Below are 144,179 nucleotides of genomic sequence, written 5' to 3'. Positions count from 1 at the left end.
TTTTTCTGTTATATTTCCCATCTCTCTACTATTTATGTTGACACTACTTTTATCATCAACTTCTTCCTCACTTTGTGATCTTCATTAGTCTCAGTTCTTTTGAAATTTAATGAATATGTTTCATTTTAACCTGTACAATTTAAAATAGACATTTTTAAAACCTTTAACAAATCCTCTGTATGTAGCCAGTTCCATATTTTCCTAATCCAGGGTCAAACAATTACCCTGAAACTATCGCTTTTTTGCCAGTAGATGGCGTCTATGCCTAAGTAACACAATCTCTATTTTTTTTATTTTAAGTTAAACTATTTGGAAAAATCCTTGTCTTCCTTTGAGGTAAATCCCACTAGTGAATTTTCATGATAGGTACAATTTATCTCTTTAAGATTTAAGACTTGTTAATTCCAAACAATCTGGATTAAAACCTTTCTAAATGGAGCTATATGATTATCTTCCTTCTTAAACTAGAGCATATAAGCCTGTTCCCTGATGATTAATAATAATCACCATAAATATCAATTACGGCACTACATAAGCATATAGAGATTATTCTAGCCATTTAATAATGGTTCCAGCTAACTATGTTTTTTGAGCTTACTCTTTATGGTATTTTAGTACAGTCTAGTATTTGGGAGCTTGTGTTTTAATAAGCATTTTTTCTCTTTTTTCCAAGTATTAATTCTTTATTTTTTTAAAGATTTTATTTATTTATTCATGAGAGAGGGAAAGACAAAGGCAGAGGGAGAAGCAAGCTCCCTGCGGAGAGCCTGGTGCGGGACTTGATCCCAGGATTCAGGCATCACAACCTGAGCCAAAGGCAGACACTCAACCACTGAGCCACCCAGGTGGCCCCCCACCAAGTATTAATTCTTAAAAGTGACTGCTAACAGCAAATGTCTTCCTTCCCCAAACATCGTTTAGAAATATTACTACCTTGGGGCACCGAGGTCAAATACAAATCCTATTGTTGAATTACGTAGCCTTTAGTATGTTTTATGGCATCCATTTTGAGAACTGAGACACTTTGATAGTTCTATTTGCTTAATAAGTGATTTATTTTAATATATTGATTATAATTATAATTAACAATTTAGTTCTAGAGCATTCAAAAATTTGAATGCTATTTACTATACCTTTTGACTTCCTTCTTTTAATTTTAGTATTAATAATATTATTGACCCCATTAAGAGGATTCCAGATCTGAGAAATTATTTATTATTGGAAATTTCAGGGCTGCCTTTTTACACTTTGCAGAACTATTTTTATATGTCCAATGAAAAAAATATTTTTGTTTATAAAAGGAAATAGTTGAAGAAATTTGGGATGAGCATGTATATTAATCCATAAAGTCATCCTGAAACTTTAACATGCATCAGAATCAAGTAAAGATTTTGTTACAACTGCATACACATTCCAGGGCCTCACTTCCAGAGGTTGTATTTCAGTTGGTATGAGATAGAGACCAGGACTCTGTATTTTAAATAAACATCTCTATTGATTCTTTTACCTCTCTGTACTTCTGAGTTCTTAGCTGACACTAAAGAAGAAATTCTCATTTGAATGGATGCAAAGTTGAGTGTTTTATTTTTATTTTTATTTTTATTTTTTTTTGAGTGTTTTATTTTTAGATTCAAAATTAAGGTGTGTAAAATCTTAAAAAGAAAAAAAGAAAGAAAAAAAACAAAGGGGTGCCTGCCTGGCTCAGTTAGTAGAACATATGACTCTTGGTCTCGGGGTTGTAAGTTCAAGCCCCACAATGGGTGTAGAGAGTACTAAAAAATAAAATTTTAAAACAGAAACCAAAAAAATCCCCACAAATTAAGGTGTGTTATACAATTATAACTTACATGAAAGGATATTAATTTTCATATCAAATCCTCTTACAAAGTAGGGTGATACTGAACATTCCACTTCATACTTATTTTCTCGATAACGTTTGCAGACATCTCTTCATAATTCAAGTCACATTTATTTTATTTTTTTTCAAGTCACATTTAAAGATGGTAAACTAAAATCACTTCAGGTTATTATTTATTAGTAAGATTTTCTAATATGCAATTATAAGAAATTAATTAAAATTACTATCTCAGTACTTTAAATACTGATCCTGACTTGAAAAAAAAACAAAAAACAAAACAAAACAAAACAAAAAAAAAACGCTCTTTCTAAAAATCAACTTTCGCCCTCCTTACCTTGTAGTAACACTTTTCCACGCCTTTTAAGTGACCCTGTTTTGAGCAGTGTTAACACTTCAGAAAAATCTCCAGATATGTGTCATGTATCTTTTGGTCTACTTTAAAACAAAACACAGTCTCCTTGTTATCCTCCCTTGCTCAACCAATATATATTCCTGCCCCTGTGTTTATACAGTACATTCATTAGTGGTTTTTACTTGTCTAGTCTTTTGGGCCATAAAACTTGAGTTTATTATCCTCCAGGTGATGAATCTTATTTACAAATTAATTGCAGATCATGTGTGGGCAGCATGATTGCTGATCCTGCCTAACGAATACATTTAGTGTTTAATTTTTTTTTCTGTTGCTATTTTCTAATTTGAAGTGGGTAGACCAAAACCAATTAATTCTATTCCAGTTTTTCAGTACTTTGCTGCATGCTTCTTCTGTCACTACAGATGCTTATGACTCTTAATGTATGGCTTTAAATAACATCGATATTAGAGATGAGCTGGTATTAAGCTACATGCTCCTGATAACTGCAGTTTTCAGGTAAACCAGAGCTGCTAATTACCTTAAGACATTTTAGGTCACATACTCATAATTTGAATTAACTTATCTTGAACAAAAGTGCTTATATTCAGATTGCTTTAATAATAATCCTAATCATAGAACTAGACATCCCTAAGAACATTAAAAAAAAATAGCTTAAAAACCATAATACCTAGTTGAATGTGATTTTCCCAGAGGGAAGTTTTCTAAGGTTTTTCTTATTTTCTGAATATAAATTTAAGAAATAGACATGTGGGATATTTTAGATGTGGAAATTAGTAGGTTTTTTTACTCCTCAATACGTAGTCAATCAAGAGATGTGGATGAAGTAGAAGAGCAACTTTGCACACATGAAGACAAGCATTTACTGAGGCTATCGTAAGATGCCAAAATATCTGGAGATTTTTACAGTTTTTGACCAAGATTTTAGCAATGATGAACTAAATGATAGATAAATATTAATATAAGTATATGATAACACAGCCATAACCCTAAGACTATAAGAATCTAGTTTATAATAGAAGTATCTTTATTTTTTTCAAGTAAAAAAATTTTGAACTGGTTCCATTTCATAATATTAAACTCATGACACTCGAGCACCTCTAACCTTCACATAAATAACAGACCACCAGGTAGCAAAAAACTATGTAATGTTAAGTAGCACTAGACACTTGAAACATAAGGAGTAATGAGCGTGATATAAACAGATTTAAATATAACCATTGTTTAGCACGTATTATATTTCTAACACCGAGCTAGCCATGACTATATAGGTTATTTCATTGAATCCTCAATCTTATAGATATTCTGCAGATGAATGAATAGAAACTTATTGCTGTTTTATTAGTTTTCCTGTTCCCAATTATATATACCCCGGCAGAAGTAAGCATTGCTATCACTAGAATTATTAACTTTAAGGCTGTGTGAGTACTGAAGAGATCCAAGCGTCAGATGGGTGCTTGAACTGGATGAAGTTAAAATTCATCCAACCCCAAGATTCTCTAAATTTATGTAACACTGGTCTGTTTTAGATTGTGGAGAAGCCTTAAAAACCATACGGCTAGGGCACAAAACCAGCAGGATAATATGGATATGAGGCAGAGACCAGGTTCTGGTGCTCTTAGGCCACATTCATGGCAATCTGTCCAAAAGAGTTTGGAGTTGATTATGTATATAAGACTAATTGTTTGTCCTGAATTGTCCACATTATAGTAAAATAATCACCTAATACATAAAACATGAGAAAAAATTGGCTAGAAAGGACTCTTCCTCCCCAATTTTTTTAAGCAGTCAGCTTTATACTCTCACCTACAGAATGAGCAGAGGTTAGAACATTCTAATTCTATTTCTCTGTAGGACACCAAAAATAGAAGCAGCATTGAAATAGTGCTGTGACTAAGCCTAGCCTCACTGTTGCATGTTTCTAATTGCATGCACTTCAAGGTTTGAATTTTTTTAGAAAGCTATTAAAAAGTAGGAAAGTAGGCCCTACAGTATGACTTAGAGTTTACTTTTCAAAATTTCAACTACTTAAAATTCATTAGTATTTAAGGCAGTGTTATTTTTCACTTCTTTTTACTTTATTCCTTTTCATTTTTATAAATAGTCTCACAGACAAGTTACATGCTCGTGTGCATGGGCTTTAAAAAAATAATAACCCAGAAAAAAAGATGGCCAGTTGGGAAAAAATATAGAGGAGAGATTAAAAGATATGTAATAAACTTTGTTTTGCTTTAATATTATCTTTTAGCTACTTTATGTGATAATCTGTGTTTGAATAAATTCCAATGGCAAAGAATTCTTAAGTGTGTGCTCCAATGAACTGGGAAAAAAGTTCAGTTTTCCTGCTTAATCTCACATGTGTTTGCATCCTTTCTGAAGGAGAATCGCTTCTTTGTGGAGCAAGTGGGTTCTTGGAATCAGTCCTTAATTTCTCACTCAAGTTCATATTAACCACTATTTTTTGCGTGTGGTAAAATTTATATAAAATTTCCCACGTTAACCATTTTCAAGTATACAGTTTGATGGCACTAAGTACATTTACACTTTCAATCACCGCACCACCATCCATCTCTATTCTTTATTTAAATTTCTTAATAAAAAAAAATAAATAAAAAATAAAAAAATAAATTTCTTAATAGATGGTTGTTGTTACTAGAAATGTAGAACTGGGCCTTTGTTGCAGCTTTCTTGAGCCCTGCTTGCCCTTTCTTAGCTGGCTTCCATAAACTAAGTTTGCCAAAGGCCTTCGAATCTAAAAGGCGTCACTTGTTTATCTGTCTCTGCTAGCAACACTTACTAACAGCACGAGGGAGATAAGAAGTGATGGTGTGAGAAAGCGGATGGGCCAAAGCAAAGTATGAAGAGTAATAAGGATGTTGGCAGGCTCAAAGATGTTTTGAACTTTCTGTAAAATTACAATCACATATTTGAAATGAGGAGTTTAAAAAAAAAACCCTCTCAAGCTAAAAATTAAAGTTTAAAGCTATGAAATACAGCAGCATAGAATTTTTTTTCCTCCAGAATAAGAAATATAGCACAGAAGATATGAATTTATATATTGGGGATAAAACTTGTGAAATTAATTATTTGTATAACTGAACGAATTACCATAGATATTGAATCTCCAAAAGAGCTTCATTCGCTTGTTCTCACAATGTGTGTGTAAGATAAGGCCAAAGTGACTCTTCCAGTAAACATTCATTCCGTAACTCAGTTTTCAATTGAGCCTGAACATATATCAGGTGAAAATAAGATGATCCAGATCCGTCAGCATTGACGTACATGTAGGTGGTTCTTTTATTACAATTTGTGAAATGCTAGCAAGTGGCCTTGGTGAGGGAATCTCACACGGAGAGAGATAATCGAGGCACAAGATGGCAGAAACAAGTCAAGTTGTGCAGTTTCGTGAAGTGACCAAGTATGATGTATTTTAAATAAACAAGGCAAATTGTTGGCCTATTCAAAGGCGAGGTGCTACAGTACAGCATTTTGGTGCAAATTATTTGATATCTTAAAAGCTATTTCTTATTACTTCTTTTCAGTCTACAGTGACTGACAACACTTCTGAAGTCACTTGTTCCCATTTGAGTGGCATTTCATTAAAAAATCCCAAGCTAAGACCCCTCCTAGTCCATTATTAAGTACTGCAGTCTACATCAAAACTGTCTACAACCATGAGTCGTGTGTGTTTATGTCTTTACATTAACTGCTTTTCGATTGTATTGAGAAAATTTACTTTTGTTTCTCAATTACTTATTGGATTCTAAGAGAAACAGTTGTCAGAAATAAGTTTACAGTGGTGAATGGCTGCCTCAGTAGGTGTAAAATCAATTTGTGATTTTTATTTAAGAAGAGGGATATGCCAACTACCCACTGTTTCTTTAGTTACTGGATTTGGTAGTGACGGTATACCTAATTCCAAGGAGAAAGTTTTGTTTTTTTTAAAAAAAACAAAACAAAACAAGAGTATGTACTTTATCACGAAGGCAATGGTATCATGAGCTGTGGTGACTGGCATTCTTTGAGGAAAGACTTTTTCCCCCCAACCTTCTGGCTTCATATATCTCAGTTTACTTCTCGAAATGATTGATAGGATCCTCTTTTTATCCCACAAGTAAGTCTATTTCAGAATCAAAGTCCATAGTGGAGAACCAACGAAGGAGCATATTAAGTGTTAACGTGGAAAAATGACCAAGACTACAGAGGAAGCTGAAGGGCCAACTACCCACGCAGACGTCACGCTAAAATAGAGCTTACAGTTCTGGGTTTTTCACTTTTACATCTCTCTGGAGGTCAACTTCTGCACTTCCGAATCCGTGGCTAACGTGGCACAAGCAAGAGCAGCAGGTCGACAGACCGTCTAATAGGGTCGCGTTGATGCCAAACCTCATTGAGGCAAAGGCCCTACGGCTGACCCGGCTAACCCGCAAAGACTCCAGCAGGGCCGCCTGAGGCGTTTGGGCTCCCACCCCAACCGCACCAAGCGTCGCGATGAATTTGCCACGTGGACGATTTTGATTCAAGTAATAACCGGAGAAGTACCAGTGCTTGCAACTCCCCAGAAAACAATTTAATTTTTACCCAAGGCACAGTCCTCACGGCCTGCATCTGAAAACAAAACTGTTGGGTTGAAGTGGAGCCAACTAAGCAAAAACAAATGGTTGCGGGGGGCGCGGGCCGAGGGGTCAGGGACTCGGGGCCTACCTGAGGAGGGCCGAGCGGCGACGAGCCGCTGAGGAGCAGCTCTGCTTTCTGCCTCTTTTGTTCTTGCCAGGGTGCCCATTTTTAAAGTATTCAAACAAAGAACCACAGACCGCCAGTCACACCATAATACCAGCTTGTGTTTACGTTTTCAGCTCTCCGGATCGTGATCCTATTCAGTGCACACAGAGCGGGCGCCCGCGAACGCGCGCCCGTCCGCCGTCAGGAGGCCTGCGACTGTAAACACAAGCTGGTATTTTGCTGTGATCACGCTAATATGGCGGCTTGCGAGGTCGAGGGGCGGAAGGTGAGGGACGGATCCGCAGCTTCCGTGCTTTTGTCAGTTTGAGGCAGGCTGCTGACGCAGGGGCTGCTTGTCAGGCTCCAACAGCTCAGCTCCCGGGGACCCGGGGACCCGGGGACCCGAGGGCCCGGCCCAGGCAGGCGGCGGCGTCTTCCGGGCAGCGGCCGCGGCCTTCGCGACCCGCCGCGCCCCCGACCCGGAGGGCGCTTGGCGGCCTGCTCGGGACGCGCCGCGAGTCAGCCTGGTCGGCGGCGCTCGGCCGCTCGGCCCCTCCTGCCAGAGGAAGACCACGTCGGGGCTGTGTTCAGCACTCGGAGAGTCCGCCTCACCGAGAGAACCGTTGGGCAACGATTGTGTCATCGGTCGGGGCGCTCCAAAGAGAAATGGACCGAGTTTGAGAAGTGACTCAGAAGACTTTCCCCCCACCGCGTCTTGTGGTTCAGCGATTGAGGTTGCCCCCTAATGACAGATACCTGAGGTACCTTGAGCGGAAGCTGTGTTGGATGACATCTTCGAGATTATCTGGATTCTGAAGTTCCAGGAAGCACCCTCAGGACAAAAAATGGTGCCCCAACTCCCCCCAACAAGAATGAGAAAAAGCAGATTTACTAGAGCTCAATGCCTATTGCAACATAGGCCATAAAATACATAGATGAAACTCGTTTCATAGTCTCGTTTATACCTCCATGCAGATGCAGGTAAATACGATCTTTTTAGTCTGTTAATCTTTTAAGAGTATGATCTTACTAAAATCCTCAATGTGGGAAAAATAAATGGTGATTTCAGTACGTGGTATACATTTACCTTGCTCTTGGCTCTTTTTGAATGCAAGTTACATGAGGACTGGTTATGTTTCCAGTCAAGTAACTTAAATTTTCCATTTTGCTGACAACACAGACGTTTCTTTTGATGTATATTCTTTAAATGTGTGTGCAAAATAGTCCTGAATAAAAATTGGTTGTCAAGCTGTGTTTCTTTGTTGTGTGTGTTTGTTGTTCCGTGTACAGAGATGGAAAACAGAAAGAAAGGTTTCTTCATACGTCCAGTTATTTCTAGTTCATCAGAATTCAGTTTGAAACGAAGCTCAAAGGAAGTAAGTTTTTTATTTTGAAACAGGCCGATAATAATTGTACATAATAATATAAATGCATATATATATATATATATATATATATATATATTTAGTTGTCCCCATAGACAGCAAGTATTCCTGAGTACAAAATTCAGGTAGCCCTTTGGTCCATTATCATTCGTATCATTATCTTCAAGTTGACTCCAAGCATGGAATTAGTATCTGCAGGTCAAGATATGTGGAGTCTCCTTCTCTTAGAAGCCTTCTCTCACCAATTCAGAGCAACTGACCACCTGGTTTCCTATATGTCCCCACGTGCAAGAACCTATTCAATAGATGCACATAACTATCTATATAATAGGCAAACCTACAAATACATAACAAGAGTAGATAACCCATATTAGCTTATTTTCACTGAATTCATTTCAGGTTATCTTGTCTCTTCTACAAGACCATCAGCTATTTAAAAATTTGAACTACATTTAAACAAGAGTTTGAGCTCCCACTACATCATTTATTCTGCTCGTCTTATAATTAATGATGGCAGTACTGATTAAAATGGAGGTGAGAAAATAGAATGTAAGGAGAGGTCAAAAGCCTGAACAATGGCTAAGACCTCGGTAGGATTTTCCACATTTTGACCGAGATCAACACATCTTACCTGGTCTGCGACAATGTCGGTGACTTGAGAAACACAACTCTTGTAGAAGGAAAGTATATTTAAAGAATAAAGAAAATAATGTGAATGATTAAAAACAACACCACATTATTTCTTGCTGTGTTTTCCTGCTTTACGGTTTTACCTGCCTCTTTTTTTTCCTTGGAATGCTATAATAGAAAAATATATGAAAGTAGCTTTATTTTCTACTTTTTTTTTTTTAAGATTTTACTTATTTATTCACTAGAGACACAGAGAGAGCCAGAGTCCTAGGCAGAGGGAGAAGCAGGCTCCCCTCAGGGAGCCCAATATGGGACTTCATCCCAGGACCCCGGGGTTGGTCACCACCTGAGGACCAGAGCCGAAGGCAGCTGCTCAACCACTGTGCCACCCAGGCATCCCTATTTTCTACTTCTTTAGTTAAAAATTTTCCTTTCTTGGCAAGATGGATGACAACTGAATTTGAAAAGAGCAGAAGGGCTTGATTATCATTAGATTTCTTTTCATCTTATTAGCCTAGTGCTCTTTCATTTGGAAAGTAGCAATACATTTTATGAGATGATTATTTGATTAGTAGTTCTACTGACCAGATCAGATTCTGTGGAGGATAATGGGACATGTGATGCCTCCATTTTCTTAACAGTCTTATAAATTAGCTCAAAATGGCGTTAAATGAGACAACCTTGGGCCTCATTCTTAAACAAATTTTCCTCTTTTCAAGAACAAAATTTGTTCAGATTAAGTTAGGCTTCAGAGAAAATGAAAGACAATGGTTTAAAAATTCAGTTTCAGAAAATGGAGATCAAATCTGTAGCTGACATCTACATGAAAGTTTACACAGCAAGTTATGTGTAAGCATTTGTAGCATTTTAAAAATTTATCTTTTTTGGAAACACTTCTCATTATATGTAAGCATTTTTCTTCCCTATTCATTATTTAAAATATTTCTTATGTGCTAACATAGAAAAGAAATGAATTTATAACTATGTGTTAGATTGTATACAAATATATGTAAAAGTAGAAAGAAGGGACTAGAGCTAAATAGTGCTTTTGTACTTCTTTAAAAAAAGGGTTTTTGGGGGCAGCCCAGGTGGCTCACCGGTTTAACACCTGCCTTTGGCCCAGGGTGTGATCCTGGAGACCTGGGATCCAGTCCTGTATCAGGCTCCCTGCATGGAGCCTGCTTCTCCCTCTGCCTGTGTCTCTGCCTCTTTCTCTCTCATGAAAGAATAAATAAAATCTTTTTTTTTTTTTTTTTTTTTTTTTTTATTTAAGATAGTCACAGACAGAGAGAGAGAGAGAGGCAGAGACACAGGCAGAGGGAGAAGCAGGCTCCATGCACCGGGAGCCCGATGCGATCCCGGGTCTCCAGGATCGCGCCCTGGGCCAAAGGCAGGCGCCAAACCGCTGCGCCACCCAGGGATCCCAAAGAATAAATAAAATCTTTTTAAAAAAAAGTTTTTTTTAAGTAAACTCTACCCCTAACATGGGATTCAAACGCAGGACCCCAAGATCGGAAGTCACATGCTCTACTGAATGAGCTGGCCAGGCATCCCTCTTTGGTGCTCCTAATATTTGGTTTACAAAGGCATGGACAAGTTTAGTCTCAGAAATAAATAATGTCATGTGTGAGGTAGACAAAGAAATAGGAAACAACATATCACAACAGAACATACATTAATAAATATTAATCTCTAGTGAGATTAAAGCCATGTAACATGTCATGAAAGAAAAACATTAACCTCAGTTTGATATTATTCAAAATAAGATAATCAGATAAAATGCTAACATAGGATATATCTATTCATTTAAAAGCGTTTAAGAAGTGTTCTGTCTCTGACTTTTGATAGAAATGACCAGCTGCGGGCAGCCCTGGTGGCTCAGCAGTTTAGCGTTGCCTTCAGCCCAGGACGGAGTCCTGGGGTCCTGGCATCCAGTCCTGCCTTGGGCTCCTTGTATGGAGCCTGCTTCTCCCTCTGCCTGTGTCTCTGCCTCTCTCCCTCTCTCTCTATCTGTGTCTCTCATGAATAAATAAATAAAATCTTGAAAAAAAAGATGATCAGCTGCATCTCCCTGGAAGTTTACCAAGAGAGACCAACAAGTCAGGTTTTCTGGTGCTTTCAATACCATGTGTATGAACAGTATCCACTGGGTTAAATAGAAACTTGGGGGATTTTTGGTTTGTTTGTTTGGTTTTCTTGCCACTGAACAAAGAAAGGGACATAATCTAAATGAGGCATTTTCTAGGCATATCTTTATTTCCCTTTTCCTGTTTTTAAAGAGGTTTTAGCTTTTTGTAGCTTGGTAATGGGTGGGATGTATGAACAGCGGAATGGCAGAAATGATGGAAAAGTGGAGAATAATTATAAATGTTTTACCTTATACTTTAACAATTGTTTACCAGGGAAAAAGTTTCTCTGTGTTTAAAAAGTATTCTTTAGAAAGCTCACAGGTTTATTTAATTATCCAATTCATAAATGCATGCTTGTTCTCCAAAATTAAAACACAACACCAATACCTTAGAGTAAAAACTGAAAACCCATATCAGAACCTTGAAACATATGATTTTATCAACATACCTCTGTATCCCAGAGGTAAATAATATTAAAAGTGTTGTGCCTATCATTTCAGAACATATGCTTATTCATTTACATCACATAAATTATTTGGAGAATTTTGTAGTTTTTTTTTTTCAACTCTCAACAGTACATCTCGGCGATCTCTCCATGCACTAATGCATGGACCTACCTCCTTCTTTTGAAACTGTTGTGTAGTATAGATGTACCTTAATTTATTTAACTATCTGCCAATGATGGGCATTTAGTTCCTTTCAAATATTTCTGTTGAAAACAATGATATGGTGAGTAGACTTGTATACCATTCTTTGTGAGTATGTTTGGATATTTTACAGGATAGATTCAAAGAACTGGAATTACTGGGTCATGTGTATTAAATTTTGATGAACACTGCCAAATTGCCAACTATAATGAACGAAAATGCCAACTAAACACTTGACTGTAACTTTAAAAACAGCAAAGCTATGTCTGTAGCTTTAAAAAAGGCAAGGCTATGTCCAAGTTCAATGACTCTGCAAAGGTCCAGTTTTGATACCATCATATAACATTGTCAAGTTCACCCACCTGGTAAATAGTATCGAGTGCTGAGATGATGCTGCGATGCCTCATGTGTTGCTCAGTGGTGGACAGTCAGTTCCAAGGGCAGGATAAACACTATCCTCACCCTTAAAATCATAGTCAGTTCTGACAGCAGAGTCCTCAGGATGCAATTTTCCTTTTGTTTTACAAAAAAAGGAACAAATGTTTGAATAAAACACAAAGTGATATAAAAGCAAATTGAGTTTTGAAATTGAAGTAGACTTCCTACCTACCTTATTTCCAACTTGTGCGTATATGTGCCTGCATTGGTGATTCTCTGACCAGGAAGCAAGGCTGTCACTTTTGATCACATTCTTCTCCAAATGGGTTGATCTGTCTAGATCCAATGCAAAGAAAACCTTAAGGGATTTTCAAAACTAACACAGACATCAGTACACTCTGACAGCCTATTAATAATGCAAATAAGAAAGTATCAATAGTTGGAATAATGCAATTTTTAAAAAGTGGAACCAACTGGAAAGCTTTCAAGCAGTGAAGGCTATTTAATCATGTAAAGATGAGTAAGCCATCGAAAAGTGAAAATAGGCCTTCGCTTGGGCCAAAATGCAGTCAGGCCTAAGAATAGCAGTAGTTTGAAAAGAATATTTATAAAAAATTAGGCAGGATTAACTAACCCATTTATAATACTCAAATGCACTGCTTCCTTACACATAGGTTACTTCACTAAGCTGAGACTTGGGAATAAACTGATGTGTTTTACACACACACACACACACACACACACACACGTATTTCTTAGAACCATTGGCAGGGGATTAAATAAAAACAAAAGCACTGTACCTCATTCTTGCTTTCACCAAAACACATTTCTTATCACTGGATCTAAATTAATTGACAGGTTTGCGCTATATTTTTGAAAACTGACATTTACTCTTTCTTAAAAATTCTCATCACACACACACACACACACACACACACACACACACACACACACCAGCCAGTGCTTCATCAGACTGAAAGCAAAGGATATCTCAGCTCCTCCCAATTGCCCTTTTATAGAGAATTTCTTGGTTTTTATGTTACAGACCCCTTTTAAAATGCATTGAAGATGCCTTCTTTGAAAAATCAGTTTTACAACACTAACAGATAACATTTAAAAGGGCATTTCAGTTCTAAAACCTGGGTCTTTGGAGGACAACTTAAAATATATGACTCTAAAATTAAGCCTTAAAGCAACGCTTAAAAATACAATTAAAACTCTGAATTTCTATGTTATAATCAAGGATAAATGGGTATAGTTTTGGCAACATTTTGTTGGATGCTTGTGAATAATAGCCTAAAATGATCCACAGAGCATAACTAACCGAATGTATTTCTAATATATCTATTGCTATTTATTAAGTAGAAATAAAAGTAAATTAGGCAACTATGCTATATTGTTTCATGTTCAAAATGTGCATAAATATGTCAGTATATTGCTATGATTAAACTACATAATAAGTATTTGAGTTAATTTATTAACGAATAATACAGATTAATGTGTTAGGCAACTTGAGAAAAATTCATAGGCTTACACTGGTTGGGAGGGTTAATCTGGTCTATCACTTACCTTCAAATGACAGTTTTAGCCAAAATGATAATTGTCTTTTACTTAAAAAATAAAATATTTCTGTTTCTAGGAAACGAAATAAAAAAAACTTTCTTGGTATTTATCTTTAGTGTTTCCTTGATCTAACAATCACTGCTACCTTATAAAAGTCACATGAGGAGCACCTAGCTGGCTCAGTAGGTAGAGCACACAACTTTTGATACTGGGATTGTGAGCTGCAGCCCCTTGTTGGGTTATTTAAAAATAAAAAGAGGTTATTTAAAAATATAATCTTTTTTAAAAAAAGTCACATCAAACTGTTGTAATAAAAAAAAATTCTGTTCTTATTTAGACATAGAGGACTCCTGTTCAACATCCTTTCTCTGAAAATAAATTTTGCCGTTGAATACTAACCAAGTCACATGTTAGCCTTTTACAACTGAATAATGCCAACCCCTTTAGCTTTCCTCAAGGACTTAAATTAAATCTCTTTAGCTTTTTTCTGTCCTTTGAGTTCTCATCAGTTTTGTCACTTCCTTTACAGATGTGATCCCAGAGGTGCCAGGGTGGCTCATTTGGTTGAGCTTCTAACTCTTGATTTTGGTGCTCAGGTCATGATCTCAGGGTCATGAGCACTGCCTCTGGTGCTCAGCAGGGAGTCTGCTTGAGATGCTCTCTCCCTCTGTCCTGCCCCCTTCGTTCTCCCCCCACGTGCACATGTGCTGTCTCTCTCAAATAAATACATACATCTTTTTGAAAAATGTGATCCTAGGATGCCTGGGTGGCTCATTGGTTGAGCATCTGCCTTTAGCCCAGAGCATGATCCTGGAGTCCTGGGATCGAGTCCTGCATCGGGTTTCCTGTATGGAGCCTGCTTCTCTCTCTGCCTGTGTCTCTGCCTTTCTCTCTCTGTGTCTCTCATGAATAAAAAAAAAGTAAAATCTTTAAACAAAATAAAAATAAATTAAAAAATGTGATCCGAAACAGAAAATGATTTTCAAACAAAAATGTAATTAACATATGATACAGAGGAGAAATTTTCCCTTCCATGTTTAAAAATATTTAGGAAATCATAAAAATCATGTTTGTTTTCTCCCACATTGACTATTTATACTTTTAGATAAATCTTCAAGTCTGTTTCTTCTATCCTTTCGCCCTGACACTCTTTACAATCCTATATTGTACTGAATGATTATGAATGTAACTTGCACTTCCTTTGAGTATCATTTTCAAAAACATGATCATTATCCTAAGTTGAATTATAATTTATTTTTTTCAGGATACCAAGCACCATAATTAATTTAATATCATTTGAAAATTTGTGCGGTATTGCTTTGACTTTTTTTTAATAAACAGATAATATGTTGATTATTATGAGTCTTAAGAGTAATTCTTCAGTCCCTTCTTGGTAAGGCCTTGAAACAAATGCTCATCATTCTAAAAGTAGTATGATTGAGATTTTTTTTTCAGTTATTAATGATATGAACACATGTGATAGAATAAAAAGATTGTTTATTTCCCTGGAAAAAATGGTATAGTTAGAAAAATGCTGTTAAAAAAGAGTGACAGAGGGCAGCCCCTGTGGCACGGTGGTTTAGCGCCACCGGCAGCCTGGGGTGTGATACTGAAGGCCCGGGATCAAGTCCCAGGTCGGGCTCCCTGCATGGAGCCTGCTTCTCCCTCTGCCTGTGTCTCTGCCTCTCTCTCTCTCTCTGTGTCTCTATGAATAAATAAATAAAAATCTTAAAAAAAAAAAAAGAAAGAAAGAATGATAGAGGCACTTGGATGGCTCAGTGATTGAGCATCTGCCTCTGCCTAAGGTTGTGATCCCAGGGTCCTCAGATGGAATCCTGATTCAGGCTCCCTGAGAGGAGTCTACTACTCCCTCTGCTTGTGTCTCTGCCTCTCTGTGTCTCTCATGAGAATAAATAAATAAAATCTTTAAAAAAAAAAAAAAGAGTGACGGTGTAGGAGGTAATCTGCCCTTTTACATATTAAGGTATATTGTAAAGCTATAGTGTATGGTGAGGAAGCAGATACACATCTATTGAATTACTAGATGCCAATAACTTATGATTTATATTATTGAATCTTCACAATTAACACATTTAACAGTGAAAAACCTGGAGTTTTAAAATTATAACTAGCTCAGCGAGGTATTTAGTATTTTTTGTTTATAAGTTTTCATTTTCTCCAAGTCCTTAACATGCCTTTCCTGGGAAGGCAATATATTTTCCTTTGCCATTCACCTAGGGCTTGGACTGAGCAATGGAGTGTGGATGGAAAAGAGAATATGCTGAGTTGAGATTTAAGGAGTATGGCCAAAATTTTGCCAGCCTTCTTGAGCTCTTGCCATTTATCATGAGAAGAATATGCTCTAACAAAAGAGGCATGTGAAATAGTCATAAGGCTGACCAGAAGCCTGTAGCAAAGTCCACATCTAGCAGAATTCTGGAATGTCACAGTTAACCCAAAGACCCATGAAAAAGAAATAAATGTTTGTTGTTGTGGACCATTGAGATTTGGGGGAGTGTTTGTTACACAGCACTATTGTTGCAAAACCTGAACAATATTCTCAGAATCTCATGAATACAGATCATGCTAATACAGATAAATGAAACTGAAGTTAAAAATAAAATCTGGAACAACTAGATTACAATATATCTAGGAAGTTAGAGGGGTGCCTGGATGGCTCAGTAAGCTAAGTGTCTGCCCTCATCTCAGACCATGAATCCAGGGTCTGGGATTAAGCCCCACATTGGGCTCCCTGCTTAGTGGGGAGCCTGCTTCTTCCTCTCGCTCTGCAGCTCCCCTTGCTTGTGCTCTCTCTCTCTCTGTCAAGGTAATAAATAAAATATTTTTTAAAAAAACAGTGGGAAAATTATTGGTTGCTCAAAACTGTGGTAACATTAATCATTTGGAAAAAAATATGGTTAGAGCTCTATCTTAAAAAAGAAAATCTATATGAGTTAAAGATATAACTGCAAAATATGAAAACATAAATACAGTTGGAATAAAACATATGAGAATCTTTTCTTACTAATCTTGTCATACAGAATGTCTAAGAATGATACCAAAGATATTAAATGAAATAATAATTTGCAAATTTGATCACATAAAGAGTTTATATGCCAAAAATGACGCAAAGAAGATAAAAAGACTAATGATATACTGAAATATGTGGATATAACAAAGGATTAATCTTCTTAATCTTAAAGGAGCCATTTACAAGTCAATAACAATACGATATGCTCCAGAAGAAAACCTGGAAAGGATAGAATAGCTAACTCACAAACAAATATGGAAATAACAATAGATCATAAACATGTGAAACACAATAAATCTCCTTTGTAATCAAAATCTGGAAATTAAAAGAACAATGAAAAACCATTTGTCACCTATCAGATTATAAAAGACTTAAAAAATATGTCACAAAATTCAATAACAGAAAGGCTTGAAAGCAAGATCACTATGACATTTTGGGGGCCAGTTTGGCTGTATGCATCAAAAGTCTTAAAATTGTGCAGACTTGTTGATCTAGCATTTCCACTTCTTAAGGAAATTATGTGTCAAATGTGAAAAGATGTTTTTAGAATATTCGTTGTAAAATATTGGAAAGTGCCTAAGTGTTAATCGATGGAAGACTGATCAAATTGTGAAACACCATGAGATAAAATATACATTTTAATGGCAGCCATTAAGAATTATGAAGATCTGCATTTATGGACATTAAATGGCAGCAGTAATTATACATTACAAGAAAAAAAGGAGCTATTAAACAATATGCACAGTATGGTCTCATTTTATAAATATATGAAATATATATGAATAAAATTAATTCTTGAAGAATAGACAAAATACTATTTTTTAAAAGGATTTTATTTATTTATTCATGAGAGACACACGGAAAGAGGCAGAGACACAGGCAGAGGGAGAAGCAGGCTCCTCGAGGGGAGCCCGGGGATGTGGGACTCGATCCCGGAACTCTGGGATCATGTCCCGAGCTGAAGGCAGACGCTCAACTGCTGAGCCACCCAGGCATCCCAGGCAAAATACTAATAATAGTATTTTTTTCTGGATGATAGGTTTGTAGCTGAATTCACATAAGGAAGTCTCTTTTTTTCTATAATATTTGAATGCTTCTTACAATGAGAATATTATATATTTATAGTCAGGAATAAGAGCAATAAAACACCTTCCTTTTTAAAGAGAAAAAAATATTTAAAATGGCAGTATCTTCTAATACAAATATGGAAAAAAGTCTACAGGATTCAAAATAGGTCATATCTCTTATTTCTTCCTTGTCTAGGTCCTCATAAATTATTCATGGAAATCCTATCTATACTAATAATTATTTTTGTTCATTACTCCTTTGCATTTCATTTCAAATAATGACAGGTATTGTATTCTGCAGTCACTTATACTTTAGAATATTCCTCATAATTGCAATTTTCTTAAGCCATGTTTACATGATTAAAAAAAAAGCATATAGATAAAAACAATTACATTGAGTAAAATCAGAGTATTTGTACATAAACCAATCACTTTAGCCCAAACTTAAATGGACCAAATTGAGCTGACCAATTATTTTAGGATTATTTTTAAAGTTCAAGTTAAGAAAACTAAAGAAATCAATTATTTAAAGAAAAAAAAAACAATTAGGAAATAGTCTTCAATGAGACAAATTAGCTTTACAAACACTCACAGTTATGCAATATATATTTATTTTATTGTATATTTATATTTCTGTATATCAATCTATAGATATAGATATATAATTAGGTATGTATAAGTATATAAAATCAAGGTAGGGACTCTCGGTAGCTCAGGGATTGAGCATCTGCCTTTGGCTCAGGGCATGATCCCAGGGTTCCAGGATCGAGTCCCACATCAGGCTCCCTTCATGGAGCCTGCTTCTCCCTCTGCCTGTGTCTCTGCCTCTCTCTCTGTCTCTCATGAATAAACAAATAAAATCTTAAAAAAAAAAATCAAGGTATAATAAACCACAGAGCTTGTGTAGGATCCATCTGAGAACAATTAAAAAACTTACCTGAGGGACACAGAAATTTTCACAAACAGTTCCTATGTGGGATAATGACAATATTATATAAAAGTGTCCCGATTCATTTATAAGTTGAATACAATTCTGGGGCACCGGGGTGGCTCAGTTGGTTGAATTTCTGCCTTCAGCTCCGGTCATGGTCCTGGGGCCCTGGGATGCAGCCCCTGGTCGTTGGGCTCCCTGCTCAGTGGGGAGTCTGCTTCTCCCTCTCCCTCTGCCTCTCCCCCCAGCTTGTGCTCTCTCTCTCAAGTAGATAAATATAATCTTAAAAAATAATAATAATGCAATTCTGTTTAGAACTTCAGGTGAGTTTTTAATTCCAAACTGCCTAAAAGGACTACTTTGTGGTAAAAAGGAAAAGTTCCTCTTCCCCACAATGTTCATTCCCACACCCCAAGGGTAACTATTGTCAAGAATTCTTTTTGTTTATTCTTTCAGAAATTTTTTATGTGTCTATAAGGCACATATCTACATATGCATGGGCACTGCTATACACGTCTATGCTTTTGCTGACTTTAAATACAGGAGGGATAATATCATCTATACTGTTCTACAACTTGCTTTTTCCACTTAATGTATCTTGGGCATTTTTCCATAAGAAAACATATGCTCGCAAGTGATTTTTGTAACTTGATAAAGTAATTCTGAAATGTATAAAGAATAAGTAAGCAAGAATAACAAAGACTACTTTTGGGGGGAAAATACCAAAGAGAGACTTGCAATATCAGATGTAAGAATATATAATCAAAATATTGTGATAAAGGTAGAAGAATAGAGAAATCAGAGGAGCAGAAATTAATCTCAGGAGTTGACTCTGGAACATAAATTCTTTCAGTTTGATCTGAAATCTTTTTAAGTCCATAGGAAAGAAGTATATCATTCAACAAATATTCAGGGACAATTGCTGAACAACCGGAAAGAAATGATCAAATCATCACCTCATATGATAAGACAAAATAAAGTGCAGTTTGCTTAAAGCATTAAGTGCATGAAATCAAAACAAAAAACAAACCAAACCAGAGTTATCAAATATGTAGCAGCAAATATAAATGGGATATATAATCTTCATAAGGAGTATTTTCTAAATCCACAAGCATGGGCAGAGAGTTTAATGAAAACTTTTGAGAAATTGATCATTTAAAAATGAAAAAAATCAGGACACCTGGCTGGCTCAGTCTGTGGAGCATGTGACTCTTGACCTCTACACTGGGTGTAGAGTTTACTTAAAATTTTTTTTTTTAAAAAATGGAAAAGTTAATGACACAATATTACCTTGGATAAATAAAATGTATGGCACAGTGTTATTATGCTTATTATATAAAAAAAACTCTCAGAAATTAATTAAAAATAAAAACATTTTTTCTCTCCAGAGAAAAAAATGAATGATGTAGAGAAAAAAAGCAAGCCACTATGAAACAATATAAATAGCAAATAAACCTAAAATATATTAAAAATTTTTGAGCCAAAGTAAAAACTAGAAGAACAAAGATGTTTTTAAAGCATCACAGTAGATTAAAAACCTGGTAACATACAGATAAATGGACACCTTCATACCCTTCCATTCTGGAAGATATTTAGGCCTTATGTATTCTGAAAAAATTTCTTGACCCTGAAATTCCCCTTTTGGGAATTAGTATGGAGGATATAATTGTAGATGTATGCAAGTATTGTCTACAGAGATGTTCATCGTAGAATTGTTTATAATGTAGGAAAATTAGAAACCACTAAATATAGAGTTAGAGAACTTCTTAGGTAAACTATGGTGTACTATATAGTTATAGAAAATAATTTTGGTAACAAACATTTAATGACATGGGAAAATATTTGTGATTTATTTTAAGTAAAAAAGTATAGATTACAAATAAGATGCTATGTATTCTAATTATTTTTAATTACTGCACAGAAAAATACACTGTAATGATATACTTAAAAATATTGACAATGACTATCTCTAACTAGTTGGGCTATGGGCGATTTTTCTTACATTATTGCCATAATTTTCACAATAAACACATTAGTTTTATACTCAGCAATAATGATATAAAAATACAAACCTGAAGCACCTGGTTTGGCTCAGGCGGTAAAGGCAGTGACTCTTGATCTAAGGAATGTAGGTTTGAGATTACTTAAAAAAATAAAATCTTAAATAAAATACTTTAAACAAGTGTTTATGATGCAGACATTGAAATTTATGTCTTTTCTCAAGTGACTGGTTGCTTTGGGTCACTGTGTTTACGCGTAAGCCCAGGTCAGTTTGTCAGCATTTCAATGAAAAAATGTACCAAGTAAATCCTGAGAATAAAATTATATGGTGATTTTGTAAAAATATCACGATTTTTTGTTAGACAAAAATCATAGAGTTAAAATAGGCAATATTTTCATTTTTAAAAATGAAATAAATAGGGCAGCCCGGGTGGTCCAGCAGTTTAGCGCTGCCTTCAGCCCAGGGCCTGATCCTGGAGACCCAGGATCCAGTCCCGCATCAGGCTCCCTGCATGGAGCCTGCTTCTCCCTCTGCCTGTGTCTCTGCCTCTTTCTTTCTCTCTCTCTTAATCTCTGTCTCTCATGAATAAATAAATATAATCTTTAAAAAAATAAAATAAATAACTATAATAATTAAAAGAATTCAATTAGCATTATGCACCTTTAAGTAAAGATTAAATGGCTCCTCCCTAAATTTTATTATGTAATCCAGCCTCATTTTTTAATTAATGGGAACACAAATAAGTACAGTTATAAAATTTAATACTCAGCAACAGATCAGTTTTTTAATAAAAAATTTCTAAATATTTTCCCATAGACTTTCCCTAGGGAACAAATCATGCCACAGAATATAGTAAATAAACTCTAGGGAAAATTCGTCATTTATTTCTAGAAAATGCCAACTTGTTGATTTGGTGACAAACGTATGTATACATATTGTATTAAAAATAAAATTAATACCTCTCTCTCTGTGTCTCTCATGAATAAACAAACAAAATCTTAAAAAATAAAATAAAATAAAATTAATATAAACCTAGTGAAATGTTAAAACTGTGAAGCATTAAGCAGCTAGTTAAAACTACCCATTCTTGCTCATGTATCCTTTCATTTGCCATTTAAGTTAGTAGCACAAACTTTGCATAGTCTTCGCACGGTTAATTAATATAAAATTGTTATTAAAGACCCCCCAAGTAGCAAATATTGAACAGGATACTATTTTAGGATCTGGTTGTAGATCTGACTACTCTGGCCGGCAGCGTGCGAAGCGGCAACCTGAATAACATGTAAGCAGGAGGGTCAGTTCCCAGCACAGCCTGAATGAGAAGAGCAACTCCTCTTCCATGAGCCAGACGCCTTTTGAATTTATCAGTGCGTACTCCATCGGAAACCAGGTGCTGTTCCCAAAGGAGAAAACACTGCCCTCCAGTGGTCTTCCCTGGTGAAATGGAAGTAGCTTCAGGTACCATGATTGCAGCACTTCACAAAACATTGTGTATGTATCTAGCCTCATTTCTGGCTATGTTTCTTAAGCTGAAATCTCCATCTACAACTGAGCATAAGGACAAAACCTCCAGAGTCAGTTCTAGCATAAGAACAGTTACTCTGGTTCAATAGTCCTATTGGCTAGGAGGAATGGCTGTGGCCTTCTGGCCCCCAAGCTGACCATTTATCTGACAGTCACAATTGGATCACGTTACCCACCTATAGCTTCTCACTTCCCAGATAAGAAAAAAAGAGATTTCATCTCTATGTTTCCCTTGTTGGCCAATTTTTTCGCTAAAAGACATTTAAAATTGTACAGCAGGCAAAACCCCAGGGGACTGAACAGTGTTCCAACATCCTTAAAGGCTTCCCATCACTTGAAAAACCAAATTCTTCCTCCTGTTTCTTAAACTAACCAAAGTAGGCAAAAGCAATTTTAAAAAGTCTTTGTGTCTAGCATTGGAAGTTTCTCATATTTCACACCATTATATAAATGTCACTCTAACCTATATGTATCACAAATGCTACGCTAAATTAGGGCCAAATTTGCAACCTAGTTTAACTGGGTTTCCTCTTTTTGCAAATGCAGTTTTTGTGTCTGCATTTAGCAATGCATACAAAACTGTCCGTGTAGCTAACTGCTTCGAATTGCTAAATTTGAGGATGGATGTGTAGATCGCCTGAGTCTTTATGCCTGTGCCAAAGCAATCCTGTTTCTAGGCATATAAAGACTTCCTAATCAAATGGACCTCGATTACACTGCTAAATTCTTGGACTACTTCATTGAGTCTTTTGGATCGAGTAAAGGAAAAATGGAATTTTACGGGGGCAGAGATGGTTTCCTAACTTCCCATCCCTCTATCCTTCAGATGCCAGAATGGAAGTGCCTCAGAGAAGAGCAAGGGCTAGTTCCACGGCGTTAGGGACTCATCCGTTACCAGTTATGTGACTTAAACTTAGCCTCATTTTCCTCGTCAGTGAATAAAGATAATAATGACCCTCACAATCACCAGCACTGCCTCGACTATTAAAGCAATGCCCACGTAAATGTCCTAGAGGCACGATTTTCTAAAAATATTACTCTTTTACCATCTTAAGTAAAGGCTCCTCATTCAATCTACTATCTAGAAGTAGTCCTGGGTCCTCCAGATACATTCTCCAAAGCAAATGCCCTGTGCTACTAAAATATTAAACAAAGTATTTTAACATCATATTGTTCAAATATGGCATCTTTAAGTAGGAATCAAGATTTTTCTTCTTTGCAGTCCCACAGAAGGTGGTATCTATTATTTTCACCTGGATTCACGAAGCACTTCAGAATAAAAAAATGACAGACATAAAATCATAATTATTGTGAAAATGGCTTAGGTATTAGACACATTTGGGGACATTGGACCGAACTACAAAGTCTTTGGTCTGGAGAATATATAGTTCCACAGCTATGCCTGTTCTGGTTGTTTACTCAACTTAGAAAATGTACTCTTCAGAAAGAAATATTGCTTCTTTTAGTACATTAATGTACCCTCCTTTCGGATGAAGAAAAACTTACAAACACATTTCAATACGGCACATCGTTTCCCCCCGTCACTAGCTGTGGTAATGAGTTTTTACTGAGCCGAGGTCCCACATCTTCATCTGTTCCCATTGTGTACACCTGCAGCATTATAAAACATAGTTTCTATCCAGATAAATTAATCCAGTGTCTTCACTGTCTTCACCGTCCATGACATCTCACCAATCACTGCATTATGATACTTTGTGTCATATGACAGAGAATCTTTGATTAATCAGAAGTTTTTATAATAGTACAAACTTTATGATTTAAAACAGAACATATTGAATTGAGACTATAACAATGATTTGATAAATATGCTATATTAGAAATTTTTGAGATGAAGTTCCATTTACAGATGGAACAAAGTACAGCTAGGTATTCCAATAGTGTATATATGTTACATTGAACCCCTGAATAAACATTATCTATGTATTAATAAATGCAAAGAAAATAAACTATGGTTATAACAGCTAAAACTAATCTAAATTAATCTCAAAATCTGACAGTGTAACATATGAACTTGTGGAATTCTGAATTTTGAAAAATGCATCATATTTGTGACAGCATCAAAATAATCTAAAGTCAGAACACCTTTCCTGGATATAATTATATTATTATAATTCTCTACCTTGACAGATGACATTTTTAGAAAACTCTAAATACAACTTCTAGTATATGCACTAAAATAAAATGTTAACAGATAGACAACTCACCATAGTATAAGTAACACATTCAAATTTAGTAATTTATTTTCCAGGTGGAAACCAGGCTTCTTGGAAGACTTCAAACTATGCCAAATGGTCTGATTTTACCATAGAGGTAGGCACTAAAGGACTAAATTTACTTCTGTGTAATTTTTGTTAACTACATTTTACATGCAAATGTCTATACAACCATGTTAATGAAGTTATAGAGAAGGAAAGAAAGTTGGCATTCCCATTTTTCTGTTTTATTCAAAAGCAACTTTTCAGTTGACTTGCTATATCATTTTAAACCACTTTTCATTTTGTCAAAAGAAAATAGAAAAGCCTAACAATGCTTTCAAATTGGATCACAAGTCAAGGAAAAGAATACCTGACTTATGAAAAGAATACAGGCCTGACGATTTTTTCTCCATACCGTAAATCTTCAGGACATAGACTACCTCTTTTGGAATCAGACCAAAAAAGTTCTGTTAATCATACATACTTAGCAAGTGCAATCTACTGACCCAGAGTTGGTCACTCAGTGGGAAAAAAAAAATGTCCTTTTTATTAGGAGCTCAAATTTTTTTGCACCCAACATGGGATTGGATGTTTACTTGACAGTTATCAAAAATCTTCTTATCCAAGAAATATAAACAAACATATTTACATTCTACGTGGGTGAATTTTCTATAGACATTTTGGTATTCACGTATCAAAGCTCATACTCGCATTGAAAGTATTGCTTTCAAGGGGGATGTTAAGCCCAAATTTGTGTCCCTAGGGTCTAACACAAAGAATGTGTTTAAAATAAAGGCACACTTGACTTGTAATAGACCTGAAAGTGATAACATCAGAAGCGTAGGTGATAAAAGGAGAAAAAGGCAGCGGTAATGGTCACAGCTCTGCGCTTATGGTCCATGTTACAGCTCGGACCTATGCAGTCTCACCCCAGAACATCTCGAGAATAATAAAGCAAAATAAAACCTCCTTCACTTTCACCCATGGAAGGGAATCAGGATCCTCACCCAAATTTCAAACTTCTGGAACTTGGAAATATCTGTAAAACCCCCCAAAAGCAAGGTTTCCAAAACCTGCCACATCCCAGGAATAGACAGATCTTTCCCCCTGGAACTAGGACTATTAAGAATTCACAGATTATCTGAAACATTTACTAGTCACCCCACCCCCATGCTAGAGGGAGAGGAAGACTCCTAGCCCTGGAGAAAGCCTGCTGTGAAAATGCCAGGTCCTTCTTAGGCCTTGGGTTGTCAACTTAATTCCGGCCACAGCTATTCCATGACTGTATCAGGGAAAACAGTGTACTTGTGTACTTGTGTGTATGTGTGAGAACTGGGGTGGGGTGGGGGTGGGGGACCAGGATGTCAAGACATGTAACAAATCCATATGATTTTTTTTTCTTTAAACGTTTGAGAATGTTGTGTTTATACATGCTGGGCAACATAAATCATAAATCTTGCTGGATTTCTGCTACTGCTGCGTGAAGCCCAGAAACGGCATTTCTGTCAATGGGCGGAAGAGATAGAAATCAAGACCCAGACAGGCAGCCCCCCCCCCCCCCCCCCAGGACGTGAAGCTTGTTCCTACTGCAAGCTGGAGTGGAAGGAGATGATGACATCCAGAACAAAATGTCTTTGCCACGAGGATGCTAAAGCTCTGGCTTTGTGATCTCTGTGTATGAGAAAGCATGATCAATGGAAGGGACTTAATTTTCCCCCTTTTCTGGAATCAGAATATAAGGGTTCTTTAGTTATTTTTAAACTTCTTCCTGTAGAGTCCATTGCTGTGTTCCATGGAACAGACAAAACTCAGCAAGACAACAAAGACTTGATCTGCAGGAGAGAAGGTAATAAAGAGCAAGTCCTCTCCAGAGGGTAATTAATCCTTAGTCATTCATCCTGGAAGTCCCAGTTACCGGGAGGTTAATGTTCAGGTAGCTTCTTTCTATTTTCTTTAAAATTTTTTTAAACATTTTTTTTTTTTTTTTTTTTTGCAGAATGTTATACTATTAATTGCCAATTTGCATATGTGTGCAGCTGCTGTTTTGGCTCTGAACTCAATCCGATAAGCTTGCTGGAGGTATCGCAGAGCACTTGGCAGCTTTCCTATTTGAAAAGAAAGCCTCTCCCCACTACAGAACAGCTGATCGTCTATCAGCGATAGACCCTGATGGCGTGAATTACAATTACACTACTTTTCACACTAAATCTGGGTGATAGCTACTTGGAAAGAAGTTTCATCATTTTTTACCACAAACTGGAAAAAGAATTACATGGTCATGCTGTGCTTTTAAAGGCAGTTTGGTTCACTTTTGTCTATTTAACACCTAATTCCAAGAAGTCCATAGGCATCCAGAGATCTGAATGGCGCGTAATGAATTCACTGTTTAGATTGAAGATTTTTAAAATCTACCTCAAATTACATTTATTAACAAGGCGACCAGGAAGTGTTAAAGTTGTTAGACGCTTCATTTATTAAATAATTTGTGGGTATTTTCAGTTGTCATATCTAGAGTCATGGGGTTTGCTTATTTTTTTTTAATTAGCAATCCAAAACAATGCTACTGCAATTTAACAATTCATCACATAATCCTGGGCTCTTCAGTTCAGCTGTTAATGTTAGATAATTCAGATTGTTATTTTGATCTGTTTATAAATGATTTAGGTTGCATTGATTTAGGTGCGGTGAGGAGAGCTGCAGCAGCCGAGGCACCGGATCTCTCTGCGTTCACCGCGAGGCTCGGGATCGCATCGCGGAGGGCACTTCCGAAGCCGCACCTGGGGAGCAGGCCGTGGGGCCAGGGCCACTAATCATGACTTGATTTGCTACCAGCCCTTGGTTCACTTCGTCATTAATTTACATTTCCTGTCTGCGTGGAACACCGAGGAAGGCCCTCCTCGCCCAAGTGCCTTCATGGGAGCCTCCATCTCTTGCATGGGCTCTTCTTCTTCTTCTTCTTTTCTTCTTCTTCTTCTTCTTCTTCTTCTTCTTCTTCTTCTTCTTCTTCTTCTTCTTCTTCTTCTTCTTCTTCTTCTTCTTCTTCTTCTTCTTCTTCTTCTTCTTCTTCTTCTTCTTCTTCTTCTTCTTCTTCTTCTTCTTCTTTTTCTTTTTCTTTCCTGGGACATCAGAAAGTACCTTCTTTCCTCTTCTTGCAAGAACCGACCACCCCTCGGAAGCCGTTAGGAGGCCCCAGTCCTCCCTCCCTCCCACTGGCCATCCTAATCCACTTGCTCAAAACACGAGAACAAAGCAAGCCCGCGAAGAACCAGAGTGAGACCCACCTGGAGCAGCGCAAGTGGGACACACTCCCCCTGACGTAGCTAACCTAAGAGCAAAGTAGATTGTTTTCCTTTTTAGGCGCTAGCTTTATTAGATTTCTCACTCTCACAGATTATCCGAAGACTACCCATTGATTGATCGCCCGTAGAGCTGCATTTGGTGTAAAGAAAAAACTCGCAGCTTTATTGGCTCCCAGGAGACAAAACAAACAGAACAAGATATTCATATTAATGCAAACAATGCAACAAATGAGGGGAAGCCGCGCGGGGCTGGGGCGCGGCGGGGCGGCGCGGCCGGCGGGGAAGGGCCTGGCCGCCTCCCGCCCCAGCCCGAGCCCCAGCCCCAGCCCCAGCCCCAGCCCCAGCCCCAGCCCGAGCGGGAGCCGAGCCCCCCCCCCCCCCCCCGCCCCCCGCCCCCCGCCGGCCTCCGGGCCTTGCCGGGCCTCGCAGCGCGCAGGCCTCCCCCGCAGGCCTCGCCCCCCCCCCCCCCCCGCCCCCTCGCCCCCTCGCCCCCTCGCTCCGGGGGTCCCGCCCGGCCTCCCCGACAGGCCCCGGAGCGCCCACCCTGCAAGGCAGGCGCAGAGGGGGGACCCCTCCACCTGGTCGCCCTCACCCCCGCCCCCCCCAGACCCACAGGGAGCAGAGCAAAACCCAACGAAACAGAGACCCTGGAGGAAAATCTGTTCAGTAAGACCTGATTTCACATGATTAGGGGCAAGGAAACACTAAAAACCGGATTCCCAGATAGCGCACGGGGCATCCGCAGAGTGCAAATGACTTGTTGTTTAGCTGAAATTCAGATTTAACTGGACATCTTGCATTTTTACTTGCCAAATCTGGCAATACTTACTACAAAAAAAAAATCGCTTTCTTTTAAATTTTTTTTTTCTTTTAAAATTTTTTGAAGAAACCCTATGAGAAGCAAGGCTTGCTGTCTGACGCAACTTAACATAGGATAGTCAGGACTTTGCAATGGGACTTTGCCTTTGAAAGGAAACGAGTTGCCCTCACAGGGTGCACCCTGTAGGTGGGAGGAGGAAGAAATGATGGAGACCCCTGGAAGAGCCCTTGTATGTCCCAGGAAGTGGCAGTGTCCTTGCTGACTTGACTGGAAAATGGGCCGGGCTTCCTGCCTTGAGCGTGGCTCCCCTCAGGCCCGGGCAGGGTAACCGGATTGTGCCTGGAAGGAGGGGGGCTTCCAGCGATCCTGCCCACGTCACATCCCATGTCTCCTACCACTTACTATGGAGCCACATTACTCCTTGGTATTTATTTTATTTCAAAAGAAACAAAGTCGGAACTTGGAAACTTAAAGGCCGAAGGGAAGAGCAAAAATCTGCCTTAAAATATATCCAGTGCTCTCCCCTACAAGCCCATCTCATGCAGGCCTTACAGATGCTGAAAGAAAAGACTTTCAAAATGCCTGTGGCAAAACCTCAGAAAAAACTAAACCGCGGGTCTTTGCATGTTGGAGTGTGTGTGTGTGTGTGTGTGTGTGTGTGTGTACGCGCGCGCATGAGTGTGAGGGAATCGAAAAGCTGAACAGTGAGTGGAGCCTGCTGCTTGCATTTCTCCCTCAGTCCTGGTTAGTGAGAGCTTTTTCCAGGAAGCTTTATCACCCTCCCTGATACTTTGGATTCCCAGTGAGCTTGCCTTCCCTTTAAGCCAATTGCTTGAAGTTGCAGGAGCACACCCACCCAGGCCGCCCCTCCAACAACTGCAAGGGGGGCAACTACTGTCTAATGAGACCTGTTTTCAGAGTCCACCCACCAACACCAAGGGCAGATAATGTAATGCTGAGACCTCCTCAGAGGCCTCAGGGCCATCTTGAGGCAAGTGAAGGCCAACTCTTGAACCGATGAAACATGCCTTTGGTTTAGAAAATGTTTTAGTTCTAGTTTGATGGTTCTAGAAAATATACAGGCTCACTTCCAGTTCATACTGGCTTCCCTTTTTTTTTTTTTTCTTTATCAAACAAACGGTAAAGTGCTTGCTTCGGCAGCAAGTGTAGCAAACAAACTGTAACCCTCGGTTTAGAATTTAGACAAAGTTAGCGTTGTGGTTTGGGTGTCATGGTGAGGTTTAACTCTAAGCTTTAAGTTTTGGAGACACAAATCTTTTTTACTTTCTCTTCTTAGTTTGTGTCTCAAGCTTCAGAAATACATCCCAACACTTGCTGCATGGAGCAGGAAAAGAGGAAAATGCTTGACATTCAGTGCACTGAAGTGTTTCTCCTTCACGGCAGAAATGTCCGGAGGCCTGTGTTGGGGTGGTGGTACATGGGTAATCCCTAAGTAGTACACCCCACCCATGGTCAGGTAATGGCAGGCTCCCCACTGTCCCTGTGCTTTAGTATAATGGTTAGTCTCTTTGTGTACAAAAGACTCCTGATAGAATGATTTAAGCTTCCTATGAAGCCAAGTACTAAGCCAGTGGAAAAAGTGTACTTATTTTAAGGTGAAGGATTATTTCAGGAAAAAATACTGGATTGAAGGGAGAGCATGAATTGGGTTCTAATGATTTGAGTGGGTTTGAAGGACTCATTCATTCCCTTTAGATGCAGTTTATTTGGGGTTTATTGTTTGCTTGCTTTTTTTCCCCCTATCCAAACAAAAAGAAAATTGGATTAGGCAATCTCTAAGATTGTGTTATTTCAAAAACAATTATTCCTTGAATTAATTAGTAAGTGATGACTTATCTTTTGTACACAGCTTCCAAAAGATGTAAATAAGATATTTAGAGAATTTATTCATGATCTAACTCTAAACAACAAAGGAATCATGGGCACACTTCAGGTAATCCACGCATTCCAGATTCCAAGGGGTTATTCAAATGGGGGAGACCAGTTAAACATCAAGAGATACCTAAGGAGGTGCAACTATTCTGGAGAAGGGTAAGGGACTTAACCCTGAAAAAAAAGGACAAGGGGATAACGTGTTCAAGAACTTACAGTTGAGTCCTCTTTGGGGATTGAGACCTCAGAAAGGAGAAGACTGCAATAAGGAGAAAGCTAAAGTTATTTAGTAAATATACGTGGCATCGTCATCCTCAATAGTCTAGTGTTTGCTGCATTTTAAGTGTATTAATTTATCCGTGAGGTGCTCTGAGGCCGAAGGAAGTTAGCAATCCAGTTGTAACTGGTTCTAGAAAAGGCCCAAGAAACTAACTTTTTACATCCTATGGGGGGGGGGGTTATAAAGTGGTATGTCTTTTAATTTGAGGCCCTCCTTGTACTGTGAGCTCCAACAAGCTTTCGCTAAACAGACTTCATTCACATTCTGAATCTGGTTTTTGTCTCACACATATTAAATTTTACAAAACAGAAAGAAACAATAGAGCTTATTAAGAAAAACTTGTTTTGAATAGTAAATTAAGCATAATGAAAATAGGCACATGTTTTAGCACGGTTTTCCCCCCTTTATTACCAATTGAACATTTACATCTTTTTCAAAGTGCTGTGATTTTCCCCTTAAGTCTTAAGCTGGCATCACATACTTTCAATAAATGAGACTTACATCACTTGTATCTACTGAGAGGACTCATTGTAAGATTGTGGATTCCAAATGCGCAGCCTCCCTAAAAAGAGTTTTAAGCAGTCTCCCCTAAACCGTGTTAATCAACTCATTGTGGCGTTCTAAGAGTCCAGAGAACTACCTGATTTCAAAGACAGTAAATCAACTATCAGTTCTGACCGGTTTCTAATTGTACCCTGTTCTTGGAGACTGGAAACCGGTACATTCCGAGGGAGGTCCACCTGACTGGATGGGTTGTTACTGAGAGATATGCCCCAGGTGGAGGCATCTTCAAAGCCAATATATTTTCTTTATAACTGGTGTCAAATTGATGTATATATTAAAAAATCTTGGAAAATGATCTCAAAAAGGAAGTAACAGCCCAATGAGCCATATGTTCAGGGAACCTAACAGGTTTCCATTGGGACCAAATTTCACTTCACCTTTTTGTCCTTATGTGCAAATAAAAACTTATCTGTAAATACACCATTAAAACAACCATGCAAAGTCGTCAAGTCTGTAGACTGAGAAGAAATTGCCTTACACCCGCAACAACCAAGACATTGGAAGATAAAGATTTTGATTAGATATTAGAAATACATACACAGCAAGCAACTGAACTAACTGTATTTGAACTTTGTAGGTTTATCACTTAAGAGAAAGATTTTGGTTGTATAGAATTGGTTAATAAAGAAAAGCCTAGTGAATAGTTAATGAATTAGTTAATTTTGATGCCGATGGAGCACCTGAATCTCCAAATTTACATTAATAAATGTAAAGTCAATTTTTTTTCCTGCTAGGTAGGCTGCTATTTTAACAGACTCAGGTGCTAGAGAGTTTGCCAAATGCCAGATAATGCTCTAGCACCGGAAAATCTCTGAGGCACTGAGGGCAGAGAGGCCTGCTTACTGGTTTTCCAAGGAGTAGAAACCCCCGTCCCCCAAAAAACATCATACAAAATTCTTGAGGTAACTGTTATAAGAATTCTCAATTTTAAAACTTTCAAACATTCTGTATTTTTGTGTTGTCGATCCCAACAATTTTGCATTTAGCTATTGTATTGGTATGTCTGGGCATCTGCTAAAAGGAAAAACGATTCACTCTGTGTGTTTGTGTAGTTCTTCATCTGATTAGATCAATGGTGATGATATAAAATACCAAAATTTACTCAGGTCATTTTTATTTTATTCTTTTTTGTTGTACTTTCATTATGACGCGTTACAGAGGAGGGTAGAGAGAATAATATAAGTGAAACTCTCATGTATAAATGACGGTTTTATGGAATCTTCTTCACATTTTAAATTGATCTTTTTTAAACAAAACAGTTGTGTGTGTAAATCGATGCAGTGGTAAAGATCAGCAGAGCAAAAAATTAATACTGGCTAGATTATCTTTCAGGGGCTTTCTTTTTCCATGTCCGGTTTATGGGGGAAGGAAGTTTTATGATGTTAATTTAGACACCTGCTTAGCTAAATAGCACAGAACTGTTGGAAGGAGCTGCTTTCTTAGTTCTGGGAAGCTGGGTTTCCTTTACCCACCGAAGCCACAACAGCAGTGTTTCAGTGTTTCAATCTGTAAGGGTAGTTTATGTAAATGCATAATAGTAAAATGTAGGGTATGGGTAAAAGTGTATTTTAAGCAAGAGCTTCGAGCTCAACAATCAGCTTTTAAACTCAAAAAGTAGGAGGAGACCTACGGTACTGAGACCTCAGGGCCCGGGCCGCCTCCCTCACCAGGCACAGCAGAGACTCAGGGTTGGGGGGGGTCTCCCGGGGGAGGCGGCAGCCCAGCTGGTTGGGAGGGAGGGGCAGGGGGCTGCGCTCCGGGCGCCCTCCCGCCTCCGCCTCTGTCCGCCGCGGGCTCCGTCTGGGCAGCCGCAGGGCAGAGGCGCGGGCGCCCGGGTCAGGAGGTCAAGCGAGGGCCCCTCGCCTTCCCGGCCTAGCGGGCGACGAAGGCTGGGGGGCGGCGCGGGGCAGAGCCTGTGCTCGGCTGCCCGCTCCCGGGGCCTTCCGGGCCCTCCCTCGCCCTCCTGCCTGCCCCTCGCGCCCCTCGTCCTCCGTGGAGGCGCCGGGCTCGCGCCCCAGGCCCAGGCCCAGCCCCGCAGCGGCGGGCGGCGTCGGCGGGAGCGCGGGAGCCGGGCTCGGCCCTCCAGGAGGGAGGCGGGGGCCGGAGCGCGGGCCTCGGCCCACCCGCGGGGGGGCGCTGGGGGGCGGGGGGTGCAGGGCTCCGGGCGGCTGTGGCCGCGGGGGGGCGCTGGAGGGCGGGGGGGCTCAGGGCGGCAGTGGCCCGCGGGGGGGGGCGGGGGGGGCGCAGGGCGGATGGGGGCAGTGGCCCGCGGGGGCGCCCGGGGAGAGGGCGCAGGGCGGGGGGCGGCGGTGGCCCGCGGGGGCGCCCGGGGAGGGGGCGCAGGGCGGGGGGGCGCGGTGGCCCGCGGGGGCGCCCGGGGGTCCCGCCGCGCGAGGGCCGCGGAGCGGCGCTGCCAGCGGCGGGCGGGCCGCGCGGGAAAGCGAGGGAGCAGGAAGCGGCGGCGGCGGCGGCGGCGGCGGGCCGGCTGGAAGGGAGGGAGCGCCGCAGGCGGGAGGCGGGGGCGCGGGGGAGGGAGGCCGGGGAAGGAGGGAGCGCGGCGGGCAGGCGGAGGGAGGGCTGATTAGCATGCAGCAGCGCTCGCGCGCTCGGCTCCATTGTTTTAACACCTCCCCTCTCCTCCGCGCCAATCTGTCACCGTTCAGCAGGCGAACGCTGCTGCCTCAAATGCTGCTCTTCTCAAATGAGACGGATAATTAGTTGCCCCGCACGAATGCCGCACTCTTCTCACCCCTGATTGCTATCACCTTCTTGCTCCTGGCAGTTTTGACACCTCGTAATCAGCCTGCTGCTTTTCTCTTTTCTTCCCGACTTCTGCTTCCCTCCCCACCCCACCCCCCCTTTTTATTTATTTATTTATTTATTTATTTATTTATTTATTAATTATTAGTTTAAATGCCACCCGGGTCCCCCTTCGGACGAGGCCTCCGCGGCGTCCGCCCGGCGCGCAGGGTGTCTGCGGGCGTCGCGGCGGCCTCGCAGTCTTGCGGGGAACACCCGGCCGGGAGGCGTCGCGGGGGGTGGGGAGGCGCCCGTTCCTGCCCCCAGGCGCCCCTGCCCCCCCGCCCCCGGCAGCCCCCGCCCGCAGCCGCCGGGGGCCGCCGAGCCGAGGCCGCGGGGAGGGGCAGCCGGGCCAGGCCGGCACCCGAGCCGCGAGCGCCAGGCGGGCCTGGGAGCGGCGGACGCGCAGCCTCCCGTGTTTATAGAGTCTTTACCTTGAAGGTTAAAAGATGTGAAGAAGGAAAAAAAAAGGAAAAGGAGGGGCCTCGGGGGTGGAGAGCTCCCCAGCTTGCTGCAGCCCGCCGCCCTCCGCGAGCGGACCCGCGCGCCCGGCTGAGGGGGCGGGGAGCGCCGGGCTGCAGCGTAAGGAAGCAGATGTCCCCGCTGGCAGCAGCCGCGGCTCCGGGGAGGCTGCGCCGGGGGCCCTCCCGGGGACAGTCACCTCCCACTTCTCAGGCGTCCCGCTCACAACTGCCTCGGCGCGGCGGGGGCGGCTCGCTCAGGCTCGGCGTTCCGCGCGCGCAGCCTCACCTGGGAGCTGTTCCTGCCGGCCCCGCTCAGCAGCTGCCGGCACGCGGCCCGCACGACGCGGCCCTGCGGGGCGGGCTGGGCGGCGCTCCGGGCGGGGGGCGGGGGGGCCGTCCCGGGGAGCCGGAGCCCTGCCCGCTCGCCCTAACCGTGGCGGAGGGGGACAGTGCGGCGGCGCCCGGCCCGGGACGACACCTTGCTTTGAGCCACTTTCTGGGCTAGACTCTCCTTTGGTTGTCAGCAGGCTAGTAGGTGTCAACTGTGTGAGAGGGGCTCTCTCTTCTAGAAAAGGACAAGGAAAAAGAACCCCCGTGCGCGAGATAGGTACAGTGGCATATTCTGGGTGGCACAGGCGGAGAAGTTTTTCTTTTTAATCGTGTGTGCGTGTGCGTGGAGTGACAGGGGAGGCTGTGGGTGCGACGTGGGGCGAGGCTCGGATAATCGTCCAGGTATTTCCATTCAGCCCCAGGGGCAATGGAGAAGTCCGGGTCTCAGAACCCTTCACAGTGAATACCTAATAATCGCTGTCACCTTGGTGAGGAAGATGTCAATGTGATGTGCTTGGCACCCTGAGAAGTCGAGGCACCATTTTCATTCTTTCACGAGTTAATAAGGCTTTTTACTGGGGCACAGGGGCCTCTCAGATTCCCCCATCCTAAAACCCTCCAATTTTTAAAAACATTTCCTCCAAAGAAGGCTTAAATTCCTGTTTTGAAAGCTGCAAATCAATGTTCACTTTATAAAATGGAAGCCATGCCTCAAAGAGTTTTAAAAATCGGAGGCAAAGGGAAACCTGAAAACAAGCACCACAGGGAAGAAAAATTTAAGAGACACCTTATTTTAAAGAATATTTTGCAGCCGTCGGATTTGGTATCCTCTCAAACGTCTTCCAGTGGCCATCAGTCAGGCTGCTGACAATGAACCACAAATTTCTGAACAATGTAAACACTTACAAGTCAATCAATAAATGTGGATACTCCTTATAGGGCTTTTTAAATTTGCTCCCCGGAAATTAAAATGTGTTTCTTTAGCAAGTTTAGTTTGAAAATTAATTTCTAAATTCAAAGTGATCGTAATTAAATGTCACCAGATCTGATATCACCCTTCTACCATTAAAAAACATGAATGTTATAAACTTCCCCTAAATGTTATTTATTTCTTTATTTTTTTCACTCAAGAACAAAGAACACATGTAAAGATCACAACATAAGTAACTTTTTAAATATTTAACTAATTTCATCATGTAGCTATATACATAACAAAATTTAAAACCATGTACATTATTTAACAAAACAATCTAAAGTATTTAAATAATTCTAACCAGTGATTTTATCCCTGGGCAACAAATGTCTTAGGTTTGGCATTTACCTAGGCATTTATGTTGTCTGCTGTTCTGTATTACAGGTTTATTAAAAAAAAATAAAATAAAATCGCCTATAGCATAAATAACCTAATTTTAGGTGAAAAACCCCATAAACATTTGACATCACCAAATTCAACAGATCTAACTAGAAATCCAAGCAATAAGCTTAGACGTTTGAAACAAACATAAATTAAGGCAATAAACACTGTAAACATGAATACAATGAACTACAGCTTCGTACAGAATGATCTTTCAAAAGAGAAGAAAGTTACAATGCAAGGTTAGAAAAAAAATTCATAGCTATTTTTCACTAAATGATCTTGAACTAAGTTTGCAATCAAGTATTACAAACCCAAGACCATCACCCAGACCTGGATGATCACATAGACTCATCCCACAGACCTGTCTTCCAAGTGCATCTTAAGTCTCCCCATTAAAGTGGGAGTTCAAGTGCCGCAGGAAATCCCCCCTGGATGTAATGGATGGTGGGAAAACCGCTTGACAGAATTCACAGACCCGAGGGATAGGCAGCTCTGAGCCCCTGCCACCCAGGACCGAAGATAAGTCACTGTCTTGATTAGGAAAGGGCTTCCAAATGGGCTGCAGGAAACAAACAAAAACATCTTCTGTTATTTGTACTTACAATCAACTTACAGTGAATTTCAAATGCAGGGTTTTCTGCACGGGGTATGCGCATAAACACAAAATTCCCTCACAGGAAAGCAAAGTACCTTTCCATAGCATTAGCATGAAGACAGGACTCCATTCTCGTTTCATTAAGGGCACAGCTGAACTTTGATTAAGAGTCACTGAAAACACATACATGCGCTTTATCTTCATCTAGTCAAAGATTTTCCAGTTTTACCATCAGCAAATTTTAATGCCTGTTATCATAATGGCAGTAGTTTTTGGAACAGTCAATAAGACTTTTTAAAAATTAAAATCTCTCTTTACTATTTTCCAACAGAAACCTTAAGTTAGAGGGCTCTTATTAATACACAGTACACTAGACATGATGTGTGTAAACATGCATTCTGATCAAGAGCCATTTAAATTTCGCTACTTATAAGCAAATACACAATGAATAAAACATATAGGAATAGTGTGGTTTTGGTGAAAGAATTTTTAAAGTACTAAACAAATTCCACTGATCAGTTGTTTTTTGAAACCTCAAAATTTTAATCATTCAACAAATCTAACATAAGATGCATTCTTTTGACTTATTTTGCTCTTGCTATATATACTGCATAGTTTTGCCTTCTTTACTCTTTCTTGTGACTGAATACTTGTCAATAGCTGCCTAATTAAAGAAGTATGAAAAATTCAAAGGGACTATCTCCATTATAAGCAACACATAAATACTCTGGAAATACTGCATTTATTCTAAAAAATCTAGCAGGGCAAGAAAAAGCATTTAGTTCAATAGTAGGTGCTCAATAAATGCTTGTTGACGATCTTATTTTCTAGAATATTATAAACCAAATTATTTAAAAAAATTCACGGGGATCCCTGGATGGCTCAGCAGTTTAGTGCCTGCCTTCCGCCCAGGGCATGGTCCTGGAGTCCCGGGATGGAGTCCCGCATCGGGCTCCCTGTGAGGAGCCTGCTTCTCTCTCTGCCTGTGTCTCTGCCTCTCTCTCTGTGTCTCTCATAAATAAATAAATAAAATCTTTAAAAAAAAAATTCACTTTCTTGTATACCTTGACACAGGTAAATTACCTTCACACAGCTAATTTCTGATACTTTGAGAAGAATTACCTCAAAAACTCAATTTAAATAAAGAGACCCCTTTGGCCTCCTATGACTAATGTGTTTTTAAAATAACAGCCTAGTTCAACACCTGATACAGTGTTAGTTTTCATTCCCTTAACCAATCTCCCATTCTAGTTAACCAATCATTTACAATAAACAAGTGTATTACTAACTGAAGCAATTGAGTTTCACAACATCACTGTCTTCTTAAAAACACTTTACTGGACAGCTGTGTACAGTTGGTGTAAATATACAGAGTCTGCTAGGCACCGAGATACATTCAAATATCAGAACAGAGGCTTCTAATAACATCGACTCAATTCCCTTTTTAAGAAGTGACAATTTTATCACAAAAATAGTAATATTTAAAATATTTTAAAATTTGGGGTAAGATAATTTTCTTTAGAAAATAGGATTAAAAGCCGTGATAACTGTGAGAAACAAGCAAAAATAAGTTAGAGTTAACCAGATTTAAATTTTACTGTTTTCAGTTTAAACAAGAAGTACAAGTGATTAAAATGATCACTTTCATGGGAAACTGATATGGATATAAATAAAAGATTGTTCCGTTAAAGGTAATTCTTATTAAGATCTATAAAATAGGGAGAAATAAGCTTAGAAGCAATTTAGCTTCTAAATTTGGTAAGCCAACCTTCTACTGCCAATTTATCTTCAAAGTCCATGTTTATCATTCTCTATTAGGAGTTACTGGTTCAGATTTGATCTTTTCATAGAATTCAGTTGGGACCCCACTCACTGACTCAGCAAAAGTAGGAAGAAAAGAAAATCATACACAGTAAAAATAAGCAGATATATTTTAGGCTTTGTTATGATAGCTGAATGTATAAAAAAGGTATTAAGAAGTAGTGACTGATATAAAATAAAAATCTGAAATATGTAACCCAAATTTTTCACTTCTTTGTCATTATCAACAATTCAAGAATTTTGTATTTATCATACTAGTTTTATTAATACAAATAAAATGGCAAAATGTTCTTAAAATTTTAAGAAATATTCTTTCAATCCTAAACTGCAACATGGCCTTCAAAACAAACTAATTTCTTTGCCTTTTCTGCCAAAATATCAATTATCTAACCTTATGCCCCATGTCTTGTGACAGCTCAACACCAATTCTTCTGCATTTTTTAAGCTGAATACTTTTCCATCAAGTTGTAATCACATACCAGCTGTTTCCCTTGCTGTAGCATAGAAAGCAAATGCACAATGCAGGGTGCCATCTACTGAAACATGAATGTACAGACTAACTAGTAAAAGAACAAGCAAGAGATATAATGGGGGAAAAAAGTAACAAGCATTAGAACTGATGCACTTTACAGCTCCACAGGAATTCTACTTGCAATAAAAGAAATTGTTTAATTTGTTTCATTTAGTAATAACTATACTGGGACTATGATGTGAAATAAGGCACAATGTAGAACACAAGTGAATTTATAATTAAAGCTTATTGTCAGAGATGCCTAGTTTTTCCCACTACCAAAATATACCACAGCTTGACTACTGCCTCCTTTGTATGCTGATTTAGAAGTCTGTAACCTATACCAGTACTTAGAAAGGCAAAGGCTATTCATCAAGTTGTTGGATTTTTAAAAATAAGTATCTCAAGGCAAAGAGAAATTACACAAATGTGTGCAAATTATATAGATATTTACACCATTGTGTATTTTCACAAGCTTCTGCTTACTGTAACAATTATATATTTTTCACTTGCTTTCAGGCATTTTTTTTTTTTTTTTAAACTAAAAGCATCATTATCTCTGATAGAACCTGGATAAATGAGAGTAACTATGGACTGGGGGCTGTAAGTAGTCTTCAAGCTTTAGAAACATTGAAGTGTTTGATTAAAATCATACATATGCAGAGACTATTTGAAAAATATATTAGGCTGCATGTTCATTGCCAGATTAGAAACCAAAACCAAACCCTGCGGATCTACGTACTGTATAACTGAGAATGTAATGGAAGTATTAGATGAAAGACAGTTTACTTGTTTTGATAAATAGGAGTATACGATGCAATCATTTACTTAGGAAAAACATGTATTCTTGTAAAGAGGAAAATGACAAACTTTTCAATAAAAAAATGCCATTTGTTTCACAGTATGAAATTTAACAAAGGATCCTACTGTAACACTGATGCTGAGTAAAAAGCTTTGAATAAGGCACTAAGAAAATGACATACACTAGGTATGGATAAAGCTACCATGTATTTTAAAATGTGCCCTACATTTTAAGGTACTTTATGATAGAGCTTAACCATATTGAGCTTCTAAAATTTCATGACATTTATTATAGGGCTTAGCTTTTTAATTAAAGTCCTTAACTGTAGCTAGTCATTAGTTTAAAACAGGATGTCTGATAACCTAAAAAGGATGCATATCTGTGCATGTATGGCAAAATGTGTCTTCACACATAATATATTTGTTAATGCAAAACGGTTACCTGCTGTGGTCCTCGGATAGCTTTTCCCGGAGAATCAAATGAAGCAAAAGGTACATCAGATGGGTCCTGAAGTAGTAATGTATTTACATATAATGCATTATGGTTTCCAGGTGGCAAACACAGAACTCTATCCAGAGATGTCCTGATACACGTGTTTACAAGATTGGAGGGTTTTGTTTTGTCAGTTGTTTTAAGATTTTGTATAGCTGATGCTATGGGGTCAATTCCCTGAATTTGAAATAAAGTTTCTTCTGTTTTAACAAAGTTTCCCGGGTTGTCTCTGAACTCCTTATTAAATTTATCATGACATGATGTCTCAGTTACGACAGGACCAAGGATGTTGGGTCTTTCTGGAGTACTATGTAAGAAAGTAGAGTCATTGTCCGTAGGTGGAAACTTGACATTGAATTTAGAAAGTGATTCAAAAGAGGTATCTTCCTCATCTCGGCCCAGTCCTCTCGGTGTGACAGATGTGACGCACGGTGCACCTCTATTTATATCATCTTTAGCCTGAGGCTTAAATAGCGCTTCTTGTTTATCTGTTTTATCCGTACACTGTATAGGAAGAGAGCACTGTGTTTCTGCAGGGAAAAGAGCACAAAAGGAAAACAGTTGCATTCCAATCATTCTTAAAAATCTGAATGTTCAATGAGCTTTGGACAGATGAATATTATTTTTTCTATTAGTTTTCATAGCAACTGAAGACAACTAGGATTTTTTACATTTGCTATCATCTTCCACAGGAATATTAACAGTCTCTAGTGGGTGAACTGGAATGTAGTTTATTAGTCACAGTTAAACTACTTTGTCTTTTCCTAGGTCTTGTGCTGTAAGCTTTGCATCTTGTTCACAGTTATACTGCTCTATGCTCAAAAAACATTTGCTTGTAGTGTATACATTTAAACATTTTGTCAGTAATGGAAGCTGCAACTGTGAGCTTGCTTAGACAAATAAGTTGTTAAAAAGGAAAATCCTTACTAGGCATATATAATATTATACAGGTTAAGAATCTACATGAATCAGGCCATTTATTACCCCTAATACCACTGTGTTACAAAGTATATCACCAATCAATTTAGCCATTGTGTACTCTGAGTAATCCATGTGAGGGAGTAGTAGTGGTGGGGGTTGGGGAGAAAGAAGACAGCAGAGGCAAGAAGGAGGAAATTTTGGGATGCGTGTTCAGAAAACTGTATGTGAATACATAATTCTTTCATTTTATATATAGCCTTTATATATAGCTAGTCGGTAGATACAGGTAGATACCATGGCCTCTGCAGCTCATTTAACTGGAAGCTGTTTATCTAACAAATTCAGCTCTCTAGAACAAATTCAGCTCTCTAGGACACAGGCAAAAGCTAGAAAGTAAGTAAATAGAGCTTCTGAGTCAGAATTAGAGCCAAAAGGCCCACAGATACTTGCATTTTGCTCTTATTCTCTTTTTAGATTTATTCTAACAAGCTTGATGATATTTCCCTAGCTCGGAGCTGGTTAGAAACAGCAAATTAAAAGGTAGGGATGGGAGTTGTTGAAGACAGATATAGATATCAACAAGAGCTAAAAGCATGAGAGGAGACAAGAAAAACAAAAAAGCACATATAAGAACTCAGAAAACACTATAGTCTGGGATAGTGCCAATAAGGGCTACATTTCTCAATGCATAAAAACAATGATCAAAACAGTCTCCATGTTGATGATCCCGAGACATTAGAAAAAGCTAAATTGTGCTTCTGCAATCTTACCTAAGACGACCATAAGGTTGGAGATTGGTAATATGTGATTTTCATTAAACAGACAAAAGGTAGAAATTTTTAAAAACCAGCACTTTAAAAAGGTCCTCAGAGAAGTGCCTTCACAATAGGAGACTTTCCCAAGGACACCAATTTAAACAGAGAGTACCCTGTACAACAATGTCTGTCCGGCTTAGTAGGCACTTAACAAATATCAGTTCCTTTCTCTCTAGTCTTTACAGTCTCATGACACCTTTCCATCTTTTGCCACAGCACATTCCGACAGAAGGTATTTTCTGCTTAGACATGATGGTAGTACAGTGCAACCAACTTCTTTGGTTTACCTCCGTATATACCTACTACCTCTCTTTAGTACGTAGCATCTTATCTTAATGGTACTGAACTGCTTCTTTGCCTTTAAATTTAGATCATGTCCAATCCATTCTCTACACTGCTCCCTATTTTCTTTCTAAAATACAAATCTGGTCATGTTACCTTCCCAATAAAATCTTCTCATGGCTCTCCAAAGCTTCACCCCTCAGAAAAGTCATATAAAACTGTTCGTGTCTGGCCCCTGGTCACCTCTCCACAGTCTCACCTTTCACCACAACTATAATGGTGGTGAACTTTGTACAGTTCTCCAAAATAGCCATGTTCTCCTGTCTTTGGGCCTTTGCACACACTGTGCAGACTGCCTGAAGTGTCCTCTCTGCTAATCTTTACCTAACTTTATTTGCCCCTCATTTCTTGGCATAGACATTAATTTCTCTGGATAGCACTCCTGGCTCCCCAAGACTGGTTTAGGCATAACTCTTGGGCCTTGAGGGTTAAACACTTTGCATTGTATTTGCAAGTGGGAGACAGAATAGTCTCCCATTAAAGTAGGTTTCTTAAGATCTTCAACTGTGTTTTGTTTCCCACTTAATCCGAGTCCCCTATCTAGTGCCTGGCAGATAGTATGCCCTCAATAAATATATTCTAAATGAATTTGTATTCTGTTCCCAACAGAGCTTAGTAATGTACATTCGCTAGATAATTTGTCTGTGACTAGGAGTGGTCTCAATTGAGACCAAGCTCAATTATCTGGCAGGATTTCTTTGTCCTTGAAGGTATCTTAAAGTCCATTAACTGTAGTCATTTTTCCTGATAGTAGACTTAACAGTAGCTAGAAATTCTAGGAAATACTACTTTCTTTGTAGGTGACATTTGCTAACTGCAAAAATCAAATCAGGAAAATCAACTGTTGAGGTAACCAAATTCTATAACATGTGAGGAGGAAATGCTTATCAAAATGATCCTCACAAGCAGAACAGGGAGATGATGAAGAAGCTGCTGCTGCTGCTGCTGCTGCTGCTGCTAATGACAACTATTATAATAGCACTTCTATGTGCCATGCACTGTTAATACCATTGTTTGTGCCTTAATTCATTTCCTACTTAAAATAATCATATGGTAGGCACTATATTATCCCCACTGTACTTGTGAAGAAACAGAGACATGAAGAGGTTACTTCCAAGGCTAATCAATGGGTGGTAGATCTGGCACTGGAACCCAGGCAACTTAATTCTAGAGCCTGTGCTCTGAACCATTATGCTAAATCAAACATGCTGGTTCCTATATATATAGAAGACTCCCCAAAATGATAGAAATGTGTTCTGAATTTTTTTTTTCCCAGTAGTTGATCTATTCCCCTTGTGAACAAAATCTACAAAACTCAAAACAGCTAAAAAAAAAAAAGGCAGGTATTTTGTTTTTGTATAGCTAGTGGGCATACCTCAGCCACATTAAAATAATTTTCTGAATTAATCTGTTTAAGCAATGAGTTACTATCAAAAAAAAAAAAAAAAGATTTTAACGAGGTGCCTAAAAGCACTTGTCATTCTGACACTATACTGAGAAACATAATCAGGTGGAGCAAATTGCTTTTCTATTTTGTTTATTTCAAGAACATTTATTTTTGCAAGGAAAAAAAGCAAAATGAGAAACATTTTTAGATTTCCAAATTTTAAGTACAGGCTGTCCATTTAGACTACTTCTAGCTTAATTACCTTGTATACTGACAAAAGAAAAAGATCTGATGTGGTTGTTTGTAATCTGCAATCCTATATTCTACTCTCTTGATCTCCTCTGAAAAAAGATCCTCCTTTATGCATCAAATAATACTTTTTATGAAGCCACATTTGCTTAACCATACATCTTATCTTTATCTCTTCTCAAGGCTATTGCTGTAAGTGAATGAGAAGAAAAAAAGAAAAAGGGAATGTACATTTCTACCAACTCAGCAATTTTCCATGAATTATATATTTATCTAAAAGTTGAATTTTCACAAAAAAAAATAACATGGGGACAATAACACTAAATATACTCTTTTCAGCTGTATTATGCAAATCACATTTGAAATAGCTTCTTGATATTTTTATTCAATATAACATCCATCCTTAAAAAGTCTGAACAGGCATCTTTTTCCAAAACACCTTTCTTTTTCTTTTTGACCTACTACTACCAGAATAATACTTAATATTTTGGTTTTTGTCTGGACCCAGGACAACTTCACCGAAGTTGCTGGACAACAGATCTAAAATATTTCAAGAATAATCTTGTATTATTATTTATGACACATTTAATATAAAACACACACAAAAAATGTTAGGAAGCAGTTTTGGTGGGGAAGAAATTGAAGTTAAACACTTAGTGTTCTAGTTGACAGATACATACTCAGATTTAGACCTGCGCAATTTAAAAATGGTCAAAGTATTAAGCCATTGATAATGGGGTAGGTTCTCTGTATAACAATGAATATATCACCATTACAATGTTTTGATAAGATGCTGATGTTACAAAAATCGCGTTGATGAATTCTATGCATTACATCTCTATAGCTAGTACATTTTAAATGAAAATAATTCTTTTACTTCAGAAGGACTTAGTGCCTTTAGGCTACACAAAAGAACAATTTCTCATGAAAATAACAAAAATTCAGGTGAAAGAATCAGTTATTTTGGGGGAGGTTGAAGGGAGGGAGGAAAAGAAATAAATGATGTCTATCTATACAGATTGTATTGTTTCTCTACCACATTGTGTACCTTTTCTGAAAATAAAATGGTAGTAGTAGGCAAAAAGTGAATTTACACTGTAAAAGGATTTCTAAGTAGCCTAGATATAAGAGCTGTTAGAAGTGGAAAGTGATCTTTAATTAAAGGGGTATTAGCACTGCTGCAACATCTTTCAGAGTGAAAACTGTAAATCACATCTCCTGGGAATTGTATGCAGAATATCTCAAATCACAAGGGTAAAGGGGAATTTATCATTTTAAATGATCAGTTTACCTTTCCTTTGTTTACAGAAGTGCCTAGTAGCCAGATTCAATCCCGTGCTATTCATATGAAACTACTGAAGCAAACCCCAGTCTGGGGTTTTAGGAAAGGGTAAAGGTTTTAAAAAACAAACTCTAACACATCTATAAAACAGATGTTCATTTTAAGTTATATTTTATACTAAATTTGTACTTTGCATCTCCAATAGAACTGGCCTCATGAAATGTGAAATGTTTACTTCTTGAACCAAATTATAAAAATCTATCCATAGCGTTCAATCAACTTTCAAGCAGAAGTTAAAAAACTGGTGTTATAATTTTACTTAGCTCATATTTGGTAGTACAACTTCAAGGTTGCTTACTAACTTATGAATTAATGTTTAATTAAACTCCCAAATAACAACTGAAGACTTTGAGAGGTATTTCCTGTATTTATTTTGTACTTTTTCCAAGGTGGGACTTCTCATTAAGAAGATTCGTAATTACATCACTCAATTCACTCTATATAGTCCCACACACAATAAAGAGAGAAGGCCAATCATTAGATAATGTAATACAGTACAGAACTTAGATAGCACTTACCCATTATAAGTGGTAGGAGGCACAAATTGTGACCCTTAGCACTTAATAAGCATTTAGAAATATTTTTCCAATCAAAAGAAATAAATTTAAATCAATCAAATTAATATTACTGTGTGTTAAATCAAACCTTACCAGTTGCAGTGGCTGGTACATTAAGTTTGCTTAAGTGGTCTTTTTGTGCTTTTGCTAGCATGCATATTCTATGAAATTCTTCTTTTAGATCCTGGAAAGTCTTCTCTATATAAGCCCTAAAAATAAATATTTCAAAATATAAGGCTTTATCATTAGACATTTTTTTATTATCATTAAACTTAAATAGCACCGTTTTATATACCATAAAATAATTATTGAAAGGTTAAAGTTTAAAAATTACTTCAAAATCCTAGAAAATGTCCCACAGAACTACTCTAATGTTTGGAGAGCCAGGCACAAAGGCACAAAGTAAGTGATACATTAAAAGTTCTAATACATACAAGTGGCACAGACCAGGATATTTACTTATTCATAAGCCGCTCTTTTGATGGCTGTCTCATTCTTATGCTAGAAATTCAATGATTTTTGTTCTCAGTAAACATCTTAAAAAGAAAAAATTAAATGTCCCTCATTTTGATAAGGTTTACATTAAAATCTGTCCATATAAAATAATGTGGCCATAATACTTTGTCTATTAAATAGTAGAGCTTTAAGTTAGTTTTTAGATCCATCTCTGCTATTCATTGTATGACTTACATACACCATTTTAACATGGAGGAGCCTTGGGGCAGTCTCTTTTAGTTCTAAAAGGCTGCTATTTTGTTACACTTGCAAAATTTTAAAATACATAAATAAAAATATATTTCAATATTTGTAATTTTTAGAGTTGGCAAAAAAGAATATAGAACTACCTTTCATGGAATAAAGGAATGCCAAGACTCCTTGGTGAAGTTTCTTTTCTAGGAGAAGAAACCTCTTGTCTTCTTACCTTAAAGATACAAAATAATCACCACTTTAAATTGCTTCTAAACTCAAATGAACGGGTTAACAGAAAATACAATGGAAAATTCATCTTCCTCATTGAAAAACAAATTTAGGTAGCTTACAGATATACAGAGATTTTTTTTTTCTTTAAATGGGAACAATCAGAGGAAAAGGAAAATTAAGGTAGAAAAATAGGATGTAGACGAAGTGTTTCTGGTAACTTCTGTGATTACTATTTCCAGTACTGACAATTCAAGAACTTTCCCAAATTCAAGTACTGAGGGCAGCCTGGGTGGCTCAGCAGTTTAGCACCACCTTCAGCCCATGGCCTGATCCTGGAGACCCGAGATCAAGTCCCACGTCAGGCTCCCTGCTTGGAGCCTGCTTCTCCCTCTGCCTGTGTCTCTGCCTCTCTCTCTCTCTGTGTCTCTTATGAATGAATGAATGAATGCATAAATAAAATATTTAAAAATAATTCAAGTACTGACTGAAACTGTTGCTCTGATTATCAAGGCTTGGTATCACCAGCAACGAGGGAAAAAAAAACCCTGTGTATATGTGTGTTTACTTCTTTCCTGTTATTGGCCTACATTTAAAGACATTTAAATCAATGTCTTTGTATTCTGTTATAGATTCTTGGCTGAGGAATGCAGTATATTTAGAAGAAGAAAGAAAACCAAGCTACAGCACCTTAGCATTTAACAAGCAATTTTAAAGACCCTGCAATGATGTATTTAGGCTACTTTCTGAAGCTAAGTTCTTGCCTTTCACTCCCACCCTGTGGCTTATTCTGGTATTACATTTATTCTGACACTTAAAAGTCAACTTTGAAGAACATGTAATAAATCCACTGTATGGTTTAGATTAAAAAAAAAAATCTTTAATCATACCTAGAAAACTTTGTGTATCTTCTAAAGGCATGGTAAACTGAAAGATATGAAGATTTCCTAATATTATACAATCATAAATTATAATTCTACCCAAAGTTCATAGGTCTTAAGTTCAAAGTGAAACCGTGAACATTTGTTCTTAGCAACTTAAGATTTAAAGTCATTGCAGCCATCATTAAAATGGATGATTTTACCTCTTTCTTACCATGGTATAACCCCTTTTAATTTGCTTTTCAAAAAGTTCTTTCAGTTTCTCAGGAGTTTCATTTGTTAAGAAAAAGGCTTGATTCCAGGTTTGTTTTTTTTTTCTAAATTAAGTCTCTTCTCCAATTTATTTCAGTTTATTGCTCTACTTTTCTAGCTTTTTCTAAGAGTGTTTGTGTAACATTTGTAAAATAGAGTATTCCTTTAATTAGTAAAATAAAATCTCAGCAACCCAAACAATTTGTGATTTTATATATTATGTTGTCAGACTGAGGTAAAATGAGTATCATTTGCTGCTGCATACTTTTGTCTGGCAAACATTTAGGCCGTGTCTTCTTTTGGATTAGAAGTGTTTTACTGAGCTTGTAAAGCAGTCATATCAAAAGACATTTTCACACTCATAGTTTGTTTTTAAAAGCAGTTGACAAAATTTTTCTTTAGTGTTACGTGCAATTAAAACACTCAATGGATTTTAGTGTGGACTAGGAAAAAAAGTAACATCTTAAAGATAACCAACCATTCAGGATGCCCCAAGTATGGAAATAAAAGATACTATATTAAGGGGTGTCTGGGTGGCTCAATCAGTAGAGCTTGTGACTCTTGATCTTAGGGGTCATGAGTTCAAGCCCCATGTTGGGTAAAAAGTTTACTTAAAAAAAAAGATAATAAATCTGTATCAACAAAATCAGAGAAGAGGTAATATTAAGAAAACAGAAGCATTTGACAATTTAATGCTAAACAAATCATAGTAAAATATGTGATTAAATGAAATAATTAATCTCCTTTTAAAATTTACTATGAGAAATCCTCAGTACAAAGCAAAATTATTTTATTAGGAGCCAGAAAGAACCAAAAAGTTCTGTTGACCTCTGAACTATGTGGAGTTAGAAGTGCTAATCCCTGTATATAAAATCCATGTATAACTTTTGGCTCCCCCAAAACGTAATTACCAATAGCTTACTACTGACCAGAAGCCTTATGGATAACATAAACACTCTATTAACACATATTTTGTATGTTATATACTGTATTCTTATAATAAAGCTAGAGAAAAAAATACTACAAAAATCATGAGGAAAATATGTTTAGATATATATATATATATGTATATATATATATATATATACACACACATACACACACACACCACATAGAAGTAGACTCACTCAGTTCAAACCTATGTTGTTCAAGGGTCAGCTGTATTCTGTAATTTTAACCTAAAAATGAAGATATTGGGCAGCCCGGGTGGCCCAGCGATTTAGCACCGCCTTCAGCCCAGGGCCTGATCCTGGAGACCCAGGATCGAGTCCCACATCAGACTCCCTGCATGGAGCCTGCTTCTCCCTCTACCTCTGTCTCTGCCTCGCTCTCTCTCTCTCTCTCTCCTCTCTGTGTCTCTCATGAATAAATAACATCTTTTTTAAACATGAAGATATTTACAAAAAGTAGTAAAGATTATTCCAGTTTCCAAAGTACTGATTTGGGAATCATTACTTGGGATGATTGCTTCTGATGTTAAAAAATCCTTAAAAACAAAGGGTTTCGGGGTGAAGATGAGGAGATGAAGGTGAAGGAAAAGGTAGGAAAAGAATGATAGACTTTTTGTGGTTTGGCAAATAACCTGAGTCAACCCATTTCTCTAGCATTTAGATTTTTTTTTTTTTTAAAGATTTTATTTATTTGAGAAAGAGAGAGAGCACGAGTGGGGAAGGAAAGGGAGAGGGAAAAGCAGACTCTTCACTGAGCAGGGAGCCCAATGAGGGTCTCAATCCATAGATCATGACCTGAGCCAAAGGCAGCTGCTTAGCCAACTGAGCCACCCAGGTGCCCCCTGACATTTAGATTTGATAACTAGTATGTGTGAATTTATCCAGAAAAGATTCCTCAGGTAAGGGCTAATGGGAAGACTATCTTACTGAGAAATTTCCATGAAGTATGTAACACAGCCTTGCTTACTATTATTATTATTGAAGAAAAACATTACAGCTGTACTCAGCAGTACACTGCATCTTCTATCATTCACATCAAATACATCTCTTGATATAGGCTGAATGAAAATTTTAGGTCTCCAGCACCCTAAGAAAATATATCAAAGGGACTTTAACATGTCAGTTCAACAAACAGATGACAAAAATGGCAAGCAGTTCTCTGACATTGGGAAGCAGGGTTTATCTAGAATGGGTATGGCATGTCAATGCTATTTTCTATTGTAGCTATCTTATGCAACTTTCTGAGAACAATCATTTATTTTTCAAAAGACAGAATTAGTATGGTCAATGGTAACTCCAACACTTTTCCCAGAAACTCAAGACTCGCTTTTCAACGCTAAATTACTTAATAAAACTATGCAGCTCTTTGAACATCCCAGAGAGTCAGTACACATTAAAAGACATAACTTGTATTTTTCCTTCAATTCTCAAATATTATCCAGGCGGACCCTGCACTGCAGGAAGCTGAAGTTACTGCAACTTCAAATAAGAAAGCAAGGGAACTTTGAACGTTATATTTTAGGAGATTTTAAACGTTAAATCATTCAACAAATGAGTTTATTTTGAGGTACTAAAACTTAAAATACTTAACATTATAAACTGTTCCAAGTACTAGTTTGGAAATGCCGAACTTGTGGAATGAATACTGAAATAAGAGCTTTACACGTCGTACTTTTCATTTACACTTCCACTATGGCGCTGGATAAGTCATTCAACTAAATCATTAAGATAAACCCATTTAAAAACAGTTGAAAGATGTTGTGAAATGATTCCTTAAATTGCCTCTTATGTGAATTGGGAGAATTCTGTTTTAGTGTAAATCAATTTAAGTTTCTCATAGATGGGTATCATATAAAAAATATATGTTCCAGGGCCAGTTGAATATGCAATGATATTTAAGGAAGGAAAAGAAAAAGTGGCTAATATTTTTGTTAGTCCCAAACCAGATTTATTCTTAATGCAAAGATAATGGAAAATGTTTCTGTGTCTGTGTGTTGTGTGTGTGTTGGGGGTCCAGGATCTGTTAGATATCTACATCTTAAAGAAAGAAATGTAGGTTTTCCCCAATGCTTGCTATTTTTTATATTTAGCACTTGAAGTGAAAGCATTTTATTCCTTTTATAAACCAATTTGAAACATAAAGAAATGACTCACAATAACCAAAATATGGATTCAATCTAAGTGTCTGTAAATGAATGACTGCATATAGAAAATGTCATATACACACGAACACAATGGAATACAACTGACCCTTGAACATTGGTTTGAACTGTGCAGATCTACTTCTATGCAGTTTTTTTTTCAGTAAATAGAGTACAGTTCTATAAATGTATTTTCCTATGATTCTTAACATTTTATTTTCTGTAGCTTATTTTACTGTAAGAAGACAGCACATAATACATATAACATAGAAAATATGTGTTAGTTGGACTGTTCATGTTATCAGTAAGGCTTCTTGTCAATAGCAGGCTACTAGCAATTATGTTTTGGGGGGGTCCAAAGTTACATGTGGATTTTCAACTATGTGGGGAGTCAGTGTCTCTGACAATATATATATGTGTACACACACACACACACGCACAGACATACGTGATGAATATATCAACCTTAAAAAAAAAAAGCAGGAAAATCATGTCATTTGAGACAACACGGATGAAACTGGAGGACATAATCCTATGTGAAATAAGGCAGGCACTGAAAGACAAATATTTCATGATCTCACTTATAGGTGGAATCTAAAGAAGCCAAAAATCATAGAAGTAGAGAGTAGAATGGTAGTTGCCAGGGTTTGGGGGGGTGGGGAAATGGGTGGGATGTTGGTCAGAGTACAAATTTTCAGTTATGCAGGATAAATAAATTCTAAAGATCTCATGCACCGTATTATGGTGATTATAGTTAATATTGCCACACTGTATACTTGAAATTTGCTAAGAATGTATTCATCACAATGAAAAAGAAAGAAAACTATGTAAAGTGATGGATATGTTCACTGGCTTGACTATGGTAATCATTTACTAACGTATACATTATCAAAACATCATGTTGAGGGTGCCTGGGTAGCTTAGTCGGTTAAGTGTCTGACTCTTGACTTCGGCTCAGGTCATGATCTCAGAGTCCTGAGATGGAGCTTGGCTTCAGTAGGGAGTTTGTTTGAGATTCTCTCTCTCTCTCTCCCAGTCTGCTCCTCCTAGCCCTTCTTGCTCTCTTTTTTCTCTCTAAAATAATAAATCTTAAAAAAAAAAAAAATCACATCATGTTGTACATTGAAAATATATACAATTTCTAATTGTTAATTTTACCTCCACGAAGTTGGAGAAAAATGCAGTAAAATTTAAATTTAAAATCATGTTTTTTCTTAAAACATTTTAAGTAACCAAAGTTAGAAAATTAAATTGTGTTATGAAACTTTTAAAGATAATACTATGTTCGTTAATACAATGTACACTCTCTCATATGGAACTTAAACTTTAAAAGGCTAACACTGAATAAAGGTGGTTAAGTTTGCAATGACACATTTTGAACTGCAGCAATGACTATCATTCTATTCCAGTATTCATATAAAAGATTCTCTCTAAAATGTAGTTAAAATGCAAAAGGAATATTTATTTTTAGGTGGCTCAGGCAAACTGAGTGTAGCCAATATTTGATTTTGCTTCTGGATGAGGTTTAGCAGAATTATGTCTCTTTAAAAAAATGGTTTTGTTTATTTTTAAAGATTTTATTTATGAAAGTGAGAGCAAGCACGGGAGGGAAGGGGGAGGCAGAGAGGAAGAAACAGACTCTCTGCTGAGCAGGGAGTTCCATGTGCAGTTTGATCCCAGGACCTTGAGATTACGACCTGAGCTTCCGCTTACACTTAACTGACTGAACCACTCAGGCGCCCTTAGAATTAATTATGCTTTTAAAACAGAAAAGAGACTATGGAACTACTTGGAACAATGTAATTCAAGAAATAAGCCAAGGTGAGATAGGATTGATAGTAAAGGAAATATAACTGTGGAATAGTTATAAATACTAGTTTGATAAAGTTTTCTATAGAAAAAGGAGAAATAAATGAGCAGTGGAAAAAAAGTAAAAACAAGAATTCACTTATCACTTAGATTATTGAAATTAAGAATGAAATGTTAAAGAGAAACTGAGGTTGAATATTTTCTTACGAGCTGTAGATATATTGAGACAAAGATGTCACAGTAAAGTCAAGCACTGAATACTGTTGAAATAGGGAGAAAGCGAGAATAGGGCTAAGACAAAGAAGAGATTAAGGTGGAAATAGCAACAAAATAATTACAAAAAAAGAGATTTGATGAGAATATAAAAGCATAGTAAAAGAAAAGTTTGAGGACAAAAGGCAAATAAAAAATACAAGAAAATTCTAAGTATTTATGGCTGTGTGAAACCTACACTTCTCTAAACATCATTAATATTACTGAAAAGTGGAATACAAATCCTATGAGTCTTGTCTGTTGGGCATGACACAGTGTGCCAGGCAAACCCACTGCCAGTGCAGGAACAATTTCAAGGCAAAATGGGATCCATTCCAGATTTCTGAAGGAAGCAGCAAGAAAATAAACAATATAAAAATAAACTTCCAAGTTCTTCACAGGATTCTGGTTTAATGTAAATCCCCCAAAATCACTATCAATTCCACAATAAAACATTCTTTAAAAAAAAGTTAAAATTCTTTACCAGTACTGTCGTAATGACAATAATTTCAATTCTATTAATTTGAAGCAGAGTGAGATTGATACTTTCCTATGGTCTTCACTGTGTTCCTTTTGCACACCTTTCTGAATTTATTTTCTTATCTTAATAAGAAGAAATATCAAATTGTGGGGGTGCCTTTTTATGCAAAATAGAAAATGAATACCTAAAATGACCAATTAAAAAAAATAAAGTTTCCCATAACTCCCTCATCCCTTTTCCAAACATTACATTTAAAATGCACTTGGGAAAACCCTTTTTATTAACCACAGATTTTATGTTATACCACTACTACTGTGACCTGAAGATATCTTCATGATGTTATTTAAGCAATCAGCATATATTAATTACCATAATCTACATAATATTATGAATTAGGTACTTTGATCTTAAAGTTTGCTATGGTAAAGAAGGCTTTGAAGAGGTCGAATAATTTGCCTACAGTCCAGTAGGTGGAGGAACTGTGACTGGAACCCTGGCCTTATCAGTCTAGGCTCTTAACTTCTCAAGTATAGAGCTTGGCTGCCAGTGAAACTCAGTAGTAGTTATCTAGCATGGTGAGGTAGATATAGAATGGTAACATTTACACATTGCACCAATGCAAACTAATTTTAAGATTCCAAAACCTGTCATACAACAAATACATTTCTCACTGAGAAGCAGTGATAAGCCAAGTTTTGATATTTAAATTTTGCCTGGGGAAAAAACCTTTGGTATGGCCTTTTTTTGTGCTCAAGAATGTCCAAGTAGAAATTTACATTTGAAAATAACCTAGATAGATTTACTCAAGTTCTGCCAAACCAGTTCACCTGCTGACAGAAGCAATCTGGCAACAGTTTCTTAACCAAAATTTCATAGTTTAAGTATTTCTCAAACTTACTAATAGAAGTTAATCATTTGACAAAGCATGACAATCAAGTATCTTACTGTTAATTCTATCTTCTCAAAACCTCAATTCTCTTCCTGCCCTATCCCATTTCCTAACAGAGGACTGGGCCTATATTACAGTAGCTAATTTAAAACCCTTGTCTACCTATTTCACTATCTAGATCTACTTAGGGTTGGTGTGTACTCTTGAAACTGGCTCACACTTTATTGACTCTCCATGTATTGAATAATTCTGGACTGTATCTTGAACATTATGAGTATGTTGTGGAGACATTACGGTACATGGTACCAAGGGTGGTACTATTTTTGTTTTTGTAGCCAAGTAACTTGGTGAGGCTCAAGACTCCAAATTGTCACTTCTTTGAAGAAGGGCAGTTCAGATTTCAGTTCAATCTTGTAACCCTAGCTGCAAACTGCTTCCTATTTGCCCCACACATCTACGGCCTCAGGTGCAGCCACAGACTTGGGCTGTCTAAACACAGAACTTAGGGTTCTCTTTCCTTCTCTGGCTTTCTACTGTCTGGGGCTCCTTCCCTCTCTCTGGTGACCACGCTTATCCTGAGCTCATTCTCCTTCCTGCTTCTTCCAGCCAGAATGATGGTGGACTTTCTATTGGAATTTTAGCCACTGCAACTATGGCCACTCTCAGGACAAAACTAAAGAAAACTGGGAATTTATTCAGAGCTGATTACTTGGTCCACATTCGACTCGTTTCTAAAATATGCAAAGTTCAGTGTCCAGTTCCTCATGGAGTTGTTCTTGTGTATCTCACCAGAGTTAATACTGTTAATTGTAGAGAACTGGTCTTCTATACAGAAGCTGTAGCTCCCAAACTCAGGGTTTTTTTTTTTTAATCCCTCATTCTTCTGAGCTTTCACCATAATTTTCCAAAGAAGTCTTGCTCACAATCCTAGGGCTTTTCCTAAAGCTCTCCTTCTGTTCACTGCTCACTTGACAGTATTCACATTATTGACCATAATCTCCTTCTTTGAAACATTCTTTTGGCTTCCAGCATAACTTACTTAGGTTTTCTTCCTAGGTTTGATATTTTCATTGGCCCCTCTTTCAAGGCCATACATGTGGGCATTCTCTAAGGTTCAGACATGGGTACACTGTATTTCTTTCATATACCTTTATCATTCATTCTCATATCACATCTACTGAGTTTTCATTTTCTACAGTCTATGTTTTCAGACCTACCCTCTCTTGATAACCACTTTCATCTCTTGATCAATACCTTTATACTTGTTCTGTTGTCTACTATAGACCATATTTAAAAACACAACCTAGGATTAAAAAACAAAAAACAAAAAACATAACCTAGGACACCTGGGTGGCTCAGCGGTTGAGTGTCTGCCTTTGGCTCAGGATGTGATCCTAGCTAGGATCTGGGATCGAGTCCCACACTGGGCTCCTTACAAGGAGCCTGCTTCTCCCTCTGCCTGTCCTTGTCTCCCTCTTTGTGTCTCTCATGAATAAATAAATACAATATTTAAAAAAATGAAAAAAACATAACCTAATTACCCTTTCCTTAAATATAGTTCACATTTTTTTTTTAAGATTTATTTATTCATGAGAGACACAGAAAGAGATGCAAGACACATGCAGAGGGCGGAGAAGCAGGCTCCATGCAAGGAACCCGATGTGGGACTCGATCCTGGGAATCAGGGATCAGGCCCCGAGCCAAAGGCAGACACTCAACCGCTGAGCCACCCAGGCATCCCTGGTTCATGTTTCTATGGAGTGTTCTCCTTAGCATCAAAAAATCTTAGGGCAAGATAAACCCTTAAAGAAAGTGAGATTAGGCTTTCCTGGAATAGTAAAATCCAAAACAAAAACTGTAGGTCTGACAACAGGCAATAAAGTGCCAAGATCTATTATTTTCTTTATATCAAAAAGGAAGATAAATTTAAAAAGTAGGGAGGAGAGAGTTTTAGATTCAGCTTTAGGAAAAAAGTTATCACTTTGTCCTCAGGACAAGAGGAGAAGAGAATGTTTAATCTGCTGCAGCAAGAAGGAAAGCAAGAGTTACTGTAGCTATTTGGCCATCCAGCAGAAGTAAATCCCAGAAGACAGATTCAGGGAATATGGACAAGTCAATGAGCCGCTGCAATATTATGTGGATGCAACGTAGAGGGAGACATACTGTTCTTAATATTAAATAGTGAAGAACAATTAGAGATAGAAATAATGTGTGTAAACCCATCCGATATGGAATTACTTAGCTGAAAACTAAGTTGGAATACAAATATCACAATAGCATTGCTGATAAAATGGGAGAGAGAAAACAAAAGCTATCCATTTTGGGTAGACAAAAATCTTTCAGGGAAAAACTTGAGGTTTTATAACATGGCAAGACCACTTAAGTAAGCAACAGAGTTCACAGAGTGTAACATATTAGCTGCAAATGAAAGATTAAGTGAGCTCAGCCTTCCCTGTCTCTCCCCCACCAAATTCTAGAGATATCTTTAAGGGGACTACAAATCCATCTAGAGGTTGTTAAAATACAAAATTGAAAAAAAAAGCTAGCTGGAGATTCTGTGGTTAAATGAAGCTAAGTGTTGTCTGTTGATTTCAGATCCCATAATACATTTTTATGCCTTTAAAAATTATCAGAAAGAGTACACAGTATGCAGCATTTTACAGGTCGGGGTTCTGTGGAATATCCCAGGAAATGTATCAGGCACCACACTAGCTTTTAAAGGATTAGAATCAGGGGATCCCTGGGTGGCGCAGCGGTTTGGCGCCTGCCTTTGGCCCAGGGCGCGATCCTGGAGACCCGGGATCGAATCCCACATCAGGCTCCCGGTGCATGGAGCCTGCTTCTCCCTCCGCCTGTGTCTCTGCCTCTCTCTCTCTCTCTCTCTCTCTGTGACTATCATAAATAAATAAAAAATTAAAAAAAAAATAAAGGATTAGAATCAAAATTCAGTTTGTTGTAGATTTAATATACTGGGTATAGAGAAGTAACTGGGAGCAATTTATAGGTTTGTTTGTTTATTTATTTATTTATTTATTAAGATTTTACTTATTTATTAATGACAGACAGACAGAGAGAGAGAGAGAGAGAGAGAGAGAGAGAGAGAGGCAGAGACACAGGCAGAGGGAGAAGCAGGCTCCATGTAGGGAGCCTGACGTGGGACTCGATCCCTGGTCTCCAGGATCACACACTAGGCCAGAGGCAGCACTAAACCGCTGAGCCACCCGGGCTGCCCTAGGTATTATGATTTAAAGTATAAAGATGTAACTTTTTGGGCTTGGATTTAGTTGGTGGCAACACGGCTAAATACATCAAGGTCACAATCACTGGTAAATATAGGACCTGTCATGGTGCCCTCCTTGAGAAAATGATGAAGACTGAAGGACGGCTCGGTGGCTCAGTGGTTGAGTGTCTACCTTCGGCTCAGGTCGTGATCTTGGGGTCCTGTGATTGAGTCCCCCATCAGGATCCCTGCAGGGAGCCTGCTTCTCCCTCCGCCTATGTCTCTGCCTCTCGGTGTCTCTCATGAATAAATAAATAAAATCTTTAAAAAAAGAAGAAGAAAAAGAAAATGGTGAAGATTGAAACAGGCCAGCGTATCAAATTATACTTGCTCCTTCTATGGCAAAACCAACATGAAAACATGAGCTGTGGGTATCTGGCATTGTGGTTTCTGCATGAAAATAGTAGTGCCTCAACCTACAACACCACATCTGCCATCACAGTAAAGTCTGTTGACTGAAGGAGTTAAAAGACCAGTAGAAGCTCCACCATTTAAAACACTGTTAGCTTATAATAAATGGGTTAATTTATGTAACAACAGAATAAAGGATAAAGCTGTAGAATAATTATTTAAGAAAGGACTGAACAAACTATATGACTTCTATGCATAAATAAGGGTTCCTGAGGAGATGTTAGAGTATTCTTAGAGCATGATATGATTTCAACAGAAGGAAAAGTGAAAAAGGCAGTATTTTTCTGAAAGAAAATTATAATCTGGTAAAAACTAGTTATCAAAATATGGCTCAGTATCCCTGACGTCCTGAAATCCTTTCAAGGGATCCACTGTTGGGAGAGAAATCTCCTTGGGTCCTGAGTGTTCCTGTACATTTTTGCTGTATGCCAAGAATACAAGGCTCTTTACCTGGGATATTTCTCGGGACTGTGCTTGCAGGGGGCAAACCTGAAAGATAATGTCTCCCTTGGACAAGGAGCAGGCTGCTAACTGCTTGCTATAAAATGATAGATCTCCTAAGCTCAGTGTTCCTCACCTTTAAGGCAACCCACCGCATATACAAGCATCCATCTGGGTCTTACTGCATTACCCTTCTCCCTCTACAGGAGGGACCAAAGCAAATAATGCTTTTGCTTGCTGTGATGTGTATAATGAGATTTTTTTTTTTCCTGATTCTAGAGTCTTCTTATAGCATCCCTGAAGCACTAAGTGGCTAACTTACTAGCTTGTAAGTAGGGTAAAAATCAAATCCCTGACGCTGAAATCCATGGAGTCAACTATTATAACATTATTAGATATTATTATTCTCTTTTTTCTTTTTCTTTTTCTCTCTTTTTCTCTCCCTTGGCATTTATACTGATGATGCAAAAACAATAGTGAGTGAAACTGCTGGCACCTGAGTATGATCAAGGCCATGGTACCAAACTTGAGTCACCATACTCTTAATGCCACACATTTGGGGCAGCCCAGATGGCTCAGCAGTTTAGCAATAACTTCAGTCCAGGGCCTGATCCTGGAGACCTGGGATCGAGTCCCATGTCAGACTCCCTGCATGGAGCCTGCTTCTCCCTCTGCCTGTGTCTCTGCCTCTCTCTCTCTCTCTGTCTCTCATGAATAAATACATAAAATCTTAAAAAAAAAAAAGCCACATATCTGGTTTAAAAAATCCCTGGGGGAGTCTTAAGATATCTCCTTGATGAGACTGTAAAAATTATGAATTTTATTAAATTTTGATCCCAAGTTGATAGCTTTTAAATATTGTGTGAGACAAAATAGGAAATATACAGAAAGGACTTCTGTTTCATACCAAAGTATAAGGGTTGTTTGGGGGAAAGCACTGGTTCAACCATTTAAGTTGCAAGATGAACTAGTCACTTTTTAAATGGAACACTATTTTCACTTGAAAGAATGACTGACATGCAAGCTATGGTTATCCATTCTTAAAAGCAAATGAAGTTAGCTTCTAACTTTAAGGAAAACAGCTGACAAGATTTGTGGTCCATGAAAAAATTTAAGTTTTCAAGCAAAAATTAAAATCCTGGGGAATGTACACCTGCTATAGCAAGTCTGACAAATGTTCAATCTTTAAAAGACTTTTATGGTGAGATTGGTATGATGTTACATGTGATTTTAAATACTACATCATAAGTCAATATTTGAAAGATCTGCATAGTTCAGTAAACCAATATTTTCCAAATGACCAATTCATGAAGCTACAAAATCATAGGTTAAGATAGACCACTGGCTTTTAATGCAGTAGAAAAGTTCACTGGTTTCAGTGTTTATAATGCAGTTAACACTTAAGAGACTACTACTACTTACTGAATTTTGGTATAGTACCAAAGGAGAATAGCCACAATTTCTAAAAAGGTTATTAAAATATTCTCCCCTTTCCCAACTACCTATCAGAAACAAGATTCCATATAATTCAACCAAAAACCAAAATAATCAAAAAACAACAGATCACAACACATCAAAGGCAGAAGCATTTCATAACATTGAAAAACAAATGTCTTCAAAACAGATTTTGAGATTTTTAAGGGTGAAGATTATAAGAGAAACTAGATTCTTTTGCGGGGCTAGTCCAACCTACTGAGGTTGAAATAACAGACTTTTATGCTTGGGTCAAGAGAAACCAGGGCTGAACCGAATATACTGTTTTGTGGTCTCTGGAAAAAGGAGAAAAGGGAAAAATGGGAAATGTGAGGAAGGAGTTAAAAAGGGGGAAGGGAATGAAAGCCATCATTAGGAAGAATCAAATTTGTTTAGAAGCCAGGGAAGAGGGCAGCCCGGGTGGCTCAGCGGTTTGGCACCGCCTTCGGCCCAGGGCCTGATCCCGGAGTCCCAGGATCGAGTCCCACATTGGGCTCCCTGCATGGAGCCTGCTTCTCCCTCTGCCTGTGTCTCTGCCTCTCTCACTCTCTGTCTCCCATGAATAAATTAGAAAAAAAAAAAAAAAGCCAGGGAAGAAAATTTAAAAAATGATATGCCACTTCTCATTTTTTTTCCCCTCAAAAATTATTCCGGTATTATAAAAACAAAAACCCTAAAATGATGTACTGAGTTAAAAAACAGACTAAGAACAGTAAGAGGTTTGGCTGGATTAATAATTCAGATGGGGGGGGGGCAGCTGGGTGGTACAGTTGGTTAAGTGTCTCTTGTCTCTTGATTTTGGCATGGGTCATGATCTCAGGGTTGTGGGATTGAACCCTGCACAGGGCTGTGGGATTGAGCCCTGCACAGGGCTCCATGTTCAGCAGAGTCTCCTTGAGATTCTCTCTCCCTCTGCCTCTCCTGCTTGTGCACTCTCTCTCTCTCTCTCTCTCTCTCCCTCTCTCAAATAAATAAATCATAAAAAAAAAAAAAAAAAAGATTTGGAGGGGTGCCTGGGTGGCTCAGTAGGTTAATGTCCAACTCTTGATTTTGGCTTAGGTCATGATCTCAGGGTTTTAAGATCAAGCTCCACGCTCAGCTGGGAGTCTGCCTGAGATTCTCTTACCCTCACCCTCTCCCTCTGGCCCTCCCCACTGTGTGCTCACTCTAAAATAATAAATGAATAAGTCTTAAAAAATAATTCAGATTTGGAAGTATTCAAAATGTCTGCAATATAAATTTCAATGTAAATATTAAGTGATTTGGATATCAATACATATTTGTTTCTTAAGTTTGTGATATATTTACTGTAACACTGGAAAAAACTCTGAGCCTTAATGAACTGGTTTTCTTCCTTCGAATTATTATTCTACCAGAGAGTCTATAAACAAAGACCAGTCTCCAAAGAGGAGTGATATAGAAATGTTAAATGTTTAAAGAAGGTATATTCAATCCAGTCTCTAGAAACAAAAATTGGAGGAATAGGACATTTGCTCTGACTGAGAAGACAGGGTAGAGTGCTTACATACATTTTTCTCTAATCCTACATAAATCCCAGCTTAGGCTGGCATGTGTCATTATATAGATAGTACAATCACTACTTTTATCTAATAAAAGATGATGAAAAGAAAGATTCATCATTTGAAGAATATAGTAACTTTTTTTTAAATTGAGTTATATAAGTGACTTTGTTTCAAATACTATGCATTTAGATGATGTAAGCCAAATTAGACTTTCCCACAGAAATCATTTGATAGTTCTGTATCTTGATTAATGGTCTGATTTCTAGTTTTCACTCAAATGATGAAAAATGTATTTATCATATATCTGCATATGACAATTATTTTTTAAATAAGCATGTAGATTATTTTAAATCAGTTCAGTACATCATATAGATTGGTTTTATAGTTTTTAAAAAACAGAAATTTCTAAATAAAGCAGTGTCTGCCTCTGTAATATATATCTTTAAGGTAAAACAGGTGAGTTTTTTTGGTTGTTGTTGTTGCTGTTTTTCAGTAGACTCCAGAATGGAGCCCAACCCAGGGCGTGAACTCATGACTCTGAGATCAAGAATGAGCTGATATCAAGAGTCAGATGCTTAACCAGCTGAAGCACCCAGACACCTCAAAATAAGGTATTTCGATAGAACTACATCCACATAAGTAAACAAATCTAGAATCTAGAAGAGAAATCTAGAAAGGTTTCTTTATACTTTCTAGCTAAAAAACCCCCAACCAAATTATTAATGACTCAAAATAAGGTATTTTGATAGAACTACATCCACGTAAGTAAACAAATCTAGAATCTAGAAGATAAATCTAGAAACAAATCTAGAATTTAGAAGAGAAATCTAGAAAGGCTTCTCTATACCTTCTAGCTAAAAAAACCCAACCAAATTATTAATGACTCCAGATCCTAAACTGCTAAAGGAAGAGGGGGAAAGGCTGTTGAGTTCTATTGTAAGAGCTCTTCTTGCAAAACATACTGGTTTCATACTATGGTTTTGCTGTTAGGGCAGTATTTTAAATTACAGATGGGAGACTTTATCAGCTACATTTTCACAAAATTGCTATATGTATTGACATTAATATGTCAAAGTATTCATAATACGACAGTCTACTATAAAGCTTTTATAATGCATATAAAACAAGGTACTTGAACAATATACGACAACTTGAATATATAGTTTAAGAGACATGCAATAGCAAAAGTGAGGAGCTATAGAGGACCTAAACTCGGAGAGAAAGCCACAAGTGGGAACTGCATCTGAAATCCAATGTATATGACAAATGAACTGTTCAAGAATGGGGATGCCATCCAAAACCTAGACTCATGAAGCTAGGATTTTAAAAGTTACAGAATTCCAGAAAGTAAAGCAGGGTTAAAGTTCATATCCTGCCTGCTAAAACTGTCATAATCAACAACTAGAGGAATACACCGATGCCTTTCACTGAAGGACCACCCACAGAATAAAGTACCATCTACAGAATAAAGTAACAAAATGGTAGAGAGCATTCTGTCTTCTGAAGCCATGATTATGTCATTTAAAAAAGATTACAGTAAATGAAATGCTCTTTTAAAATCCTCAGTTTTAGCCCTCAGTTAATTTATGTATGTATGTACGTATTTATGGATATATCTATGTATGTAATTTCATAGGGCTCGAATCATGACCCCAAAATCAAGAGTCTGACTGAGCCAGCCAGGCATCCCAGCTTTCAGTTTATATAATGTTAAGTTATTCTTTTTCCATTAAAATCTTGCAGGAAATTTACATATTTGTGCCCACATTACCAAAATATAAACGTATTAGAATGCGTTTTCTTTTCTCTATTTGAACTAAATGTCGAGCCCCTACTCAAGCCTAACTTCAGCTCACCAGGAATTTTAATTTTTAAATTAAGGTCCTACATGTTTTATCTGTAGCATTAAATTATAATTAGTGTTTCATTTAATCATATAATCAAGACCTTGCATCATCTTATAATGTTTGCTAATTGCTTTGGGTCTCCAAATCCTTGTTTCTCCAACTAGATTATATATAGCTCCTTAAAGGAGATGGATCTTGTCCTCTTTTTTTGTATTCCTGTCACTGACTAGCAAGACTGGGGAAACAGGAATTCAAATACTTCTTATCTAAGCAACTGACAAGTGAATTTTTAGACATCAACTTTCTTCAAACATGTCGGAGCCTCTGTATAGACTAGAATTGCCAGGTATTGCACATCTTATTTCCTTAACGTTAGCACTGATGGCAGCTCCACAGCCACATCACTGTTTTACTCTTCTAAACCCACAAAATCTTTGCTGCTCCTCAAAGCTACCATCTATCTGGTTATCTAATAATCGTAATGACAGCTACATTAGAAATGTGCCAACTAACTGGAATCTTTTAATAATAACTAGATTCTTTGTATTTTTACACTTTTGCTGGAAGCATGTAAGTTAGATGAAAAAAGACACATATAAACTAGAAATATATACAGAAAATCAGAAATAAAGCATAAAATCAGCAATTTGGACACATAAACACATGAGCTCTATTTAAATAAATAGTTAGAAGTTAAAATAAACTCAGACTATACTTTGTATCCTGGATACTAGAATCTGAAATGACTTCACAACAATTAGTAATGTTGGTTTTATCTATTAAATCAAGACTTTAAGCCAGAGGGCAGGGACAATATCTCTTTGTTCTTCCAGTAGCTCGAAATGTGAGGTAGATAGTTCAGTTATGTAATGAATGAGTGAAGAAAATGTATCAACATCACCAAATTCTACGTATTCTATATTATCATCACTCTCTATATGTTTTCTTGTATCCAAACACTCTATCTAGACTTTCATGTAACATCTACAAAAACAAAAAGTAGAATCTTAGAAAGAGGAGGGCAAACAATTTTTGTCAAACCCTAGACACCTAGAATAGTATTTAGTTTGGCAATTGAAGTGCTTCTCATAAGCAGTATTATAAAAATCTCTTATTTCCAAGATCTTTTTTTAAAATTATTTTTATTTTTTTTTATTTCCAAGATCTTAAAAATGATGCAGTATATCACAATCCTGGTTTTTAAAAAGGTAAACCAAACAATACCAATTTATATTTACATTAAAAAACACAATTTGTTATTTAAATAACTGCCTCCATGACATATGTTACTATGTCTGACAATGGTGTTCTACAAACAAGAGATAGTTTTGTGAAGAGTAAGTATGTGCATTTTTGTGTTATTTGATTTTCTGCATATTTTGAAAAAAAGGTAACAATAGGTAACAGTTTCTTGATTCTCTAAAACACTGCTCAGCTATTCTTTGGCAAGTCTACACTCATGTTAGAATTTTTGAAATTGTTCTTAGGTTGAGAAGCTATGACATTTCTTTCTTCTGAAATTAACAGTGATAGGACTCAGGAGATTAAATTTACTATTAAATTCTGCCAAGGTCCTCTACTTTTCACTAGTACTTATCATATTAATTAAACATTATGCCCCATGCCCCTGATCTCTGGTACCCTCTTCTGTACACCACAATCTACAATCCCACAATGCTTTAAAAACACATCTGAGGAGCTTATTTCTTTGCCTCTGGAGCACCTCATAACTTAATTCTAATGAGCAGAACAAAGCAGAAGTGAAGGTATGTGATTTTGAGAGACTAGGTCCTATAAAGCACTGTGGCTTCCTTCACTCTCTCTCTTGAATCTCTTACTTTTTACTTTGAGGAAGTTATTGGCCAGGTTGTGAGGTAAGGCCCATATGGAGAAGTCTTCTACCAACAGTCATGTGAGTGAGCCATCTGGGCATGGATCCTCCAACCACACAAACCCTTTAGATGACTGAAGCCTTTGCCCACGTCCTGACTAATCACAAGAGATCTTGAACCAGAACCACCTAGCTAAGTGACTCCTAAATTTCTGACCCACGGACACTGAGATAATAAATATTTGTTGTTTTAAGCAGTTAAGTTTGGGAGTAAGATTTGGGGTACTTTATTGTATGATGGATAATGGAATGACCCCTTTGCCAAAAATATCTCATCAAGAAAGACTGCAAACTTGGTGTACAAGAAGTGAAACTCAGGGGCACCTGGTGGCTCAGCTGGTCAAGAGTTCAACTCTTGATTTTGGCTCAGGCTGTGATCTCAATTTATGAGACTGAGCCCTATGTCAGGCTCCCCACTGCTTGGGATTCTCTCTCTCCCCACCCTGCTCCTTTGCTTCCCTCTAATAATAATAAAAAAATAAGTGAAATTCAGGTTTCCCATTAAACTAAGTACTTTCCCCCTAATGCTTCTAAATTATATGCAGAATACTAAGGGTCATCCATTTATATAAGCTCTGCTATCTTGACTTTAAGATTTATTTTAAGAGAGAGCGAGCATGCACGCACATGTATAGTGGGGGGATGGCGAGGGGCAGAGGGGAAGGGAGAGAGAATCTCAAACAGACTCCCCACTGAGTGTAGAGACCCATACAGGGTTTGATCTCAAGACCTTGAGATCATGACCTGAGCCGAAATCAAGAGCCCAACGCTTAGCCAACTGAACCACCTAGGTGCTCCTTGACTTTGTTATGCCCTTTTAGAAATCAAAGGACTCTGGCATGCTCTATGTAGGAATACCATGAACAGAGAATGAACTACAAATTCATGTTTCTCAAATTTTCTAAAAGAGCTTCTTTCTCAACATACCCTTTTCCTCCACTGTCTCATTCATCAAGACACTCAAAGTTGTCATTTGCCATAATGTCAATGGGTCTTTCCCCTGTCATATATTCTAAACAAATCCTAAACAAAATAAATAGTCTAAAGAAAACAAATTCTCAAAAAAAACAAAACAACAAAAAAAACAAAAACAAAAAAACAAACAAAAAAAAAAGAAAACAAATTCTCAAACCATTCACCAAACAGAAGGAAAGGACTGTGGGTGGTTAGTAGCTTCCTTGTGTTATTGGTTCAAAGCATCTATTAACTTAGTTATTCATTACAGAGGGTAGGGCAACTGATTATGAATGTGGGAATGTGATTTTCTAGAAATTATTTAGTTTTTAATAAGACTAATAAAAGTATATTGAAAATGGAAAAAAAACCTATAGCCTTAGCCATTTCTGCATACTGCCTTGTAGTTTTTATGTGTAGGTGCATACTTTTAGAAAATTGCAACTAATAACCAATATATTTTTTCATTTTGGAAAAATCCTGATATACCCAAAATCAAAGTTCTTTAGGAAAAGATTTTCCTTGTATTAACTAAAATTGAATTTAATTATAACTCAACAGGTATAGAATAAAATATATGCCAACTGAAAAGATTTTAATTTCAATTACTTAATTGGCCAACACTTTTCTAAATGTGGCCTAACTTTTTACAATATATAGCCGGCTCTCAAATATTCATTATTTTTTTCCCTCTATTGTCTGCCTACAAATAAAGTTATAATGGATGCAACATTACTAATTCTTTGGAAATAAGCCATCTCTAACATAATTTCTGTTACTTATATTTATGTTAGCCCAGGTATCCAGACATATATTTTACAGACAAAGACATCTTATAAAAACAAAACAAATGGAATTTAAAAAAGAAGTCTGTTGAAGGTTCCTGTTGAGCACTTATTGACTGAAAAATAAACTCTAAAATGTTCATAAACAATGACAAATTCCCAAATATAAGATAAATTATTAACATATCTAATAGCCTTTTACACCATCCCATTTGTTCTAACCAAGACTAATCTCTGTGTTTTGAACTAGAGATAGTACCTTCAAAGAAGTATTATAATAACTGGAATATAGGAATTTTGAATAAAAATTAATGGTAAATGGTAAATAATATTTAGAAGTCTCTGAAACAGTAAAGTGAAATGTAAATATTGTTTACTTAAGCACTAAATTTATAAGTCACCATTTACAGCAATTCAATTATTTTATACTATAATAGACCCAATCATAAAATCGTATTTCAGAAGTCAGAATCACTGTTTCTGAATCCTGTCTTTTGCAAAATAAATCTAAACATATTCCAGTGCAAGGGTTTCTTGTGTTTATCAGCATTTTTAGATAAATGGAAATTGTAGTGGGGGTGAAGAGCTGAATGATCCAAATAAAAAGACAAAAATGATTTTTAAAAAATGAAATGGGAGATACTTTAAAGAACTTCCCATTCTAAAATTTTTATATGATATTAAAAAAAACCAAGATAGTCTTAGTTATGAGGCTTATTGGTAACTGAATAACCTTGGCACACAAAGCTTAAATCTCCTACGTTGTCTAGAAGGAAAGAAATAAAGACAGCATTTTTGATTTAATGCTATCTTGTGGATGTTAAGAGTCCTCATTTATTGGGAGATCTTATATTATTCAAAACTGTGTCATCCTCCTAAAACCTAAGTCATTAAAAAAAATTCCTTTCTAAGCATAACATTTCAATGATTCATAAAAACATGGAGAATTATATATACCTATATATACACTACCTTGATTTAACAAGTGTTAACATTTTGCTTCAGCTCTTTTCTTTTTTTTTTTTTTTAAGATTTTATTTATTTATTCATGATAGAGAGAGAGAGAGAGGCAGAGACACAAGACAGAGGGAGAAGCAGGCTCCATGCATGGAGCCCAATGCAGGACTCGATCCCAGGACTCCAGGATTGCGCCCCAGGGCAAAGGCAAGCGCCAAACCGCTGAGCCACCCAGGGATCCCCCAGCTATTTTCTTTAAAAAAAAAAAAAAAAAAAAAAAAAGCTATAGCTACAACTGAAGCCCTCTTTACTACCTTCCCAGAGTCACTTTTTTTCCCCAACTGTAGAAGTGATCATTTTTCTAAAGTTGTTAACATTCCTGTTTTTATACTTTTACTATATACTTGTGTTTTTATAAACAATGTCATATTTTATACTTTAAAAAATTTAAATAAATCATTCCCATTTTATCATTTTGTAATTTCTACTTTTTATTCAACATTGTTTCTGAAATCTAGACATACTAATATATAAATATTTAGTTAATTTTAATTTTTCTAAAGTGTCTCACCGTAAAGGTGTGCCATTCTGCTACTGATGTTTAAGTTATTAAACAATGTAGCTTGAACATCCTCATACACATCTTGCAAATACAGAATGTTCCTTTTTATATTGTTTCAATGAAGACTTTCACGTAAACTGGTTAGGTGGATTTTTAAACAATTTAAGCTCTGGCAATTGAAGAAAAACTAGAGTGTCATTTTCTAATCCAGAATCATCTGTGCCTTACTATCTACTAGTTAAATGTTTTATTTGTTTGTTAAATGCCTGTGATATAGAAAAGAGAGTATCAGGAAACATGAAACAAATCTAAGCATTTATTTTACTTAGAAATAATGCTTCTATTTAGAAAAATCTAAGTCATTTGTTTGTGTATAAATACAATTTGTTTAAATTCTAATGGTGGATCTACCTCAGGAAAATAAAACAAGGAAGATGTGCTATATGTCAGCATTTGAATGTTGCTTTTTGCAGAAGCATTGAAATTGGTAGGACTGAAAAGAATCTTCACCCCTGTTCCTGCCCACTCAAATTTGATAAAATACTGACTGAATAATTCAGGAAGTCTGTGGAACCTGATTTCTCATTTCTCATTTCCTTTATGGAATAAACCAGCAGTGCAGTCTACCTTTAATTCCTTTTCTCTTGGTATTCCTGATTTTACTTTATCATGTGGCTGATCAAGAATCAAATTATTCTTCCTTGCTTCACTGTCTTCAAGCAGGGGAACATAGCCAAAACTGTTATCTGCAAGACAAAAACCTCTTGGATATAAGTAGAGAACCCCTGTTTTTAGGACCACCTGGTAAAATAAAAATAAACCAGAAACCCCGATTATAAAGATATTTTAAATTGTGAGCTTTGAAAATTCTTTAGACAATAATTACTTTGACAATTTAAATTTGCCTTTTTAGATTTTTTTCATTCCCACTAAATACACAAAACCCCCACTCCCCAAATCAGTGGTGTAAAAAATATATAGAACTTAGAAAACTAGAATTTCTTTATAACTTAACAATAGCAATTAAACTTTTAATAAGCCATATTTCCAGGTATGTACTTCTTGTTTAAGATAATTATTTGCATAATTACTCCATACTTATTCTAGGAAAATTAGAAAATGCAGACATGCCAAACATAAATAAATAAATAAACTGCCACAACTTTTATGACCTGTGAATTATTCCTGTTAACATTTTGGTTTATATTTTTATCACATTTTTTCTTTTCCTATACTTACAGATTCAAACAAAAAATTTTTTTTTACACATAAAATTATATACATTTTTTATCCTGCTTTGTTCATTTTTCTATGTATTATATGTCTCAAGATAGTAAGTTAACATCTATAATCATCATTTTTCTGTGGCTACATAGCTGTTTGTTATATAAATAATTTAACTCTGAACATTTATTTCTAACTTTTCATCATTACAACTTTCATTGTGGGGGCAGCCCTGGTGGCTCAGTGGTTTAGTGCCACCTTGGGCCCAGGGCGTGATCCTGGAGACCCAGAATGGAGTCCCGTGTCGGGCTTCCTGCGTGGAGCCTGCTTCTCTCTCTGCCTGTGTCTCTGCCTCTCTCTGTGTCTCTCATGAATAAATAAAATCTTAAAAAAAAAAAAAAAAAAGAACTTTTACTGTGATAAGCTTCCTTGCATATATAATTCTGAGTTCTATAACAAATATTTTCTTATGACATATTTTTAGAGCTTGAATTTTTCATTTAAAAGGTACAGACATTTAAGAAAGCTTTTGCTATTTACTGGTAAATCGTCTTCTAGGAAGTTTCATCAACTTAGAATTCTACAATATAGTATATGTGCATGTTCATTTCCCCATAACTCTGTGCAAGTATTCATTTTTTATTTTATTTTATTTTATTTTATTTTATTTTATTTTTTTCAAGTATTCATTTCTTAAATAAAAATATGTAACTGCACTACAGTTATTTAAAAATCAGAACTATTGAGAAATGATGGAGAAATAAAAAAGAAAAACTTAACTTCTACTTTTTTTTTCTCCAAGAGGTTCAAGTAATACATAAAAAATTAATACGAACATACCTTGACTGGAATTCACAAGAAGCAACTGTGATTTTAGCTTGTCAATAATAGTTTGTTGAAGTGACAGCTGTTCCTGTTGCTCACGTATTCTCTGCTCATAGTTTTCAGTCTGCTGACATAAAAACCAGTTAGCCTGGTATTTACTAGCAGACGTGCATATACATTTACTGTCCATTAATTAATTATACATAGAGGTGAGTTGCTCTATTGCCATTTCTCAGGTATTGAGCATGCTGTTTGTGAACTAAAAACTGGCTTCAACAGTATATTAATAGTCATTGTAAACATCACTGATTTAAAACACTTTAAACGCTGCAAAATTTAAAAAATCATCTTAATTAGTGAAATTTCAGTTCATAGTTCTTGGTCCTTCAAGCTAGTATAAAAATTGTAATTTAGAATTCAGTCCCTAATGAAAACAACAAAAAAGCATCAATGACAAAAATGCATGTTATATTGTTCTATAAAAGTATATACTAACTTATTTTTTTAAATACCTACTAACTTATAAAATGTTAAGATTTCATATCTTTTAAATAAACAGTTTTGAATTGGTATTTAGCATATAAAACCACAAAGGAAGTAGCACAACCTAAGTAGCATTTTCCCTATGAGAAAATCAAATGAGCAAGTACAAATTATATTTATCAGAAACTTCCTTTTTCAGATTAAGTTTTAAGAAGTCAGGAGAATATGTGGTTTATCCTTACTGGATATCTTTAATATCATAATTTCCCTTATATTTTTAATCCATTCATCTTGCTATTTTATTGCAATGGCTGTGAGAATTAAGCAATGAAAGAAGATAGCAGTTTGCATTAGAAAATAACAGATGCTAACAAACCTTCAAGCAAATTTGAAAATGTTGCATTACAATTACCAAAGTTTAAATATATATTACCAATAATAGAGAATTCTTTATCAATTTTTATCACTGGTGCAACAATAAATGACTAAACTGTAAACTCAATGAATGTAAAATAAGATCCTAATAATCTTGGAATGTCTTCAGTAGATACTAAAGAATTTGATTTTGAGGGGTACCTGGGTGGCTCAGTCAGTTAAGCGTCTGCCTTCAGCTCAGGTCATGATCCCAGGACCAGAATGGAGCCCCACATCGAGCTCCCTGCTTAGCAGAGAGCCTGCTTTTCCCTCTCCCTCTTCCATTCCCCTGCTTGTACTCTCTTTAATAAATAAATAACATCTTTAAAAATTTTTGATTTTGTTGTATTTTTTTATTTTGTTATATTTTTATCAATGTTCAAAATTAGTGAAATTATTATTTTCAGAGACCAATAAGCTTAAAGTACATTATAAGTTACACAGCTCTTCCTAGATTCCCAAAATAAATTAGCTTAGGAAATTAAAAAGTATATATTTAATTTATTTGAGAAAGAGAGAGAGAGAATGAACATAATGGAGGGGTGGGGGGAGGAGCAGAGGGAGAGGGAAAAGCAGACTCCCTGTGAGTAGACAGCCCAACATGGGGCTTGATCCTGGGACTACAGGATCATGATCTGAGCTGAAGGCAGATGCTTAACTGACTGAGCCACCAGGTGCCCCTAGTTTAGGACATTAAAGCAAAATACAACATTTTCCCAAATAAAGGGTGAAATTTTATATGTAATACACTTCAAACAATAATTAACAGAGCTGATAAGTAACTCAAGTGGTTTGTTATCTTTGCATTATTGTCTGAGAGTAGTATTATATAACCTGATAATCCCATAGAACTTTGTGAAGTAATTTAGACATAGGAGATATTTAGTGCATGCTTGTTAGGAAAAAAAAAAAAAAAAAAGGAAATAAAGAATCCAGGTTAAAAAAAAAAAAAGGAATCTAAATTCTATTAATACAAATAGAAGAATGTATGTTGTGAATCTATCTGGACCATATGATCTATAATTATGAGTCTCCAAACTAAATCTTAAATAACAGGGCCATGCCTTTCAGGACAAGACATTTTATTCTCACAAAAATCTATATCTGAACCCCTAGAGTGAGTAGGATTTAAATATCTACAGCAAATTCTGTAGCATCTTAAATTTCCCTGAGCTACACAGAGCTACCAGGCTGAGGAATCAGCAAACTTGCTGATGTTACTTCTTTTTGCTATCTACTTCTGTTTATTTAAACTTTCTCCAAAGAATTCAAAGCTCTTCATGAACACTAACCAGTAAATGCTTATTCTTTTACTATATTTTGATGGGTAAAAATATTCTACTATCCAGACATTAAGTAACCAGGACAAAAAAACCTAGCAAATTAGAGACAGGCCCAGAATAAGTGTGCAAGTTATTTAAACCTTAGCCCACTGTCTATTATATATATATTTTTCCTGCCTTCATGGAAGAAAAAAAAAGGACTTGTATTTTCTTTTGGAACCAACTCAGAAGTCTTTGCCAGGTAATATTCACCTTTTAGTCTCTGGCTTAAAAACGAATAAGGCTGAAAATGTTATTTATTGGGTGGGAAAGTTTCAAGTTGAAGTTTTGAACTATTAAACTACTTAATAAAGTACTCAGTAAACTCTAGTAAACTCTATAACTTAAAAACTGATATTCTGAAAGTATAGCAGGGGAAAAAGAATAGTAATAGTCCTTGTTCTCTTACTGCTTTTTCCACATACTTACATTATAGCAATTATAATATTTTAGTCTAATTACCCATTATAGTGATTATATTTTAGTCTAATTACCTATATTTCTGATTTTGCTTTAGACTATGACCTCTTCTAGGGCAGAGGCTATTTTCTTCTGACATCTCTAAAGTATCGAGTGGCTGGTACATTTTGAGATGCTCACTATATTAGCTGAATAAAAAGGCTTTAAGTTGTTAAGTATCACAGAAACAGGCATGACTTCAGAAGTTACCTGAAAGAATGGAAAAAAGACTTTGCTTTTATTTTAAAAGGGAAACAGGAAAAATGGAGAGAGGTCAACAGGTGAATATATAAAAGGAAATTAAGTTTGAGAAAATGGGTGCAAAAGATAGGCAATATCTGAATATTTTTTCTTGTCTTTTTTTTTTTTTTAAAGAGAAGCTTATACCATCAGAAAAAAGGTACTAATTCAAGAAAAGAAAATACATAATCAGAAAACAGTATAAAGATTTTGACCACAAGGCTATGAGAGGGCAAGTCCAGAAGAAGATACCGCATCCAACTGGGAAATAGCCAGTAGATTTCAATTTATTTGCTGTATTTGGAAACTGAAACAAGAAGTTTTTTTCTTTTTATTAAATGCTTTTGTTCACTGAACAGATATGAATAAACTTATAATCTGAAAAATCCTTTTAAAAGGTCAGATAATTGTTGTACTGTCACAGCATTTTTTAAAAAAACAATACAATTACAAACCAAGTGCATTCCAGCCCTATCAAAGACCCCACAAAACAGAAAAATCACTAACAACCACATTGAAAATGTACAACAGCAATGTCTTGTCAACACTTCTGTACAGAGCACAGACATGACAGCTAAAACAGACAGAAGAGAAGATGCTTTTGACAGCCAGTGTGTGTGAATGATTCTTTGAGTCAGATGGCAGCAACAAGTTACCAACTAGGAGATCTGCATGACAACTAACCATCCATCTGTATCAAACACCATCTGGCCAAGATGACTCTGGCTTCTGTGTATTTGACACTCCTTCCAATTCCAAAGACTAGCAAAACAAGTGGTCTACCAGCATCTAAAGAGGTAAGCAGGTACTTAGGTACATGTGCCCATGTGCCATAATGTACTCTGTACTCTTTCTTAGCATTCAAAAGCAAAACTTAAAACAATGCTGATCAATATAGTACACATTTTAAATTTATTGAAAATGGTTGTCCATACATGCCCTTCTCTGATCATAAACAAAGCAGAAAGCTTATCTTTAGAACTGTCCCTTTACCCAGGGAAAATTTCAATTCATCTTCAAAACTAAGGCAGCATATTCTCTATAATTTTGGATATACAGCTGCTCAAGTTTTCATGGGTTTCATAAATATTAAAAGAGTTCTATAAATTGAATTTTTTTCCTACTGCTGACACTGAAAACTGTCATTTTTCATATTTTCCAAAGTACTTATTTCCTAGATGGGTGAACAAAAGTTCAAGTGCCCTTTGTCATGGATGGTACTTGGAAAAGGTTCAAACATTATCCCTTTTCATCCTCAAGAACTAATCCAATATTCTGAAAGATACCATTTTTTCCCTCCAGGTATAAAGACAACAGGAATTTAATAAATTGAATGGGTTAAAAAAAGAATCTCAATTTAAAAACCTTTCAGACTGTTCTAAGATTAACAAAGAGAACAAAAGCTTTACAGAAGGCTACTACAAATGCTCTCAATAAGGAAGCTCCACAATTCATGAAGTAAGACAATTAAATAACTGTCCCAATACACAACACTTTGATCACAAACTATCTTATTTTGAAACTCTGGGTAAACTAAATATCAGCTTCAATTTTAAGTTAAAAAAAGAGATTGTATAGGATTAGCAACTCAGAGAGCCTGGTTTATACAGCTTATTCTTCAACAATTCTCTGCTATGTTTTCTTGTAACTAGGTTACAAACCCTGCCCTCCTCTTGTCCTGGCCCCATCAAGATTTACCTAGACCTGCAATGTGACAGATCAGATTATCAATTTAATTATCTACTATTTAGTTACAGTGCCACCACCAATTTGTCAGCATGCCAAATGGTACCAATTTCTCAGCATGCTAAATGGTAAGGGATGACATTTTTATTTTATGATCTTGTGTTTTTGTTCTGATTAACTTACTTAGCCTCTGAGCTTTGTTTTTTTTTTTTTTTCTTTCTGAAATGAAAATGATATTTGCCTGAAGGGCTGAAGGAAATGGCATGTATAAATTATCTAGTACATAATAAGCTCTTTGCAAACGTTAGTTCTTTTCCTTTAATAATGAGCAAGATATATAATATCTGTTACGATAACATGTAGTGTATGCATCCATTAACTAAACCTCTAATTACCGCTGAACATGGATGATATGTCACCAGACTTACCACACAAATTCCCAATGCTCTAAATCAGTTTTCTCAGTCTTTCTTCTAGTTCATTGTAAACCAGGACTCAGAAGTTTCTTTTTGAGAAAGCACTGTGGTACCTCCATTGAATCAAAAACATTCTGTCAAGCAAAAAAACTAAAAACTCTGGTTGTTTAAGGTTTATAAAGAGAAAAAATAGTAAAAAATAATTAAGGAACAATTAATGGCTGTTAAAAATTACAAAAGCAGCACATTTGTTGAGAAAATGCAAAAAAACAACAAAATCACTACCACAACAAAACCCCACACATGTACAAGGCAAAAAGTCTTTTCCTTTTACTGTGACTTCCATTCCTCCTCAGAGTTAACTACTGACACTTTGGTATGCACTCTTGCAGAACTTCTGCACATGTATATACGTATCTTACTTTTTTAAAAACTGTGAACTGTTCCACAACCAAAATTTTAAACAATACAATCATCATATGATCATTTCACTGAATACTTACTATGCACCAAAATCAGAGAGCTCTATTTTATTTCATTTTAGTTCTTTAGTCTTCTATGTAGATTATTTCCCACATTTTACAGGCGAGAAAACTGAGGCACAAAGCCGTACAAAATAACCTGCCCAAAGTTTTTCAGTAAGCAGTGAGACTGGGATTCGAATCCAAGTTTGACTAACCACTGAAGCCCAGGTCTCTAAATAACCACTACGGCACATCACCTAAGTATATCCAATTCTACCAAGATCCTCTTTTTTTTTTTTTTCTTTTTTCAATCTTCTTTTTTCCATATATTCTCCCCTTGAACAATCTCATCCGAAGTGGAGGTTATATACCAGACTCTCAAATTACATATTCAAAATTGATGATCTCTTCCCTCCAATTTCCCTTTCTCCCTACTCCGTCCCACCCCAGTTCCCTGCACAACCAGGTCCTTTGCACTCCTTCTCTGTACATGGTACCACTATCTATCTTTACAGATATCCACTACCTATTATCTAGAAAGCTATTAACAACCAACCATTGACATCTACTTGTTCTACAATATGTTACCAAGTGTCAATTTTAACCTTGAATCTCTTTCAAATCTATTCACTTTCTTATCCCCAGTGTAAGCCACCACCATTCAAGCCATCACAGCCTTAATAAACTACTGCAATAGCTTCATTGCTCTCCCTAAATGTATCAGCCAATCCATCTTTTAAACTGAAGCCATTATGTTTTGCAGAATGCATATGTAATCACAATACCCATTCAGTCCTCCCACTCTTCCCCCATAAATACCTTATAGGGCTTCCTACTGTTTTCAAAATACAGAACCCAAAATCCTCCATATAGCCTCTAAAGATCCTACACAGTCTTGCCCCTGATTCTTCTCATTGTCGTATTTTCCTTACACTTTCAATTCTTTGATATCAGTAAGTCTTTATAACAAAAGTCCTTATACCTGGAAAGCACCAATCCTGCCCTTTCAAAAATCACTTCATAAAGACTATCTTCTTTATCTCCTAGCTTAGGTCAAGTCCCTAACAGATGTTCTAACAGCAGTTTACTTTTCTTCCTAATACTTACCAGAGTTTGAAAATTTACATTTATGAGATTACTTGTTTAGTCTCTACTTTACTAGATGTGCCACCATTCCATGAAGCAGGGACATATATGCTTACAATTGTGGACTCAGCACTTGATACAACGTACTGAGTAGGTGCTCAAAATATCTTTGAATGAACATAATTTAAACATTCCCAATTATTAACAGATCTTCTTGAACTTGTATCTTAGCATGCCTGTCTAAAAATTTTGATAGGACATATTTCTGGAAGTAAAAACCTGGAACAAAGGATGCAAATATTTTAAATTTTGATAGGTAGAAAATAAGTCTATGGCAATGTACTGACAATGTACAATAGAAGAAAATAAAACTTCCATCAGAAATGGCCAGAACCACCTTTATTCTAATACTAGTAGCTTCTGTATAAAAATACAAGCATCAACTGCTCCATTTCCATGGACACCTACACAGAGATTTTGGGGAACAAAGGGAAAAAAGAATATTAAAAAAAACAAAGCCCTTCCCATTTTAAGTCAAAATAAAGGCATTTTAAAATATAGTAATACCTATAATAAAGGTATTTTATGCCTTCATACACACCTGGAAAACATATTCTAAAGCTTTTAGAGGTAACATAAGCCTGACATTTTAACATTTCAGATGGGTCAAGACTAACTCTAGGATAAAGCAGTCTAACAATACAATCTTTAATGGCTTAACATTTGTCAGAAAAATGTAAAATGTAATTTATGACAAAAAGTGCATGGCCAAATTTAGTCTTATTTGAGGAGTTCATCTTAGACTCATTTGTTAGTCAGTAAGGCTCTTTACTTAGCAAATGAGCTGGCTTTAAATATTCTGTATCCTTCACTTTTCTTAGCAGTACAAAGAAAGGAAATTTTCTTTGTAAGCACCTGAACTATCTTATAATTAAGAGATTTCTACCTTTTTATACAAGACATTGTTGATTTTCCACTTTAACCAAAAACTGGCAAGAAGAGACAAATATGTTTTATTCCACATCTTTTTTTTTTAAGTTTATTTATTTTGAGAGACAGTGAGAGCATGATCAGAGGGAGAGGTTGATAGAGAATCTCTAGCATACTACATGCTGAGTGTGGAGCCCGACACGGGGCTTGATCTCAGAACACTGAGATCATGACCTGATGAGCCTAAACCAACAGTTGGCTGCTTAACCGAATAAGCCACCCAGGTATCCCTCCATGTATGTCTCAACAAAGGAGATTTATATTTTCTTTTTACATAATGCAAAGATCTTGGGAAAAGCAGATTAGCTGTAGGACGTTTTCTGAAACTTATTTATAAATATGGTAATCTGATTTTAAATCACAATCAATTTTAAAATTTTCAAATGTTTCAACTGTTTTACTACTGATTCTTCTCTTGGCAAGATGATCAAAGAAACAATAGAGGATACCTAAGTCTTTATGAAATATACTTGTTTTTTTCTACAGAACAGTAGCAGAAATGGGTAAGAAGCAACTTGGTATAAGCAATAAAACTGATTAAATATTTAAGTCTACATAATGGGCTTGTGTGACACTTGGAACTCTCCAGCAACATGAGCCTAGTCAGTCAAAAGATGTGGCAAAGACTGCTAATTATTCCCCCACATACATTTTTGTTTTTTTCTTTTAGTAATATATGCTTTTACCTGGGCACATGGTCATCCAGTAGAGGATATATTTACCAGCCATATGTCTAAGTTCTGTTCACAGCAGGTCAACAGAAGTGACCTATACAAATTTTGGACTGCCTTATTAAAAAAAAGCTGTCTGCTCTTCAATGCTTCTCTGTTCTCACTGGCAGGGAAATGTTAACAAGTAGAACAGCCACTGTGATTCCAGACAGGGAAACCATATTTTAAGGATGGTAGAACTGCCTTACTATCCCTGGCTACGCATCTCTGGACTGCTGCATGAGAGGATAAACTTCTATTTATTTATAAACGTCTTATTTAAGCACAGTACTTCTTGGTCTCTTGTTAACAATAGTTTATCCTGTACAGTGACTAATTCAAGGACCAAGCCAACTCTACCACTGTTCTATATAAGAGTTTCTTCTTTTATTCTGTAAGTGTATCAAAAAGCTGTCCATGTCAGGGGCTACTGTGTTTAAAACATCCCTCTACTTTGGAAAAACCAGAAGGCCTCTTAGTATGGGTACATATGCAGGCTTACACAGGCAACAAACAGAACAAGCGATCATCGGATTGTGAGCCCTTTAAAATGCATGCTCTATGTTTTATTTATCTTTGAATCCCTAGCATTTATTAACTGGCATATCATAAATTGTAGTATGAATGAAAGAAATATTAGTAACTAGCATTATACTCCGGCCTCTTTTCATAAGACATGTATAAATCACAAAAGTAAGGATTCATCCAAGAAAAGAGGAGCTCAAATTAGGTTATTCATAGTAATGGGAAGAACAGTTTGAATACCTACAATGGGCTGTGATTTAGCCAGGTTAGTAAAACAAGTCTGGATTCAGGTAACCCTAGTTTCAATATACATTCTGCCACTATGGCTGAAAAAACTTATTTCTGAGTCTCAGTTTTCTCATTTGAAAATGGGCTACCTATGTCTACTTTGCCAGGCTAGGAGGATTTACATATAAACTATGTGATACTTGTAAAATACATTCATTCAATGAATATTAATTTTTCTTTCTGTTTTATGATGTAATAAATTTAAGGATTGAATGAGGAAGAGGATGCAACTCGGTTCAGCATTATTTGGGGTTATGTGACATTTTAGTATAGTCTAGAATAAAGACTATACTGGAAGGAAAAGCTAAAAATAGTTGTGTTCTAAAAACGAGAGATTCTAATAGGATTTAATGGCATGGTGGCAAGAGTACCTCGGTATAACAATGGTAAAACTATTTTAGGGCCAGAGTTAAATAAATATACTTGACGGTCAACAGTAGGACACTAGTTCATAGAATGAGGAATCACTCTTTGAAATTTAAGTAAGGCAAATTAGGATAAATAAAGGCATTATAATTCTGCAGAGCAGTTTCTACATCTCACTCTTTTGAAATGATACAGAGAAAAAAATCAGTGGTCTGGGCATCTAGTTTAATATATCTTCCAAGTAGCAATGAGATACCTTTGGGTATAGAGCTCAGAGGGCAGATATGGAGTAGGGGGATAAGTTTAGGAGTCATTGTCATAGTTATCTGAAATTATAGGAGAAAAAAAGAAGTGAAGAAAATCTTGAAAAACTAATAATACTGTCCTGGTAGTAGAGAATAAACCCACAAACAGATTAAGGAAGAGGGACTCAACAAGAAATGAGAAAAATCAGATGCTATCTGGAATGTTAAAAAAAAAATGTTTTAGGGAAGAGGCAGTGCGAGAGATATAGTCAGCCATTAAATGGAATGAGGTAGCTCTATTATGTATGAATCTGAAAGACTACTGATGATTTTAGATTTAAAAAGTTATAGACATAATATTTACTGTCAGGTAGATTTTGTGTCAAATTACAGTTCCATTAGCTTTAGTATTTATTAGATACGTGGTTGTGGGCAAGTTATTTCACCTCTCTATACTTCCTTTTCTTCATCTGAAAAAAGAAAATAATACTTCCTCACAAGATTTGTATAATGATTAAATCAAATGACTGTATAAAGCACTTGGTAAACATAAGCTTTGATAAATCTTAGTGATGATGATGGTGAAGATAAAGACATTTAAAGAATATATTTATTAGAGAGAGAGAGAATGTGTGCATGCATGTGCACACGCAGCAGGGGAGGGACCGAGGGGGAGGAAAAGTCTGAAGCAGATTCCCTGGCTGAGTGTGGAGCCAGAAGTGGGGCGTGATCTCATGACCCTGAGATCATGACCGAAGCCAAAACCAAGAGACCAATGCTTAATTGACAGCAGCACCCACACCCCAAAGTTAAAGACATTTTTGAAAATCTTAACCTTTTTCATATTAGCACCATTCTATTTTTCAAAAAATATGATTCACATGTTCTGGAAGAATATGTATCAAAGTACTAGCAATGCCTACCCCTGTGGAGTAAGGGAGAAGACCATCACTTTATATTCTGTATATCTTGAATTACTGCATTTTTTCAATAAGCATGCGCTGCTTTTGTAATTTCAGCCAAAATACTTAAAAAAAAAAATCACTTACCTACCCTTATTTGACTTTTTCCCCCTCATTAATTTCTAATACACTTGGATACCTTTGCTTGACAGGATGCTCTTAAATGGATGTAGCTCAATGACTTCCTAGAGAAGAGTCTTTTTTTTTTTTATAAAGATGTTATTTATTTGAGAGCAAGAGAGAGAGCGCACACACGTGCCCCCACGAGCACAAGCAGGGGGTAGGGGTAGAGGGAGAAGGCGAAGAAGTGGACTTCCCACTGAGCAGGGAGCCCGACGTGGTACTCGATCCCAGGATTCGAGGATCATGACCTCAGCCAAAGGCAGATGCTTAACTGATTGAGTTACCCAGGTGCCCTAAAGAGGAGTCTTAAATTGAGTCTCAAATTGTACTTTTTTACATAAAGACTAAGAGAAGAACTGGCTTTGGGTACCTGGGTGGCTCAGTGGTTGAGAGCCTGCCTTTAGCTCAGGTTGTGATCCTGTGGTCCCGGGATCGAGCCCTGCATTAGGCTCCTGGTGAGGAACCTGCTTCTCCCTCTGCCTATGTCTCTGCGTCTCTTTGTGCGTCTCTCATGAATAAATAAATAAAATCTTAAAAAAAAAAAAAAAAGAACTGGCTTGGAGTATGGACAACTAAGTGGTAAAAGGCTGGTGAGTTTGTATAAACAGATGAACAGCAATGAAACACAGCTAGTAAGAGAATCCAGGTTATACTGATTCTTTTCTTTTTGCAACACTAACTCTCCATTCCCTTTCCTCAGCCTCTAGGAACCACCCTACTACTTGTCTCTATGATCTGACTACTCTAAGTACCTCACATAAGTAGAATCATACGTGTCTTTTTGTGACTGGCTTATTTCACTTAGTACAATATCTTCAAGGCTCAGCTGTGCTGTACTGTGTCAGAATTTATTTATTTTTTATGTGTCAGAATTTAAATTCCACTCTATGTATATACTGCATTTTAACTATTTATCCATCCATGGACATCTGGGTTGCTTTTGTCTTCTATTATAAATAAGGCTGCTATAAACATGGATATACAAAGATTTCTTCAAGTCCCTGCTTTCAATTATTGGGGCATATACATAGAAGTGGAAGTGCTGAGTCATATGGTAATACTGTTTATTTTTTTGAGGAAATACCATACATTTCCCACAGTGGCTATACCATTTTACATTCCCATCAGCAATGTACAAGAATTCTAACTTCTCCATATCTTTGCCAATGCAATGGGTATGAACTTGCATCTCATTGTGGTTTTGATGTGCATTTCCCTAATGGCTAATAATGCTGAGGATCACTTTATGTGCTTACAGGTCATTTGTGTAACTTTTTGGGGATCCCTGGGTGGCGCAGCGGTTTGGCGCCTGCCTTTGGCCCAGGGCGCGATCCTGGAGACCCGGGATCGAATCCCACGTCAGGCTCCCGGTGTATGGAGCCTGCTTCTCCCTCTGCCTGTGTCTCTGCCTCTCTCTCTCTCTCTGTATGACTATCATAAAAAACAAAAAAAAAAACTAACTTTTTGGAGAATGTCTATTTGCACCCTTTGCCCATTTTTTTAGGTTTTTTTTTTTTTTTGCTGTTGTTGAGCTGCAGTTTCTTTATATATTCTAGATGTCAATCCCTTATCAGATGTATACTTTGCAAATACTTTCTCACATTCCTTGGGTTGCCTTTTTACTGCTAGTACTATCCTTTGATAAACAAGTTTTAATTTTGTTGAAGTCCAAATTGCCTAATTTTTTTTTGTTGCCTGATCTTTTGGTGTCTTATTCAAGAAATCACTGCCAAATCCAATGTCAAGAAACTTTCTCCCTGGGATCCCTGGGTGGCGCAGCGGTTTGGCGCTTGCCTTTGACGCAGGGCGCGATCCTGGAGACCCGGGATCGAATCCCACGTCGGGCTCCCGGTGCATGGAGCCTGCTTCTCCCTCTGCCTGTGTCTCTGCCTCTCTCTCTCTCTCTGTGTGACTATCATAAATAAATAAAAATTAAAAAAAAAAAAACTTTCTCCCTATGATTTCTTCTAAGTGTTTTATAGTATTAGCTCTTGCATTTAGGTTCTGGTTTAAGTTAGTTTTTGTATATGGTGAAATGTAAATTCAATCCATGAACACGGAATTTTCTACCATATGTTGATGTCTTCTTTATTTTTTTCAGCCATGTTTTGTAATTTTCAGTATATACATCTGTCACCTACTTGGGTAAGTTTATTTCTTAGTACATTATTTATTTTGATGATATTGCAAATGGAATTTTAATTTCCTTTTCAGATTCTTTAATGTTAATGTACAGAAATGCTACTAATTTTTGTGTTGATTTTGTATCCTACAACTTTGCTGTATTTATTAGTTCTAACAGTGTTTCTTGGAGGAATCCTTAGGGTTTTCTATATACAAAATTAAATTATCTGCAAACAGATCATTTTACTTCTTTTCCAATTTGGATACTGTTTTGGTTGTTTTTTGTTTTGTTTTGTTTTTTTACCTAATTGCTTTGGGTAGGAATTCCAGTAGTATGTTAAAAGTGGTAAAAGTGGGCATCCTGTCTTATTCCTGATCTTAAAAACCTTCAGTCTTTCACTATAGAGTATGATGTTAGTTGTGGGGTTTTCATAAACGGTGTTTATTATGTTGAAATACTTCCTTCTATTCCTGGTTTGTTGAGTGTTTTATTTTTTAGATTTTATTTATTTATTCATGAGAGACACAGGCAGAGGGAGAAGCAGGCTCCATGCAGGGAGCCAGACGTGGGACTCGATCCCACGGATCACAATCCCAGGATCCCAGGATCACAATCTGGGCTGACAGTGGCGCTAAACCGCTGAGCCACCCGGGCTGCCCTGTTGAGTGTTTTTAAAGGGTGTTGAATTTTGTCAGCTGCTTCTTCTGCATCAATTGAAATGATCGCGTGGTTTTCCCCATCTTCATTCTGTTCAAGTAGTGTACTACGTTGACTGATTTTGTACGTTGAATCATTTTTGCATTGCAGGAACAAACCTTACTCAATAATCCTTTTAATATGCTGTTGATTTGGTTTCCTAGTATTTTGTTGAGGATTTTTGCATCGATAGGAGTATTAGTCTGCAGTTTTCTCGCAATGTCTTTGTATGGCTTTGGTATGAGGGTAATGCTGGCCTCATAAGAGTACATTAAGAAATGTTCCACCCTGTTCAATTTTTGGAAGAGTATAAGAAGAACTGGTGTTAATTCCCCTTTGAATATTTGGCAAAATTCACCATGAAGCCACTAGGTACTAGGCATTCTTTGCTGGGAACTTTTTAAACTCTTGTTAATCTCTACCATTTCCTTCTTTCTGCTAGCTTTAGGTTTAGTTTGTGCTCTCTTATCTAGTTTCCTAAGGTGTAAAGTTAGGTTACTGATTTGAGATCTTTCTTCTTTTTAGGTTAAGTATTTACAGTTAAAGATCTCCCTCTTGGCATTGTTTTCACTGCATCCCATAAGTTTTGGTATGCTGTGTTTTCATTTTCATTTGTCTGAAGACATTTTCCAATTACCCTTGTGATTTCTTCTTTGACCCACTAGCTGTTTAAGACTGTGCTATTTAATTTCTACATATTTTTAATTTCCTAGTTTTCCTTCTGTTGTTGATTTCTAGTTTCATTTTATTGTAATTAGAAAAGGTATTTTGTATGATTCCAATCTTTTAAAAATTATTAAGTCATTTTTAATGGCCTAACATATGGGCTAGCCTGGAAACTGTTCCATATGAACTTGAGAAAAATGTGAATTCTGCTGTTGAGTGGGATGTTAGTTCCAACTGATCCTACGATGTTGTTCAAGACCTCGTTTTCCTTACTGATCATCTAATCTGGTTGTTCTATCTCTTACTGAAAATGTTGAAAGTATGGAGTCTTTTTTTTTTTTTTTTTTTTTAAAGTAGGCTCTATTCCCAGCATGGAGCTCAATGCAGGGCTTGAACTTATATCCATGAGATCAAGACCTGAGCTGGGACTGAGAGTTGGATGCTCAACTGACTGAGCCACCCAGGTACCCCAGGGTACTGAAGTCTTTCTTCTTTTAATATTGTCAATGTTTGCATCATATATTTTGAAGTTCTGATGTTATAATTATTATATCTGCTTGGCATACTGGTAATTTTTTCATTATATAATGTCCTTTATCTCTGTAAAAATCTTTGATACAAAGTCTGTTTTGTTGGCTATCAACAGACACCCTTGCTCTCTTTTGGTTACTATTTCATGGAATCTTTTCCCACTCTTTTATTTTCAACCTATGCATGTGCTTAAATCTAAAGTGAGGCTTGTAGACAACACGTAGTGTAATTCTGTTTTTTATCCATTCTGCTAACCTATGTCTTTTGATTAGGGTTTGATTCATTTACACTTAAAGTAATTACCAATGGAAGTACTTACTTTTGCCATTTTGTTATTTGTTTTCTGTATATCTTAATAGCTTTTTATTCTTCATTTCCTCCATTGCTGCCTTCCCTCTGTGTTTAGTTGATTTTTTGTAGTGACCCATTTTGATTCTCTTCTCCTTTCCTTTTGTGCATACTTTGTAGATATTTTCTTTGAGGTTACCACTGAGACTACATACAACATCCTGAAGTTATGACAATACCTTAAATGGATACCAAACTAACTTCAATTGTATATAAAACTCTCCAATTTTGTAGCTCTGCCTCTCTACTTTGTTACTGATGTCACAAATTGGACCTTTATATATTGTGTACTCATTATTATAAAGATTTATTTATTTGAGAAACAGAGAGCACAAGCAAACGCACACAAATGGGGCTAGGGATAGAAGGAGAAACAGACTCCCTGCTGAGCAGGGACACCTCCCCCTCCATGAGGGGCTCAATCCAGGGACTCTGGGATCATGACCTGAGCCAAAGGCGAACTCTTAACTGATCAAGCCACCCAGGTGCCCCCATTATAGATTTAAAGTAATTTTCCTATACATTTGTCTTTTAAATCCTGTAGAAAATAAAGTGGAGTTACAAACCAAAATTATAATAATACCAATTTTTACATTTATCTATATATTTACCTTTACAAAAAACTTTATATTTTCATATGGCTCCAAGTTACTATCCAGGTCTAGTGGTAATGAACTCCTTCCACTTTTGTTTGGGAAAATCTTAATTTCTTCCTCATTTAAGGACAGTTTTACCAGACATATAAAATTTCTGTTTAACAGGTTTTTTTCTTAGAGCCCTTAAAAATATCATCCCATGAGCACTGGGTGTTACACTGTATGTTGGCAAATCGAACTTCCCTTGGATAGACCACAGAAAGGTCAGGATATTTCAAACAAGTTCCACCCTGCTACTTTCTTCCGGAGGGAGAGAACCAGGAATTTGGGCTAGTTCATCCCAACTGCACCACAGCACATTGGGCAGGGAATGGGTCAAGGGCAAGGAGAAATGCCATGTAATTTCCTATAGTTTTGAATATGGCTTTTTCTCGACTAGATGTCTGCCTGGTTGCTGAATTATCACTGATTTCCAGAGCTCCTATAAAATTATTTCAATCAATCTGAACAAGGGTCTGCCACTTCCTAGTTTGCCACCTTGCTGATGTCACTCACTAGACCAATTCTTTAAGGGTGTTAGGAAGGACAGGTAGGCTCAACTGACAGCACAGCTCTTAGGGCCTTTTTGCCATCAGAATGACAGGCAACTTCTCCAAAGTTGTCCTCTTGCTTCTCTTCTTCTCTTGCTCTATTCTCTTTCTTGTTGGTACTTTCTTCTCCTATCACTCCAAATATCTCTATGAAGAGGATTCTCAAATTGGTATTTCCAACTGGTACCGTACCTTAAAGATTCCATTTCAATTGCCCGATCATCATCCCCTGATTAATCTTACATGTGAACTCAAAATATCCAAATCAAACAAATAATAATTTCCTTTACCAAAATTACCATTCAGAGCCTTTGCTCTAATTTTCATACTGTAAGTTTGAGAACTTACATATCTATCCTATTACTAAAGATTCTCAATGAAGAATATTTAGCTTGTTTTACTTCAAAGTTCAATTTCATTTCTGAGAGTAGTTAGATAGGAACAAACCAGTGATTTAGACTTGGCATATCTGATTCTATAATTCAAAAAAAAAATAAATTTTCCATAAAATAAAATCCCAAAAGGTATCAAAAGAAACATACAAGTCTTCTCGCTATAATATTTAAGAAAAAGGTTAATATAAAAAAACATAATGAATAGAGCAAAGTATAAAACTATGTCAGAACTCCTATTTCATCATGCTACAGAGAATTTGTAAAGGCCAATAAACTTGAATTTCAGAAAGGCTGGTATCTTGCTTTAAAATGGGAATTATTGGGATCCCTGGGGGCTCAGTGGTTTGGCACCTGCCTTCGGCCTGGGGCATGATCCTGGAGTCCCAGGATTGAGTCCCACGTCGGGCTCCCTGCACAGAGCCTGCTTCTCCCTCTGCCTATGTCTCTGCCTTTTTCTCTGTGTCTCTTGTGAATAAATAAATAAAATCTTAAAAAAAAATAAAATGGGAATTATTATGTTGTCTTCTGAGGATACAGATGCCTCTAGTCCCCTCATATGAAGCTGTCTACATCAAACCACAGGGTTGGGCAATGGATGGATAAGAAGTGGGAGAACAAGAAGATAAGTACTATCTCACCACATCATTGCTACTTCTGAACCATTAGCTCTTTAAATTTAAGCAAAAGGCCATCCACAAGGCATTCAATTATACCAGTCTCTCCTGGAAACTGTTTAATCTTACAACACACTAGTCCTTCTCTCATATTCAAGAATTTTGGCTCTTCCTTTCACACAGTCTCCAGATGCTCCTAATCTTGTCACCACTTTAGGTGGTGACACCTAATCTGAGTTTAATTTCTCAATCCCATTCTGGCTACCCATTGACACATTATGAAGACAGAGATCTTAAACATCAATTCAAAAACTCATTAGTAATAGTTTACTACTAATAAACCTCTCACATTCTTTTACTCCTGTATCTGTTCTCTCACTTTATGGAGACTTCAGACATAAACCTTCTTTTTGTTCTTAGTCTATTAGATTCCTAGATTAACTTTTTTCTGATGTTAGTTTGTATCTCAAAGCACACAACTTCAATTGCTTTTGTACCCACTTTCTAACCACCTAACTATTCTTCTATTTTTAACTCTGCAATCTCCTAATCCTGGATTTGGCTATTTGCTCATTTCACTTCTATACCAAGAAATCTGCTGGGAAAAAAAAAAAGAACAACAAACATGGATTGATACTACCACAAATTCATGGTAAATGCTGGATTCAATATTTTTCTTCTTATTTCTTAACCGAAGCTATTTCAATTCTTTACTACCACTCTCAGAATATCCTAAAATCACTTCACTCAGATGACCTCACCTTGTATTTCAACGAAAAAAAAAAAAAAAAAAAGCCTTTTACATTATAACTTTCTATTTTTTATTGAATAAATTGGACATGTAACATTGTGTAAGTTCAAAGTGTACAGTGTGCTACTTTCATACATTTATATATTGTAATATGATTGCCTTTGTAGCAATATTTATCACATTATATAATTATAATTCATTATTATTGTCCATATTCATTATACTGTACATTAGATCTCTATGGCTTATTCACTACTCTCAATGAGTTTACATCCTTAAAAACAGCAATAACTCTTATCCCCAACTCCTAACCCCTGGTAACCACCATTTTACTGTTTTTAATAGGTTTGACTTTAGATTCCACATATAAAAGATACATGAGAACTCTACCTTCCTGCCACCACCATTTCCTATCTGCAAACTTATCTTTGTGCATATCTATTTTTTTTCTTGTTCCTTCCAGTTCTCAGAGGAATAGGTGTTTCTCCTCGTTTCATAGTCAATTCTTTAGCCTAGTTTTTTGAATCTCCAATGACCAACTGATTGGCCTTATTTCCTTCCTCTTATCGTTCAAATATTCTTGTTGAAATACACTTGAACTTGGAAATGATATTTTATTCAAGACTATAATAAAGGCTTCTAGATCCATACAGGCAACCGTCCATTGGACAATTTCACCTGTTGTCCCACAGGTAACTAAACCTGGTAACTAAAACCTAATTACATATCTTATTTTCCCCCATCTATAAATCTGCATCTTCTTCTCTACTGTTCCTTTAAGTCATCAGCACCACCATCAATCCAGTCTTCTATTCTAGATACCTCGGTATCATCCCAGAGTCTATGTTATCACACTCAGAGTGGCTTGTATCCAGGTTCCACTTGCCTTCCATTCTATTTCCTAAATAAATTTCCTAAATAAGTATCTTCCCTAATTCATCCCTAAATGCATAAGTTCTCATGTTGACTGCTTGAAATGATTGTCATTTTTCTTTTTTTATACTGAAGTATAATTTATATTATACTGAACATGAGTCCACTTATATGCAAATTTTTCCAATAAATACAGTACATTACTATAATTTTTCTTATAGTTTTCTTAATAAAATTTCTTCTCTAGCTTACTTTATAAGAATACAGTACATAATACATAAGACATACAAAATATGTGTTACTTGCTTATGTTATTTGTAAAGCTTCCAGGCAACAGTAGGCTATTAGTAGTTACATTTTTGGAAAATGAAAAGTTACATGCAAATCTCTCACTACGTGAAGGGTCAGCACCAGGTTATTAGCCCCTGCACTGTTCAAGGGTCAACTGTGTGTGTGTATATATACATACATACATATATACACATACACATATATATACGTATAATATTTATTTATAATTATACCTTAATATAGATATATTAAAGTTCATAAAGTACACTTGATGATTACCACTTATTTTCATGTTCCTGGCTCTTAGAACATTGTTTGTCATAACCATATGTGTTGAGCTGAATTCCACATTGCCCTCTATTCTATATCCCAACCTCAGAAAGACTTTTTAAAAGTATATATATATCATCCTTCTGTAAATTCTGATTGACTAAGAATACAGTATGAACTACATAGTCATATTTCTCATGACAGGGCCCCAATCTACCCTCACAGCTTCTTTTCCTGTATTGCTCTGATTACTGTTCTTGCTAGAACCACAGAGTCATCTTATTGTATGTGGAATGTACCATATATTCCCTCACTCTTGTGTTTTATTATATATACTGTTCCCCCTGCTAGCAAGATTCTTCTAAATTTAAGCATTGGGCTTGAGAGTGGGCTAACGACCTGATCCTCCAAGACTGATTTAGGTGCTTCTTTTTGTGCTTATTTGTTATCCTCCACAGATCTCCCTGTAGTGCTTAGTACACTGTGGTAGTAACTATTGAGCTTACTTTTTATCTTCTTATTGGAAAGTTCCGTAAGGGCATTAACTATGTTTTGTTTCAGCATTTTCAGAACCTCATCAAGAACCCAGTATACAGTAGACATACACTGATTTTTCTTAAATAATTCAGGATATTTTGAGTTTTGTATAAAAGAATATATAATATACATGTTCTCTTTTATTCTTGAGTACTTGAAAAATATTAAAAAAAAATTCCCTTTACCCTTCTTTGCATAATTGCTGATGTGAACAAGGGCTTCTTGCATGGCTGTTAAAAAGTTAAATCTCAAGTTTTTGGTTGCTTACCACTGGCCAGTGCAGGCAGATGAAGCAGAGAAATTTCAACTTCTGTCTCAACCTAAGAATATCTCAATACTCCTCTTCTCTAATTCTGTTTCCGAATTTTTTTGTTTTTGTTTTTTAAAAAGTGATTATGTCTTATACCTGAACTGGAAAGGCAAATAAATCCAAATTCTAAACTTCAATAATTTTAGAAAACTCCCTGTCATCGTTATGCTCCTGTTTCTCCTATGCATCCCTAAGGAAGACCTAGTTCATAAGTCTACCTATATAATTGGAAATATTCTTTTGTAATGATTTTTGAGAAATGCAGGGATGTACGTATAACATCCAGTTCTATAGATATGTCAAGTAGGATGAAGAGAACTGTGTAGTTCCTATATTTATGGAAGAAACTAAGAACTACATGGCTAGCATATTTCTTAGACTTCAGAATTTTAAAGCTAATAAAATTATTTTTCTTAAATTAGGTAACCAGTGTAAGATCTCCCACTTTCAACTGCCTGTTCAAACTACTGCTAGGTTGGCTGGCAATCTGGGAACTTAACTTGTGAAAACATTTCCTAAGTGATAAAGTTGACTGTTGTGCCAAATTAATTAGACTGTATCTTGAGATTTATGGTGAAGACCTACTTTCGAAGAGTCTGAAATTTTGGTTGACATAGGTTATCTATGTGACCAGCTGTTAATAAAAACCCTAAATTCTTGAGTCTCCAATGAAGTTCCCTATATGTAGAAGGACTGCACATGCATTGATTGAGTTTTTGAAGCTGAAGGCAGGGTGCACTCTGCATACCGCCCCCGCAGGAGGGAAAGAGTATAGGAGGCCTGCCTGTGGATCCCTCTAGAGTCTGCCTAATGTTTTACATTAAATGATTTGGCTGTGTATCTTTATCATGTCACTGTAATAAATCTTAGCTGTGAGCATTACTGTATGCTAAGTCCTGTGAGTCCCTCTAGAAAACATAGAGAACACAGACTATCACTACTAAATAGAGATATGAAACAAGCATACAAATAGTCTATCATTATCATTTCACAAAAGTATGTGTTAGTAAAACTCTGCTCTATAATCCGACAGTATTAAAACATAGTATGAGAATAAAGGACAGAATTTTGAATTGGATAAATTTAGCATCATAAAAAGTTCATTACATTCTTATTTTTCTCATTTTGCTGCAGACCAGTAAAGACCTAATCACGGACCAACAGACATTTGCCTGGGAACTACTAAACTAAATTTATGCCTAGGAAATATACCTTCCTTCTAATATACCCTTTTTTGAAACCAAAAGTTAAAAATTACTTATGGAAGATAATGCTCTTTATGAACTCGTCACCTCAGGTCACAATGTTTTTTTGTTTTGTTTTGTTTAAAAAAAAACAAATAATCTTAAATTCCATCTATTAATATAGATTTCTTGTGTTTTAGTTATACTTCTTCAAGAAAGCTTCTAATAATACAATATTTTTCAGTTGCAAAAGATTCTCAAATTTCCATTTACCAAGATAAATAACAACTTTCAAAACCAAAACCATATACCTTTTGCTGTAGTTCTTTCACTGCAGAATCTCTATCCATACATGCCTGCCGATATGCTTCATAAGCTTTATTGAGTTGCTCACCAATATTTTTATCCATTCCTCTCTGTTCTGTAGCATCACTATAAAGGATGGAGTAAATGACAGGTCTGGAAAACAATCAGAACAATTTAGGTAGCCATTAAATGATATAAAGCTCATTTCTAAAATGCATCTTAAAGACAGTTCCATACAGTTTATCATGAACATTATAGCACCAAGTACTGTAAAGGTTTAGAAAGGCATACAAGTCTCATTTAAAATCCTGATTAGAAATCTTAAGAAAACTTAACTTCTTCATTTTTAAATATTCTTTACTAATGTTCAAGGAGCAAGTGGGGTTCCGGTTCATAAAGATGCTACTTTGAAAACAGTAATCTAAAAATGCAACCTTAAAATGGAGAAATATAAAAGGCCACTTGTTATTAATACTTTATTATAGAAATGCACAACAAGATTAGCAACGTGGGAAGGGATTTCTTTTTACTAAACGGACAGTTATTCCCACTTACAAGGTGAATTCTTGCTATACTGAAATTAGAGCAAAATTAAATAGATAATAAATGTTTGTGGATGGAGTTCACACTGTTGTTATCGCAGAGCAATTAAAATGTGTGAAAATGCTCTTATTTTAGCACAAAGTCTAGGGAGAGTTGCTGTTGGATTCTACATTAAAAAAGAAAAAACACATCCCTTCAGTCCTACCCACAATCCCTATTAGTTTTCCAACCTCCCTGCTGTTTCTGAACTACAGGTGATTTACTGAGTGGACGTAATTTGGTTTTATCATCTCAATTTGCATAACATTTCTAACCACATTCCTTGCCTCTGGGCAGAGGGTCATGTAATGACTCTGATTTTTCTGATCCAGCTGTAAAAGCCAAACCACAGGACTTTTCTCTTAATCTCCAGAAAGCCACAGAATAAAATTCTCTATCAGTCATAAGGGGCTTTGGGGGTGCCAAATTATTTCACTTCTTTATGACTGGAAACCCTTCATAATCTCAGTCTCTAATCTTTCATCTGTCATTTTGGGCACACAATGCTTTTTTAAAATTTTAAGTATTTTACATTAAAATATAATTCATGTAAAATTCACCATATTAAAGTGTACATTTCTGTGGCTATTTGTCCAATCATCACCATGATCTAATTCCAGAACATTTTTATCACTACATAATGAAACTACTTTTTAGCAGTTAGGCCCAATTTCCCTCTCCCATCAATCACTAATCTAACTATAGATTTTGGACTATTTTGGACATTTCATATAAATGGAACCATACAATATATGGCCTTTGTGTCTGACTTTTTTCACATAGCATAAAATTTCTGAGGTTTATCCATGTCGTAGCACGTAATAGTAATTCACTGCTTTTTAAGTCTAAGTAATATTCCATTGTATGGATATGCCACATTTTGCTTATCTATTCCTCCTCAGTTAATGGACATTTGGATTCTTTTTTTTTTTTTTTAAAGATTTATTTATTCATGAGAGACAGAGAGACATAGACAGAGACACAGGCAGAGGGAGAAGCAGGCTCCATGCAGGGAGCCTGATGTGGGACTCGATCTGAGGTCTTCAGAATCAGGCCCTGGACTGAAGGCGGCCGGGCTGCCCCTTGTTTAACTTTTTAAGGAATTGTCAAAGCTGCTTCCAAAGAATGTGTACTATTTTATATTTCCACTAGTAATGTGTAAGAGTCTCAATTTCTCTACATCTTCACTAACATTTATTGTCATTAAATTATATGCATCCTAGTGGGTGTGAAGCAGTACCTCATCAGTTTTAATCTGTATTTCCCTAATGATGTTGAGCATTTTTCCAGTGCTATTGGTCATTTGTATATCTTTCTTAGAGAAATGTCTATCTAGTCAAATCCTTTGTCCACTTTTCAACTGGGTTGTCTTCATATTGTTGAGTTGTAAGAGTTCTTTATATATTCTGGAAACTAGAGCTTTATCAGATATATGTAATTTGCAAACTTTTCTCTCATTCTATAGATTGTCTTTGTGTTTCCTTGATAGTGTCTTTTGACAAAGTTTTTAATTTTGATGTCTGATTTATCTATTTTTTTCTTTTGTTGCTTTTTTCAATGTCCTATCTAAAAACTTGCTGCCTAATACAAGGTCATGCAGACGTTCATCTAGGTTTCCTTTAAAGAATTTTATGCTTTTAGCTTTTACATTTGGATCTTTGATCCACACTCAGTTAATCTACATACAGTATAAGGGAGGGGTCCAAACTCTTTCTGTGGCATGCAGCTATCCTGCTGCCCTAGCAGTAAAGGCTATTCTTTTTCCACCGAATAGCCTTAGCACTCTTATCGAAATCAGTTGACCATAAATTACAATGTTCTTTAAATATCTACGTAATATTTTAATCCTATCAGCCAGTCTTTCATTTTAAGTACTAAATACATTCCTAAGTCCTTTTCAGGCTTCTAAAAACAATTTCAAGGTTTTTATTATGGGGTTAGAGTGTTACAGCTTTCTGAAGAAATCAAAGAATGGTAATTTTTTTTAGGCATTCCACTTAGAAGTTTGTTTCTACTGCTACCTCTGATAGATAAAAAAAAAAAAAAAAAAAAAAAAAAAAAAGATGAAATACTGTTAGGATACCTAACATTGCCGGATCTCTGATGTGCCATAGACGCTACAGAAAAATAAGTAACTAGCATTAACTCAAAGTATCACTGTCCAGTGATTCATTTGGACACTACATCATTCAAAGGATTTAAGGCAGCACATAAAAATAAAAGTTAAGATTAAAAAGAAGTATATAAATGGGGAAAGCAGCTGTTGGGACTATAATATAGTGTAAAATGTTAATGCAGAAATTAGAGGTTTAAGTAACTATGTGGCTCAGTTACCTATCATGTCTTAAAAAGCTGTATATCATGACAAACTGTTAATGTAAAACACACCTATATTTTAAAATCTGAGACAAACAAGAACCTTGAATTGGAAACTCATCCAGTTTTTTATTTTGTTCTATCACTGAATGATCCTGACCTTGGTTCAGGGTTGGTAAATCTTTCTGAACCCATTTCTTTCTCTCCAATACAAAAAAGATGTTTGGACTTGATTTCGAAGAAACTTCTTTGTTCTACAGTTCTTGAGTCAGTGAATCTAAAAATGGATGCCTGTTCCATCAAGAAGGTGCATTCTTGTTTTTTAAAATGTAAATGTAGTACTAAAAATAGCTGCATCATATGCAAGTAAATCATGCGGAGGCTTCACTTCGGGTCCTTGAATTAGATCACACAAATGTCACTAAGAAGAGTTACTGAGTAAATTCCACATGGATGCATCCTATTTCCTGAAATAAGAATGTACGCTGGAGAGATACGACTGAGGTCAATACAACTAAATAAATGATACATTTAATTTCTATCTCACAACCAAAAAGAGAATTGGGTGTTAGATCAGTGACACTGACCAGAGAAAAAGGAAACAGTCGCTGGGATTCAACTAATTAAACTGGACAGATTTCAAATATTAACACCCTGAACTTTAAAGCCACTTGTTCCTCTCCTTTTTTTTTAAAGCATTTGTTAAGTGTAAAATTAATTTCACAATTTAAGATGCAGTCACATTTCAATTACATTTTAGTATGCCTGCTGTAAAACCTGCCAGGCTCCAGGGAAATGGTTTTATTTATAGTAAACATGCTCAAACCCAAATCTCATTGCCCAAACCCAGGAGATCCAAACTAAAGCAACCTTTGCCTTGGAAGCACTCTTCTAGTTATGGTTTCACAATTTAAGTGTATTTTTAGGAAAGCTTTCCATGGTAATTTCTTTATTTCTGGGTCTGATTTGCTGATTTCCTTCCACTTCATGAGGAAAAGATTAAGCCACTGATGCCCCAGAAGGTACCTAGGTAAGCAGAATGCAAAGCACCCCACCCACCCAGGGCAATTCCCCTGAAATCAGGATAGTCCCTACCCACCCACATCTGTCCCTGTGGCGGTAGTTCCTTTTTTCCCCCTGGGTGGTTCCTTTGAGAAGGAAAATGAAGGACAGCAAGTTCCTGTTCTGCCTCCCAGGTCCAGTGCATGCCCACCCAGTAGGAAGCACCAAGAAACTCCCTGGGCAGCAGGCTGCTTCCTCTTTCATTAATCCCTTCGTTCACTAATGAAACTGTTCTAGGGTAGGAGAGGCAGCCTACACAAAGGAGATAATTTTATCTTCCCTTGGTAAAGTTTCCCAGCTCCAACAAAGGTTTGCCAACTGCTGGGCCAAACACTGCCAAGTAGGAACAAAGCCTGTACTGAGCACCAGTGACATAGTGAGAACAAGACAGACAAGAAACCTATCCTCACAAAGGCTCTGTTAGCTGTAACTTAAAGTGTATATATACATGTAACCCTGAGGTATCCAAAGGCTCTAGAAACAGGAGAGGAAAGTGGTCCCATCTTTTTTTGCGGCTTAGGAAAGGCTTTGAAAGGTACGTAACAGTTGCACTGGGCTTCGAATTATGGATAGGAGTGACTTCACCCATTCCTTTTATTTGATTATCAAATAGCAGTCATCCTTTCTAGAATGGGTTCTCAAGGACTATAAAGATGTTTTTCATGTTAGATAATATCCATTATTCATTTTTTAAAAAGTGAGTTTAATAAGCATTTCTTTATGCATTGTTCAGCTTGATTTTTCTTCTTTTTAAGATTTGAGAGAGAGAGCATGCACATGCAGGGGGAAAGGGGAGGCAGAGAGAGAGAATCTCAAGCAGACTCCCTGAAGAGTGAGAAGCCCCACATGGGGCCTGATCTCAGGATCCTGAGATCATGACCTGAACGGTAATCAAGAGTCCGACACTTAACCAATTGAACCACCTAGGTGTCCCTTGATTTCTCGGATCATACAATCTGCAAATCTGAGACAATTCTCCAGTATAACAATGATGGTTACTAACAGAAATGATTGATTAGGCTAGTGCTCTTCCCATAATGCTTGAAAAGAAGTAGCAATGGGAATGAAATAAAGGAGAAGTCTGAATTTATCCTTTTAAAAAAGATGGATGGACCTCAATTTTCCTTTATTTTAAAATGAACTGGCTAAATGATATAATCTCCTTCAACTTTATGATTATATAGCATTTGTAAAGAAATAGAGAGTATAGATACTATTGCTTGGGAAATATGGTGATATACTTTTCCTCATAGGATACCATAGATTTAAAACAAGTAGTCATTTTGTTTTATATTGTACTAGGCCTTGGTTACAAACCAGCTGATATGGCACTTAATTTCAAGATGGTGCAAAGCACAGAGTAAAGGGTCCTGGAATTAAAGAGAGGGTATGAAAATATGTGACATAAAAATACGTGAAATAACACTGTGAGGATGACAATTTAATAATATTTCTGCATGTCCTCCTAACACTTCACTAGATAGAAAAAAGGCTTTGGATTTAGATATCAGATCTGCAATTTTCTAGCCATTTGCTTAGCTTCTCTGAATATTAGTTTTCTCATGATATATAGTTTGCAGTGTTATGAAGATTAAATGAAACCATGTATGAAGTTTATATGCTATCTGTTCCTCAATATCTATTCTCTTCTCTAGTATTCCTGACTTTTAACTGGTATGGTCACATGACTATGTTCTGTTCCTTCTTTTCTTTCTCTTTCTCGCGCGCTTTCTTTTTCTCTTTCTCTCTCTCTCTAGCAAGTAAGTGAAACTTTGAAGAGGAGCTCTTTATTTTTTTCCCTTCCCCAGGTGGATGTGATGTTGTGGTGAGTCACCTAGAACACTATGGTGAGGACAACACTTCAGGGATGCAGGAACAAGAATGAAGGCGTCTAGCTCCTTGACACTGGGGGGTGCCAGGTCAGCCCTAGATATTTATACTTTAAATTGTAATATGTGAAAGAAATAAATTTCTGTCTTATTTAAGCCACTCTCTTAAGAGACAGGCTGAGTTGTTTACTAACTTGTACAAAAGTCAACACTGTTTCAGTGCTGAATGCATGGTATGTGCTCCTTTTTTCCATGGGAAAGAGACAAAGTCATAGTCTTTGCCTTTTCTCTAATTAGAGCCTATAATTTAGTAAGGCAGACAAGCATGAAAATGATTAATTATACTAGCAGGCCAATTATAAATGTATAAAAGTATAATCATATTTTGATAAGGGTCTGGGAAGCACAGGGGGAAGCATTTATAGGAATTTGCCCAAACTGAAGATTTACTGCATATAAGTTTTACCTCAAAAGAAAAAAGAACTGTTAAGTAAAAGGTATAAACAGGGTAACATTTCAAAAGGAAGAACAATTAGATGAGAGGGATTGTGAAAGGTTTCACAGAAGGTCTGACACTTAAACTAGGCATATAAAAATATGAGGATTTCAATAGAGAATGAGAGGGAGAAAAGAATATTTATTCCCTCTGAAAGAGCAGAGGCTCCTTGAGAAGTCACCTAGTATTGTGCATTTAGGGACTGGAAGTATTCTTTATTTATGGAAGTCTAAGGTGTGTACAGAGAGGATAGATAGATGAGGGTGTTAAGACAGAACAGTCAGGGCCACCATGTATGATTGTGCTACACTACGAAAAGCCTAGAAGGGTACCATTCATGCAGACCGTAATTGAAATCGAACCCCCCCCCCCCAGACTTACAGAGTGTACCAAGTGCATAAACTATATGCAGCAGACTCTGAATGCTACTCTAAAAAATTTAGACTTTAACTAGACATTAAGAAGTAATGGAGGATTTCTGGGGTGCCTGGGTGGCTCAGCTGGTTAAACATCTGACTCTTGACTTTGGCTCAGGTCATGATCTCAGGGTTCTGGGACTGAGCCCTACATAGGGCTCTGTACTCAGCAGAGAGTCTGCTTCAGGATTCTTCCTCTCCATTTGCCCCTCTCTTCTCTCATGCACACATACTTTTTGTCTCTAAAACAAATAAATAAATAAATCTTTTAGAAAAAAAAGTAGTATTGAAGGCTTTTCAAGCAGGAGATAAACCTATTTTAGAAAGGCAAACTGGATACCCATTTTGGAATACAAACTAATGAGGGAGACAAAATGAGGGTATCTACTGGAAACTATTGCTGGGACTCCTGGGTGGCTCAGTGGTTGGGCGTCTGCCTTTGGCTCAGGTCATGATCTCGGGGTCCTGCTTCTAACCTTCGCCTATATCTCTGCCTCTCTCTGTGTCTCTCATGAATAAATAAATAAAATCTTAAAAAAAAAAAAAGTAAACTATTGTATTCTGGGTAAAAGATGAGCTTGAACAAGGGCAGAGAAAGTGAAAGATGAATAGATTCAAGAGATATTTCAAAGTCAGAATCAACAGGATTTGTTGGCCGAGTGGATCTAGACAGGAAGGCAGCATTTAGGTACCAGTAATTCTGAATCAGCTGGCCTGGGATGGGCTCCTGGAACCTGTACTTTATTTTGTTTTTTTTTTAATTTTTATTTTATTTTTTAAAGATTTTATTTATTTATTCATGAGAGACACAGAGAGAGGCAGAGACACAGGCAGAGGGAGAACAGGCTCTGTGCAAGATGCCCGATACGGGATTGGATACTGGATCCCAGGATCACTCCCTGAGCCAAAGGCAGACGCTCAACTGCTGAGCCACCCAGGCGTCTGTGGAATCTGTATTTTAATAAGCAAAATAATCCAGATGACTTTGTTGAAGATGGTTCACCAGCCATATTTTTCAAAATACTCGGCAGACAGTGAGGGTAGCCAGATAGAAAAACAGGAAGAAAAATGGGGAAGAATGATATTGAGTACAATTCTGGATAGAACTACAGGAGACACATAATTAACAACAGGCAGGAAAAATGTACTAATTGATCGATAATGAAATCTACAGGATCAAATGATTATTAAGTATGGCCTCTCTCCTGGTTATATTCTTAAAGTCCTGTTTTGAATATCCTCTGATACTGGTAAGTCCCCGGACGGTCAACCAAGCCCAAATCTTTTTTTTACTAAAAACAAACAAACAAACCACACATTTTTGCAAAGAAAATAGTGGAGAAAGAAGCAATACTCATTATTGCATCACTTCTGTCACAAGATGTACCCTCTTTTCCTCCCAAATATAAGGCAAAAAAGAGGATAGGGCCACTCATTATATGGACAATGTCAGAAGGTAAATAATAAACTAGGGAATGCATAAAACATTTTAGCATTTTAGCAGAAGTCTGTTACCTTAGCCAAAGAGATTATTAGGCAAAAGGCAGGAATGTTATCTAATGCTCTGTTCTGTTAATCCTTATATGCTGTTAAATAACAGGAAAAATAACTCTCTGGTAGAGTGTCTGAATGTGTGATCTTTTTGAAATCTCCTTCCTTCTACTCTGCCAAATTTATGACAAGAAAGTAGCATTACTAATGATCTTTCACAAGAGTAGGATAGTTTATACCTGTCTTCCGGTCTTAAACAGAAGAGCCTGAAAAAAAATATTTTCAGTAATCTTAAAAAAGTCCCTCCCAATCAGAACACAATAATGTACCAGATGTCACAGTCTGTACAACATTCATAAAAGGCAAAGTTGTTTTTGAAGTAGTTAAAATTTCATGAGTTGGGGCACCTGGGTGGCTCAGCTAGCTAAACGTCTGTCTTTGGTTCAGGTCATGAATCTGGGGTCCTAGAATTGAGCCCCGCATCAGGCTCCCTGCTCAGTAGGGAGCCTGCTTCTCCCTTTCCCTCTGCCCCTCCACCCTGCTTGTGTGTGCACGTGCATGCATGGGGTCTCTTGTGTTCTGGGTCTCTCTCAAATAAATAATCTTCAAAAAAATAAATAAAATCTCGTGAATTAACAGATTAGGGACCCCTCCAGCAATTCTTGAGTCATATACTGTATCAGAACAAAAAAACCTACTATGAAGGGAAAGAGTTCTTCTATGAAGATATAAAACTTCAGGAAACAGAGAGGGGACCTTTTCACCAAATGGCCAATTTTCTCTTAAATCATAGTTTAAATTGCTGAATGGTCATTTAGTCTCAAGAATATTACCAATGATAAATGGGAACAGGCAAAGGCTTACATAATTATAAAGCTGCACTCTGTGCTTTTAACCACTGACACAGGACTCCCCAGCTCTTCATACCCCTGCTTTTAATTTCCCTGAGGACACTTCGAAGCTGTTGGGCAAATGTTTGCAAGTCACAACTTGTTTTATTAGAAGTAATTGTGAGAACTCCAATGAATAAATAAATAAGGTTTCAGAGATTTCCAGATCTCTATTTCCAGTCATTCCCAAGATGTTTAGGGTGTGACTTTAAATGTTTAGTATGATAAAAGTATAAAGCCAGTGTATAATACCCTACAACACACTTATTCTAGCTGTTGAATACCCCTGAAGACAGGACCCCCAAATCCCTGGGTATGCTGACAAACCAACCTCTCAAACCTCCATCTATGCCCAAATTGCCCAGTTTCCACTCTTTTCAAAGCCAGTTTTTCTCAAATGTGAATATTCAGACCTAGTAAAACTTAACATTTGCTGTGCTATCCTCCTGTGGGGAAGCAAGAGCTTATTAAAATTTTTTACTTTTTTTTCTCTTTTACTTCTTTTTGTATCTGGAATAAAGAAAAAGATGCTGTAAAATAAAGATCCCAAACTTAATTTTTAACCAAGACCACATCTTGTGTAAAATATATTAACTTATTAAGACAATATGAACATCACAAATCAAAATAAAAAGGCTTAGTCAACCAAAGATAAAATCAGATTTGGGAGTACAGAATACATCCTTGTTGATAGGGGAGAGTGAACAAGTCATTTAACCTTTCTGTGGACCCCAATTTCCTCATCTGTCCGAGTTTAGGATGTTTAATATGTAGAATATACAGTACAACATGATACTATACAATCACCCAGGGTGGTTTTAAAAAACAGACTGGTAAACTCTAAGACTTCTTGGATAATTTTGGGGGGGAGGGTAAAGGGTAAAAGAGGGAAGAGCAGATGTGAGACAAATTTAGTCACTGCCACAGGGGGTCAAGTCACATCTGGGAAAGCACTGTTCTCTGTGTAGCACTATGCAAATAAGTGCCAAAGCAAAGAAATGTTGATAGATAGTTGAGAAAGGGCACAGAACTCAATCCAGGGAGGTATTTCCTCATGGGAAACATCAGGGATGGGGGAGGGACCGATACCTACTGAGGTAATATTACTTGTCAGGTGCTTTATATAAATTACCACATTTTAATTTTTCTTCTGCAGGAGCATAGATTACCTTTCCTTTCTACATAAAGAAAACAAGCTTCAAAAGATTATATAAGTGGACTAAAGTGAAAGAATTAGACAATGGAAGACCTTGATAAATCCAGGTCTTTCTGATATAAAAGTCCAATCTCTGCCTCTTTTCACTCTTAGTTTTTATTTTATTTTATTTTATTTATTTATTTTTTTTTTTAAATAAACACACACACACACACACACACATTATTTTTAATCTTTATGTCATTTTCTCAAACATCCAAGTTTAGGTCATATTGGTTGAGTTTAAGTCACTTCCAAGACCCCCTTGTTCCCCTAGGTAGCAGGGGAAAGGTTCTCCCTTTTCTTTTTTTTTTTTTTTAAAGATTTTATTTATTTATTCTTGAGAGATAGAAGGAGAGACAGAGCCAGAGACACAGGCAGAGACAGAGCCAGAGACACAGGCAGAGGGAGAAGCAGGCTCCAATGCACCGGGAGCCTGACGTGGGATTCGATCCTGGGCCTCCAGGATCGCGCCCTGGGCCAAAGGCAGGCGCCAAACCGCTGCGCCACCCAGGGATCCCTTATTTTATTTTTAACCAAAGCCATACATATCTATATCTTAAGGGGTCAAGGAGTTTCACAAGGCTTAGGAAAAACTGTAAATCCCTTGCTCTCCTCTTTCCCCTCATTTCCTGCGTCACCTTGGCAAAAATTTTCAGCTCTTTTGGTTCTTTCTGGTATTTACCTCGGTATTTCTCAATAACATGCTAATATTGCCATTATTGATTTTTCAGTTTTACTGGTCTTTCCACTATGCAAAGTAAGGATTCAGCTCACAGCTTTGCTATGTTCTCTTCTAGCTTCCATTTGTTTTTGTTGAAGTCCAGGGCCGTTTTGATTCCTGACCTTGAACTCACCTGGAAGTTCATTATTCACTTCTTGGAAATATTCTTCAATTACTTTTTTGGGCAGTTTCATTACTTCCGTATTCTTTGTGAGACTCCTCTATCTGGATGTTGAATCTTCTTCTTCTTTATTTTTTTTTCTTTTAAAGATTTTATTTATTTATTCATGAGAGGCACAGAGAGAGAGGCAGAGGGAGAAGCAGGCTCCACGCAGGGAGCCCGACATGGGACGGATCCCAGGTCCCCAGGATCACACCCCAGGCCGAAAGCGGTGCTAAACCACTGAGCCACTGGGGCTGCCCTGGATGTTGAATCTTCTGAAGTGGTACTCTAATTCCTCCCACCCACCTTCTTAAATGATTTTTTTTCTGATTTCATAGACAAAATATCTTAAGCCTGCTGTCTGGTGATTATTATTCTGTCAAGTGATAGTCAACCAATCCTAAATAAATAAAATGATCATTAAAGTAAGTAAGTGGTGCTTCCAGAGCTCTATGGAGCCTGGGGGTGTTCCACTAGCAACTGACCAGCTCAAACAGAATAAACCAACTTTGATTAGTTATATACTTTGGGATTTCAAGTTTGAAGAGAATCACAGACTTAAAGATATCAGATTCCTGCCACTTCCACCCACAATGATTTATAATGCTTTCGTAAGGTCTATTTTTTGTGGGGTAGTAGAGACAGGATAGGTGACTTGAGAGGTGGGAAAGGCCCCTCTGTTGGGTTTCCCCCACTGCTGAGACTATTCCGTGTCCAGCTAAGAGTTCTGCCTGCTTACACTTGTGGTAAGAGGCCACTTCAAATCTAAAGAAGTCTCAGGATGGGGGGGGGGGGGGGGATCACCTGGAACTACCTCTTCCACTCCTTCCTAGAAAAGAAAGTCACCAGTTTTCCCAACCCCTTGGGCTATGAATACTAATAGGCATTCACATTCTATTGCAGAAAAGTTGCTGCCTTAGCAAAAGTAGCGGCAAATAAGTTAGTGGAAGATACTCCCTTTATTGTATTTTAGTTCGGCGTTCAACTCTTCACCCACAAAAATCATCAGAAGCAAAAAGAACAAGCCAATAACATAGTAAATACACCTAAATAAATGGACATCCTCTGTCTCAGGGTAAATTTTTAAAGAACTCAAAAGTATGTGTGTTTTTCCTACTTGAAGAAAGGAAATGGAAAAGAACTATCACTCCTATAATTTAGTTCTAATCATTCCCCACTTTTAAGAAGAGAGTTCCACAATGCAAGCAACCAGTCCCCAAAATGACAGTTTGCATTTCTGGTCTCACTTTCCCATATACCCACAGGATGCTGCCCTACAACTGTTACTGTGTTGCAGTCAGGAAGCTGACATCATAGAAACTTAAATACCACTGATCCAGCAGTGTCAGAATTTAGATTTTTAATTTTTTTCCAAAAGCTGGTGGTTGGCTAAATGTATCAGGATAAACAAGGCAAGACAACCTTCCGATGATCAACCCAAAAGCTCCCCAGACCAGATTCTCCATTTTGCTGGATGTCAGAACTTGGTGAAACTTTTTGTGCTATCTCCTAAGAGTTAAAAGATTTCACAAAGACCACACCCATGTGGTCTCAGCTTTGCCTTACTTCCTTTTTTTTTTTTTTTTTTTTGTCCAGTACTTCTTTCTCTCAGACTGTTTATCAAATTCTATGAGTTGAAGTACACAACCAAACAGTATAGCACCAAAAGAGAAACTGGGCAAAGCACATGATGTTCTACTCCAAGGTAAACAGAAATATGGCACTGCTGAGTTAGCTTGCTCATCTTCCTAACCAAGTATCCTCTCCTGAGTAAGGGTCATGTTAAAATCAGGAGATGGGGGGACGCCTGGGTGGCTCAACGGTTGAGCCTCTGCCTTCGGGCTTGGGGCATCCCACGTCTGGCTCCCCAGAAGGAGCCTGCTTCTCCCTCTTCGTCTCTCATGAATAATAAAAAAAAATCTTAAAAAAAACAAAACAGAAAAACAACTGGAGATGGGGGTGCGATTGGATTTATGCAGTTTAAAATGGTACTTTAACATTAAAAATCTGTTTTCATAAATCATATAAAGTAGTGCTCTACAGAATATTCTTGGATGGGGGAACTACAAGAAAACACTTATATTCAGTATGAGGAGGTGTAAGAAGACTATGGGAAGGAGGAACAAATATTAAATCTCCTAGGATGTGTGATATTTTAACATTTATGAAAAAGGAGATAAGGATCTTTATATTTTTTAAGATTTATTTATTTATTTGAGAGACAGAGCACGGAGCAGTGAGGGGCAGAGGGAGAAGCAGGCTCCCCACTGAGCAGGGAGCCCGATCCCAGGACTCTGGGATCATGACTTGAGCCAAAGGCAGATGCTTAGCCAACTGAGCCACTAGGTGCCCCACATAAGGATTTTAAAAAGCCAAGCACGAACCATCAATATCAAAGCAAAGGCATTTCTAGTTTAAAGAGAATACATGAAATTATAGTAAATGCCACATAACAAATGGCTATGAATACTATAAGCATTTAAATATGCCATAAGAACAGCTGATTTTACTCAAGCAACTTGAAATAATAACATATTCTTGAAGAGACCTAAAGTCCCTGATTTCTGTCCTGGCAAGTCACTCTAGCAAAATTACCTGGTTGTGTTTATTCTGCTGCTCCCAAGAACAATTCTCTAAACCTCACTCTGAAAATATTTCAAAGATTTTTAAAACTTAAGTAACCATCAAAATGGAACTCATGGGGGATCCCTGGGTGGCTCAGTGGTTTGGTGCCTGCCTTTGGCCCAGGGTGCGATCCTGAGGTCCCGGGATCGAGTCCTGCATTGGGCTCCCGGCACAGAGTCGGCTTCTCCCTCGGCCTGTGTCTCTGCCTGTCTCTCTCTCTCTATCATTCATAAATAAATAAATAAATAAATAAATAAATAAATAAATATCAATCTTAAAAAAAAAGGGAACTCATGTTATTTTTCTTCGCTCAATTCCCAATACTTCCTTACTGAAATGACTTGAAAGACCCTGTTTTTTCACAACCTATTTTTAATAGATGCTTTTTTTTTTTTTTCAAAGCAAAAGTACTGGTAGTAAGGGAAAGCTAATGCAGATCACTGGTGCTCAGTTTACTCTCATAATTTAGTATTGAGGGGATCCCTGGGTGGTGCAGCGGTTTGGCGCCTGCCTTTGGCCCAGGGCGCGATCCTGGAGACCCGGGATCGAGTCCCACGTCAGGCTCCCGGTGCATGGAGCCTGCTTCTCCCTCCGCCTGTGTCTCTGCCTCTCTCTCTCTCTCTCTGTGACTATCATAAATAAATAAAAAATTAAAAAAAAAAATTAAAAAAAATAATTTAGTATTGATAATTACTATCATAGGGAGTATATCTCTGGGTAAAAGGAAGAAAATCCAAGTTACCATATAGAACATTTCCCCTATGAGATAAATGGTTATCGTTATTTACTTCCCAGACTCTTATCCTAGAAACAAAGAAAAGAAAGAGAGAAAGAAAGAGAGAGAGAGAGAGAGAAGAAAAGAAAAGAAAAGAAAAGAAAGAAAAGAAAAGAAAAGAAAAGAAAAAAGAAAAGAAAAGAAAAGAAAAGAAAAAAAAGAATCCCTTAGGAATTGGTTGCACAACAATGTAAATACATTCAACACCACAAAACCGTACACTTCAAAATGGTTATGATGGTATTTCGCACTTTATGTGTTACCATAATTTTAGATGTTTTTATAGACTAGGGATTGAAAAACTATAATATATGTACTACATATGTCCAAAGGCTTGTTTTCAGTTACGAAGGACCTGGTACCACTGCCTTTTCTGTTCTTCCTCAACTATTCTAAAAAGAGTGTCAAATATTGCATCTAGTTCAAAAGACTCTAAACTAATTAGCCAGCCAGCCACAAGGCAGTTCATTTAATATTCTCTGCTATCCTTTTTTTGAAGATGACTTAGAATCTTGGTCTCAGACTATAAAGAGATTTTTGTTACCTATTCTAACTTATTAACTTTGCCCATGACTGAAAACCACAGTAGCAAGGAGATGGGGGGAAGGCGAATGGCAGCCACAACATAAATCCTACAGGAATTAGACACCAAAACTTGGCCTGACCTAATGAAACACAAAGTAGGTGAAATTAAACAGTAATACACATGCTTAAAAAGTGTAAGGAAATAAAAAAACCAAACAGTAGTAACAGCTTATCAGTTAACACATCATGTTAGAATAGTTAGAATAGTGAAGTTTTACATCAAAAGCTATTTTTATTTACCATTTACTTTTGGATAGTGAGCATGGCTTTTAAAAACATGCAACGTCTTTTGTTGTTATAGAGCACACTCCTACTGTATGTCAATAATTATTTTTTTTAGATTGATTAAAATACTCAAATATGCAGGCATTATGTGAATGCCTGCATCTCTCTAAATAAGACGAGTGTTTTTGAAGTCCTCAAAAGTTCACAGGTGTATACTGCTAAGTTATATTACCTGCTTATGGTCATATTCTTGAAAGTGATCAAAAGTGTCTGAAATAATCATTTATAAAAGGTAATAACTCTACCAAAAAGTACACATTATCCAATATTAACTATCAGCAAACTATAGGTTAGTAAAAAGGTGGTCTTTGGTTAAGTGGCTTGTATTTATTAAAAGCTAGCCCTGTTCTATGTGTGTGCACATGTCACACACATATCTACTGTGCTAATAATTTTCACTTCATATTAAATAAGTACAGGCATGCTAAGCTTATGTATTTTTTTCACCTACTCATTCTGAAACCCTCCAAATGGGATTTGGCTACAGTTGAACGTTAGCTTGGTTATTACCTCTAAAAAAAAAACTTTCCCAACAAAATTGGGAAGTTAATGACAACAAAGTGAAATTAATGCTTTCTCAGTTGAGTGTCATTCCTGGTTTCCTTCATGGCAGAGAACTTGTCCACGCTGATGCAACACCCTTTACTTTACAGTATAACTGGAGTAGAGGAAAAGAAAGAACAGCAATACAGTTTACTATCGGCTTCAGCCTACCTATAGTATCTTCTCTGACCACGGAAAAATAGTGGGAGGAGGAGAAAGGAAGAAAGAAATGACCAGGATCAACATAGAAGTTCTTCTTTGTTTTCAATATAAATTTAAACTCTTTCATTTATTTGGATTTACTCAGAGGAGTTTTTGTTTGCTTGCTTTTTATAAGTTCTGAGGCTTTTTGTTGAATATTGTTGCTATTTTCAGGCGAACAGGGTTTCATGAGTGAATTCTTTCAAACCTTTAAAGAATAGGGAGCGCTTATGCTGTTTACTTCAGTGCAGAGAATAAAAGAATTCTCAGTTCCTTTTAGGCAATCATCATACCTCTAACATCAAACTCTGGCAAAGATAACATAGAAAAAGATGACTACAGATGATATCCAATTACTGATTTTAAGTAAAAATGTTACCAAAAAGAAACCTACATGCTTAAATATTACACCATGACCAAATGTAAGGTTGGTTCACAAACTGGAATTCAACTAAAATAACCCATCAACCTAACAGGTCAAAGAAAAGCACACACACAATAGGTCATGACAGATGCCAAAAGCCATATGACAAAATTCAACTTCCATTCCTAATAAAAATGTTTGGTTAAGTAGTAATGAAAAGACACCATCTTAAGAAATATATAGACCAAATGAACACTCAAATCTCTATTATTCAAAACTGTTCTCGATATGCCAGCCAATGTAAACAGACACATACACACAACTGCAGTCTAAAATCCATTCTCTGTGGGGCACATGGTTAACCATCTGACTCTTGATTTCGGCTCAGGTCATGATCCCAGAGTCATGAAATCAAGCCCCACTTCAGGCTCTAAGCTGAGCATGGAACCTTCTTAAGAGTTTCTCTCTCTCTCTCTTTCTCCCCCTTTGCCCCCTCCCACCTTGCTTCTCTCTAAAAAAATAAAGTCTGTTCTCTGTAAAAATCTTAGTAAGCTAGAAATATTAAAGACACTTCCTTGATAAATAGAATTTACTGGAAATTAATAGTAAACCCCATATTTAATGATGACATACAAAAAACAAACTAAGAATACATGGATAGCCAGAATCATTGTTGTTACATATCACTGTGCTGGACAAGCCAGCAATTCATTAATCCAAAGAAAAGTATAAATAGAGAAAAGATTACATTTAGATAACTTTTCCTAGAAAATTCAAGGAAAAGTTGGTCAGATATAGAATCAATCACTCATCTACATACTAGCCACAAAATATTAGTTAATAGCTAAAACCTCAAAAAAGGATTATTTTAATGAAACATGAACAGTTCAAATTTTACCTCAAAAAGAATGCAATAACATTCAAGAAAATTTTGAAAAGGATAAATGAAGGATTTGCTTTACAAATTACTAAAAAGTGCCATAATCAGGAGATTGGTATTTGTATGTGAAGAGACGAATTGTACAAAGCAGCAGAATAATAATAAAAAAGACCCGTGTGTACATGGAAATTTATCATACTAAGTAGTATTCTCGTCAGGAAGGATTGATTTCAACAAATGATTTCAGGAAAAACGGCTAAATCCCTACCTATATAATGTACAAAAATAATTTTCAGATATTTTAATGCATAAAGCATAACAAAACTATGAAAAAATTAATAGACAATATAGGAAAATATTTTAGTAATTTTTGAGTGGGAACTGCCTTCATAAGTGATAAAAAAAAGCCTGGGCATTTTATTTATTTTTTTTAAAGATTTTACTTATTTACTCATGAGACAGAAAGAGACAGAGAGAGAGAAGCAGGCTCCATGCAGGGAGTCCGATGTGGGACTCGATCCCAGGTCTCCAGGATCACGCCCTGGGCTGAAGACGGCGCTAAACCGCTGAGCCACCCGGGCTGCCCAAGAACTGTCAGTCTCTTGGTTTAAAATGCCCAGGCTTGGGGCAGCCCAGGTGGCTCAGCGGTTTAGCGCAGCCTTCGGCCCAGGGCGTGAGCCTGGGGTCCCGGGATGGAGTCCCACATCGGACTCCCTGCATGGAGCCTGCTTCTCCCTCTGCCTGTGTCTCTGCCTCTCTGTGTCTCTCTCATGAGTAAATAAAAATAAAATCTTAAAAAAAAAAAAAAAAAGACTGACAGTTTTGAAAATATCGGCCACATATTTCACAAAGAATTACTATATCTGTACGCTAATAAAATGTACATAATTTTGAAGAATCACGGACAAAATAAGAGATGGCCATTACGTTACAGCGCATCCTGTAGACAATCCCACGCGGACACGAAGGCAGAGCAGAGCTATGTATGGCAAGACTTCTACCACGTATGCATATATTTTTTGTCTGCAAACGCAGAGAACAGAGTATTAGGCATGTATACTCTCGCTTTCCCAGGGAAACGAAGTGACACGTGCACGCACATGCGAGGGGTGCAAGGTCTTGGAGCGCCGCAACTGGGTGGAGAACTGAGAAGCAAAGTTTCTTTTTCTTTACAAATTGTTGGCTTTACACACGGCGCTGTCATTTCGGGGTCTTCCTCGCCTCCCAGACGGTGAAGCAGTACTTTTTCAGCCGAATACGGCGCTCGCTCCTCTGCTACCCTCGTCTGACACGTGTGAATTCCACGTCGGGAAGGAGCAAGATCGCGGCATTCTCGTCCACCTTCAGGGGCACCTGGGCCGGCCGGGCCCGGGCGCTTCGGCTGCTCACGCACGGCGTGACGCGGACACGCCCACCCCGAGGGCCGGGTTGCTTCGCGCGACCTTCCTCCCCGCCCGACGCGGCTCCTCGGTCGCGGCCGCGGCCGAGACCCTGCCTGCCGCCGGCGGCCCCGGGTAAGGCCGGCCCTCTCCGCGAGCCCCGGGGAAGTTACCCCACTCCTCCCCGACACGGCCGCGACGACAGCACACAGGAAAGCAGAGAATTGGGCAACCGCCCTGGGAAGGACAGAAAGACCCACTTCAAAGTTTTCGAAAGAACAGCTTCCCGGAAGACAACCCTGCCCCGCGGGGAGCCTGGACCCCGGGGCCGGGGCCGGGGCCGGGGCCGGCGGCTCTCCGTGCCGTCGCAAGCCCCGCGTCCCCTCTGGGCGGCGGGCCCGGAAAGCCCCTCCCGGGTCACCCGGGCGCTGCCCCTGCACAGCGTCCCTCCGCGCTCAGGACCCGTCGTCCCCGCAGCTCCTCGGCTGCCCACCCTGCGGCCCCGCGCCGCCCTCGCTCCCCCGCGCAGCCTCCCCGCCGCCGCGCTCCACGGCTTCCCACACAGACCAGCTCGTCCGCGGACTTTCCTACTCACAGTTCAGGGAGCCCGCGCCCGTCCCTCACGCCCCGGAGCCGCGGCGCCGGCCGAGGGAGGCGACCGGAAGTTGCTTTCCGTTCCAGTTCAGAGGGCAGCGCCTGCGCGCGGAGCTTTTAACCCTTCGCCCTCCACCCGCCAGGCCAGGCCGGACCCCTCCCGGCCCACCCGCCTGGCCCCGCCCACCGCGCCCGGCCCCGCCCAGGCCCGGCCCCGCCCCGCCTCTCGGGGCAAAGGACAGCCCCAGACAGTCATCAATGTCAAGGTTAAAGGTCACCTGAGGGCCTTGGCTAGATTTTTGCCAAATAGAAAATAGCCGGGTCTAACAGGACCCTGGGAGTTAGCGCGAAGAAGAATTATCTGAGACCCTTGTTAAACATGTAGACTTACCAGTCCACCCCTACAGATCTTAGAGTTCAGAGCCACTGGGGTGAAGCCTGGAACCTGCCTTTTTGTCGGATCCTCACGTGACTGTGATTAAGGTGATTAAAGCCCACACGGAGACGCACTACACAACCGGCCCCAAACACACACCGCCCCCCCCCCCCCACACACACACGCATTTGTTTTTCCCCAGCTGTAACACCTTTCACTAAATGTACTTCCTAAAGTTGGATGGTTGCTAAAGACAAGTAGACCTTTACAGAAAATTCTCATGAACTAAAGACTTCCCCATCATTCCATTTCCTAGCCAAGCTTCAGTATTCTCCAAGATAGAAATTTTAGATACCTTTAGAAGACCTTTAGAAGTGTTTGAACTCTCAGGTTTAGCTCTGATACCTACTGGCTCAGCCAGGTTCCTTAACCTAATGAACCTTAACTTTTTATCTGACAATTGGAGACAGTGATAACCTACTTCACAGGATGAATGATTGTGAGGATCAATCCAATAATGTAAACAAAAGCACATGGCAAACTTTAGAATGCTCTTCAAGTGAAAGGTATTGTCCAGAGTCGCTCATGTCAGGCTGGCTCTTTGGCACATCAAGATCTGCCCTTGGATTCCTTGGACTAACACAGAACAGTCAAATCCACTGCACATGTGGAAGCTTCTTGAGAGCGCTGAAGTCTAGAACTTTCAACGTTGACTAGAGGATGATTACATCTGGCTGAATGCACGTAGCACTCTCAGAAGCTTTAGGAATGAACTATTTTACTTATTTAACTTAAAAATATTTTAAAAATCTCACCGCTTTTGCACATACCTGCAATGGGATGGTGGTGTTTGAAAAAGACCTCATCACCAAGCACAAGAGTACTAAGGACATTGAAGTAATAGTTTGATAGCCCAGATTAAAATGACCTTGAATGCTGTGTGTTGTTATCAGGCACAGCCTGCTCTAGATAGCTTTATATCCACAGACTTTATATCCACAGCTTTATATCATAGCTTCATATCCACAGACTTGACAAAATTTCTAAAGTTGACGACTTTCTTTTCCTGGTGATCTTGGCCAAGCCATGTCTGAATGTCTTCAGCCAATGATTCTTTCTTCATCCTGAAAGATTCAAGCCTAGCTTTGGAATTCTTGGGCTCCCTTTTTTCTATCTAGAGTCATATATAGTCCCATATAATTTAGAAGCTGCTATCTTCTCAGGGCAGCCCAGCATTTTGCTCTTTCTGGAATTGTATTTTTTTCTCTGTTAGAGCAGGAGGATCAGGTTCTGGTTGCCACACTTTTTCCTTACACTTCTGAACCATGGATGTTTGTACTTCTTCCCTTAGGCCTGTAAATCCAAGGATTTAGGGCAGCCCAGGTGGTTCAGCGGTTTAGCGCCCCCTTCAGCCCAGACCATGATCTTGGAGACTCGGGATCGAGTCCCAAGTCGGGCTCCCTACGTGGAGCCTGCTTCTTCCTCTGCCTGTGTCTCTGCCTCTCTCTCTCTGTATGTCTCTCATGAATAAATAAAAAAATAAAACCTTTAAAAAAGAAAGAAAGAAAAGAAAGAAAGAAAGAAAGAAAGAAAGAAAGAAAGAAAGAAAGAAAGGGAAAGAACTCAAGGGACACTTGGGTGGCTCGGCTCAGGGCGTGATTCCGGATTCCCGGGTTTGAGTCCCACATCGAGCTCCTTGCATGGAGCCTGCTTCTCCCTCTGCCTGTGTCTTTGCCTCTCTCTGTGTCTCTCATGAATAGATAAATAAATAAAATCTTTAAAAAAAATCCAAGGATTTGAAAATCTACCAAGTTATAGTACATTTTTAAATATTGGGCTTACTTTTAAAAGTCAAAGCCAAAACATATTGCAATAACTGTTTAAATAAATAGAAACTTCTCATATATAATGTAATCAGTTGAAGAGTTTCTTGTAATAAGTGAGTTAAGTATGACATTAAAGTACTGTTTTATTTAAGAATTTATTTTTTTATAGCAGTTTTAGGTTTACAGCAAAATTGAGTGGGAAGTACAGAGACTTCCCATATATTCCCTGTCCCAACATAGGCAGAAACCTCTTCCATTACCAACATCTCCCACCAGAGTGGTACCTTTGTCACAACTACTAAATCTACATGAACATAACATTGTCTCTAAAGTCCATAGTTTACTTTAGGGTTCATCTTTGGTGTGTACATTCTATGAGTTTGGACAGATATATAATGACATGTATCCATCATTGTAGTATCATACTCTACTAGACTAGTTTCACAGCTCCTCCAAAATCTTCTGTGCTTTACCAAATCATCCCTCCCACTCTCAATGCCTGGTAACCACTGATCTTTTTACTGTCTCCATAGTTTTGCCTTTTCCAGAAAGTCATACAGTTGGACTCATGTAGTATGTAGACTTTTCAGAGTGACTTTTTTCACTTAGTATTATACATTTCAGTTTCCTCCAGGTCTTTTTATGGCTTGGTCGCTTATTTCTTTTTAGCACTGAATATTACTATATTGTCTGGATGGACCACAGTTTATCCATTCATCTCCTGAAGGACATCTTGGTTGATTCTAGTTTTTTAGCAATTACAAATAAAGCTGCTATAACATTAATGTGCAGGTTTTTGCATGGTCATAAGTTTGCAACTCCTTTGGGTAAATATATATATATATAGTATGTTTAGGTTTGAAAGAAGCTGTTATCTTCTTAAGTGACTGTACCATTTTGTATGCCCATTAGCAATGAATGAGAGTTCCTGTGGCTCGACATTCTTGCCAGCATTTGGTGTTGTCAGTGTTGTAGATTTTGGCCATTCTAACAGGCATGTTTCATTGTTTTAATTTTCACTTCCCTGATGACATATACTGTGGAGCATCTTTTCATGTGATTATTTGCCATCTCTATATATTCTCTGGTGAGATATCTGTTAAGGTCTTTAGTCCACTTAAATTTGGGTTCTTTGATTTCTTGTTACTGAGATTTAAGAGTTCTTTGAGTATTTTGGCTAACAATCCTTTATCAGATGTATCTTTTGCAAATATTTTCTCCCAGTTTGTGGGTAATCTTTTCATTCTTAACAGTGTCTTTTGCAGAGCAGAATTTTTTTTTTTTTAATGAAGTCTAAGTCCAACTCACCCAAGTTTTAAGCAAATTGAGAGAGGTGCTTTGATGATTTCTGATTGAAATAGTGGAATTTAATAATACACTCAGAATCAAAAACTAAATGCATAAACATTTTGAATGTGAATGTTAAAAGCTTTGAATAAGGAATAAAAAATTAAGCATACACATTTCTTAAGTATATACTTTTCTCTTATTTCAATTTCATGATGTTGTACTCATAAAGAGAAATGGCTTCACGTTTATCCAGTGTGTGAAACATGGATGAATACTGGTGTAAATACATGAAGTTTAGGCTAAGATAATGTCAAACATTTTCCTTTCTCTATAATGATGATACATTTTTTTAGAATTGACATACAGTATGTTTTACTAAGGTTAGGAATTAAGTTGAAACATTTATTTATTAGTCCTTTAAAAGAATGACATAATTTCACTTCAATTTTCCTTTACTCATATTTATATACCTTAGGTTAGCAAGCAGTACTATGAGTTAGAAGGGGATGTAAATGAGAACTACAGGCTCATTAAAAATATTTTAGGTTCTATTTTCAAAACTGCTTAATATTTTATTGAGAGTTCTGAATATAAATCTCAAGACGCAGAAAGCTGCCAGTATAAACACTTACTACAACTTGGAATGTCAGGTATGCATCAATGATCTCAGTCAAATCTTTGATGTGAAGTATCACTATTAATAGAATCTGGTTGACTTCCGATTTAGGATGACATCTGGACTAGCTGTTTGTGTTTCAGACTCTAAATTAAATGTCTAATAAAAAATCAGAAAAATATGAGAACTCATAATAGCATCGAAAAGAAGAATTGATGGCCAGCTCTAGCATGTATGGCTGAGCAGGCTGTGCCCTATACAGAGCACCCAGCTGACAGGGTTGGTCACTTGCCAAGCTTTGCCCTCGTGGGCTTGAGTCTTCCGCAAAGGAGTGCCTTTTTCTAAGTCAGAAGAAAAGCATCAAAAGAGTAGCTATAACCCTGCTGACAAGCATCCATGTGACAATATTTAACAGAATTTCCAATTATTTCCAAGAATGGTGGGCCAGAAATGGGCGTAACCCTTGTTGCTTGAGAATGAGGAAATCTGCTTGCCTGAAGAATAGTAATAAAACTATCTGCCTCACGGCACCTGCTAGTAAATTGGGCAGTAACCCCACTACTATGCGTGACCTGCACATAGTATTTGACACCTCCTTGCCCAATGTCCCCCATTAGTATTTCTATTATTGTTTTTGGAGCTGTGGTTTGGAGTATGCCAATATGATCCCAATGGAAGTGGATAAATGTGACATTCTATATTTGAGGATATGTGAGGCCAATAATGAAAGGGGATAAGCAGACAGAGCTGTGTGTTTGACTATCTCTGAGATTTTGATTTTTCATATATAGATCCTATCAAGGAAAAGACCAATGATTGTTTCTGATTAACCAGGAATTCTCCTCAACATACTAAAATAACTGGGCAAAGGGTAAAGGATCTCACCTCAGGTCAATACTTATAATGACGAGACGCCTGGGTGGCTCAGTGGTTGAGGCACCTGCCTTCGGCCAGGGTGGGATCCTGGAGTCCCGGGATGGAGTCCCACATCGGGCTGCCTGCATGGAGCCTGCTTCTCTCTTTGCCTCTTACTCTCTCTGTGTCTCTCATGAATAAATAAATAAAATCTTTTAAAAAAATACCTATGGTGACAAAATTAATAAATGTAAGCTTCAGGCCAAAAATGTCCCTGTGACCTATGCATGTCTACTTGTCTCTCAGCTCCATATCTGTGCTGAAGAACTAGTTAAAATCAAGTAGATAATGTGAAGAGCCAAGGAAAATCCGTACATCTGGTTAGTAAGGCTACAGAATGCTTGGAATGAGAAAATACAAGACAAAGCATCCTTTTGAAAAGGTTATATTGCATAAAGAAAGAAAACAGAGTTCTCAAAATACAGATAAAATGAACACTTTGGAAAATGGTTTATCAGAAGCATAAGTAAATGGGGAAAATCTACTTTGCATTTTCTATGAAAAAAGAGATGTCATATTAGATAAGATATTAGGCTAAGAAAAGGAAGGATCTAGTTAAGAGGCAGGGAGAAATAAAAATAAAGTTTGATAAATTAAGGTTGTAAGGGCATAAAACATGCAATGGCAAAATTAAAATATTATTTGAATGTAATCAAGGATGGAAACAATACATCAGAATTTTCAATCAATGATTAGAACAAAAGCTTGAAAAACTTTCTCAAATGATAATGGAAAGGACAAATAGAAGAAAACCATGAAATGGGATAGTGGAAAGAAAGTGCTCCAGCTTCTTCCTGAAGAAGACATCAGAGTAAATAGAACAGAAATAGCAACAAAAGATAAATCAGAAGATATATCCAAAGTAAGTGAAGATGGAAAGGACTCAATAAGTTGAAATGTATTAATGAAAAGAGATCAACCACTTTGACATATCCTGATAAAAATTTTGGTATTAAATGCTTTTTCAATTTATTTATTTATTCAGCAAATATTTTGTGAGTGCTTGCTATGTCTTAACAGTTAGGGATACTAAGATGACCAAGACATAGTACTACATTAAAGGAACTCAGTGTCTTGTGGATCACATATAGAGAAGAAGCAGGCAATTGCTACACAATCTGGTATTATAGGGTGCTTTGAAAATACCCTGGAGAAGCCTGAGTCCAGGCTTCAGAGGGTAAGGGAAGTTTTCCGATATCTAAGGTTGGGGGGAAAATTCAATAAGAATACAGGAAGAAAAGAATAAATTACTTGCAAAGAATGAAAAATAGACTATCTTCAACATTAAACTTCAGGAGCTGATTAGAATAACATCTACAATTGCATGGGAAAGTTTTAACTTACAAAGTCTATACCCATCCAAGTTATCATTCATATAGGAAATGAAAACAAAGATATTCTTTGATACCTCAAGGTTCAGAAATATACCACCCATTTCCTGAAACAGTTTAAGGTATACTTTAGTTAGTCAGAAGGGAATCAAATTTTTCAAAAAAGGAAGGGTAAGATTCTAAGATAAAAGAAATATTTGTAAATATTGGAAATAACTGTGGGATTAAGTAAAAATTTGTAGCAAATATAATGAGGCTGTTAAAAGTAATTTTGAAGATATAAGGTATAAGTATAAGTAAATAATTTGTTAATAATATAGTCTAAAATTCCTGTTTATAGCAACAAAAACTCAAGTGGGTGGAAGAGAGGTGGCAGGAAGTGAAAAGGTCTAATTAACTAATTTTCTTATCTTCTATTTATAAAAATAAGGATATGATAGATAAGATGTCATTTTAATTATGATAATTGGATACCTATTATTTTAGGGTTTTTTAAATGTGATGGTAAATAACTACAAGTAGAATTCAAAATTGTATGTTTATTTTTTCACATTAATAGAAGATAAGAAAACATTGCCCCATATAATAAAGATATAAAACTCTTACTTCCTGACATTCAGTCACCCAATAAGCTAATTTGTGTGAGTACTCCTTTGCAACATTTCTTGCATGCGTATACTTTCTGTCCTCATTGTTACATGGTGTCTTCATTGCCATTCTCTGTCCTTCTTGCCAGCCGTCATTCAAGCCATCATCAATTCTTATGTACCATACTAGCCTCCTAATTGTTCTCCTCACTTTTTCTCTTGTCAAATTCTAAATGTTATACTCAATGCTCTAGTAAGATAAACTCAGATCTATCCAAAGCACATTATAATCAAATTATTGAGACAGTTGAAAGAATCTTGAAAGTAATAAAAGAAAGATGACTCATTATGTACAAGAGATCCCCAATAGGATTAACAACCAATTCCACTTTCAAATCATAGAGTCTAGAAGGCAGGAGGATGACATATGTAAAGTGCTTAAAAAAAAAAAAAGATTTCAATCAAGAATTCTCTATCTGGAAAAACTATTCTTCAAAAATGAAGAAAAAATTAAGATGCTCTGAGGTAATCAGAGGGATTTCAGTGCTAGTAGATTTACTTACCCTATGAGAAATTATAAGGGAAGTCTTTTAGGGTCAGATAAAAGGCTACTAGACAGTAATTCAAAGCATTACAAAGAAAAAAAATTGCCAAAGACAATTACATTGGTGAACATGAAAGCAAGCATGATTGCATTTGTTTGTAACTTCTCTTTTTGTTTCCTACATGATTTAAAAGCTTTAAAAAATTATAAACCTATATTAATGGGTACATAATCTATAAAGATAAAATCTGTGATTACAACAACATAAGGGAGGAACTAAGCTTTATAGTAAAGCTTTTGCATATTATTGAAGCTAAGTTGGATAGTTATAAATTTAAAGCTAAATTGGATGGTTATAAATTTAAATTGCTAATTATAATCCTCATGATAAGCGCTAAGACAGTATCTAAAAAAATACATAAAATAAAATGACAAGGGAATATAATGGTACAAAGCAAAGAATCAATTAAACACAAAAGAAGGCATTAATGTGAGAAGTGAGGAACAGAAAAATGCTATAAGGCATACAGAAATCCAAGAACAAAATGGCAGAAGTAAGTCTTTCTTCATCAGTAATTTCTTTAAATATAAATAAATATAAATGAATTACCCTTTCTAATCAAAAGGCAAAGCTTGGTAGAATGGGTAATATAACATGATCAAACTATATGCTTACTACAACAGACCTACTTTAGAACCAAAGACACAACTAAGTTGAAAGTAAAATAACAGAAAAAAGAATTTCCATGCAGACAGTAACCCAAAGAAACATGGGGTGGTTATATTAACATCAGACAGAGTCTTCCCCAAAGATTGTATTTATTTATTTGAGAGAGAGAAAATGAGAGCAAAAGAGAGAGCACGAGTGGGGGGCAGTGGGACAGAGAGAGACACTTGCTGCTGATCAGGGAGCCTAACATGGGGCTCAATCCCAGAACTCCGGAATCATGACGGGAGCCGAAGGCAGATGCTTAATCAACTGAGCTACCCAGGGGCCTACCAAATACCTTACAAATCAAAACCCGTTACAAGAGGGTGCCTAGGTGGCTCAGTCAGTTAAGCATCTGCCTTGCTCAAGTCATGATCTCAGGTTCTGGAATTGGCCCCTCATGAGGCTCCCTGCTCAGTGGAGAGTCTGTTTCTCCCTCTCCCTCTGCCCCTCCCCGCCATGCTCATGCTCTCTCTCTCTCTCTCTCAAATAAATAAACAAAATATTTTTTAAAAACTGTTACAAGAGACAAAGAAGGACATTAGATATTGACAAAAGAGTCACTAATCAAAAAGATATAATAATTATACATATTTACACACCAAACAATAGATCCCTCAAATACAGGAAGCAAATATTGATAGAATTGTGAAATAGTACTACAAGAACAGTTGGAGAATTTACTATACCACTTTTAATCATGAATAGAAAAACAGAAGATCGGGATGCCTGGGTGACTCAGTGGTTGAGTGTCTGCCTTTGGTCCAGGGTGTGATCCTGGAGTCCCAGGATAGAGTCCCACCGGGCTTCCTGCATGGAGCCTACTTCTCCCTCTGCCTGTGTCTCTGCCTCTCTAACTCTCATGAATAAATAAATAAAATCTTTAAAAAAAATAGAAGATCAAAAAAGATACAGAACTTGAATGATACTGTAAATCAACTAGACCTAACACATATACAGACCACCCCACCCAACAACAGTAGAATACACATTCTTTTCAAGTATGTATGGAACCTTCTCCAGGATAGATCAAATGTTAGGCCACAAAAAGTCTCAATATATTTAAAAAGACTGAAGTCATACAAAGTATCTTCTCCAACCAAAATGAAATGAAGCTAGGGGTGCCTGGGTGGCTCAGTCACTTAAGAGTCTGCCTTCAGCTCAGGCCATGGTCTCAGGGTCCTGGGATTGAGCCCCCATCCCTGCTCCATGGGGAGTCTGCTTTTCTTTTTACCACTCCCCCTGTTTGTGCTCTCTTTCTGTGTTGAGTAAATAAAAAAATATATATTTTTAAAGATTTCATTTATTTATTCATTAGAGACACAGAGAGAGAGAGAGGTGGAGACATGGGCAGAGGGATAAGTAGGCTCCATGCAGAAGCCCGATGTGGGACTTGATCCCGGGACTCCAGGATCACACCCTGGGCCAAAGGCAGGCGCTAAACTGCTGAGCCACCCAGAGATCCCCAATAAATAAAATATTTTAAAAAATAAAACAAAAAGAAAAAAAACAAAATAAAATGAAGCTAGACATCAGTAACAGAAGGAAAACTGGAAAATTCAAATATATGCAAATTAAGCAACACATTCTTAAACAACTGATTAAAAGAGGAAATCACAAGGGAAATTAGATTTACTTAGAGATTAATGAAAACAAAACTGTACTATACCAAACCTTATGGGATGAGTGAAAGCAGTGCTCAGAAAGAAATTAATAGTAGTTAACAACTACATTAGAAAAGAAGAAAGTTATGAAGTCAATAACCTAACTTCTACTTCAAGGAACCAGAAAAACAAGAGTAAGTTAAACCCAAAGCTAGCAGAATGAAGGAACTAATAAAGATTAGAGCAGAGATAAATGAAATAGAGAACAACAACAAAAAAATAGAATCAATGAAGTCTAAGTCAGTTCTTTCAGAAGTTCTGCAAAATTGACAAAACTTTTCTAGATTTATAAAAAATAAAGAAAAGAATAATAATAAACAACTAAAATCGGAAATGAAAGTGGGGACATTGACACCAATCAAATAGAAATAACATGGATTATAAGAGACCACTATGAACAATAATAGACCAACAAATAAAATAATCTAGCTAAGAAAGAGAAAATCTGAACAGATCCATAACAAATAAAGAGATTGAATCAGTAATCAGAAACCTCTCAAAAAAGAAGAATGCAGAGCCAGATGACTTCACTGGAGAATTCTTTCAGACACTTAAAAAGAATTAGAACCAATCCTTCTCAAACTCATAGAAAAAATAGAGAAGGAAGAAATACTTCCTAACTCATTTTATGAAGCCAGCATTACTGTGATATCAAAACCAGACAAAGACAACAGAAAAAAAAAAAAAAAAACCTAGAAACAAAAATTCTTTATGAATGAAGATTTAAAATTCCACAAAATGCTAGCAAACATAATCCAACAGCACATTAAAGAGATTATGCATCATGACCAAGTGTGATTTATCCCTGGACTGCAAGGATAGTTAAAGAAAAAAAATTATTCAGTGCAATACACTACTTTATGGAATAAAGGAAAAACAACTCACATGATTATCTCCATTGATGAAAAAAGGCATTTGACAAAACCCAACACCTTTTCATGATTTAAAAAAAAAAAAAAAGACTTAGAAAACTGGAATAAAAGGGAACTTCCTCAACATGAAAAAGAGTATTTCTGAAAAACCTACAGCTAACATCATACTCAGATTTCCCCCCTAAGATCAGGAACAGACAAGGATGCATCCTCTCACCACTACTATTCAACATTGTCCTGAAAGTTTTAGCCAGAGTGATTAAACAAGAAAAAGAAACAAAAGGCATGTGAATATGAAAGAAATAAAAATAAGGGTGCCTGGGTGGCACAGTTGGTTGAGTGTCAGACTCCTGATTTTGGCTCAGGTCATGATCTCAGGACTGTAAGATCGAGCTCTGTATCAGGCTCCATGTTCAGCACAGAGTCTGCTTGAATTCTCTCTACCTCTCCCTATCCCCTTCCCCCAGTGCTCTCTCTCTCTCTCAAATAAATAAATAAATAAATTTTTTTAAGGAGAGAAGTAAAAATATTTATTTTTTATTTTTTTAAAGATTTTATTTATTTATTCATGAGAGACACAGAGAAAGAGAGAGAGAGAGGCAGAGACACAGACAGAGGGAGGAGCAGGCTCCATGCAGGGAGCCCGACGTGGGACTCCATCTCGGGTCTCCAGGATCAGGCCCTGGGCTGAAGGCGGTGCTAAACAGCTGAGCCACCTGGGCTCCCCTATTTCTTTTTTTTTTAAAATATTTTATTTTTAAGTAATCTCTACACCCAATATGGGGCCCAAACTCACAACCCCAAGATCAAGAGTTGCATGCTCCACTGACTGAGCCAGCCAGGTGTGCTAGAGTAAAAATATTTCTATTTGCATATGACATTATCTTATATATAGAAAATCCCAAAGAATCCACAAGAAAGTTAGTAGAGCTAATAAATGAGTTTAGCAAAATGGCAGGATGCAAGAGCAATGTTCAAAAATCAGTTGTGTTTCTATTCATGATCAATGAACAATCAAAAAAGGAAATTAATAAAATAATTCCATGTATTATACCACCTCCAAAATAAGAGATCTAGGAATAAGTTTAACCAAAGAGGGAAAACACTTGTTCATTGAAAACTATAAGACATTGCTGAAAGAAATGAGGAAAGACCTAAATAAATGGAAAGATATTGTGTTCTTGGTTTGAAAGAACTAATATTGTTAAGACGATGGTACTTCTCAACATGATCTACAGATTTAATGTGATCTATATAAAAATTCCAATGTTTTTTTTGGGGGGGGTCATAAATGTAAAAGCTGATCCTTAAATTCAGATGGAACTACAAGGGGGCCTGAGTAACCAAAGGAATATTGAAAAAGAAAAATAAAGTTGGAGGACTCATACTTTCCAATTTCAAAACTTACTACAAAACTCTGGTAATCAAAACAATGCTGTATTAACATAAGGATAGAAAATGTGATCAATGCACTAGAATTGAGAGTGAAGAATAAACCCATACGTATTTGGTAAATTGATTTTTGACATGGTCACCAAGACTATTCAATGGAGAAAGAATAGTCTCTTTAACAAATGATGTTGGGACAACTTACAGCCATAGTCAAAAGAACGATTTGGACCCTTTCCCTCACATTATATACAAAAATTAACTCAAAATAGATCTATATATAAGACCTAAACTCTAGAACTCTTAGATAAAAACATGAGGCAAATCATTATGACCTTGAAATTAGTGATAGATTCTTGGATATGATACCAAAATCATGAACAAGAAAAGAAAAAATAAGTTTGACTTCATAAAAATTATCAAGAAATTGGGCGTGGAAAGACATTATCAAAGAAATTATCAAAGACAGTCTATAGAATAGGAGAAAATATTTGCAAATCATATATTTGATAAGACTAAGAATCCAGGATACGTAAGGAACTCTTAAAGCTCAACAGCAAAAAGACAAACCATTCAATTAAAAAATGGGTAAAAGACTTAAAGATATTTATCCAAGGAGAATATACACATAGCCAACAGGCACTTAAAAAGATGCTTGACATCATTAGTCATTAGGGAAATGCAAATCAAAACCATAATGAGGTACCACTTCACATACGCTAAGATAGTAACAACAACAACGACAATAACAACAACAACAACAGAAAATAACAAGAATTGGCAAGAATGTGGAGAAATTAGAGCTCTTATACATTTCTGGTGGGCATGTAAAATGGTTTGACAATTGTGGAAAAAACTATTTGGTTGTTCCTTAAAATGTCAAATGGAATTACCATATGATTCACTATTCCATTGCTTGGTATATTCCCAAGAAGAATTGAAAACAGGTATTCAAAAAAATACATGTAAATGTATAGTCATAGCAAAACTATTTACAATAACCGTGAAGTGAAAATAGCCCAACTATCCTACTCAACAATAGATGAATGGATAAACAAATTGTTGTTTTATACATACAATAGAATATTGCTTGGTTATAAAAGGAATGAAAACCTGATATATACTACAACATGGATGAACCTTGCAAACATTATGTTAAGTGGAAGAAGTTAATCAGAAAAAGTCACGTACTTTATGATTTCCCTTATATGAAATATCCAGAACAGGTACATCCATAGAGACAAAAGGCAGATTGCCTGTTGGCAAGGGTTGAGGAGAACAAGAAGTGGAGAACACCGGCTTAATGGGCACAGGGTTTCCTCTTGGGGTGATAAGAGTGTTTTGACATTGGACAGAGGTAGTGATTGCACAAAACTGTGAATGTAATAAATGCCACTAAATTGTTCATTTTAGAGTGTTTTAATTTTGTTATGTGAATTTTACCTTAATTTTTTAAAAAGGCAAAGAAATAAGAAAATTTGAATAAACTATGGACTGAGGTAATAAAAATGTACTGATACTGGTTCCTTAATTGTAACAAATGTACCATACTAATATAAGATGTTACTAATTGGGGGAACTATGTGATGAGGTGAGGCAGAGAGGTGTATGGAAACTCTCTGTTGTGTTTGCTCAGTTTTTCTCCAAATCTAAAACTGTTCTAAACAAAGTCTATTAACTGAAAAAAAACTTTGCTGTCCTAAATAACTTTTGGATCAAAGAGGAAATAAAACTGCAATTAAAAACATAAAATAATGATGATGTGAAAGTGACCTATCAAAAGTTTTAAGATGTAGCTAAAATGGCGCTCAGAAAATTCTTAGCTTTTTAAAAAAATCTGATCTTTTTAAAAGATTTTATTTATTTATTCATGAGAGACACACAGAGAGAGACAGAGATATAAGCAAAGGGAGAAGCAGGCTCCCCACCGTGAGCCTGATGTGAGACTGGATCCCAGGACCCTGGCATCACGCCCTGAGCCAAAGGCAGGTGTTCAACCACTGAGCCACCCCGGTGCTCCATTCTTAGCTTTAAATACGTTCATTATAAAATGGGAAAGAATAAAAATAAATGAACTAAGCATTTAACTCAAAAACTGAAAAACAGAAAAGTAAAATACTGGAATCTAATACAAGACTTTAAGAAAATACTAATCGGGGACGCCTGGGTGGCTCAGCAGTTGAGCATCTGCCTTTGGCCCAGGGCATGATCCCGGAGTCCTAGGATCGTGTCCCACATCAGGCTCCCTGCATGAAGACTGCTTCTCTCTCTGCCTATATCTCTGCCTCTCTCTGTGTGTGTCTCTCATGAATAAATAAATAAAATCTAAAAAAAGAAAAAAAAAAGTTAAAAAATGAATTTATATAAAAAAAAAGAAAATACTAATAAAAATAGAGGCTCACTCAGTTTAGCTTCCAACTCTTGATATTTGCTCAAGTCATGATCTCAGGGTCCTGAGATCAAGCTCCACATCAGGCTCCCTGCTCATTGGGGAGTCTCCTTAAGATTCTCTTTCTCTCTCTCCCCCTCCATCCTCTTAAATAAGTAAATCTTTTAAAAAAGAGAAAATACTAATAAAGATAAAAGCAAAACTATTTTAAAAAGAGCTAACCATAAAAATGATATATCCAAAAGATAAATTTTGACATGTTCAATTAGGAAAACAAAAAAAAAAAAAAAAAAAAAGAGGGAGAAAACAATGAGTTAAATCAGTAATGAAAAAGGGTTATCTACTTAGTTATGGAGATGGTAAAAAAAGTACAAGAGAATACTGTGTATACTAACACCTTTGAAAAATTTGATGAAAAGGATCATTTATGAACCACCTAGACTGCATGAAAAAAATGGCATAAAACCCAACTAGATCAATAACAATAGAATATATTGGAAAGCTTTTAAAGAATTACTTCCAAAAGTGGGTGCCCATGTGAAGATTTTGCTCCTTAAACATTTCAAGGAGCAGATAACTCTCATTAAACTTTTTTTAGAACATGGAAAACTGGTGTTTTTATCAAAAAAATAAAAATACAGATTAATTTACTTGTGAAAATGAAAGCAAAAGTTCTCAACAAATTACAGATTTTTTCAGCATACATTTTCTTACTATAATTGGGTATAAGATTAATTAATTTGGACACACATTTTGCTGTTGGTTATAATACAGTTGTGGCTTGCAACTAGCACAGTCATCACAGAGAGAAAGCTTTTTTGCACAAAGCGTAGGAACAGCTGCTTTGTTTGAGTATCTGGTTGCTCCGCCTGGATAGGGTTCCTTGGCTATGCCACATTGTTTTCATTCTTTTCTGTTAATTTGAGTTGTGAACTGAATTGTGAAACCAAAATAATACAGAAGAGACATTTAAGCATGCAGATTAAAGAGAGAATGAGGAAATGTATAAGTCTGGCTTGGTTCATTTTGATCAAATAATTTATCATTTTAACTAGGGCAATAACTAAGTATACTTTATAATTCTAAACCTACCTTTATTATGGAGGCATGATTTTTGAATTTTTAAATAATACAATTACTGTATTGTGTAAGAACAGAGCACTATATACCTTAAGGAAGAAAAACTATACCACTGTCTCTAATAATACCAAAAAAGACATTGAATATAGGTTAACATGAAGTCGTGATACACCTTTAGTAAAATAGAGTGAGAAGTAGATTTGGTAGTTATATGGTTTTTATGATAAATATATTTATCTCAAACCAACAGCCATCATCATTCTTAATGTTAAGCGCTAGGGAAATTCCCACTGAGATCAGAACAAGACAAGGTTAGCTGCTATCTCCTCTGTTATTAAACACTGTTCTAGAAGTTTTGATGAGAAGAAAAGAAGGGTGAAAAAATCATATTTTTCTTATCTAGGCATCACATGTGAATTACCCAAAATGATTTAGACCAAGTAGAGGATCAATACAATAGCTGCATACAAGATAAAAATATGAAATCAAGAACTTTTCTAAATGCTAGCAGTAATGAGTTAGAAAATACAGTGGAAAAAGTATTCAAATAGCATCCCTAACCCTATACACAAAGAAGATAAAATATATGAGAATATATTTTATGATAAATAAAGAACCTAGGTGTTTCCCAAGGCCTTAATACATGGAGAGAATAAAAATATGTGCAGACAGGAAGGTTCTCTACTGAAAGGATGATCATTTCCCTCTAATTGGTACATAAGTTCCATTATGATGTATGAAATCCCAACTAGAACTTTTTTGGCAGAATTTAACACATTGATTTAAAATTTTCCAGTTGGCTATCTCCTTCATCTTCACAAGTGTTTAAGAGAAATTAACTGGATGTTGCTTTGGGGCCCTAACTAACTGCTTGCAGGAACCTGTCAGATTGGACCTAGCATACAGCCCCATGTCCCCCGCTGCATGGAAGTAGACTAATGTGTGCACCTGGGCATCATGGAAGGAGTCAGGAGAAGGGTGGGGGAGTGAGCAAGAGATCTAGGAATGGCTTCTAAGCTTCTATGAATGACTCGGCTGCTCTGTGACCTTGGCCAAGTCATCGCCTCCCCCCCCCCCATCATTTTGCACTTTGGAAAAGATATCTCAAAATATGATTTAAATTGTAAGAGGTCAGAGCTGGTAACAGACAGTCATAAAAAAAAGAAGCACTATGAATTCAGGTTTGAGCCCTGGCTCTGCCACTTACTAGCTGGAAGATCCTGTGATTGGTTTTTCTCTAGCAGATATTCAATAAATGACAGCTATTGATGTTGATAATGATTTTTGATGTTTGATCTTTTCAAACTATCAACTTTTCTTAGGATTATTCTTAAGAAAATACTACATAATCTTTAATATTCGCTTTTGATTGTGAAAATAAAGGCCAATTGGTTCTAATAAGGCTGGATTACTACAATGGTGAAAGTTTAAATATTCTAAGATAGGAAATGCAAAGCTGTCTGTAAGGTTAATATTCCACTGTAAACAAATATTCATAAATGTGTGTTTCTTAGGAGTTGAAAAAATACTTTGAATTAATTTTTGAATTTTTGAATTACACACTGGATCAGGCCAGGACTGATCTTTAAAAATGTAACCCCCCCAAAGTACAATTATATAAAGTATTAGTTTACTTTTCAATCTACTAAGCTATATACCATTATGGTATAAAAAACGCTCATTGGAGAAGGCTTATATATTCCAGATACAATCTTTTTTTTTTTTTTTTTTTTTTTTTTTAATTTATTTATGATAGTCACAGAGCGAGAGAGAGGCAGAGACACAGGCAGAGGAAGAAGCAGGCTCCATGCACCGGGAGCCCGATGTGGGATTTGATCCAGCCCGATGTGGGATTCGATCCCGGGTCTCCAGGACCGCGCCCTGGGCCAAAGGCAGGCGCCAAACCGCTGCGCCACCCAGGGATCCCTCCAGATACAATCTTAAAGAAATCATTTCAAGTAGAGACACAAATTTGACCTTAAAAGTTGAGAAGAATATAAAGAGATCACAGTATTTAAAAATATTCTTTAGTCTTGTTAGGGACTCCATCTTTTAAAGGCCAAAATTTCCAATTATAACAATAAATATAAAGATATTATTGAATCATGTCATAAATTACTCACTTTGCAGAAGCAAGAGTAGAACAAATTTTCAACACTTCAGTCTAAGACATCCAGGCCAACATGCTAGGTTGAGAATTGGTAGGAACAACTAAAATTTTGGTTACCTCTTCTCCAGGTTCTAGGTCTTTCTTCACAGACTAGTGCTCTTCAAAGATAATAGTCCATTACAGAGCCTTGAAGCTTTATCTGCAGGCTCTAGCCACACTGCTCAAGCTGTCCTGAGGTCTCCCTTGTGTTGAACTGGGAACTTCCACTGAGAAATCCCCTAAATTGAAGACTTCCTTATTTGCAGCGCTCAACAGCCAATCGTGGCGAGACATTGAAATGAAGTAAAGACTACCAGAAAATGTTCTGTAAACCACCCGTGACTATAGCTCTGACTTCCTTTAGAATCAAAGCTTAAAGAATTAAGGTATTTTAACAAAAGTCCAAAAATTATAAACACAAAAAATATTTTTGGATTAACCACATTTTCCTATAAGAAAATGTTAAAGTCTGTTTCATAAATGGCTTTTTAAATAGCTTTGAAGAAGGTACTTTTTTTTTTTTTAACGTCAGCAGTATATTTATAAACAGCAGGCAAAGGCTAGATTTCAGTGTGGTTGCCTTTGCTTCCAGGCCTACAGAGATCACGAAGATGATGCCTAATAATAATGAAGTTTGTGGTGGATTCTAGAGCATCGTCTCAGAGACTGAGAAGAAAGATGAAGGGGAAAAAGTCTCTTAAGAAAAGCTTTCTCCTTGGGATCTAAGGTGTCCTGTTCACATGAAGCAGTGCATGTATGTTCCATGAAATGCTTCACCAATGCATGTATTCTTCCCAGGTTACTTGGAGCAAAACATCAAGTTTTATATACAAATGGAAGGCAGCATATGCACCACAGACATTTTTCTTTGTTATAGAATTTTAGAGCTGGAAATGTCCTGAGACACCATATGTTCTGTTTCCTTTTTATTACAGATGAGGAAACAGAAGAGGGGGAAATGCTCAAAGTCATAAAGAAAGTTAGAGGCAGCTGAGTCTTTTGAATCCAAGTGCATTTCTTTTTACTGTATTAAACTCTTGGCATACCAGGTTACCGAACAGGAAAATGACTGTAACAACAACAACAAAAGACAGAGAGTCTCTGTTCAATTTCTGCATTTTGCAAATGAGGAGTTTGGGACTTTACTCATAGTTCCACTGTTAGAGGGACTAGAATTTACAACTTCTAACTCTCAGTCTGGTTTCTTTTCTACTTTAACCCACTGCCCTCCTTAAAGTAGATGTTAAGTAAACCTGAGCTATTTCTGCTCACGATGAAATTATTCTATGAAAAGGAAATACTTTCAAGGTATAATAAGCTTGTAATGAAAAGCATTCCATCTACTTATCTAACATATGAAGTTCTTTCGGCACCTTGTGTTTCACAACTATCTTACTGCTTGTATGCAATGGAAAAATAAAACCTATCTCATACTGTAAATATAGCAAAATAAGACAAAAAAGTGGAAGGACAATTTTCTTCTCAAAGACTTTATCTTTTTTATTTTTTTTTTTTTACATGAGCAGAATTTTAAAAACACAGCTTTTTTTTTTTTTTTTTTTTTTTTTTTTTAAAGCAGTGCTGATGTCTTCACTGCGAAATGCCCCTTTGGTCTCTCCTTTCCCTCTTCTATTTGCTTTGGCATGTGAGTTTGGCTGATGCCCAAGCTACAGCAAAACTGGCTAGTCCTGGGTAATTTGGTCTCAAGCTGGTGGGGCGCTGTTCAAGAGAGGGTCTTGAGGCAAGACAGAGAAGCTGTAGTTAGAGATCCTTTTTAAGGAAATTCTGCCCGAGTGCATGGAATTTAAAACCTGTGCCACCAAGCAGTTCTGGCTCTAGGCAAAACATGTGAGACAGATGGAAGTTTTTATCTTTGTATTCTCTAGCAGTTTCTTTTCCTATTCCCTCCCCCTCCTTTTTTCCTCCCAGAGTCATAAACCATGTGACCAGGCAGACAGAAATATGGAGCTTACTTTGGGGGAGGAAGGAGCATGCTGGCACCAAGCCAGGATGGCAAAGGTTAGAGTACACTGACCAAGGTAGGAGGAGACAGGAAGGTGCTCCAAGCCCTTATTGGAGAACGAGAGGCCAAAGTCAGGTTCTCATTTAGGCAGAGGTGAATGGCCAAGGAGTTTTTAATCAAATAACAGAGATATCACCACCTTGGGGCAGATTTGGGTGAAGGGTTAGCTAAGAATTCTGGGAAAGCAGCATCTTCCCTGGGGAAAGTGGAAGGCAAGAAGGCCAGGGCTCTTCAGTGCTGACTGGGATTCAGAGATAGGCTCTCTGCTCCATGAGGGGACTCAGGCACCTGCAACTCTGGCCTAGAAGCTAGTTCAGCAGCTGGGCTGCATGTGATAGGTGTCCTCTTGAGGAACTTGGTTCAGATGATCACATGGGAAACTTCAGGATAGATCCTTGTTCCTTGCATGGTATTTGTGGAAGCAGCAGAATTTTCTGGCCTCTACTGGCTGGCGGACTGATGCTCTAGGATTTTATTGACCCATGGCCAAAGCAGGGCTGGAACCTGCAGGGATAATAGATACTCTTTTTCTGCTAACACTCCAATCTCTATAAACTGCACTGGAGGGAGTAGTTTGTATCACTAATTTGCAACTTAATATAAATTTATGTCAAAGTACTGCTTCTCTGGTGGGGATATTTGCATTTTATATCTTGGAGAGTTGTAGAGTTAGTTAAAGGTGTCCCATTTAATGGAATTTCTAGCCATAATGAATGGGGAAAGGAGATGTGGTCCAAGTAGGAAGAGATGGGAAGGGAATGTAGCCTTACTCTTTACAGTTCTTATATTAAGCTGTAACCTAAGCTAATGACTGGTCTTATATTAGTAGGAATGTGTAGCAGGCTTGCTCAATTATTTATTCGATAAACATCTATTATTTACTATGTGTTAGTGTTTCTGTGTTTGGTCGAGGGATTATTAAAAGGCTTTCTCTTGCCCATGAGGAGTTCATGATCTTCAGGAAGGAACAGATAGGCAAACAATATTTTCCTGTGCCCATTGCCAAGGGGAGCAGAGATGCAAGGTCCTATGCGGACCGAGAGGCAGTCCCCAGAGCTTGAGCAACTCATGAAGAGAGTTGCTTTAAATATCCAGGGACTAAACAAGCAAAAGGACCAAGTGTTAAAAATGTATTTTATGCCTTTCCATTTTGATTTCTTTGGGGCTAAACTTGTGACTTTTTGCTTGTTTCCAAAGCTCTATAAGTAAAATTTCTCAAAAAAAAAATCTTAATTTGCTTTTTAACATTGTAGAGGATTATTTATAGTCTTGATGATAGACACTGTTTTAATGTTCTTGGTATTTTTCCTTAAAAAATAAATGTGTGAGGAACACAGATAGACTGAGCGGTTAAGAAGTACCTCAGACCTGTTATTTTTGAGAATAGGAATAAAAGTAGGGCCATGGTTTCCTAGTACTCTGTCTTCTTCATCTTATGATGGCTACACATTTTTGATTATCAAAACAAAGAGGATATTTAGTGATGTATGATAAAAAAAATTTGATTGAACTAAAATCCAAAAATCCAAACTTGACAAACTCAAATCATAGGCCAAAGCCAATGTGAATTTTTTTAAAAAAAGATTTTATTGGGGTACCTGGGTGGCTCAGTGGTTGAGCATCTGCCTTCAGCTTAGGGCCTAATCCTGGGGTCCTGGGATTGAGTCCCACATCGGGCTCCCTGCATGGAGCCTGCTTCTCCCTCTGCCTGTGTCTCTGCCTCTCTCTGTCTCTGTGTGTGTCTCTCATGAAGAAATAAATAAAATCTTAAAAAAAAAAAAGATTTTATTTTTAGGGGCTCCTGGGTGGCTCACCGGTTTAGTGCTGCCTTCAGCCCAGGGTGTGATCCTGGAGTCCCAGGATCAAGTCCCACACCGGGCTCCCTGTATGGAGCCTGCTTCTCCCCCTGCCTATGTCTCTGCCTCTCTCTCTCTCTCTGTGTCTCTCATGAATAAATAAAAATAAAATCTTTTTTTTAAAGACACAGAGATTTAAAAAAAATATATTTTATTTATTTATTCATGAAAGACACACAGAGAGGGAGAAGCAGGTTCCCCGTGAATCTGATGTAGGACTCGATCCTGGGACCCTTGAGATCATGACCTGAACCAAAGGCAGATGCTCAATCACTGAGCCACCCAGGTGCTTCCAACATGAACCTTAACAGTAATTATAAAGTTGTCTAATTACTAATGCCATTCCTACCACCATCCTTTGTTTGTTTCATCCTAGAAACAAACAAACAAACAAACAAACAAACAAACAAACAAACAAGGGAAAATGGCCTAAGCCCAGAAAGGGGATAATGACATGCAGTTTTGTAGAAGTCATACAAACACAACTTAAGAGTTTTATTTAAGGTAGTAATCTGGGGATGCTAAAAAAGCTCCAAAATGAATAGGACCTTAGGATGTCCTCTGGAATAAGGGAAATGCTAGTCTTGCTTTCAGACCTAAATTTCTGGGTACCACTCTTTAAGATGACCATAGATGAGCTAGTTGTAAAATACTCATCCATATTACATGTGTATGACTGCAGGAATGGAGAATGTTTAGCTTACAGGAAATGAGAAGGAAATTACAGTGTTCAAATGTCAATTGAATTCTCCTATGCAGCTCCAAGGTAGGCCTCAGACTAGTTAGGTAGGAACTACAAGGGACAAATTTTGGCTCATTATAGAAAGATCAACATTCCAATAGTAAGAAGATGAGATAGATAACCTTGGGAGGCAATGAGTTCCCAATTTCTGGGCAAAATCAAGGATAAGATGAATGATCACTGCTTGGGAATCTTGTAAGGGCATTGTAATCTCAGATGAGATAGTAATGGCTAATACCTTTGTAGCATTTACTGCGGGCTTGGCACCATTCTAAGTACTTTACGTGTATTATTTCATTAAATTCTTATAAGTATGCTATGAAGAGAATGCTCTTTTATAGACACAAAGAAGCATAAGGCAGTTAGCTAATTTAACCAAGTGCATGTAGCTTAGTAGATGGAAATGCAGGTATCTGTCTTCAAAGTCCATGCTTTTAATAACTTTACTATAGTGCAGTAAGCATGCCCATTATAACTTTACGTAATACAGATCCTCTCATTCACTGAAAACATGGAATTTGGGATCCCTGGGTGGCGCAGCGGTTTGGCGCCTGCCTTTGGCCCGGGGCGCGATCCTGGAGACCCAGGATCGAATCCCACGTCAGGCTCCCGGTGCATGGAGCCTGCTTCTCCCTCTGCCTGTATCTCTGCCTCTCTCTTTCTCTGTGTGACTATCATAAATAATTAAAAAAAAAAACATGGAATTTTAGAGGAGGTGATAAGAAGTTCAGATGTTTTCCCTCCCAATTTTTATTTCTTCTTATGCCCAGTTTTGCAAGCTTCCAGTTGATGAGAAATTAAAGAACTGAGAATATACCACCTCTACTCCCTGTTCAACATGCACTAGTTTGGCTTTAGGGTGGGCTTCTAAGAACAGTATAATCAGAGACAACAAGATGATGTGAAAAGAAAAGGAAAACAATGTGGGAGGGGGTTCTTGCTGAGAGGTGGAGGGGTAAATTAGACGTGATAATTTCATAAGTGCCAATTTAGGAAAATAGGGCAGACTTGGAGCAGATTCAATGTCATTAGTTAAAGAAGATGACAGTGCACATTTTGTTTGTGATTTACTTATCCTTCAATTTCTTTCCTTTCTAATCTGTTACGTGGGGTGTAGTGAGTTGCACACACAAACAAACTCCATGGTACTTTCTACAGGGTACAAGGTGAAGTCTCTAATTCTCCAGTAAAAATCCCTGTAAGTTGACAAAATTTCATCAGGGAGTAACGGCACCTCACCATAGAAAGGTCTGTTTCAGGCATTATGTATTCTACTTTCTCTTTTAGTGGCTAAGGTAACAATACATTCAGTTTATTGCCAAATGGCCCTTTTATTTTGATCTATGTCCTGGGATTCCTCCTCCAAGGTTAATGAGAACAACTGACCAAAAGAATGAGTCTCACAGGCATTTTCATTCTCTTACCTGAGAAACTCAGAAAAATGGTTTACATATTAGAATAAAGAAAATAAAAATAACTTGGCTCCTTCACAGAGATCCAGAATTTGTAAATGGTAGAAAATAAATTTGCATTACCAGAAACATATTTCTTTTGGATTTATGAATTTATGAAATTGAAATTGCTGTGAGATGCTTAAGGTCATCAATAATTTTCTGTGCAAACACACACAGTACAGTAATTTCGTCCTGATACTGTTTCTAATATTAGCAAGATTAATAGTTCATACTTGTAATTCTCTACAAATGAGAAGATAAAAAAAAAAAACCCATGTTAGCCCATCTATAAACTCTAAGACACAATGACAAGAGGATAGAAATTAGAGAGAAGAGAAGAGAGGGAGAGACAAAAAGGATAATCCATAAACTCTGCTTTTTTTTTTTTTTTTTTTGTGGCTTTCCTAAGTCAGACTTTCAAAGATAGCTGCACTTTGGAAACTGTTTGGCTTGACTCCAGGGGGACATACTGGGAGTCTTAACTAGTTGAAGCTCACAGAGAGATTTCAAAGTTCCTTGTGTGTTATTTATTCCTTGGTTTACCAATTACCTTTTAATTTGACCGTATTTGGAGGGATGCCAGAGCCATGATGAAAGAGTCAATAAACATGGTTCTAAGTAAAATCATAAACTACTGTTTGAGGAGGAAAGATTGAAGTAGAGCTAGAAGTATAGAAATAATCGCGTATGTGTGTTTGTGTGTGTACATGCTATTCTTTAGATAATCTGGTTGAACCCCTTCACTTCAAAGAGGAAGAAACTGAGACTGAAAGAGGTTTTCTCAATATCAAACAGCTGATTGATGGTGTTGACAGATTCCCACTGGCATTAGAGGACCTAGCTCCCAAGTACTTGACCACCTCTGACTATAATTCGAGGATGCTATAAAGGCCTGAAAGCCGAGTGGCGTGTAATTAGAGAACTTCTTCGAATCACTCTATTGGTGTGTGCATTGTCTCTTGTCATTGGGTTTTGAGTTTTAAAATATTATTTGAATAAGGAAAAAAAAACCTTCTAGGAACACCTCTTTTCCATATCTTTCATTTATTCATTAGTCCTTCATTCATCCATTGCTTTACGCTGATCACCTTTGGGAGAGGGCACCACAGAACCAAGCTCTTTGTTTAGCACATCAGAGGAAGGGAAAATTATCTCTTTGTTGAGAGGCAACATGGCAGAAGGGTTAAGTGCATAGGTATCCAAGCTATATTGTCTAAGTTCCAAATCCTGATTCCATTCTTGAATAGCTCCTTATCGAAATCTTATGGTAGTTTTGAGAATCGAATGGGTGAGTGAGTATATGTAAAGCATTTAAAGCACTGAGCACATGGTAAGACTATATAAGAGGTTTTCTGTTATAGTCTTTATTATTCCTTGCTATATTTTTACTCACTGTCTCTATAAAATCATAATGTGAATATGTACAAGGATTGCAGGAAAATTTGACAGAAGGAAATTAAATTATTTAAGCAAGATATTTTGGTTCATCTATGCAACATCCATATTGCCTTTTCCCATATTCCCTCTTACAACTTATAAGCTGTTTGCGAAGTTAACTCCATTCCTGATAATGTGAGTAAGCTAAGATCTGAGTGAACCCCAGTACTCTTGTTTAGAATACAGAGTTCCGTTTTTCACTGAGAGTAAACAAGGACACACTACCCTTACTATGTCTGGCGGCCAGCCTAACTCTACCAAAAGCTTCAGCCTTAGGAAAAGCCGAAAGGGGGTAGCCAGAAAGAGTGATAGACAAAAAGGAGTCTTTAATGATACTGCGGAGTCACTGGAACAATCAATTTTGAAGCTCCCTTTACTTCCTGACTTTGCAATTGTGTAATTCCCAAAGTCCTCTTTCATTGTTTAAGCTAGTTTGAGTTGGATTTTCTGTTATTAGCAAATGAAATTTTCTTGCCATACTACTCAATACAGTAAAAAAGGAGTCACGAATAACAGTAATGACCACAGAAAAATAGCCTTTTGGAGAAATTGCTACTTTGTGAACACTGTCTTAGGTACTGATCTTTACAACAACTTCTTGAGATAGATATTATGATTCTCTTTCTCTGTTACTCAAAGTTTGGAACGCTGAATGCCGTATGCAAAATAACAGGACTACAGATCCTGTATTTCCAACATTTGTGCTATTATGTTTGCAGAAAGTAATACATAAAATCTAATTAAATCACAAAACTCCCAGAAGAAAACATAGGTGGTAAGTTTCTTGATATAGGTCTTGATGATTTTTTGGATTTGATACCAAAAGCAAAAGAAACAAAAGCAAAAATAAACAAGGGGAACTACATTAAACCAAAAAGTTTCTGCACAACAAAGGAAACCATCAACAAAATGAAAAGACAATTTACTGAATGGGAGAAAGTGTTTGCACATCCAATATCTGAGAAGGGGTTAATATCCAACATATATAAAATTCAATGACAAAAACAAAACAAAAAACCAAAAACAGTCCGATAAAAAAAGAGCCGACCATTTGAATAGTCATTCTTCCAAAGAAGACATACAGATAGCCAATAGACACATGAAAAAAAAAAAAAGCTCAGCACTACTAATCATTAGGGAAATGCAAATCAAAGCCACCATGAGAACCACTTCATACCTTAGAAAGGCTTAGAATGGCTGTTATCAAAAGACCAGAAATAATAAGTGTGGGTGAGGGGGTGGAGACAAGGCAACCCTTGCACATAGTTAGTGGGGATTTAAATTGGTGGAGTCACTATGGAGAATTTCCCCCAAAAGTTAAAAATAAAACTACCATGTGATCAACAAATCCACTTCTGGGTATTTATTTTTTATTTTTTAAAGATTTTATTTATTTATTCATGAGAGACACAGAGAGGGAGAGAGGGAGGCAGAGACACAGGCAGAGGGAGAAGCAGGCTCCATGCAGGAAGCCTGACATGGGACTCGATCCCAGGTCTCCAGGATCACGCTCTGGGCTGAAGTTGGCGCTAAACCGCTGGGCCACCGGGGCTGCCCTATTTATTTTTTTACAAAAAGCACTAACTCAAAAAGATATCTGCATCTCCATATTCATTGCAGCATTATTTACAATAGCCAAGATATGGAAACAACCTAAGTTTCATCAATACATAAATGGATAAAGAAGATGTAGTGTATATATACAATAGAATATTGTTGAGCCATAAAAATGAATGACATCTTGCCATTTGCAGTGACATGGATGGACCACCAGGACATTATGCTAAGTGAAATAAGTCAGACAGAGGCAAATTCTGTATGATCTCACTTATATGTGGAACCTAAAAACAAAAACAAAAACCAAACCCAAAGAAACAACAAACAAACAAAAAATTGAGCTTATTGATATAGAGAACAGATTAGTGGTTGCCAGAGGTGGGGTTCAAGGGTGTGTGAAGTGAGTGAATGAGGTAAAAAAATACAAACTTCTAGTTATAAAATAAATAAGTCATCGAGAGTTAATGTAGAATATGGTAACTATAGTTAATAATACTGTATTGTATATTTGAAAGTTGAAAGAATAGATCCTGAAAGTTCTCAATATAAGAAAAAAATTGTAACTATGTATGGTGATGGGTATTAACTAGACTTATTATGGTGATCATTTTGCAATATATACAAATATTAAATCATTATGTTGTACACCTGAATCTAATATGATGTTATATGCCAATTATATCTCAATTTAGAAAACCTAATTAGGCAAGTCCCTCGTCCCTGTTCCTCTAGACAATTTTTTCCCCTAGACAATTTTTCCCCTAGGTAATTTTTAAAACTAAATACAGAAGATATTAATTTGAGCACAATAATACTGAAACTTGACAGCTGATTAAGGTTCTTGTATATCTAGGTTTGAATTTTTATTTTATTTTAGTTTTTGTTGTAGGTTTAATATGAGAATCTATTGTTCTAGGATTTAAATGCTTACTGCCTTTTCCCCCCCGCTGTCTTGTTTATTATAACCAAGATATAAGGCTCATTTGCAATAGATTACTCTGGCAGAAAGCCAAACTATCTCTCTGGTTGTTTGCATTTCCTGGGTTTTTAAACAAATGCTTTGAAGATTTATTCTTTAGGGATGAAGATCCCTCCTCTTAATATCAGTCATGGTCCAATCAGAAAACAGACCCCATCTAGTAGTTTGAATAGGGAAGGTTTAATATAAAAAGTTATTAACTATAACAGCTGGTGACCAAAAAGGGGTAAAGATAACAACAACAAAAAATAACCTAGGACTCAGAGAGGGTACCCGAGGAAGGAGCAATGTGGAAAAGAACCCTCCTCTCCAAGGCTGGAATTCAGGCCACATTGGAAAAGGTGTGGCTTCAGATCATTGTATTGGAAGAATTTTGCTGGATTGCCAGGCCAGAACTGATCCCTAGATGCTGGGGCAAGCAGGAAACACTTCTAAATGCAGGTGGGTCAAGGCTGAGAGGCCGACTTCTGGGACACCCCTGTGACTCATTGGGAAACTGTAAATAGGGATGCCACTGAAATTTGATGGAAAGTCATCCATATGTGTGTCACTGGATGAACCCTACACATGAAGCTGGCAACAATGAGACAGGAAACAGAAGAAGCAAATGGAAAACACCAGACTCAGAAAGAGAACCCCAATTTCTTTCATAGTGTTTCTCCAAGTCCCTATACTGACAAAGATTATTCTCACTGAAAAGGAGAAATATTTCAACATTCTAGCTCCAGTTTTTCAGGGTAGAAAATAAAGGGTAGCTTTGGAACTGGGAGGCAATATATATTTCAGCTGGTGCACTTCTGAATGTAGGGGATTCTTTTTCATATATTCTGGTATGTCAGTATTTAACAGTAGCTTTTATGTAAGCATATTATCTATATTACTCAAAGGTAGGTAAACCAGTGCTAACTATAAAATGTCTCTTCAGGCATGATCCCCACCAAAATCTTGGGGCTTCCCAAATCCTCCTTGACTGAGGTCTGAAATAGGTTTGAATTTTATTTGTAACAGAAGACCTTGAATCCAATCAAATCTATCTCATTAAGGGCAACCATTATACTGTTGTAGGCCATTAAACCTCAAGGTGGCTGAGACTCTAATGCTAACTATTGACAAAGGGGAATGAGGAGTTTTTGAGACACTAGGATGGAGGTGGTCTCTGAAGAGGAACATAGGCGAAGAATGAAAAGACTACAAGGACAAAAGGCAGTTTTGCCTATTCTCTGAACGGAGCCTGCTTCTCCCTCTGCCTACGTCTTTGCCTCTCTCTCTGTGTCTCTCGTGAATAAATTTTTAAAAAATCTTAAAAAAAATAAACTGATTACATGGAAAGAGGCAGGGGATGAAATTCTTAAAGAGTCTGGGAAATTGGGCAGAAATACAGTTACTGGGAACTTTGTATATAATAGGATGGCTCACATCCTTTCAGGGGAAGTAATAAATGACTGAATGATATCAGAAGGTGGAAAGTCCTAGACTGCACACAGCAAATGAAGGGAAGAGTAACTGTGGTGTCTCAAATGTCCCCCAGCTCTAACATACCAATACTTTCTGATTCTGTTCCCAGGCATGTTTGAATTTCTCACACAGAGCTTGTTTGTAAGGGGAGAAGACACAGGAGAAAATTGAGAAGAAAAGCAGGTGGAGGGAAGGTTAAGGCAGGAGAAGGAAAAATGTGAAAAAGGATGGGTGCATTTAGGTCAGCTACACAGAGAAGGCTCTGGCCCAGTGTGCAAGGAAGGGTGAGATTGGGGTCTTTAAGAAGAGAAATGAAGCTATCCAAACAGGGACAAATGCAGTATGTTTAGTGTTTTGGATTTTCTGGTCTTTTCTTTTCTTTCTTTTTTTCCAAGTAGGCTCCACACCCAGCCAGGAGCCCAATGCAGGGCTTGAACTCATAATCCTGTGATCAAGAGTCAGACACTTAACCATTGAGCCACCCAGACATTCCTGGACATCCTATCCTTGAATTAGATGTCCCTTTTGCCCCAAGCTGAAACTTTCCCCTATCATTTGTCAGAAGACTTTCCTGTCTCTTCTGAGCATTTCTAGCACTGAGACTCGGAGACGTATAGTTTAGTTTACCTTACACATTCCTTCATTGTTCTGTAATTGTATTTTGAGGGCAGAGGCCATGACTTGCATGCAATTTGTACCCTCACAAACAAGAAGTACTATGGCTCTGCTAGGCACTTAATAGTTCGCGATATATCTGGTACATAAAGAAATATAGGATTGGGTTTGACACCTGACATTTTCTATTACTGCTCAATAGGTAGCCACACAAGATGAGTTTATATCACTGAAGGAAGAATGTCTTCTTTGGCATTACACATTAAGAAAAACTTTTTATGGTAGCAGGATTCTTATTCAAAGAAATAAGGAGTTAAAGGATTTCATTCGCTCTTCTTTTGAATTGATTTTTACCCAGAAACTTGAGGAAACTACCCAGTTGAATACTTAGGCCCAATACACTTGTAAGAATTATAGTATACAAGATATTAAACAAATTTATAACATACTTAGTACAAGCTGAAGTCATTGCTAGCAGGACTCCAGGCTTTCTTCCAAGATCTTCAAAGTAATTTAAAGTGCAAGATGAGAGAGCCAAAAATAAATTAATAAAGAAGATAAATAAACTATATTTATTAACTTCACTGTGCCAGGTATCACATTAACGGCTATATACAAATACATTATCTTACTGAATCATCTCAACCACACTATGAAGTAAATTTTATTCTATTCTACAAATGAGAAAAAAGAGGTAGAAGAGTCACATAGCTACTCATATGGAAGTGGGATTTGAAGCAAGGCCAGTCCAACTCTGGAGCCTATGCTGTTACTACCACATGACACAGTCTCTCTTAAGAAGAGAATCTATAATAATCAGAATCAGTAGAAAATTCACTTATTTAGTTTAGGCCCATGGCATGGATATTCTCTAAAAGCAGGGAACATTTCCATGGGGATTGGCTGGAGTGGAATAGGGGCTTGTCAAGGAAGCTGCCTGGATAAGAACTACAGTTTTAGTCTAGTTGCTGCCCCAGCAGAGGGGGTGAACAGGTAAAGACTTTCTCCAGTGGGGTACTCCTTGCTTAAGGGAGGGGTATGGTCTGAAAATGGGGGGTGGTGCACAACTGGTCTAGCTTTGAAGTCTTGTACATTTTTGAAGATAAAAGTAACAAATATTTCTTAGAATTTCTCATTACATTTTTATATTTGACTTTTGTCAACTGAGGAGACATCTTTGGTATATAACACTCTTTCTGAGGCTTTGGAGGAAATTATTACTTAATAGCTAAAAGCTCCAATTGAATAGAATAAATCATTTTGTGCTACTGCGTGGGACACAGAGAAGAATGATATAATATAATCTAGTGGAGAGAAAAAAGATTGGAGGCAAGATCAGTGAGGAATAATTGTTTGATTGTAAAATTGGCAGGGGAAGGGCCTGACTAAATGTGAGAAGCCGGGGAAAGGGAGTTGTTGATGAGGCTACTGGGTTTCTAACTAGGTGACTGTGAGGGTAGCGGCTCCATGCCAGGCACCATTCTGGCAGCTACGCACAAATAGGTTATTTCATAGAATCTTCTCAAGCACACTAAAACCTAGATAAAAGGAAGTAGAGAGAAGAACAGGATCATGATGGCAGAGAAGAGATGTTCATCGTTATATAGACATTTCTATTTGGCAGCGAGTAAAGCATTAATGTGGAGATACCCAGTAAGTAGCTGGGCATGAGGTCTATCAGGATTTCCATTTACCCATAGACTATTGAGGCAGGAAGTCCTACCAAGAGGCTGAGGAAGAGACTTCATCTGAGGCTCTGTATCTTTAGTCGCCATTCCTTTTTGCAACTCTTCTACAAATGATATGAAACTGAGCTCTCAATATTCTCAGTTCTTCTCTAGCTACAGAAATATGACCAAAGCCACAAAGGTAGCATTCCTGTCTAAATATAAGTTTATGTTAATGAGAAAAGGTCACTTTTTTTCTTTCTTGTTTTTCTTTCTTGTTTTTCTTTCTTTTTTCCTGTCTTTCTTTCTTTTTAAGGATTTTATTTATTCATGAGACACACAGAGAGGCAGAGACACCAGCAGAGGGAGAAGCAGACTCCCTGTGGTGAGCTCCATGCAGGACTTGAACCCAGGACCCCGGGATCATGCCCTGAGCCAAAGGCAGACGCTCAACCGCTGAGCCACCTAGGCATCCAAGGTCACTTATTTTATGTGGGGGGAAATTGTTTATTTTTCTGACAAATGATAAGAAGCAATATGAGGCTGCAATATTTCAGACAT

General features: G+C 37.2%; 1 protein-coding gene across 6 annotated transcripts; it reads right to left on the bottom strand.

The window, feature by feature from the left end:
• Positions 1-36,001: 36,001 nt before the first annotated feature.
• Positions 36,002-130,030, bottom strand: TANK (TRAF family member associated NFKB activator). Of its 6 annotated transcripts, XM_041773915.1 has the most exons (9): positions 112,098-112,135; positions 111,051-111,146; positions 92,707-92,854; positions 70,855-70,966; positions 69,418-69,536; positions 46,939-47,015; positions 46,187-46,302; positions 40,430-41,010; positions 36,002-36,818 (listed from the first exon to the last, which is right to left on the bottom strand). In XM_041773915.1, exons 3-9 carry the CDS (start codon positions 92,803-92,805, stop codon positions 36,639-36,641), a joined length of 1,284 nt encoding a protein of 427 aa, XP_041629849.1. In that variant the 5' UTR covers positions 92,806-92,854; positions 111,051-111,146; positions 112,098-112,135; the 3' UTR covers positions 36,002-36,638. The 6 variants fall into 6 exon arrangements, with proteins under 6 accessions (XP_041629849.1, XP_041629847.1, XP_041629848.1 ...); XM_041773913.1 differs by lacking the exons at positions 111,051-111,146; positions 112,098-112,135 and adding an exon at positions 129,912-130,030; XM_041773914.1 differs by lacking the exons at positions 111,051-111,146; positions 112,098-112,135 and adding an exon at positions 129,808-129,825.
• Between the last annotated feature and the right edge of the window lie 14,149 nt (positions 130,031-144,179).

Source organism: Vulpes lagopus, chromosome 11 (genome assembly GCF_018345385.1).
Source record: "Vulpes lagopus strain Blue_001 chromosome 11, ASM1834538v1, whole genome shotgun sequence".
NCBI lineage: Eukaryota > Metazoa > Chordata > Mammalia > Carnivora > Canidae > Vulpes > Vulpes lagopus.
The sequence above is the reverse complement of the archived record's forward strand: the minus strand, read 5'-3'. Positions and strand labels throughout refer to the sequence as shown.

What these genes read in the sequence shown, in the direction of transcription:
- TANK (XM_041773913.1), bottom strand. Translation starts at nt 92,805, where the DNA reads ATGGATAAAAATATTGGTGAGCAACTCAATAAAGCTTATGAAGCATAT. An exon ending in TCTTGTGAATTCCAGTCAAG is followed by an intron (nt 69,537 to 70,854) that starts GTATGTTCGTAT and finishes TTTGTCTTGCAG; the next exon opens with ATAACAGTTTTGGCTATGTT. An exon ending in TGTACCAGCCACTGCAACTG is followed by an intron (nt 41,011 to 46,186) that starts GTAAGGTTTGAT and finishes TTTTCCCTGCAG; the next exon opens with AAACACAGTGCTCTCTTCCT.